The following is a 144179-nucleotide window of genomic DNA, read 5'->3' on the forward strand; positions in this document are numbered from 1 at the left end:
ATCAGGGGCAGTAAAGCAGGTTAATTTTCATCTTATTAATTATAAACTAACTCAACCTGTTTGGAAGGGATGGATATCATTGAATTGAAGAGGATGAGAAGGGGAAAAAATGTTTGTAGGTTAACAGTTATGCCTGCCATCCAGCACGGATATTTAATTTGAATAACTAAAAGAAGATCAGAGACAACTGAAGTGAAAATATCAATCAATAGTAAGATAGTGATGGAACAGGAGAGAAGAGGACCAGAAAGATTACAGAACAAAGTGTGTGTGAGGGGGAGCTAAGAAGGGGGATGACAAAATGGGAGGATTGCATAAGAGGCAATGATAAATAAGACATTTTCCAGGTAAAAAGGAACAAGAGGTCACTGGAAGAGGCAGTGGAGCTTCAGACATAGCAAAGGTAACCTATTGACAGAAGAGACATGTATTTCTAAAATATTAAACAAACGCTTGGACTCAGTTCTCACAAAGAAAACTGAAGTAATAGAAGACCAAAAGACATAGATGGAACATGGAAACTGAATAGGGAATTAGTACATACTCCAGGGAAGCTGAAAAAGTTCAAGACTTCAGAAGAGCCATCCTGGCACGCTAAGAGAAATGATCAGCTGCAGAAGGAGATGATTAGATTATTAGTGTTGGAAATGCTCGGCATGGCATGGGAAATAGTGACTGGTTATAAATACTTGATGGACTGAAGTGCAGTCAAGAGCTTTTAACCCCAGCTTCTCATTAATCCATGGAAAATACTCTAGATTGTGATGGTTCATGGCTGACAGAACAGACTCCTAATGTTTGCACATGGCAGCCTTCAAGGTCCTTCTGCTCCATCTGCTCACTTCTGCTCTATCCCAGAAAGCAAGCTCCCAAATGGGGCATAGGTGGTTGGGGAGGAGGTGAGTCCACAGCCCCACTGCCTGAATACTCCACAGAGAGGGATGGTACGCAGGGCGGAAATACAGCACATTACTCATCCCAAGGCAAATTTCAGAAGTTGCAACCTGTAATATTGGCTTCAACATTAGAGAAGCCATTGTGAACCTTAATCAGAAAGAGAATGGAGAAACCTCTGGAAAGTCCTGCTTGGAACCTGAAGGAATGTAAGATATACATTTAAAATGCCACAATGGGCAATGGAGAATAGCAGAGGATACAAATGTGCACTTGTTAATTAAATAAATTAAAACAGTTCTGAGATGTGAATACAAAGGCATCAAATAGTATGGTATCAGTGAGCGATTACATTATTTGGCAGTGCATAAGAGACTGGGTAACCAAAATTGCAGTCTAATTATAAAAAAGATATCATACAAACAGAGAGAGTGCAACAGAATGCAGCCAGACTGATATGGAGACAGAGGATCTTATTTATTTATGAAGGTTAGAGAAACTAGGTCTGTATTCTTTAGAAAAGAGGAAATTAAGAGGTCATCTCATTGGGTTAGAGATAATTCTGAAGGGAGTAGAAAGGATAAATACTACAAGACTGATTGAGCTACTCTCAGATACAAGAACAAAGAATAATGAATGTTGGAGAATTGTCCAACAAAAATATTTAGTCAGAATATCTTTACAGACTGAGAAAACAGGCCAATGTCTGAAATATACCACCAAAGGCATCAATAGGAACAACAAATCTAAACAGTATTTAAAAGAATCTGGATTTAAGATTTTTTTGAAAATGTGATTGAAGTAGACTATTTGCACATGCAAATAAGTCAATTAAATCCATGCACAAATTAAGCACATCATTGTTCATACAGTCTTCGGTTTTATTGTTTTATTTATTTATTTTTTTGGCATATCAGGCCTTAACTACTATATCTGAAAGGGAAAATATATTATGGAACAGAAATGCTAACTCAGAGAGTGGACATAGATCTAGACAGGCTTCTTGTAACTCATCCATCATAAAATTTCTTATATTTTACCCTAACTACCTATATAACATTTTTCCTGAGAGACTCCCTGGACTGTGTAGTCCAAAATAATAGTACATTGTACATAAAGAGAGAGTGTAAGGAAAATCTTCAGAAAAATGTTTGTGTGTTATTTCACCTGTCTGAATGAGAGCTCATCTTATGTATTGTGTATGCCGCTGATACGAGGGGATTGTCTGGGTCATAAAGGTTTTGGTTTAAAAAAACTGACTATACAGTCATGCAGATGATAACTTGTACAAAATAAAATGTTGTATATTCAAAGGAACATACTTATTTTGACTCTACAGAAAAGACTGAAAGTGTTTTAATGGATGGGTTTCATCAAGGTATGCCTGCTTGAGACCTTCAACGGGAATTTATCTGAATACTTACCCAATCATTCTCTCCTGTAGAATAGCTCTTAGTGAAAAAGAAGTAGCTAAAATAGTTGGAACAAAAAAGAGAGTGACACATTTCATTCCAGGACAGAAGGCAAGTAAACTCCTTGTCCTAGCCACATAATTGGAAGGGTTCCCTTTTTAGGTACCATAATCTAAGAGTACTGTAATGTGCTTTACTTGAAGCTATAATGTGGGATCATTCAGAAGCTGAGATTAATTAGGAATGTGGCATCCTGCTTGCTAATATCAGCCTTTCCAGTGAGAGCCCATACCACCATTACTTCAGGCCAAATCCCACTGTGCACTTCCTGGTAGAATTCTGAGCACTAGGTGTGATTTTTTTAAAGCCCTAAATTAGTTGGATCCAGGTTACCTTCAAGACTACTTCTCTCCATGCACCATACTCCTGCACCTAGAATCGATGGAGGTGCTCTAGATGGAGTGCCCTCAATACAGAAAGGAGAGAGCTATCAGCAGAGGCCTTTGTGGTCTGCCAGAACCTGGATCACTTATTTCACAGGCTTTTGAGGAGGGGACAAGATGGGGGTTGGGTGGGGTTGTTTGTTAATGCATCAAAATCAAGTTATAGAGTGGAAGTGAATTCTGAAGGTACAAATGATCAGAAGTGGATTAAGCAGTTCAGAGCAAGTACTGATTACTGCGTGTTTGAAATATTGGAAGGGACACCCAATGCTATGGATGGGTGCTTCTAGTATCTATGATTTATAAACTGAAATAAATTTGTCGCCCTAAAAAATAGCAACCCATAGACCTAAAACCATATCAGGAACGTTCCTTGACAATAATCTGCTTCAATATATTCACTCAAATGACATGGTCTCCTTCCCTCCTAATACTTCCAAAAGAGGATCTCATATTGGTTCAAATCGAGGGACCCAGAGCCCACCTGAATAGCAAGCTATACACTGGATATCTCTGAAGGAGACGGGGTGAGAATTTCTCCCTCCAATTTGTGGATCGGTGCTACAGACATTCTGCAGAGTCCATTTTAGGCTAATGGCTGACTTAGTTCTAATGCTCTTGCACCACAGAAGAAAAGGAATGGATCTTTTGCTATGGTCACATCTGTTCCCATGTAGTTGTCTGTACTGCATAGTGATACCCATTCCTGGTGTGGGCCCTCTTTGCTCAACAGATCCACATTGGTTTCTCTGTCAAAGGGATCACCACAGCTCCATTGTGTGTAGAATACAAGTGAATTTTCTAATTTGCTAATACTCAGAAAGAATAAATAATTGTCATAGAAGCCTTATCTCAGAGCCTGCAGAGAACAAGAGAGCATTACAAGCCAGAGTATAATATAAAAGATTTTTCTTATCTATAAAGTAGAATAGAGCTTGATTTTTGTAAAGCACCTTTCACGCTCAAGGAATGGCAAAACACTTTATGAAGCAGTGAGTTACAGTTGTGGCTGTTCAGTACAGAGCAGTGACAGGTTTAATGGTTCAATGCAAAGTCATTATGTGCTCAGCAATAGCTCACACGCAGCCTTGGCCAGTAGAAGATGCCTTACTGAGATAGGGAATGTTAGCCAGAACACCAACATTATCCTCTATTCTTTTCAAAACGTCTCATGGGATTCTTTCTGTTCCCGTGGGATAGGAATTGGCATTGGAAAGAAGGAGACTTGGGTTTCATTTCTCACCAAGGATAGCAATTTGTACAGCACGGTTCCCTTTTAATGGTGCATTGCAAAGTCAATAGTTGATATGGGTGTGGAACTTTCAAGTTCAGAACTGAGAGAATTACTCAGCCAGAGGGTCACTGTATGCCTGTGAAATATCTGGCTATGTAACAACATGCTTCTATCTGTTCTAGCACGAGGAACCCGACTTTTTTGAACATTTAAATTAAATACAACCAGACCACTGAAATTTTTTTCTGTGCAGCAAGGCTGGATTTTCACAGGAGCCTACGGGAATTAGGCCTCTGACTCCTATTGAATTTGAATTGGACTTGTGTATCTAATTCTCTTGGGCTCCATTGAAAATCCCTACTTCAAATTCACACAGAATACATTCTGATCTCATATACTTGACAATTTGTAATATTTGTAATGTTAGCTATGCTCACCCAGTAAAGGAAAAGAAACTATAGCAGGTGACAGTTTTGACTGGACACTTCAAACAACTCTGCACAACACAAATTTTGAATTTAACAACGTACAACTTGTGAATAGATCAAAAAATTATTCAAAATAAATAATTTGTTTCAGACTCTCATTCAGCAAAGCAGCTCAAATTCAGCTTAATCTTCTACTGTAAAATGCATCTTCAAGTTTTTCTTTGTTAAAGTATCTTAATGTTTTTAGCCTAGGAACAAGTCATTACTCAGCTCTGTATTCTCAAGGGGCGAAAGTCACTTCTCACATAAAGCCATTTTCCCCCTCTCTTTGTGAGTATGAAGAATGAGTGGGAGGGGTGGATGGGCAGAGAGCCACCACCCCCAGTACTCCAACAGCTGCAGACTCTGCTTGCCATATGTGTGGTTCAGTAAGAGCACTAGATCCATGTTAATAAGGGTCCCACCTTTGCTATCTCTTGTATGCTGAACTATTTGAGGTTCAGGCAGGGGCTCTCTCACTGGCACTCCTTCCTAGTTTCTCCACCAACACTTCACTCCACATTCCACCCACAATACCACTAACCTTAAGTTAGTATGGAGAGACGTAGGGTTCTCATATTTCCCAAAGGGAAAAATGGGACACAGTGCTGGACTGGCCCAAGCTGCTGGCCCGAGCCCTTTCTCACAGGGCTAGCCTGACCAGCTCGCCCAAGCCCTGCCTGCCCCCTGCGCACGGCTGGGGCTGCCTGAACCCTGCCCACAGGGCTTAGGTCACTGCTCACCCAATCTCTGCCTGTCTTCCCCGAGCCCTGTCTCCCCACTGCTCAGGGCTGGCATCACTGCTTGTTCCCCCCCCACATTGACAAAAGTGGGCATTTGTCCTGTTTTCTCTTGTCAACTGATCAAGTTGGCAAGAACAAATGGGACAAATACACACTTTTGCCAAAAAAATTGAGATGGCTGGGACAGGGCTTAAAAAAGGGACTGTCCAGCCAAATGGGACATATAGTCACCCTAGAGAGATATAACCCTGATCCTGCAAGTTACTCCACACAGGGCGGACACCTTCTCCCCACTAAAGTCAATGGGGTGCTGGGGACACACGGGTCTACTCAAGCAAAATAATTTGGAGAACTAAGGCCTTAATACATGAGGAGGGCCCTGCAGTAACCTACATCAGCAGGGTGAAAAAAAAAGTGAAAGTTATAGAGAACGCTTTGCCAAGCAATACCTTTGGCAGCAGTTACAGGCAGTAAAAGACATCAAAATATTTTAGCCTTTCATTTTCTATAATTATTCTGAATTGCTTCACTAATAACAGCCTTGTTTTGGAGAGTCACAAGTTAAGAATGAGAACTGGCCTTGTAATTACATAATGTTCTTTTTGTGAGAACTGCCATAAAAAAGTCTGCAATCTCATTACATAAAGAGATTCTAACACCTTGCCCTCCGTTACTACTGGACACCCTGTTCCGGATCAACGTGCACATTGGAAGTCACTTAAATTCATAAAAATAACCCAATAAATGTAATATTTAAATGTCAGAGAATAGACCTTGTAAAAAGAAGGAATTTCTAGTTGTCAAATCAATGTACAAGATAACACAAAAAATAAAATGAAAAAGGAAGAGCCATTGTCATTATTAGTAGTAGGAGTGTATTGCATGTCATATGATGATTTGATACTTGTGAAGCAAACAACTTACACAAAAATATGTTTGTTTTACCAAGTTGTGTATTTAACAACTTCCTTCTTGAGCAGTTCATTGAGTACTGAAGTATATTCCACAGTCTTAGTACCTGGAATTGCATATGTATTTTTTCAATGGGAAAAACTATAATAGTTGTAGCAGAGAACACATACACATAATTTGCCTGTACACTTTAAACAAGAAAATATCACAATTTTCATCACAGCTCACTTGACTTTGAATATGCTTTTTGATGAAAATGTCCCAATCTACCTTGTGAAACATTTAATATTTAGAATATATTCCTTTAACATCCATCAAGAGGCAAAGCTGCAAAACAATGCCTGGTGCTGGAGCATTGTGAGCCTAGTACAAAGGAATGAGGTGATTCTTTCTTTCAGGTCAGAAGGTCAGGCTTCACTGCATTAATTTTGCTGGGTCCCTTTGTTATAAATAACAAACAAGGTCATTTATTTTCACTTCCTTGTTTCTAATTGCATGCATCTCCTTTGGAGTATGAACTCAGTAAACAGGTGGCTGAAATGCTGGGGGAAAAGCTTGAAGCTGTTCCCGAAAAAAGGGCACATCCCACACTGGTAAAGTGGTTTGATGAGTTAGAGGTTTAGTCATAGCTGGATGTGCACCTGCTTGAAAGCAAACACACTTCTGTTTGGCACAGGCAGGCTCATGTAAATTAAGAGAGATTATTTCACTCTGAATGCTGTCTTGATATTTGATCAAATTTAACATTTCAAATATAATCACAGTGTGTATTAATGAAACAAGTTCTTTTCAGTTGATGCTGATTCCCCCCCCTGCCAGCCCTTCGATGAGTATTACAAATGAATGCTATTTTTCCACTGGCTGGGTCTACAAAAAAGAATATTTCTCAAGAGGAGAACTTTATCAGAGAATCTTTTTGATGGTAAGTAACTGCAGGCACAAAAAATAATGTAATAACAAAAAGCTTGGACTTGTGACTGAAAGGCATAAATGAGTTTTAATGATATATTTTTACCCTGAAATGAACTGCCAACAAATTAAAGGGCACTTGCTGAAAAATTAAATGTCTGACAAATGTTCAGCTATCCAATGCTCAGTCTCTAAATGGGCTCGTGTGCAACTTTTGCATGTGTAGTTACTGCATTTGCATCTGAAAATGCAGTAAATGTTTAAATTAGAAGCTGCTTTTTGCAGATATGGGGTCCTTGCCGATACGTAAAGTATAGAGCATTTCTTGAGACATACTGTGGGCTGTCAACTCCCATTGATTTTAAAGGCAGTTGGTGGCATTCAGAACTGGGTCCAGATTGTACTCTCAGTGGATGCAAAAAGGGCCTTCTTTCCAAGGATATCCCAATTTCCACTAGGAATGAGAGCATCACCTCCCTGTCCCTGGGCTCTGTGGCGAAGCCTTCTGCAAGCTTAGGAAACTGTGTGGGAAGAGGGCAGGCTGAGATAGGAAGAGGGACTGGGGAAAGAGAAAGGAAGAGAATATGTTTTACAAATCAACCTAGACAGGATAAACAAACACTTTTTTTGTTTTAGTCACTTCATTTTAAAAGGCAATAAATAATCTTACAGCAGGCTAAATAATTGTAAGAATCAATGTCTGTAAGAATCAATGTCACTGAAATCGCCTTTTATTGTAGAGCATTGTATTTAGCAGTGAACTTGGAATGTGTTTCAAAACATATGTAATTGGTTTTGTTTTGCCCTTGGCTGTATTGTTCAGTGTTACATATGTGTGGTAATGGGGGCAGCCATTTAAAAACCGAGTGTGGCGCTTGGTTGAATGTGAGTTTGCAGGGTCTGAGAGTAGTGGGTGAAACCTGCCTTCAGCACGAAAGTGTGGAAGACCCAGCCTCCTGAAGCAGCAAAAAAAATCAGTGTCTGTCTGGAGTGGCTCACGACTGTCAAAAGGCAGGGCAGAAACCCCAAACCAGTTGTATGTTATATAATTAGATTTCACCAACCCAGTAACCAGTGTGAATACCTAAAGCACTATAACAGTCGTACCATGGAGTCACAGACAGTCCCCTTGGATATTCCAGTCTATCTTGCTACCCAGCAAGTTGGACTGTGTGATAGATGGTCACTAAACACTAAAAATCACATTCCATAACATCTAAATACATTGTTACAACTCTAATATCTATTCTGATCATGCTAACACACATTAACACAGGTGAACCGGACTGGTTTCCACCTATACATTTGTAAGTTACTCCTGGGGGAAGTTAGGACCAAAAAATAGAAAATTCTGTGCACAATATTTTAAAATTCTGCATATTTTGTCAAAACAACAAATATAATCACACTAGTTACAATTATTTTAGTAATACACTTCTACCCTAATATAATGCTGTCCTAGGGAACCAAAAATCTTACTGCGTTATAGGTGAAACCATGTTATATCAAACTTGCTTTGATCCACCAGTGCGCACAGCCCTGCCCACCCAGAGTGTTGCTTTACCGTGTTATATCCAAATTTGTGTTATATCGGGTCACATTATATCGGGGTAGAGGTGTATATACCTGTCAGCAAGTATGTCTGTAACAATACAGACAACAAAAATATTCAAGAAATGTCACTAAGCTGGGTCTCTCGCTGTCAGCCCCGCCATGTGTGGGGCCAACAGTCCAGACACTCAGAGCCAGCCATGTACGGGGCTCTAATTTGTGATTTCCACCAAAAGGAAGCATTTTGGTGGAAATTACAAATTTTGTGGGAAAAAAATAGAATTCTGCAGGGAGCATTAATTCTGTGCAAATTCTGCACTGTGCAGTGGTGCAGAATTCCTCCAGGAGTAGTAAGTGTTCAGTGAGCTTAGGGACCTTAGCATGAGCTGGCATCTGTTTCCAGTATCACAGTCAGAATTAGAGTTAATAAATTTACTCTGTAAAAAACCAGGCCTCATCCTTGAAGGTATAACAGTGTGTTTAAAAGATGATATTGGAGTGCTGTGTGGGTCCCTAGATTGCTTTTTTAGGAAATGGGGCCCCAAGTCAGGAAAGCACTTAAGCACATGCTTAAGTCACTCTCTATTAAAAGACCCCTAAGCTCATGCTTAACTTTAAACATTTTTCAAATTAGGTCTTATCTTTTATTTATATTGTGGTAGCATCTAAGAGCTCCAGTCATGGACCAGAACCCAATTGTGCTAGGCACTATACAAAAAGATGGTATATAAAATAAAACAACACGTTCTTACAGCATTTCTGTATTACATGAGTCAGTGTGATATTTTCCATTATAAAAAGTTATAAAGTTATTCTTTGCTGAAGCACACTTCCTTGTTATATTCCACGAACACAGTCCTATTTTCTTTTTTTTCCTTTTTCCAAGGAGGGATGAATGATGTATGTCTTCTGTATTTCTTGCTATCTTAGAGAGCCCTTTTCACTGGAAATTTTCACAAGCAACATCTCATTTAATTCTCTAAAAAAAAAAGTGTTTCAGATTTGCAGATGAATATACCTTATCTGAAAATTCAATAAAAAGAAACCAGGTATCTTCTTGTTTGTTTTTGCATACCTTGTTGATTTTTTTAATGTGATGCACTAATAACTCCATTATGCTATGTCCCAAACACTGTTGTAGCAAGTACTTACAGAGTAAAGTGTTTTCTTTGTCTAATTTCCAGCTAATAAGAACCATGCTACTACTAATAAATGAGTTATTAAAGATGTATAATCTCAGAAGGCTACGTCATTAATTAGGAGACCTAAAAGGATAACTAATGAGTCCTTAAGAAGATCACTTCCAGTTATTGACTAGATTTTATTCCAGTCCTGCCCCAATAAAATTGTGCTTATGGGCAGTCTCACCGCATATGAATAAATCTTATATTTCCACATCTTCTTGACCATTGGTCACTGGTTGTTTTATAATTTTTTAAAACTGTGTTGGAGCAAGGTACCATTAATACAACATCTTAATAAAACATTATTCCTTTAGAATAGTACTGTGAAGGCATGCATAGACCCCATATGGACCAGGAAGGTGACAGAGAGGGCTAGCCACATCCCTTCGGGTATGTCAATCTTGTATGAAGAGAGGAAGCTACAGTAAGCAGGGGAAGGTGTGGAGCAGGATTGCCCTAAACAGTAGACTGCAGCGGTGACTCCTAAAGCTGTGGAGGGAACTCCTAGCCAGGAGACCTTCACCCTACCCTGACAAGAGTGCAGCAAATTCCCAGGATAAGACAGAAAGGCTGAGCCTGACTCAGAGGCCCAACCACAGCGATTTTCCCAAGACTCCCTATGGTAGTGCTTGACTATTGGCAGCATTGTACACTTGCCACTCCTCTCTTTGCTGGGGCCACAGGGAGGGAGTATCCCCAAATACATTAGAATTTGTGACTTTCATTTTGATTCCCTATCCAGAAAGACTTAAAAAAACACACAAAGAACAGAGCCCCACCCTTTGCAAATAGTAAGAAAGTGGGGCCTGTTTTGAGACCACCCAGTATAGATAATTGGGCATGGTCAGGTCTCCCACTCTCTGAGGGAGGAATCACCGAAGACTCTATTACAGCTACATGTGGCAGACGATCATTCCTTAATGAGTATTTCTCTAAGATTTTTTCCTCTATTTCTTCCTCTATCCCCTTTATATCTTTTGCTCAAACATTTGTCAGTTTGTGAGATGGTACAATTCTAAACCAGTTCCTGTATAGCTAGTGATTAGCTAGTGAACTTTCTCTTAAAATTCTGTTTACTAATTTTATGACAAATCAGAGCTATAAATGTTGGTAGAAGGGTAGTCTTGAAGATCCAAAATGGTATTTAATTTATTGGAAAGTCATTAGAATGTCTCCATAATACAACTGAATTAAAGGTGGGTTTACCAAACTAGTTCCTTAGGATGAGTAAGTGTGGAGCATGATCAAACCGTGTGATGTGTCTTTCAATTAATTGCATGAAAATGTATAATGGAAAGTGTAGATGAGTATATTTAGTGCAAGCAGGATAAAAAAGAGTAAACTTTGTAATTCAGATGTAAAGTTCATCAGCTGTCTCTAAGACTTTATAAGTGAAATTAAGTAAAATAATTCTTTCAATAATTAACTTTTGGTTCTAGAGTACAATTAAAGTACCTGTCAATGACAAGTGCTCCTTCTTTAAACTTGTGTAGAATATTAAAGAAGTTCAAGAAGAATTTGGACTGACCTTGATTAGGAACATATATATTCCTCTTGATAACCACATTTCTCATTTAATGTCTTTTAAAAAGTAGATATCTTTTTAAATACACCTGTCTCCCTTTTCCTTCAATGATTTATATAGATTATATTCCATACCTGGGCATACATAAATAAACAGCACACCCACGCCCCTTATTTTTAACTGATGCTGAAGAAAAATATGCATGACAAAATCAGCTGACTCTAAAAGAAGCATCTTGTCCCACCTTAAAATGTGCCTCTTTCAAGAAGGGGCTACCTATTGGGCTACATTTCCTTAATTTCAGTTAAAGCCTTTACAACGTTATTGAGACCCTTAACCCATAATCAAATTAGCCATTCCAGTCATTTGTTTTCTTGAATAAGTTAATTTTCACATTAGTTTCTAATTTTTTGTTGTTGTTTTGTTTTCAGCTCTAAGCTCAGTCCTGTTTCCACTGTGGTCCTTATCCCACAAAAAACTATACGCTGGTATGACAAAGAACTGTACATAAGACAGTACATAGACAGTAGCAACAAAATAGTCACTCTGGCAAAAAGTAATTTTATACTTTATTACATTACAAACAGGTTAATTTTGAAGGTGTATGGAACAGAGTTTTAGAGAATTAGGAACTTTTTACTATAAGGTACCATTGTCGGTCTGTACTCCAAAGACAGTAAATAACTTGAAATAATAATTTTCTGCCTTAACATGGTTAGAAGTGTCAGATGTGAGTTGAGATGATGAAATAATTCAGACAAATAAAAATAAATGTGATCCTTCCACACAAAAATTAAAATAAATATTTTTAGAAGTTTGAAAACAATCAATAGTTTTGTGGGTTTTTTTTTCCAGTTTCACAAACTTCTGCACTTCCTGATTTTTGGCAAGAGCCATAAAAAATGGGATTCCCACTAACCCTATACATCACTTTTGCCTCTGAAGTGATTGCAATATTGTGTATTTTAAGTAAAGTGTTATAATAATAACAACACTTGGCTCTTGTTTGACCTTCTTCATTCATAGATTTCAATTGGATTGTAAGTATCATTAGTCCCAATTTACAGATGTGGTAAAGTGAGGTTAAGTAACTTGTTCAAGATCAAACTGTAGAGTAGCAACTAACATGATTAGAACCCACCTGTCCTGGCTCCTTTGCCACTCTGCCTCCATAATAAAATACCATGTTTACTGCAGCAACCCTGGGCTTTGAATGTTGAGTTTAATGGTGCCCGCTGTACCTGGGACAATTGTGTTGAGCAGGAGCATAGATATCAATGAATATCTCATTCAGATTCATGTTAATGGTAAAACTGGTCTCTTATCAGACTCATTTTTTAGGGAGGGAGTCTACTTCCTGTCATCAGTTTCATTTAGAAGTGCCAGCTGACCCTAAGATCTGATGAGAAAGTGATGTGGCCATGATTAAGATAAACTGTGATGAATTAAAATGCTGTGAATCATATCAACTGAAAGGTCAGCACTATAACTGTTATTTATTAGGATGAATCAAAATATTATTGATTCTCAGCTGTTGTACTGGTAAGATTGCCATCTGGCTGGTTTTTAACCGGTCTGGCTGGGGAAGAAGTGCCAGGGTTTTTTTGCCCTTTTCCTGCTCCCCCACCCTGAGAGTGAAAGGTGAATAAATGCTCAGCAGAGACTTCCCATGGGCTTAGCCTTTTCAGAGCTGAGCCTCCCCCGGAGGACTGGGCTGCCTTTCCCTCCTTCCCAGCACGCTCCATGATCAGCCAGATTCTGTAGCCTCCGCCTCAGTAAGAGGAATGGGGGTGGAGAGTTGATTGTGAGGCCACTTTCCCTGCTGGCGGCTTGTGTATTTGACAGGGGACCAGAGCCACCTTCATCCCTGGTTGGACATGGGCTTGGACTCAGAGTGCAGCAAGGCCTTGAACAACCCTCAGCCTCCCATACTTGCACAGCCATCTGCATGAGGAAGGCAGAAAGGGGTCAGGCTGGTGGTGATAAAGACACCTAAGAGGCGAAGAGGAGGGTCAGGCTGGTGGTGGAGGGGAGGCCAGTAGCCAGTTTTTCTGCGTCTTGGAGGTGGCAACCGTATGTTCTTGTTAAGTAGATGATAGGTCTGATCCAAAGCCCATTGCAATCAAGAGGAAGGAGTCTTTCCACTGACTTCAATGGGCTTAGGCCCTAACCCGGTTAGTTAGTAGCTCATCTTGCTGCTGTCCTTCTCTTGCCCTTTTTCACATCCTGTACTCCCTGTTCCTCTCTTGTTGCTCTGTGAATGGTTTGATGGTTGATGGGACTGTGGTGCTCTCCCTTGAAGGACAACATCCAACATCAGAGATTGATCACTCACCCAAATCACCATCTTTTTCCAAGTAGGATGGAGAATCAGAGGTAAGCCAATCTAACAGTAGCCTCTTTAACAGCCCAAAACAATGGATAACAACACCTGTCATGTGATGGGGGATATCAAGCTTTTGTAACTCTGTCCCATATCATGAGAGTGAGGTAAAGAAATCATCTCTTAACAACACTCCTGTGTGTCACACCCTTATTACAGTCAAAACCTCTCTCTCTGCCCTATTTCTTCTCCCTTTCTTCTTCATTTTCCTCATCCTCTTCCCCACCCTAATTTTTCCTCTCTTTTATCTCTCCCCTCTCCCAGTGTGGTGATTGTAACATCAGACAGAAATCACCAGTGGAATGGTGTATTCAAATTGCTGTATTTGCATAGTATTGTATTGAAGTTCTGATTACTGAGGTTGTAAACATGTAAATGTTAGACAGGTGGCATGGTCTACTCTATTGGATTGTGCATACGATAGAACTAGGAACTCTTGAGGTGTACTGTAATCTTGGGTCCGCTATTAACTCATTGTGGCCTTGGTTAAGTCACCTTAACCTCTCTGTGTCGCAATTTCTGTGACTGAAAAAGAAGGATAATGCTTGCATCCCACAGTATTGTATCCATTTTACAAAAGGAGAAACTGAGGTGCAGAGGTTAAATGACTTGTAGAAAGTCTCAGAGAATAATAAAAAAGTCACTGGATAGAGCCTGTGAACAGTCATAATTTTCTGTGCTCTGCTCTGATGCTAGAGACACTGCTTCCCCATGTCTACTACTACATGGAAAACATACTTGCCAGGGATGTAACAAAACCAACTGGACTTGGAAATGAGGGTTTTCAGATTTAAGTTGAAGATACTGTTTTTTAGGCGGGAGTGAATTTATATATGCATATTTTTGTAATATGTCTATTAATTCATTTAAATACATTTTCTGCATTTACCATAGACAAGGCGTCTGAGTGTTCTTTGTGGCTAATTGATCTGTGATGAGGATGATTCAGAGGAAAGTTTAGCTGAGGATGGAACAGAGTCATGTCTTATGTGATATCTCCAGAATTAATAATAGTTGGCACTACTAGACTTAGATTATACTACCACCAAAAGGGTACATTTCAAAAAGTTTCTTCAAATTCAAGGCTGCCTAGTACAAAGGAAATCCTTGGTGAGAGTATTCCATTTACTGCAGAAAGATGCTTACTTTATTACACCATGAAAAGAATGGAACACGCACTTAAAATGACCAATATTTCATAAATACAACAGCTCTGAAAGAAAAAACAAAGTAGAATTCCAAAGCCATGGTTCTGTTAGAGGATATGAAAGTGAATAACCAAAGTGAAATTTACTGGGCCCCCTTAAATATATAAAATGATAGAAATCCTCTGGATCACATTCTGCCCTTAGATAAAGCAATGAGATCAATATGGTTTGGCTATGTATGTGGCCATTAAAAGTGTAGCAGGAATTATTTGATTTATCTCATTAAGTGAATGAACTTGAAGAGATGTTGAGAAAATAAACCCCCTACATACCTGTTTTATTTTCAAAATTGTTACATTCTCCATGGAACAATATCTTATATAAAACGTAATGCTTGTTCTAAAAGAAAGGTAATAAGCATACATCCTAGTTTCCATTCCTTTCACCTTAAAATGGTCCTTTGCTCTCACTTGATGAATTGCAACTGTCACTAGAAATTCATACCAACATCCTGTGACTAACTAGAGATGGTCGAAAAGTGGAATTTTTATTCTGTGCAAAAAGCCATATTTTCTAAATTTCCCATGAAACAAAATCTTTTTCTTTCAGATCAATTGAAATGTTTTATTTCTATAAAATCAAAATATTTTTACAATATTTTTAAAAAGTGAAAATTGCACTATAATTGCACTATAATTTATAAACAAAATTTAGGTAAAATAGACCTGTTCCACTGGAAAATTTTCAGTAAACTGTAGAGAAAAACAATTAGACTCCTGGGGACAAATCATGCTCACCTTAGTTATGCAAGTCCCATTGTATTCACTGGAACTATGCCTATACATTGACTTCATAAAAACTGTATAAAAACACAATAAGGCACTCAGGAGTTGCCCTCAGATCTGTGATAGTCTCTCAGAAAAACTGCTTGTCATAAATAATGTGTGGAGTCACAGCTAAGAAGTGACTTTTCCTACCTTGCATAAATGTCTTCCAGGAGTATAGCCTCCTAGTGAATAGACAGATTTTGGTGCTTACTCTTGTTAAGCCTCATACAAAATTCTTCTCTCCTCTAGAAATTGGGTTGCCATCCCTGTCTACCTATCATTTTTCTGTCAATGTTGTTTGTGGATGAGATCTCCAATAAAATTTTACATTCTGAAGGCTGTATGAATTCTGGAATAGGCTCTGCACTTCTGCTATATTTTTCATTTTGCAAATGACTTATTTGTTTCATGAGTGTAAATATTTCCTCCAGGGCAGATTGGCAGAGGCCCTGCGGGTGTTTCACCTTCCTCTGCAGTGTGGGGCACAGGTCACTTGCTGGAAGATTCTTGGCATCTTGAAGTTCTTAAACTATGATTTGAGGACTTCAGTGGCTCAGATACAGGAGTGGGTGGGTGAGATTCTGTGGCCTGCACTGTGCAGGAGGTCAGACTAGATGATCATAATGGTCCCTTCTGACCTTAAAGTCTATGAGTCTATGTTGCATATGAGTGCACTGTATACACACCATATGCATTTCAACCATTTTTTGCTTCCAGCATCAAGCATATAAAGCTGTGAGCAAGTGACCAGAGAGCTTTGTGAACAGAGGCCAATAACAGGGAGTTTTGTGAGGGAGTTTGGAAGGGGAGTGGGAAGGGGGTGAGGTACACTTGCCATTCTTTAAAACCTTTAAACTAAACTATAATCACTTCTTGATTTAAACAAAAACCCTATCAGTAACCTAGGTAGCTGTAGGGGAGAATGCAGGCAGAAGCCCAGCAGCAGAGTGGGGGCTATCCTGTTTATTGTACTCAGTGTAGCATGTATGATTACCTGCCCCGTGGGCGGGTGGCATATGTGTGCATTCAGTGCAAGGAGCTCCTGGCCCTCAGAGACCAAGTATGGTCTTTGGAGGCCAGGCTGCCAGAACTGGAGGAGCTAAAAGAGGCAGAGAGGTATGTTGATGAGGCTTTCCAGGACTCTGTAGATTTGTCCCACCTCTGGTCAGACAGTCCCTGCACTGTTAGGGAGGATGAAAGGCTCAGAGAAGCAGAGCAGTCAACAGAAGCAGAGGGAAACCTTCCCATAGCTGGGACTCTCCTTCCAGATGATGTTGGGGTATCCTCTCACACTGACGTTACCTCTCTGGGTGAGGGAACTCCAGTTATTAGGGAAAGGCAGGTGTTAGTAATGGGAGATTTGATCATTAGAAACATAGATAGCTGGGTTTGTGATGACCAGGAGAACTGTAAGGTGACTTGCCTGCCTGGTGTGAAGGTTGCGCATCTAGACTTATGCTGGGGAGGAGACAGTGGTCGTGGTACATGCAGGTACCAATGACATAGGGAAGGGTAGGAGAGATGTCTTGGAGGCCAAATTTAGGCAGGTAGAGTTTCAGAGTCTCAATGCATGGATGAGATGATGGTGTAGAGAGGAGGGTTTAGATTTATTAGGAACTGGAGAAACTTTTTGGGATAGGGGGACCATACAGGAAGGATGGGCTCCACCTAAACCAAAGTGGATCCACACTGCTGTCACTTAACATTAAAAAGGTTGCAGAGCAGTTTTTAAATTAAGAGATGGGGAAAAGCCGACTGCTGTAGAGGAGCACATGGATTGGGCAGAGACTTCTCTTAGAGGAGAGCCTATTGACAGAGATTCTCTAGGAGGGAGGATGGAAGAGGATAAAGTATTGGCCAGATCAGATGAGAAACATTCACATAAAAGAGAATCTGAAATATCAGAAGAGGGCAGTAACAAGTTTTTAATGTGCTTATACACAAATGCTATAAGTTTAAATAATAAGATGGGTGAACTAGAGTGCCTTGTGTTAAAGGAGAATATTGATATAATAGGCATCACAGAAACCTGGTGGAGTGGGGACAATCAATGGGACACAATCATTCCAGGGTACAAAATATATCGGAAGGACAGAACAGGTCCTGTGGGTGGAAGGGAGGGGAGAGGAGGGGAGTAGCACTATATGTGAAAGAATATGTAGAATCAAATGATGTAAAAATCTTAAATGAATCCACGTTCCATAGAATCTCTGTGGATAGTAATTCCATGCTCTAATAAAAATACAACATTAGGGATCTGTTATTGACCACCTGACCAGGACAGTGATAGTGACGATGAAATGCTAAGGGAGATTAGAGAGGCTATCAAAATTAAGAGCTCGATAATAGTGGGGGATTTCAATTATCCCCATATTGACTGGGTATAGTCACCTCAGGATGAAATGCGGAGACAAAATTTCTCAATACTTCAAATGACTGCTTCTTGCAGCAGCTGGTACAGGAACCCACAAGGGGAGAGGCAATTCTCGATTTAGTCCTGAGTGGAGTGCAGGATTTGGTCCAAGAGGTAACTCTAACAGGACTGCTTGGAAATAGTGACCATAATATAACAATATTTAACATTCTTGTGGTGGAAAGAACACCTCAACAGCTCAACACTGTTGCTTTTAATTTCAGAAAAGGAAACGATGCAAAAATGAGGAAGTTAGTTAAACAGAAATTAAAAGATACAGTTACTACAGTGAAATCCCTGCAAGCTGCATGGACACTTTTCAAAGACATCATAATAGAGGCCCAACTTAAATACACCCCAAATTAGAAAACACAGTAAAAGAACTAAAAAAGAGCCACCGTGGCTTGAACAGCCTTGTAAAAGAAGAAGTGAGAGATAAAAAGGCATCTTTTTAAAAGTGGAAGTCAAATCCTAGTCAGGTAAATAGAAAAGAGCATAAACACTGCCAAATTAAGTGTAAAAATGTAATAAGAAAAGCCAAAAAGGAGTTTGAAGAAGAGCTAGCCAAATATTCAAAAGGTAATAACAAAATGTTTTTAAAGTACATCAGAAGCAGGAAGCCTGCTAAACAACCAGTGGGGCCCCTGGACGATCAAGATACAAAAGGAGCACTTAAAGACGATAAAGTAATTGCGGAAAAACTAAATGAATTCTTTGCTTCAGTCTTCACAGCTGAGGATGTTAGGGAGATTCCCAAACCTGAGCCATCCTTTGTAGGTGACAAATCTGAAGAATTGTCACAGATTGAAGTGTCACTAGTGGAGGTTTTGGAATTAATTGATAAACTTAACAGTAACAAGTCATCGGGACCAGATGGCATTCACCCAAGAGTTCTGAAAGAACTCAAATGTGAAATTGTGGAACTATTAACTATTGTTTGTAACCTGTCCTTTAAATCTGCTTATGTACCCAATGACTGGAAGATAGCTAATGTAACACCAATGTTTAAAAAGGGCTCTATAGGTGCTCCCACCAATTACAGACTGGTAAATTTAATGTCAGTACCGGGCAAATTAGTTGAAACAATAGTAAAGAATAAAATTGTCAGACACATAGAAGAACATAACTTGTTGGGCAAAAGTCAACATGGTTTCTGTAAAGGGAAATAATGTCTTACTAATCTAGTAGAGTTCTTTGAAGGGGTCAACAAATGTGGACAAGGGGGATCCAGTGGACATAGTGTACTTAGAATTCCAGAAAGCCTTTGACAAGGTTCCTCACCAAAGGCTCTTACGTAAGTTAAGTTGTCATGGGATAAGAGGAAAGATCCTTTCATGGATTGAGAACTGGTTAAAAGATAAGGAACAAAGGGTAGGAATAAATGGTAAATTTTCAGAATGGAGAGAGGTAACTAGTGGTGTTCCCCAAGGGTCAGTCCTAGGACCAATCCTATTCAACTTATTCATAAATGATCAGGAGAAAGGGGTAAACAGTGAGGTGACAAAGTTTGCAGATAATACTAAACTGCTCAAGATAGTTAGGACCAAAGCAGACTGTGAAGAACTTCAGAAAGATCTCACAAAACTAAGTGATTGGGCAACAAAGTGGCAAATGAAACTTAATGTGGATAAATGTAAAGTAATACACTTTGGAAAAAATAACCCCCAATATGATGGGGGCTAATTTAGCTACAACTAATCAGGAAAGATAATCTTGGAGTCATTGTGGATAGTTCTCTGAAGACGTCCATGCAGTGTGCAGTGGCAGTCAAAAAGCAAACCGGATGTTAGGAATCATTAAAAAAGGGATAGAGAATAAGACGGAGAATATCTTATTGCCCTTATATAAATCCATATACGCCCACATCTTGAATACTACGTACAGATATGGTGTCTGCATCTCAAAAAAGATATACTTGCATTAGAAAAGGTTCAGAGAAGGGCAACTAAAATGATTAGGGGTTTTGAACGGGTCCCATATGAGGAGAGATTAAAGAGGCTAGCACTTTTCAGCTTGGAAAAGAGGAGACTAAGGGGGGATATGATAGAGGTATATAAAATCATGAGCGGTGTGGAGAAAGTGAATAAAGAAAAGTTATTTACTTGTTCCCATAAGAACTAGGGGTCAGCAGGTTAAAACAAATAAAAGGAAGTTCTTCTTCACACAGTGCAAAGTCAACATGTGGAACTCCTTGCCTGAGGAGGTTGTGAAGGCTAGGACTATAACAAGGTTTAAAAGAAAACTAGATAAATTCATGGAAATTAAGTCCATTAATGGCTATTTGCTAGGATGGGTAAGTCATGGTGTCCCTAGCCTCTGTTTGTCAGAGGGTGGAGATGGATGACAGGAGAGAGATCACTTGATCATTTCCTGTTAGGTTCACTCCTTCTGGGACACCTGGAATTGCTCACTGTCGGTAGACAGGATACTGGGCTGGATGGACCTTTGGTCTGACCCAGTATGGCCATTCTTATGTTGCACTGTTAATTTTGATTTGTTAGAGGTTTGAAGTAGGCAGACATTGACTGAACCTGAAGTTGATTACAGTATTTTTTTTATAGTATATATTTTTTTGCCTTATGCCATGCCTTTCTGGGATCAGCGTAGAATAAGGTACAGGGATCTCAGCACTGGAGTCTCTCAAGTGGGAGGTTGCAATGGCTCAAGGCAACCATTACCTCCCCTCTCCTGGGATGTTTGCAGTCAACATGTTGATGGCTCTGGCTGAGGAGAGCCTATGGAAAATCTGTTGGGGTGACATGCTGATTCCTGCGGCATCCCAGATGGTGCTTAAAGGTTTTCCTCTTACGTGGACTCTATGAGAAGGAATCATGGGTGCTATCACTTGGATTTCCCTGTGCTAGCAGGAGTGAATCGAGCCACAGGATGTAACAAATATTAAACTGGTAAGAGCATGATTGCGATAATGTCCCCCTTGAAAAATCCTGTGTGTCTTTAAGGTGTCTGCAAAAATTAATTTAGGACACATCATGATTGGTGCTGGTCATGTCATTTACAGTTCGCAGCCCAATCTGTCTATACAATGCAAAATGGATCAGCTTCTTACACACACATGTGCACACACCTATGTACATACACATACATATATAAGACCTGCCCACATTTGGTTATGAAATGATATAATGGGGAGGATTGTCAGTTTGGACTGTGCAAGGGACTTTAATTAGAGGGCCAGGGTTTTGGTTGTATGGGTATCTTATAATTGTGCAGTTGAGGACTCAGCCACATAGATGTGTCTCCCTCATTTTCTCAGACCCATGAAAGTGCAAGAAAATTGTACTTATCTAAATTTTCTTGTAAGTTAGGAGACTTAAGACACTAGCCTGGTGGACCCTAAAGTCTGCAGCTGCCTCTTTCTGTGGAGCCTGTCAAAATGAACATGTTTAAAAATTAATCTAGGCACTTCTTTGTATAACATATATTTTGTGCTGAAATCCTTCGCTTATTTTTTTAAATGATATTAAAAACCTTATGAACACAATACTATTTCAAGAATTGCAATGTATATAGGAATAGCCTCTCTTCTCAAGAGGATGAGCACCTTTGGACACACATCTGGCCAGCTTCTACTGGTGGTGGGTTTTTAAGGATTTGCAGTTGGGTGTTAGGGTGGACCTACGCTCAAAGATAGGCTTCCTCAGCTTCCTAACTGCTGGAAGTTAGGAGAGGAGGGGCTGCAACCTTCTTCTGGATCCACAGATCCATCTTTTCTCTGTCCCTGGCTCCTTCAGAGTCTGGGGTCACAAGAACCCTTTGTTTTTCTGTCATCTGGTTTTATGAAGGGTAAAATGAGCAGATGTACAAGACATGTTCCCTCCTACAACAATTGTACAGAAATATGAATGCTACCATACAGGGTCTTCTTTAAAAGTTCTGTGGCTAACATTTTTGAGATACAAAAGCTTCCATAGATCTCTATGTGACAGCAGATCCAATAGTGTGGTAACTATGGTTGAGTAAACATATTTAGATTACTGTTCTCCCTTTCACATTGGCTTCCAAAGAATTTGAGAGAGAGAGAGAGAGATTTTGTGGGCAGGCTATTATGTTTTAAAGCCTTAATCTGATATTATGCTAGAAGAATCTTTTTCTTTCTTCTACTTCCAGGTTCAGCTAGCAAGATATCACTATGAATCAATAAAGTACATTACAAAACAAGCTGCAATTTAAAAAATGCAGTGGTGGAAGTTACTCACCTACAATCTTTCAAGAAAATAGGACAGGAATTGAAAGGTCCATTTACATCCAGTTATTGGAATACCTTTTGAATACAAAACAAGACCAAAAATAAATAAGACGGAAAGAAAGTTTGTCAAATGAAAACAAATTAAAGGAAATAGTATGGAAAATTATTAGAATTTTTTCAAGTGAATAATGGTCTTGTGTCTCTAGATACAAGATATGGAAAGCGTTGAGGAGGAAGGAAAGGAGGAGTAGATTTTGCTAGGGAAATGGCAGTCTGCTCTGGGATTCCTAGAGTGGTGGTAGAGTAAGAGGCAACTATGAAAGTGGAAAAACAAGGTGGGAAATGGAGGAGCAGGAAGGACTCAAAGAGGTGGGGGAGACATGGGCATGTGGATTAAGGGAAACTGAGGAATAGATGTGGGGAAAGGGAAGAATGGATCAGAGCAATGGGGAGGGGTAGGCACGTGTGTATATATGTACAAACTGTTCACTATGTGTGTATGAATGCATTGTACACTTTGCATGAACTTTGCATTATAATGTTTACCTTGAGTAGGTTATGTACACTTGCATGTGTAGCTGTGTGTGCCGTCTGTATGCACTTTGCTTCATTTATGTGTTCACAATACACACATTGGGCACTGTGTGTGCACATTGTTAATATTTTAAGCATTTACATAACACTTCAAGTGTAGCTTTAAGCCCTGTGCATTGTATTTATGACTGTGAGTGCACATGGGGTACGTGCTGTACACTATATATGTGACTGTGTGCAAGCACGAGGCTTTCTCTATTCACTCCACACTTGGTATTGGATGGGGTGTGTGCATGCACTATATTCTGTGTGCAGGGTGTGTGTGTCTATCTGTGCAAACATTGTGTGGCACTGCCAATGCACTCCATGGATGGATGTGCAGTATCCTCTGCGCACTTTTTGGCTAGGTCTCCGCTCTGTATGTAGCTGTGGGTGTTCAGGTGTCTGCGCAGCCTGTTGACCCTGTACATGCTCCCCGAGTGTGCGCGCAGTCTGCGTGCGCACTGTCCTGTACTCCGGCTGTGCGTGCGCACGGGCTCCGTCTGGAGGAGCGCTGGCAGGCAGCCGGGGCGCAGGGAGCGCCAGCTGCTCGCCGTGGGAGGGGTGGGAGCGCGGGCGCGGGGAGGGGCCCCAGTCCCTTGTTCCACCCGCTTCACTTATTCATTCCTCCTGGGGAGCGGTGCCAGTAGCGGCAGCTCCTCTGCTTCTCCGGCACTTTGAACTCCACGCAGTGTAGCCGAGGAGGGTGGGAGCCTTCCCCCCTCGCCAGCGCCCTCCCCCACCCAAGCCAGCCTGGTCTCACCCCCTCCCGGACAGCGGGGCTGGGCAGCTCTTTTTCTCCCGCTTGCCTTGCAGCCGGGCGAGGGGCTTGGATCGTCTGCGGGCAGAGGGGTGCGCGGGACCCTGCTTCCTCCCCCTGGCAGCGGGGCAGCCTTTTGTTCCCCCTCTGGCCAGCGAGCCCCGGGCAGAGCTCAGCAGCCCCTTCCTGGGGCAGGCAGGCGCCGTGGGGAGAGCCGCTGCTTTATCAGCGCCGGGCGCGTGGCTTCTTTGTGTACAGCTGCTCCCGAAGGCAGAGGCGAAGCCTGTGGCTTGGCACTGAGCTTTCTCAAACCATAGCAGCCCCTCCTGCCTCGCCACCCCGGCAGAGAGAGGGACCTACCTGGGCTGCTCCACCTCCTCCCTCTCCCTTGTTTACCTGCACTTTCCCAGCGCCTTTCTTCTCTCTCCGGCTCTGCCCTCCCCCGGTCCCTTCCCCTGGTTGTCCCCCTTGCCTCGAAGGAAGATTCGGCTCCCTCGCTAGCTCCAGCAACTTGGTCCTTTCCCTGAAGCAGAGATCCAGGGAAGGGAACTGAAGGTGGATCTGTTATAACCTCCCAGCGCTTTTCTCGAAGTGCACTTCTTGGACCAAAACCACCCCCAGCATGGATGTAAGATTTTACCCAGCTGCAGCTGGTAGCTCCCTTCCCGGAGACCCTTCCAATCTGGACTTTGCCCAGTGTTTGGGTTACTACAGCTACAACAAGGTGAACATTTCTGTTCTTATTCATTATTCTTCAGGTTGCTGTTATATTGCATATCTCTGTATGTATTAGAGTTTGGTGTATGCCGGGGGGGGGGGGGGGAATATCCGGAGGTGGGAATTTTAAGTACTGATCCAGCAGGTTAAAACTTACTTTTCGAAACTGCAAAATGGGACACAATGTCCTTAAAAAGTTTAAATGCTCACTTTCCCCCCGGCATGCATTGATGGAGAGAGCCGCTGTGATTTTTGCTCTGTGAGAATATTTCCATCTCCCCACAGTCTGAAAGGCACAGCGTTGTAATGTTGTATTTACATTTGTAAATACAAATGTGTTACACTTTGAACAGCTACATCATGTTACCGCTTGTAGTGTTTCATTGGCCACAAGAGAATTACTAAGGAACCAAGTGTTTTCATCTGGGCAAAGGATCTTGTTTAGTTTTTTAAAAATATAACTTTAAGATGCGCTGCATTTTTCCCCGAATGTCGGGAACAATGGACAGCTTCTTTGAGTCTGTAGTAGCAGAGTGGGATTTCTATCCAGGACCAGCACTTCTGAAGTTTTTCAGGGGCTGGACCCACTTCTGCTCCCAGTGTTATGTTTTAGCAGAGTTCTGATGGAAATGGTGCTTCAAGACAGTGCATCTCTGTTGTGGGGGAAAGAAAGATATTATTCTAATAATTTGTTCATTCTGTTCTTTCAGATTATTTCAGATCAGTTTTGTCGAGTGTCTAAATAGAGGATTATTACAAAGTGGAGGATTATCTAGAGGTTTATGTACCTCAGCTGCTAACTTTAAAAGCGAATAAACATTTTGATTTGGATACTGTCAAAGAAGTTGCAGTACTGCTAACTGTATTCATTTTTCACACCTTTCTTGTGGCTTGTGTGGATTTCAGAACAGATGTTGCTAGTCAAGAGTAGATGTTCCCCAGTGGGTTCAAGCCCAGGAGAGTTTATGCCCAAATAAATTTGTTAGTCTCTAAGGTGCCATAAGGACTTCTCATTGTTTTTGCTGATACAGACTAACACGGCCACCACTCTGGAACCCAATGGCTCAATTTATTCACTAAATATGTGTTTAAATAATATCAAGACAGTTTGTTTCACAAATTACCAAAATCTGGAAAATGCAAAGTTTAAGAATGACACTGTGACTCATGCTATTTTGAAAAAGACTTAGCTGTTTGCACTGCGATGTGTCGCTAGCACATTGAGTTATTAGCACTGGGCCCTCTCCCATGCACATAAAGATCCCTTTCACACTGTGTTTTTCCTGGTGCTGTGTTTGCCCAACCTCTGGGGCCTTTTGTGATGTACTATATGAAATGTTGGGGAAAGAAAGGGTGCTGCACAAAGTGTTAACTTATGTTAACGCTATTTCTAGAATCCTTTGCGAATGCCTCGTTAAAGTTTGAGGAAACACAGAGATCACTTTAAAGGAGAAATAATTTGAGATCGAAATAAATGGATGGAACAATATCTGAGTATGGTGAAACTTTCTTATGAAAAAATAGAAGTGGCTGTCACAAGTATCCTTTTCTGTTCCTCTTCAAATAATAATTCTAACTTCAGTTGCTGCAATGTTGAAGCATGTGAGTGCTTTTTTAGGGGGCTGCCTTGCTCTTCAAAACAGATATACTTTCGCTGGGAGATGTAGAACAGACTTCCCGGGAAATGTACATGACTTGCTCATTGCGCATGCTCTCAGCCAATCCAACAGGGAGGCTATTGGTATGCTGCTTTGTTAATAGTTAATATTAAAAGAAAACATGAATGAAGATGACATGAGTGTAAAGCTTTGAATGCTGCTAAAGGCTTCAGAAATGCTAAAATCCCTAGTAAATATGCACTGTTGTTTGGTACACTAACTAATTTTGAAAACCTGAGTCATTTACTTGACATAAATTTATTTATTCATTAACATTTTTATTGTATTATATACCTCACGTACTTATTTCAGGAGCCACTACAGATATTGTGTAAATTCTTCTTGATTCAGTGATTGTTACATCCAAAATCTTGAATAGCTCCAAAACCAGAAGTTTGTTGTGTAAACTCAGTTGGTGCAGATGCATATAAAGGTCACATCTAAAATCACCATACTGATTACATTTTTATTGTGGGCAGGAAAGGAAGTAGTGCACGTATGCACCAAACATTAGAAGTAACCAACTTCTTGACCTGTAAGATTTTTGGAAAACCTAATGCAAGTTCCATTTTTCTGTACTTGTTAACACAGTTTTGGTAAAGACTAGTAGGCCAAGCTTCAACCTATAGCAGAAGACGTTTTTATGACCAGAGGGGAACTTGTAATAGAGCTGCATTGTGTGAGTTGTTACAGATAAATCTTTGCATATTAAGGGCCTGATCTTGAGCAGAGGTGTGCACCCACAGTTCCTAAAGATGTTGTTGGGATTGGTGGGTATCATTTCCCGTTAGGATCAGTCTGGAAAGCAATAGCATACTGTGCAGGTGTTTCAAGAACAGAAGTGCATTCTGTGATTGAGTTCCTAGAAGGGAGGCTCTTGTTCTGTAGTAAGTTAGATTCAGCTTCGACCTACACTAAATAGCTCATCTAGTAGTTGCTCTCCTGCATGGAAAATATACTCCCCACCCCTTAAAACCAGAGTTCACAAAAGAAGGTTAGACTAGACAATCACAATAAGCCCTCCTGGCCAGTGCCGCCCAGAGGATTCAGGGGGCCAAGGGTCTTCCCGCTACTGAATTGCCACCGAAGACCCGGCACTTTGGTGGCGGGTCCCAGGGCGGAAGGACCCCCCCGCCGCTGAATTGCTGCCGAAGATCTGGAGCGGAAGAAGCTCTGGGGGCCCTGTGAGAGTTTTCTGGGGCCCCCTGAGCGAGTGAAGGACCCTGCTCCAGGGCCCCTGAAAAACTCTCGTGGGGGCCCCTGCGGGGCCAAGGGTCTGGGGCAAATTGCCGCACTTGCCCTCCACCCCCCGGGCAGCCCTGCTTCTGGCCTTAAAATATATGCATCATTTCAAGTTTTCTTATTAAGTTTAGTTGTGAAGGATTTTTTTCCCCCCAGATATGCTTAGGCAAAATAAACTATTTTAGTCACTGGGCTCAATTGAAAGCATAGAACTCAGGAGTGAAATCCTGGCACCACTGAAGTCAATGGTACATCTCCTATTGACTTCAGTGTGGCCAGGATTTCATCCCAGGTCTTGAAGGCTCCCAGCTGAGTTCCCTGTCCACTTGACCACTCTGCCTTATTGTTACAATCTGTATTCATATTCTTCTTGTAATGTGCCTATGACATTACCTGCTACAACTGAGTTGCTGTGGAAAAAAATGGTGTGATTACAAGTAAAATGGTTTCATGTTGGAACATATCACTGCATAAACAACACAGTTTCTATGAAAATATTGCCAGTATGATTAAAAAGTGTAGTTGACAATTCATGAGTCAGCCACTGCAAATTAATTGTTGAGTTATAATGTCTAAAAATTTCAACACAAGCACTAATGTTGGGTAAATACACTATAAAGATAATCATTGGAGCAGAATTCTCACTCTAACATACTGCTCTCGCCCTCTGCCTAAGGGACAATCTCTCTGTCACTCATCTGAAGGCCATGTGACTCTGCCTACCCCTAAACAGAGCTCTGGTATAAATGTCACAATGTAACCCTGAATCTGCAGGTATACAGTACACAAGAAGGCTAACTTGATTTGTTCCACCAGAACAGCCTCTAAAAGTTGCTACTCTTAGGCTTAATGTCACCCTGTTGGTTACTCAGTGTTGTGGTAATTATTTCCAAGGTAGCACCTTGAATCGTAGAATATCAGGGTTGGAAAGGACCTCAGGAAGTCATCTAGTCCAGGGTTTCCTCAGACAGGTGTCGCTGCTTGTGTAGGGAAAGCCCCTGGAGGGCCAAGCTGGTGTGTTTACCTGCAGCTCCCATTGTCCCAGATCTGGGGATGGGGCAGGTAACCACGCCGGGCGCCTGGCCTGCCAGGGGCATTCCCTACACAAGCGATGACCCCTGTTTGAGAAACCCTGATCAAGTCCAACCCCCTGCTCAGAGCAGGACCAATCCCCAGACAGATTTTTGCCCCAGATCCCTAAATGGCCCCCTCAAGGATTGAGCTCACAACCCTGGGTTTAGCAGGCCAGTGCTCAAATCAGTGAGCTATCCCTTCTCCCTTTGATTTTGAAGACTCAGTTTTGGAAATCAGATAGGCCCCTCCTGCAGTGTATTTAAGCACAGGTTTAACTTCAAGTACTAGAATAGTCCAAGTATTGTTGTTTTTATTATAGTAGCTTCTAGATATTTCTAGATTAGGATTCTATTTTGCTAGTCACTGTGCAAGCACGTAGTATGCTCCAAAGGGCTTACAAAATAAATAGCTAAAGAGCAATAGGTGAAACAGAGGCACAGAAAGGTGAAGTGATTTGTCCAAGGTCACCAGCATAGCCAGGAAGAGAACCAAGAATTTAGACCAGTGCCTTATCTGGTCCATATGAATCTCATTTACTTCAATATGATTAGTTACATATTTAAAGTGAAGTTTGTGCTTTTCAGGATTGGGTCAGTAATTCATAAATTTTCCATACTGATGTGACTGTAGTTGGGTAATCAAAGTACATAACCTGCCCCTCTGTGTGTTAGGACTTCTGGTAGTTCTCAAGGAGGAGATCCATCTCTGATTGGTAGAATTGTATGTCGGACTGCAATATGCCTCATTCTAGTTCAGGCCTGTTATATTTATATGCACTTAAAAAATCACCATAAAAGAGTTGTAAAAAAAAATTATTAAAAGTTGAAAGAGACCAGCTGTTACACATTCTGCTTCTGTCTTGCTCCCTTTTATGGTTTTGCTGATTGAAAGTAATTTTGGAGGTAGACTATAGTATATATATTTTTTAATCTAAATAAACATTTTCCAGTTATTGAATAGATTACATGACTTGAACTGAAAATATTTATGGAACTATTTTCATAGAGAATAAGGAAGTCTGTATAGCAGCCACAATTTTCATGGTGGTTTTAAAAAAAATAACCCCCCTCCCAAAAAAAGCACGACAGCCTGGTGCTTAAGTGAGTTATCATATCAGAACTGAACAAAATTTGCTGCATTATTTAACAGTTTACATTTTTATTGAAATACAGTGTATTTATTCCATACAGATGCTCTTGAAGGTCAAACATTTCAAATTTGGGTGCCTATTTTGATGCAGAGTTTGATGTTTTTTGCTGAAATATCTTGTATCTTATGGGTTTAACAATGAGTTTATCCTATATTTTAATAGAGTTACAGAGACAGCAGTAGCCTGGGTCATGAGGAGCCTTTAGGCTGGCTGTACATTAGTGAATGAAAGGAAAACTCTGTTTCCTTTTGGTGGCTGAGGATCCCGGGCACATAAGCTGAATGCCTTAAGACATAGGCAGCAGTGTGCGTTTTCAGAGGGAAATATGAGTTTTAAGTTGTCTGTAACATTCTATTGCTGCTCAGTCATGTTTACGCTGATCATTAAACATAGGTTTCACCACATGTCCCAGACAACTCATCTAAAGACAACAGTTATGAGATGGGAGACAATCCAAATAAGGGTCTGTGATCTCTCCCCTTATCACCCCTTTTTGGATTGCCATTTTATCACTAGTATAGTTCAGTGATCCTCCTGGACAGCTGACAAATGTACTGAATTGTCACTTGCCCAAAATGGTAAACAGATCTGTTAGCATTTCAGCACTGTACAGGCAACTTCTGTGGGGAACCACAGAATTGTGCAAAATGTCCCCCCAGACCTCTGGGGACCAAGAATATTCCATCTGAGATTCCCTTTGCTCCAAAGAGGCATGAATTTTGATATCACTGAAACCTTTGTCAAGCTAGGGAGCTTTACTAATACAGACTTCATGAGGAACAGTGAAAATCCAAAAGTAGAATAAAAATTACAGTTTGTGCCATCACTAGCTCTTGCAGTACATTATCTTTCTGAAGAATGATCTTCAGCTTTTCATGACTTGAGTCGTCTTGAACAGCTAGCTTAGAAAACAAGCCCCCTATATGTCAAGGGCAGCAACTTTACAAAGGACTGTGTTGTTTTGAAGGAGCTTGTGCGTAGTGGTGACACTAATTGGATTGTGCAATGTATAATTTTTTTGTTCAAATAGTGCAATTTCTATATTGAATAAACCATTTGTATGTATGACACAGGGAGAAATTGGTTTTAAAAACAGTTAACATAGCAGAAGCTGTTTTCTCTTGATTTATCAGCAAGCATCATTACAACTAATTACAATTTAATCAGCAAGGACTTTTAATGAAGTACAATAGTGTGAGAAAAGTAAAGTGCGATAGTTTATTGTTAAAGGTTTTCTGAAGTATGTTTAATATGGCATATGAAAAGCCCAAATAGGTATCATTTAAAAATTTGAAGTGATAGTTTGTAACAAATTAATTCTCATAAAAATATTTCCAAGAACAAGGAAAATTATTTTTAAATATCCTTTTGAGACCTGTTCTCATAGGATTGTTTACTTTAAATATTATTATTTGATACAAGATAATCATTTTCAGTTCTACCGAGGAAGTGAGGTGACATTTTGGTAGCAGTATTACAGGTAATCGCTTACATTCCACCACAAACGCTTGTGCATGTGAGTAAACTTCTTTTAGATTGTAAGCTCTTTGGTTGGGACTGCCATTCACAGTAGAACCTGAGTTACGAACTAACCAGTCAACCACACACCTCGTTTGGGACCGGAAGTACGTAATCAGGCAGTAGCAGAGACCAAACAAACAAAAAACCCCAAATACAGTATAGTATTGTGTTAAATGTAAACTACTAAAAAAAAAGATAGGATAAGTAGCATTTTTCTTCTGCATAGTTAAGTTTCAAAGCTCTATTAAGTCAATAGTCAGTTGTAATTTTTGAAAAAACAACCATAATGTTTTGTTCAGTTACCAATGTTTAAGAGTTATGAACAGCCTTCATTCCTGAGGTTTTCGTAACTGAGTTTCTACTGTATGATATTTTTGCACAGTGCCTAGCACAATAGGCCAAACTGGTTGTAACCTTTAGGTGGTACTTATTGCAATGTAAATATCATAATTAGTATTGATTTGTTGTGTTCTTGTAGCCTTATTGGTCTAGGATATGAGACAGACAAGGTAGGGTGAGGTAATATCTTTAAGTGGACCAATTTCTCTTGGTGGAAGGGACAAGATTTTGAGCTTAATTATTATTGTTATTGTTGTTGTTACTAATAATGTATTTGAGTAGTTTCACTGAATTCAGTAACACTGTAAAAACACCCAAATTATGTAGACATAAAATAGATAATTCAGTGGGATTATTCAAATGCCTAAGTGTTTGGAGAATCAAGATCTTAAGTGCACAATATGCCCTTTTGATCTGTAGACTCCCATTGCTGCTTACAGCATGATGTAAAATTGGGTTCTGCACTGACAATATGCAGCCAAATACCTAATGGCAAGGCTGAGTACTCAGATTCTTAACACTCTTATCTGATAGCAGTTGTCCATACTGTTACCTCTCTATCTTATGTATTTGTAGAGTGCCAGTCACCCTAGTATCTTGGAGATGATTTCTACCATAATTGAGAACTCCAGAGAGAAAAACTAATCAGGAATTTAGAAAGCAAAGTCACACAAGAACCTTCTGGTCTCTACCATTGTTAAATTAAGATGAAGCCTTTGATGAGATCATGTTTGCTCATTATTAAATGTTTATTTTTATAATAATGTTACCATTTCATATCTGTTTCCTTGTATCCTAGTGCTTGTCAGCCCAAATCCAAATGATATTTTTGTGTGTTCTCTCTACTTGCAATGAAAACAACATATTGAAAAATACAGAAATTTAATACAAATATTGAACTTGTAATAACAGAGGGGAAAAATCCTTTATTGTAGAATTACTCCTCAGATTTGCAGTTTTCATATCAAAATTAGATGGTTTATTTGACCACACTTGGTGTATATATAAAGTCATTTTCACTGTTTCCTCTTTCTCTTTTGTGAGCGACCCCTTATAAACATCAGCATGGGAGCAGAAAAGCCCTTATAAAGTTTAATAATTTCCTCTCCTCCTTCCACACACCCCCCCAAAGATTAAGACCTATTATTAGGCGGTTCTCTGTCAAACAAGAAGTTTTGAAATTGGTCAATTTAAAAAAAAAATCAAGTTGACTGTGTCCCCTTTAAGCTGATATAAGGTTCTTGGATAGAAATGCACCGTGTTTCCTTTCACGAGCACTTTTGGGTTTTAACTTTGTTTATACTCATTTAGGTCAGATCCAATGTGGGAATTGTTTCATTGATATATATGAGCACTAGATCAGGCCAATTCTTGGTGTTTCATGGGAAAAATCATTTCCAACTCAATATTTTGTTTTTGTTACTGTAAGGTAGAATCCTTCTCAATGTGTGGTTCATCTTGACCCTGCATTATTCTTCCTGGCCACAAGTTTGCACAGGGATATCCAAGAGCTAACTCTGTTGGAGGAGAGGTGGATGTGGCATACACAGAAGGTAAAAGTAGAGGGTATGTTAGTGTGCGACCGGGCAACGGCTAGAGGCAGGGATCTGTTTGAGTTCTCTTCCTGGATACTGCAACTTTTTTGATTTGGATCTCATCAGCTGCTGGTAATAGAAGTTGCTGTGGAGAGGCAATGGTACATCTCTCCTTCTCTTTCTCCCTATTTATGTATAAAATGAATGATTTGGGCCTCAACACCTTTACATCTGCATTTTGTTATCTTCAGTTAACTCTCGCCACTAAGACAGCTTAATGGAACTACCACATAAGTAAAGATACATGAGTAAATGAGATTCAGAAGCTCATAGCTACCTGTATTACAAAGTCAATTGTTCTTTCCTATTTTACTGAAAAATGCGCCTAGTTTTTGGAGTGAGTGCCTTCTTATGGGTTGAGCTTTTGTGGATGTCTCTTATCCACTAAAGTAAAACAATAGTAAAGTTTACATGTAATTTTCAGTTTGAAAGCTACTTTCCCTTTCAAACAGTAATTGCAAATTCTTTTTTTTTGTTTTGTTTTGTTTTGTTGTGAAACTGCTTTAACTATGAAACAAACTCTTCACACCTGGTGTAAAAACCAGCCATCCTCATTTGCACTTCTACTGGTGGTGCTGAAACTTGGGGCTTCTATTTAACACTGAAGAAAGGGCACACTGTTTGCATTGAAATCAAGTAGTTTAAAAAGGAAAAGAGAGAGAATAATACAAGAAAATGAGCAAACATTTCAAAACTGGGTACCTGAAGTTAGGCACTTGAATCCGTATTTAATCCCTGCAAACACTTACACATGTGAACAATTTTATGTGCATGAGTAATCCCATTAAGCTCAGTGGGATAACTTGCATGCGTAAAGTCAGTCACATATGTGTTTGTAGGATTGGTGCATATTTAAATACCTAACCATTGATTTAGATACCTAATTTTAATGTGAAATATTTTATAATTGTGCAAAAATTGACTGAGAGGCACTGAAGAGCTGCTTATTTTCAAAGCAGAAGATATTTATCTCATAACTGAGCTCTTTTACAGTTACTCTATTTATAGTTATCATGCTGCTTTTATAAATAGCTGCCTTTCAGATGGTTTAGGAAATTGGCATACTCTGTCTTATTCATAAAAGCATATTTCTTAAATTAAATTATACTTTTATTCATAAGCTAGTTTCTGATTGGCAGAGGTTTGTCTTTTTTTTTAGCAGTTTCAAGTTGGTAGAATAAACAGTATTGAATTTAATTAAGTTAAGTGTTACTTAGGTATTGGAAAATTGATATTCAGTGTGCTTTAGAAAATAAAATTTTTAAAAGAATAGCTTCGTTAGGTTCTTAACCTGTATGCATAAAGATACAATACTACTACTACTATTAATAGATAAGCAACTATGTACTAACTGCAAAGATATAATTTCACTGATAGGCAGTAGTAATACACTCTGTGGTTGTGGTTTCTCACCACAACCCAAGATGGAGGTTTTTTTTTTCTATTGCATTGTTTAAGATGGTTAGGAACACTTTAACCTTACACTTAAACAGTTACAAGTCAACTTCTGCTCTTTACTTCAGTATAAATTGCAAATATATATGAGAGCACAACTTGGGCCTACAACATGAAACATTTATGTTGCATATAGTCATGGATCTCAGTGGAAGCAAAGACTTGTACATGTGGAATTGTGAAGTCTGTGACTCTTTAAGAATTTGGAAAACTATATACAATGTGATGAATTGGCATAGCTGACTTTTTGCAGAAGAACAATGTATGCTTTGTGTAAGCTTTTTTAAAAATAAAGTCAAGCAACATGTGTTCCTGTTTTCCTTTCTTTCCAATATTTCTTTTAGACACACACTTTAAGGTATCTTTCCTCTGGCACAGTGATGTAATGGGGCTTTAGTGTGATTGAGAGTTAGGCTCCAGAAGCATGTGTATCAAGCATATGAGTGTATATAGATGAATTACACATTACTTCTGATGGTGCAGTCTGACATCCTAACCTAAACAGAGACTTGCATGGTTGCTTTTCTGACAGAGATCTACCTGTTGTTTGTGCCGTAATACTGTATATACAACAGATAAATTACGTCCTCTGTTTTATTCTGGTATCTTTGTCTTTAGATTTCAGCATATGAAAAGCACATTTCAGAATAGCTGGGCTGTGTTACTCATGGAAGATGTTTACAAAAAAGACTATATGTAGCTTGTTGAATATACATATAGAATTGTTACTCCAAGAATTCAGCTGATACTCGCCTACAGAATTATGCATTCTTCATGTGGGATTTGAAAGGTTCTAATATAATAATCTTTTCTAAATGGTATATGAGCAGATGGCTTTATTCACTGTGGCTGGCGCTTGGGAAGTCTAGCAGCACCCCTAGATTATTAGGAGCTGCTTCAAGAGAATGAGGATTTTTGTCTGGCGAGGGCAGGTGGTGATTTGCTAGCAGAGGACAGTTTTATGTTGTATCTTTGGCTCCCAGTAGCAAATGCTGCCTGGGGAATGTTCTAAATCAACCCACTCTTTGGGTGCTGTTGTCATGCTCCACCTCTGATAGTATTTCCCGATTTTGACATGGGTTGGCTGGCTCTAGGTCATACCAGCCGCTTTAATTACTTTTAACTCCCCCAAACTGAGGCAGACTTTCACCACCCAGGCCTGAGGTATGTCTGTAAAAACTAGCATAATCCAGGGCTAAATATAGCCCCCAGTGTTTAGCAACAAGTTGTACAAAAGGAAATCATATTTATTATGCTAAATGGAAGGATATGGTGAGGTAGACAAATGACTAGGTAACATAGGTTTACAAAGCACTTTGGCACTGTACATATGCAAAGCCATTTGTGGGATAGTGTCAAATTTGCAAGCTTGAGATGAGTCTTGAACTTTCTACTTGAAATTTAGCTCTGCTCTGAAAAGTCACTGTAAAAATGGCATTATGCAGTTCCATGGTTATTGTGTCACAGTGATTTGCAGATCTAATTTGCTCATTTTAAGTAACAAGATGTTTTTACTAAATGCAAATAAAACAGCTCTCTTTCTGTCTTCCATATTATGAAGTGTGTGGGAGTTCTGCTTGAGTGACGACTGCAGTATTTCGCTCTAAATTCCAGTTGCAGAACTGGATTACTGGTGACACAACATACTTTTTTACTATATTACTGTATCCATATCTTTAGCCAGTAGGAGTTTTGCTTGAGTAAAGGTCACAGAATTTGGTGCTTTAACAACTCTGATGATGATGTGTGAACCAGAAAAGAATCCAGCTCCCTTGCATATAGATGTTGACTCTGTAGAACTAACAGGAATAAAATAAACTTATTCTTTAGAAAGCTTTGCAACCATGACTTGTAATGCACACAGAGATGAAAATTGTTGAGTCAGAAAATTATACTTTTATATAGTCTCTTTTTAAAATGTTATTTGAATTTAAGGGTCTGACTCAGTTGAAATGGCTTTCAGAGAGCCACAAAAGTGGTAAGAGGCTACTTTTTATCGTGAAGGGTTAGGACTCTTTCTTTGCCTTCTCTAGAGTCATTGAATTTTTTATGGCATGATTATGGTCCTAGTCTCCCATATATCTACTGTATATGACTTTCTGGCCCATTCAATGCTTGCCATCTTTGCATCACATTTCACACTGCTTGGCAATATGCATATGCACAATTATTTCTAAATAGATGCTTTTAAAAGTTATCTCATCATGAGAAATGAGCAGTATGGTATGTGATGATAAAGAGCTTGATTCATGTGATGATATGTGTGAGCTTTATGCTATTTTAGACTTTATACACCTGCAGAGTTTCTGTGACTCAAACAACTCATAATAGGCTCAATTAAAAAAATAAGGACATCAGAAGAGTTGGATAGGGTCTAGAAATCACAAAAATGTAACAGGAATCTATATGGCCTCAAACTATATAAAGTACTTGAGTTTAATTTATTTTCTGCATGGATGAGAACTGACATCAGACATATTCCTTGCTGTCTCCTGCAACTACATTTCTTTCTCACAAAATGTAAACTTTTTCATTGAAAATAAATATGAGACTAGCAAGGAGTGTACAATTTCTGTAGAGTAAAATCAGTTCTGGACCTTCATAGTCTCTAGTCCAGATTGATGGGTTGCAGCTGCTCTTGATGAGAGACAGGTAGTTCCGTTGTTGACATCTGGCCCAGAATTTTTACAGCAAGCATCTCCATCTCATATCTCTCACCATTATTTTTATGCTTTTTCCCTACTTCTTTCTGCTGCATTCCTCACCTTCATTCTCTACTTTCACATTTCTTTGTGAAAAGGCAGTCACACTAGTGGACATAAAATTCTGAAAAGGCCACGTATTTTTAAAGAAAGGAAGATAGCTGTGGTGAACCTGCAAGAAGAGTGAAAATAACAGAGTGAAGAGTTGGGGAGCATTCCTACAGTTAATAATTTTGGGGTTGATTTGTCTTTGGTGCCCCTGGGCTCTGAAACATATAGTTTTTGGGACTGAGGATGCCTGCTGTCTTCCCAGAGAAGGAGAATTCCTCATTCAAAAAACAGAACATTGATAGTAACCAGACAGAAAAGGAAAAAATGGATTCATCCTTTTTCTTCTTTCATTCTGATACCTAGCAAGGGAGCTCACATTTGTAGCACTCCTCCCTTACCTTAGTAGTTCAGGTTATCAAAGTTGTTAGCACGGATGCTGCATTAATGTCATTGAATTTAGAAACATGAAGAAGATTTCAGACAATTCATCTCTGTGTGGGTGGAAGCAAGTGAGGCAGTTATTCTGTTCCAACCGCAGAAGTTTTCTCTTGGAGAAAAGCTCTTCTTTTAGAAAGTCTTATTCTGAAAAGAAGGATCATGACTCTTCCAGACATTTAACCTAGAGAAAGCACTGAACTTTGTGTTAAAATTTGTCAAAAACATGTGTGACTCCCTCTTCTCCAGCTCTGGTTTCCAAAGTCATCTAAGAGCAGGAGAAACTGGATAACATCATGCTCCCGTACATAGTTGTAAGTTCTCTGATGGAGAATCTGTGGCAGGCTGAAGACAGAAATAGTTCTCATACTTTAGCATTTGATCGAAGCTTCATAAACTACTTGCTGAAAAAGTAAACTGGGGGGTACTGTAGGAATATCAGCTGTCCCAGGCTCCACAGACCTGGGTTCTAGTCCCCCAGTTCTTAGGCATCCATGATCTGAGAAGTTAAAGCCACTCCCTCATGCTGTTTGGAAAATAAATGGAATCCGTGACAATAATCTGTGTTACAAGAGCATTGCACAATTCAGTAACCATCCATCTGGCTGTTAAAGCACCAACTTTCATGCAACAACCACTATATGCAGTGTCTGTCTCAGCCTCGCCAGCAGCAGCAACATATCTGCCTGGTAACGAAAATGGGTTATACAGCCATAAACGAAGTCATAAGACCTGAATTCTTTCTTTATGAAGCGACAACCATTGTTATGTTCTTCTACAGCAATAAAACATACAGAATTGCCTCATGTGCCATGTCCCTGCATTCTAAGGTGTTCTGAGTTCCAGCAGAAGGACTGGCTAATCTGGTGGGAGCAAGAGAGATTTTCTGCTTTGAGAAAGCAAACCATAGATGGGACAATAATCCAGAACCTGCAACAGAAGGATTTTAGAAATATCCATCAACTGTCAGTGCAGAATTTCAAGGAAATTAATTTTTAGAGGTCAATCAGGTCAACCCGTATTGTTTTGTGAGTCCATGTTGTCAGACTGGAGGGAGGCTAAACTGGCCAGTGAAAGCATGAACTGATTTTTCTACAGACTGCTGTTTGAAGTCAGTAGTTAACAGAAGTTGTTTGTGTAATTTATAGTGATTCCATCACCTGGCTGGTTCATTCCCTCTCGTGTGTTATGTGTTACAGACAGAGACAGATGACATCAAGCCTGATAGATAATCTCCTTGGTATCCCGGAAGAGAAACCAGTTTCTCCTCTGGAGGCATGCTCAGTCATTTTCTTAATTTATTTTGCCATCTCTAAAAGATAACAGGAGGTAGATGGCCAGTTCTAGATCAAATGGGTGACTCATTTTGTAGTGAAGAAATGATTATGAATGGAAACTGCAAGGGCTCTGCTGTTGGTGATTATCGGGCATCCCTGGACTTGGAAGGATCACATTCTTGTTTCATTAGAAAGATCTTGAGTTTTGCTCTGAGGGATGATTATCTACAATACTATTCTCTCCGCACTGAATTTATCTCGGCTCCAGAGTACTGTATAATGTACTGCTGGAGGGAGTCTCCAGGAGCCTAGAAGGAAATTATCTATCTAAAGTATTAGAGGGGTAGCCATGTTAGTCGGGATCTCTAAAAGCAGCAAAGAGTCCTGTGGCACCTTATAGACTAACAGACGTATTGGAGCACGAGCTTTCGTGGGTGAATACATGCATCCGACAAAGTGGGTATTCACCCACAAAAGCTCGTGTTCCAATATGTCTGTTAGTCTATAAGGTGCCACAGGACTCTTTGCTGTTTTTCATCTATCTAAAGAGATTAAAGGAATTTTCCTTCGTACATTAGATTGTTACCGATGCCACTTCTTATGGCTATGGGGCAGATCTTCAGCTGGTGCAAATTGTCATAGCTCAAAATGAAACTTTGATGGTTTACATCATCTTAGGATATGGTCCATGGGACTTGAAGTGGTGGTTGGCTCAGGAGAGATGGTTCCTTTAGCAGTGTTTATAAATCAGTAGCCTGAGTTTCAAGGCTTGGGAAGTTTTCATGACTTTTTAAGGATATGCCCTTAAGAAATGAAGCCCTCATAAATTTGGGCAATGGAAAAGAATAGATACCTTTTCACAGAGGATATATGAAATGATTGTGAGTTCAGCTGTCCATGGACCTGTTTGTGTACGAGATCAATGTCAGACTGTCTTAGTTCTGTGGAAAGTAATTAGAACCGGAAATTAGCACAGTGTGTGTCTTTCCCTTTTCCTAGTCCACAGGGATAGACACACCTTAACTCTGATCCCATTAATGTAAAAAGTGGTTTGCAAGATGCAGAAGGGTTTGGCCATAAGCATTCTAGGAATTCCACTCTAGGTACTGCAGTCTGAGTTTGTGCAATTTTCAGTAAAGGAATAGTATTCTTTCCCCATGTTTGGATTGAAAGGGGGATACTTAAATCAATCCTGATTATTGACAGGGATAGTTTGCATGTGGCAGAAACAGGAAAAACTCTCTTTGCCTAGCAGATTATTCAGTATTTTCTAGTTACAATCTAGTCACTGATATTTTTATTAAAGGCTAACTGAACTGTTGATGGTAACATATATATATATATATATACAAGTGATAGTATAATTTATCAGATATAAAAGTAAAGGATTACAGCAGAGTTGAGACAATGTTATAAAAGTTATATCAAAGATACATTTACAACTACTTAATTCCACTATGACCATCTATCCTCAAATTGTCCACTAGCTAATCTGATTCAGACATAAATTGTTCCATTTCATTTAATGGTTTTATTCTTGTCATCCTCATATGTATAGTAGGTATTTGTTTTTGCAGCCATAGTAATTAAGTGCAATTTTTTGGCTTCAGTTACAAGGATTCTTCTGTCTTTGTTTAATTTCAGTAAATCAGGACATTGCCTTAACATATAATTAACGGAATTTGGAGCTTCTTGAAATGTCTCTTGTATCCATTGTCTAACAGCACATCGGAATTCTTTCAGTTTGGTACATTCCTGGAAGAGAGATAAAATGATCACTCATACCATGGCGCACTAGCTAGAATTTTCTTGTGAATTTTGCATCGATTTTGCTTTTTTAAGATTAGTGTACAGAAGTTTCCATAAATAATTTCCTACCTCCCACAAAGTGGATGAAGTTTTACTGTTCATAGCGATAAGGTTTATATTCTCTGTGATATGCTGGTTCCTTTCCTTTCCTAACCTGGTGTCATGTTGTCAATATTGCCCTCTAATGCCATAGAAAAATGTGTAGTTGTGTATTTATTTATTTTTATCAGCGATCAGATTATTTTATAATTTCCTAACATAGTCCTCTTGTTGGGATATTGATAGTTTAAGCTTCCTCCAACTTATTTTCTTCATTTTAGAAGGGATCACCAAGCAAACCCTGTCCATCTCTTTCCAATACTTAAACATTCACTTCTGCCATGGGCCTACAGGAAGAGAGGAGAACTAAAGAAAATATTAATGAAAAGAAAAACAATCATGACATGTATATGCCTTACTAAGTAACTGCATGGTATGATTGTCAACCCACTTTTCCCCTCCTTTGTTCCCCTCTCTTGACTGTTTGAGTCTCACATGTTGTGCATGATTGATTTAGATTTTTTTTGGGCCAATGACATGCCTTCATTTTCTTTTTGAGGTTTCTGTCATATATTTGGGTACTCTATCATCATCACCACCACTCCTTATCCATTGTTCATCATTGTATTATGAATTCAGAGGGAATTCTCCAACAGGTAAAATGGAAGCTTTCTAATCTAAGCACTAATTTAAATTTAAGCAGTAATTGGTATTAGTATTTATTCAGGAAGGCTTGGACAAAGGCTAGTACTTTCAGAATCCACACCTCTTCTTTAATGCAGTTCAGGGGATAATTATCTGGTCATTAGATGGAATTCCATCTTCTTGTGGTCTCTTCCTTAAGAATGTGGCTCAGTTTGTTTGGAGTCAAAAGCTTGATTCTAAGGCTTTGACAACATCCAAATGGTGATAAATGGGATATATGGTGTTTCTTCTAGGTTTCACTTGAACGAAGAGATTCTCCCTACATTTTACTTGCACACTGCTTATAATAGGATTGTATTTGCTACTTCCTATATGTCAGAGGGGTTAGTTGTATTTGGGGATGAGGGGGGGGAGGGGGAGGGAAGAAGAATAAGAATTAAGAATATCAAATCATCTTTTTATCCTGTGAAGAGATCCTAAAAAGGGAGCCATGATGTTCAACTTTTTGATTCCCAGATGGATTAATGGAGGGATTTTGGAGGGATCTCTGGCCTGATGATCAAAATATATTCCACAAAGAAAGTGGCCTCTTCCTGGTTGGAGAGATGAGGTGAAAGAAATCTCCAAATGCCCTTCATCTCTTCATTTTGTTTTACCACCATAATATACATTTTGTCATCTGGTGACTGTTCCACAAAATGGAAAAGGAACTTACTATGACTTACATGCGAGGGAGATTTTCCTTTACCTCAAATGGTACATGGTTGTGCTTTCAAGCTGAAGCACTGGGATTCCAATCCCAGCTCTGCAGGTGTGTGTGTTTGTGTGATTTACCTAGTAATTGTGACTGTTGTCTGCAACATATGGATTTGTTACACCAAGCTGGACACTTTTGACTCTGCAGTTGTATGTTCAGCCATGACATCCCCAAAGCAATGATTTCTGTTTAGCTCCACTTAATCTTGCTGTAAGAACCTGCTATTTAGAGCCCATCAGCCTGGGTTGGTGGATCTAACGGTGTAGAAAATAACAGTGTGTAAAGGCTGTTTATCTCAGATACACCTGTCTGGAATATCCCACACTGATATCTATGCACTATTTTATACATCTGAGTGTTAGGGCTGCTGTTTTCATAATTCCTTGTTTCCCTTTAATGATTACGATACAGTAACATTATAGTTTTGATCCTCTTTAGTCAGTTTTTATTACCGCTGAGTGCTGTATTAATCTCATCTAGGGAAAAGATAGTTGAGAACTCAGGTACCAAACTTGTAGGTTAGTTCTCATAGATCCTGCTACTTTTAACTCACAGAGAAAGAAATTACAGTTTGTCAGTACACACTTGGAGAAGCAGAAAGTGTCTTTATAAAAAAGAGTGCTACTTTCCAAAGATAAAGGTAATGGAAAATAGGCCTCTTGATAGAAAAATTTTACTTTTATAGTAGTTACAAATTAATGCATTCTTCCTGTCGTCCTTCTCTTGTGTAGTTCTGTCCCCATTTTGGATTGCATACTGCTGGGGTGCTGTAACAGATTGTGGGGACTCATGCATAGAATCCAGTTAATTTTGAAAGAGGACACGAAGGTTGGGTGATATATTTTCATATACTAGTTCCCGATAAGGTCTTTGTGAAATTTAATTGCAGGGCCTAAACCGCAGAAAGTGAGGGCCTACATTTTTTTAAAGTGACTAATGTTTTTGGGTGCCTCCTTTTTGGGTGCCAAATTTGAAGCACTTTAAAAGTGACCTAATTTTCAGAGGAAGTCCACTATATGGTCTGAAAATCAGCCTCCTGAGGTGTCTTTAAGTTGTTTCCCAAAAGCTGAGAAACTCAAAATCACTAAACACTTAGAAAATGTAGGCCCTGCAGTATTTTAATGAACTGGATGTATGACTACTCAGGTTATGGGAATATCAGATCAACTGTTAGCATGAGAACCATCATGATAATCGTACAGATCTGTCTTACCAAGAGAAGATCATAATCACATGATTCCTGTTTAAAAAAATAATTGGAAAGATCTTGTCACTTACAAAACCGTTTTACTGTTACTTGTATTTATTCTAATCATGTATGGGAATAGTAAGTTTAGCAGAAAGTATTCAGCATTTTATGTCTGTCTTAGTAAATTTGATAGCTGCTTCTTAATTTTTATTAAAGGACTTTGTAATCAAACACATTTATTAATCAGAAATAATCAGCTTTTCCAGCTTTACACATGTAAATCACAGAAGTCCTAAAGAATAAGAACCAGGACTCTTACATCTGACAAATATACGGGGCTTCATTTCCAGAAACAGAACTTGAGCTATGTTCTTTCTTCTCAGATAACTCCTCCTTCTTGAACAAGATGCTCATCAAAGAATGTTTTATGAAACAGAAATACACCACTCACAAGCCTCGTTGGATTCCACAAGTTATTAAGTTTCACATCCTATATGGTTTATTTTTCCAGATGCACACTTCAGAATAATGTATTTTTAATACTACATACAGAATTCAACAGATTCATAATAACACATGATATCTTAATATCCTTTGTGACATCCTATTGGTCATATCCAACTGGGCTAAACAGTTGTGTATGCTATAAAAATGACATCTATTATAAAAATAAGGATAATGCAAAAAGATACAAACAATCCCTTAAATTTGTGAAGACTGTTACAAATCTTGAATGTTAATTTTGAAGGAGAAAATACATGCTAATGCTAAGTTTATGCCTTCAGTTAATAGCCCTTTATTCCTCCGGGAAAAAAAATCAAGCAGCTATGCTTTAAATGAATTTAATGAACTGCAAAGACTGACATTTTCACTATAAAAGTCACACTTCATTTAATGAAGTAGTTAAATATTGATGCTATATTAAAATACAGACTGAATAAAAATGGCAATATGGTTTTCAAAATAGGAATTCAAGAGTTTTTTTTTTGTTATATTGAAAATTTCATGAACTGAGAAAAGGGAAGTACAGTACAGCAAGATATCTTCATGATAAACACAAAATACAGGGTTGAAATAACATTAAAGTTGAAAGACATAAACCCATAAAAGCAAGGAAATTGAGTTAAGCCTTTCATTGCACTCTTAACTCAGTCCCTTAGTACTTAAGCATTGCAGTGTTATATGAATGGATCCCTCGTAATTCTCCAGTGTCTGCGTCTTCTGTGGGTCTAGAACAAATGCCAATAGATTGTAACCCTGTAGTACAAGTGGTACCCAAAAGAATTAGCCAGATATTTAATCCATGTCGTTAAAATAAATATTTCCCCACATGTTCTGTATGTTTCCCGGTTTGTTGTGAGTTCAAAATTGTTGTTTTTTAATGTTCAAATTTTGTGACAATAGTCTGACTATATTATGGGTTTCTATTAATGTGGCCTTTTTCATTTATCTTCATTTTTGTATGTAGACTTTCATCATCATGATCTTGATAAATTTGTCATGAAGCAAATAAGGACAAAAAAAAACCTGGATAAAGAAATATCATTGTTTGTTGGCTCCAAAGAGCTTCCCAAGAGGGGAAAAATGGGAATCTTGCCACTGACTTCAATGGGAACATGACTGGTACGATAATCTGAACATTTAGGACTAAATTTTGTTGTTATACCATGTAAAGTCATAACTCCACTGACTTCAGTTTTCCAGTGCTGTAAAACACACAGGGTGAAATCTTAGCCTCATTGAAGCCATTGGCAAAACTCCTGATGACTTCAGTAGACCCAGGATTTCGCCCTCAGAAGTTAACTTGTAAACCAATGGCAAAGAGTTCTAACATATTATTTTCTTGTGTCAGATCTTCAGTTGGTGTAAAATGATTTCTGTACTTTGAATTTAATAGAGCTAATTTACACTAGATAAAAATTATGCCCTTACCCTGTAAAGTAAGAGTTTCTAATTTTAAGAATAACCATGGTCTCATTTTGTCCCCAACCGACTATCTCAGAACCAAAAGGTAGTGATGGGTACTGAGAAAATCGGGTTGTTTTAAAAAAAAATAGTGTTCGGTATACATTTAGTAATACTACCGAATAATAAAGACTGGTTAGGGAACATTAATTAATTTATTTCCATTTCTAACAGCTGCTATGAGTGGTCTATCTGTGTTGGACTGGTTATTTTTTCTGATACATAAAACACAAGTTTAACAATTTGTTTTTAAGTGCAAGGTTGGAATATGCAGACCCTGTTACATAGTTATGTATGTGATAGAATCTGGGTTAGAGTTAGTGGGCATCATAGTTTCCACTATGTGTCCTAGTGTGTTGACTGTGTCATAGTGTCTTTACGTTACTGCTAACGGTGTTTTGACATGGCGGTGGCTGAAAAGGGAAGCAATTTCAGTCAGATCAGTGGAAGTTGTCCTTTTGTAAAGCAGTATTGACTATCATTAAATTAATCCAGAATATTATCAGAACATTGAAGAATAAATTCTCATACTAGAAATTGTTCCAGAGAAAGGGAAGGAAATGCAAGGACATAATGACTGTCACATGTTCATGCTATCCATTGTTCTCAGAAAGTAAACCATTGTGCAGTGTTCGGTGCTGCAAACGGGTTCATTTCAGTAATGCTAGCTGTTGCCAGATTCTCTTGCCATTGAAGACAGTGGCAAATTTCCCATTGAATTCAAAGAGAGCCGGAAGTGACACTAAATACATTTTTTGGGGTGTGTTTATCAATGTATGTCCTTCAGAAATTAAAACCATTTAAAAATGGTAATTGAGTACTTGAGAAATGTGGCATCTATAAGACATTACTGTAATTATTCAACAGTTGTATATTAGAATACTTTTATTAAAACAGCAGCAGTGCTGATATCCTTAACAGTAATAGAGGGAAGAAAATGTTTTATTAAATGCTAATTTCACTTGTTATTTAAGAAGTAGCTAGCTTTGAACACGTTAATCTCTCTTTTTAATTCAAGGTTGATGGTCTAGGTCTTACACATTGTATCTATGAATAGGGCATTCAATAACTATGCAAAATATCTATTTCTCCCATGGGTATTTGGGCTTTGATATATTCTGATCCTTATTAAATTTAAACAGGATCAAATTTATACAGCTCTGGCAGAGATTTATTAAAATACACTGAGTGGACAGCTTGTGGGAGTGCAGTGTACAGTAATAACATATGCCTTTTACCAGAGAATAGTAATTATTGAGAATCAAATAAATCTGTGGAGGTTAAGTATATATGGAGAAGATATCAACTGTAGTTTTCTAAAACTAGACAGAAATACTATCTGAAGATATTACTGTATGAAGTAATGAACTTCATCCTTTAAAAGCCCTGAGCCTTCAGTAGTATTTGGATATGTCATATTCATTACTAACAGATCTAATATTAAGAAAATCTTCAAAAAAGAGTAAAGTTAACACATGTTCAATGACATTACATACATTAACATTTAGCAATATCCATCTGCATAAACACCTGTTTCCTCAGTTATCTCATACTTTTATTAAATGTAAATTAAAACCACATGCTCTGGAAAGTTTTTTGCTAATTCTTTTTCTTGAACAGAATGTTATTCCCTTTGGAAATAAAAATCCAAAATAAATGATTGCAGATTAATGAAAGAGAAAATATCTTTTTTAAAAAATGGATCATATAATGTAAACATTTCATTCATAGTTCAGCAAAGTTCTACCTAAAATTAGTATAGGTATTTTTATTATTTAGATTAATGTCTGTAATAACTCCATTGATGTAAAAGTATGGACCAATTATGGTAGTGGCAGTGCAAATAATAAACATTAAGTATTGACATGGGTATAAATATAATACTTCTAGCTATTGTGGTAACCAAGGTTACTTTCTTACGTAGCTAATGTCTTGGGATTCTGGATACTTTCATGACAGTGGAAGTTCAATCCAAAAAATAAGGAAAATATTTTTCAATTAACATTTCTTACATTTTGGAATTTTAATATTACAGTGAAACCCACTTAAGTACAAAACTGTTTCATATGCCTTTCCGAGCTTCTGCAGTGGTTGAAAGAATTGCATAAAGACAGCATAAAGTAAACAAAGACCAAACCATTAAAGATAATTTTTGATTGGCTTCAGTGGGCTTTGGATCTGGCTCATACACTGGTCTCCAGAGGGGCCCCAGGCAGTAGAGTCAGTGTTCAACTGGGGAGTCAGGATTTGAGCCTCCTTAGCCAGAGAGGGAGGAGAAGGGGTAACTCTTGTGCACCACGGCACACTCTTTTGGGGGAATGGTGCCAGATTAAGGTGGGCAGTTCCATGTTAGTCACTGGTTGGATCTTTTGCCCTTCACTATGCTGGGGTGTCTCTCTTGGAGATGAGATTACTTCAGCCATCAGCCTAGAGTAACCTCCATGGAATTGTGCTCCTATCGCCCTGTGGCCTTGAGGACCCCAGTCTTTCTCTCCAGTATGTCGGCCGGCACCCTATGGACACATTACTGGCTGGTGCCTGGAGAATGGATTTCTCCCAAAAACATTAGTTGAAGCCTCAGTAATTTTGATGACATAATCAATTTGTGATAGGTCACTATCAAGGTCTTTAAAGGTGAGAGAAATTATCTTCTAAGCTACCTGAAGGTAGTTAGCACTGGAATTCATTTGTAGTGAGGGTCTGCAGGGTATATGCAAAGTGTGTTCCAGGAGTCCTGCCACACTGGGCTGGTCTATACTGAAAAGTTACAGTGGCTTAGCTACCTCTCTCGGGCGATGGGAGAAATTGCTAGGAAAAAATGGTTAAATAAATTGTTGTTTTCAGAAAGTTCCAGATACGTTTTTCCTTGTCTCAGAAAAAGAATGTTATAATTCTGCACAGAAAATAAATTATACATTCCGTTTAGTATTTTAAGATACTATCTTTTATAGGAAAGTAAGTATAGAGGAAGGCTGTATTAGATTTAAAATTGGATCCTTAGCTTACCAAATTGTTGTTTTTCATTGTATACATCTAGTGTAAGCTATTTGGCTTTTCTTACAACAAATGAAAAATATGTCATAATGTGGATAAAACATATATTTCTGCCTGTGTAAGCGTATCCTTTTTTGATTGATCAAGCAGTGATTCTCTAAATGATACCACCTAGAGATTGTTCTTTGAATTTGTAACCTGAGACTTATCAATGCAAGACGTACATCATCTCAGTATTTTCCTTGATAAACTCATGAAGCCTGATCAGTTCCCATTTAAGTAAAAGTTTTTGTATCTTTCCTTTTACTATAATAGAATGATTAGAAGTACTTGGTCCTTAGAAGGAACATATGGTGTACTGGTTGCAGTAAAGGACTAGGATAAGGATATTTTGGTTCTATTCCTTAGATTGCTGTGTGACCTTGGGCAAGTCATTTACCCTTGCTGTGCCTCAGTGTCTGTATCTGTGAAAAGAGAGATGTTAATACTTCTGGTCCTTATGCTAGTGTTGTGAGGCTCAATTCGTTAATGTGTATAAAGTGCTTTGTGAGTCCCACTTCGAAGACACTGTACAAGTGCACAGTAATTATTACTATATGTATAAATGTACTTGGGTATCCAATATAACCTCAATTTGTTTTAACAAATGAATGTTTCAATACTGTTGCAATTTTTGTTCCCATCTAGTATTTCAGTAGAACAGTTTAGAAATGTATCTGGTTGAAATAACACTGATTTACTGTATCTCCTCCTTGAAGGCCACAATTTTTTGCAGATGATGTCTAGTCTTGCATGCTATCTATTTTGATAGGCACATTATTACAATATATACATGGGATTTTAATAATATGAAATGAATTAAAAATAAAGTGTAGTTCCTGGAATGATCGCCTTTAGCCATCTTTATTGTATGTTAGGTAACTGCAGAGTTGTTCTAGATTTTTCAAGTATAAACTATATAGAATTAAGCAATGATGGAATAAAAACTGAGAATCTGATGTTCTGCAGTTCTTCGAAAATCTTTTAGTGCTCTTCTGTTAAATATTTCTAAACCGCTCTTTTTCTTTCCTAATGCAGTTTTTTAAAAGAACATTGTTTTGCAGCTGACTTTTGCTGTGTTTTCCTGGAAACGTACTGATGCTTTTGATATAACATGGATTAGGGAGTTCTTGCTTTGCCTGTGGCCAAACATAGAACAGCGTCTGGTGTACACATGGTAATAGGAATATATCTGTTAAAAAATTAGATGTTCTCCTTTGATAAATCCTAGCCATATGGCTTTATGTTTTATGTTTACCTCTCATTAGATATCACATGTAATAAAAACTCAGATTTCTTCCTATGTTTAGTTTTTTAGGAGGAAAAGTATCTTTTACAAATCATTCATATTTTAACTTCTCAAATTACTGTTAAAGGTTTTGCTACAAGCTGTTAGGCTATGACTTTATTTATTCATCACAGTAAATCAGTTTGGCAAAATGGTTTACCAATATCGACCATGATCTCTCATCTCTTTAGGATCAAATCATTAAATGTTTGCACAGGGAGCTGGCACCAGCTCTTATGTGGTTTGGTACTAATTCTTGCTTAGTATAAATCTAATAGCAAGGAATAGTCCTTGATTCTGGTCGAGGAAAATGTTAATTTAAGGAAATAAAGTAGAATCAGTCTTGTTCCTAAAATTATTCCTAAATTGCAACAGGTGTGCAGTGCAAAGCATTTTGTATATTCTAATCTATGTTTTTGTGTACAAATATCTACTATTCCATTTGATATAAGAACACATACAATAGAGAGGATATAGTTATGTGAAGGAAGAGTGGGCTGAAGGTTCATACCTGTGTAATATTTTTTTAACAGTTATCTAAATGTTAGGTCTAAAAATTTGATAGCTATGATGACATAAAAATACTGGTTATTTCTCTTGAATTATGTCTCTGCACTCTTAGAACATTGATTAATTAATATGTTTAGATAGTAAAAGTTTTAATTTGAAGGTAACATATTGAAGTACAAGATATTAATTGCACCAAAGATAACATGCTAATTAAAAGGTTCATGCACAGTTGTCTAAGGTTAACAGTGTGCGTTGAAATACTTGGAATGGAAACTTAATTATACTGTAGTCTCAGAATGCTGTATTTTGCAAGGGAATGAAAGACCTGTCTTTTGTGCTGTCCAATTTTCCTTTTCCTGGGAAGAAATCTTTTTGCATGTTGTTCCTTTGTAGTGAAGCTGCACAGATAAGAAAGAACAAACATTACAGACCATTGATTTGGGCAATATAAATAGATTCACATTCAGAATTAGTTCTAAATGCAATTCCAAGGATCGTGTCAAAACAAACTTGATTTTTATTTACAGTTTAAACGAATAAGCAAGATACAGGTCTCTTCAATTTACCCATGTGCTTACTGCAAGAAATCACAACATCCTTAAGAATGTCTAAAAGACGCATGTGTGTTTCTACCCATTAGACATATCAGTTTGGACAGTAGACTCGTGCACACTGTAATCCGACAAACCAGTCGTGATTTTAGAATGCTGGTGCCTTAACAGGTCAAGTGGTACACCCCATCTGTATTCAGGGCCAACTTCAGGTCTGTAATTTTAACAAGAAAGGAGAAGAAGAAAATGCAACTCCTGTGACCGTGCTATGATTTATTTCATTACAAGACAATTCTCAGCCACACCAGTTTCCTCAGTTTTTTTCCTTTAGGCTCAAAAACCCTTCAGGATCTTAGTGTCATCAGAGGAGGGAAATAACAGCTTCTGGCACTATGAAGCCACAGGCTTCCTCTAAAGGAAAACTACGCCCATTATTGGCTTCAGTTTTCAATGACGCCTATTTGCAGATCACGCCAATGAAAATGAAAGTAAATAGGAGATATAAATGCATATGTCAGGTTAAGGACAAAAAGGTTTGTTGAATTATCTCCTCTTGGACATTTCCTTCTATCCATTCCCCACAAAGGCAAAGTTCTGGAATAGAAATAAAGCTTCAGTTTACTTTGTAGGAGTCTTAGTAGAAGAAGGTGAGACAAACAACCTCCACTGGCGTAAAACTGGATTAAACAGTAGTGAATCACCTATGTATCTAGGTAAGGATTCAGGGCCTAAGTCCCTCAGGACTGATTTTGATCTCAGACCAGTATTACCTCAGTGTAACTCCACTAACTTTGATAGAGTCCCTCCCAGTCATGAGGCAAAAATCAGGACGTAAAACTCTCTAGCTCATTGTTAGGATTTAATACCTCTAAAAATGTAATTCTGTAAGGAGAATCATGAAAAGAAATTACGTATTTGTGAGATGATTCAAAAATACGTAAAGAGAGGTTGAGGCTCACCTGGCTGTAAATGTCCTATGATGAGGGAGGAACAAAAGCGTTACATATTATGTGACTCAGGGCAATGAAGTTCAATACCAAAAAAAACACCCCAAACCCATCAATGAGTTCTTGTACCATGAGTGGCTATTCTGTTCTGCTCATTGGGGTTCTATAATATTGAATGAACTGATTCACTGAAAAATGGCTCTAGCCCTTAGAAAAGGTTATGACACACTAGCTAAATCTTTGCGTGTGAATGTATTATGTATCTGTTAATTTTCTGATTGGTTTAACAAACTAATTAAAGAGCCTAGCACAAAGAAGTGTAGAAAAAATTAAAAAATCACTGTTAGTGATTTTAGCTGTCAATTTCCTGTATATTCATGCTTCCATGGATTTTGTCACCTTTCCATCCCCAAATTTGGCATATAATTTGGTGGCCCTCTCAGTATTAGACCATGGCCCGGTGGTTTAATTTCCATGGTTGGCTTGGTCCTGTTGTTTTTACTTTTTGGGGGGGTGGTCTTGGTTAAATGACTTAACACATTAAAAATCCTTCTTCCAGCAATCCTTAGACCTTTCCTCACAAAGATTACAAATTCAATCTCGCAGATTTTCCTTTTGTGCGATAGTGAAGTATTATTATCCCCAATTGCTAGACAGGTAACTGAGGCAGAGAGAGTAACTTGTCCTGTGTCTCACAGGCATTCTGTTACAGAACTAGGAACAGAACCCAGATGACTAGATCTCTTGAATCCACTCTAGGGGTTTAATCAAAATATCATCCTTCCTCTCCTACTAAAGCATCTCTGGAAGATAGGGTAATAAATTTCCCACCAAATTAACTAAATATAACTTTAACAATATCCATGGAATATTACGTATAATTCTGGAAACCCACCCTCCACTTCCCTTCCTTAGATGATTTCCTTGCACGTAAACAATTAAATGATCAAACTGAGAAGTCTTTACAGTGGTGAAAAATCTCATTGGGCTCTCTAGGGATTTTGTCTGAGTAACAAGTAAAAATAAGGGCCGAGTTCTGAAAACACTTATTGCTGGGAATAGTGATTACTACCATAAAGCAATCCCATAGATGACTCTACAGCAAGTCATCCCAAACAAATGTGAGAAATGGCAATTTGAACCAGACAAATAAAAATTCACAGGAGGACATTCTCTTTGTTTTGATCTTCTGAAAAGTAGAATAGACACCTAAGGGTCTTACCTAGACCTAAAATAACTCGACAACTACACACTGTTCAAAAAGTTATAAATGCGAATTCTCCAGACACTGATTTCACCCAAAAAAACAGGACTTTTTTAGCATCAGTAAACTTGCAAGGAACAAGAGGTATCTCTGTTTTTTCGTAACATTCTTTTACTTTGCTTTCTTTACCCTTTAGACTTGCCACAGCTCTTTGAGATTTTTTTAAAATGTTTTTCTTTATTCTTTTTACCTCAAGAGAAGAATTTGCAATCAGTCAAGAGCATGAAAACTTATTCCTTCAGCTTCAAAAAATAAAAGGTGCCTGACCTACAAAGCAGGTGCTGACTCTGAAAAGACACATTCAGTAATACACACAAATGACATTACACTTTCACAAATTCAGTAATAAAACAAAGACTTCACCTTAGTATATAAATCGATGCATGTTCATGTACACTTTGTCTATATAGGCTTGAAAATCCAGGCCTGTGTTTATAATTTTTTTCCTTTTGTTTGTGTAAAGGGTATACTCAGCACTACAGACAACTAGTAATTTTTAGCAAAATATATACATTTTTCTTTGAGAAATACAGAAATGGATTCCATATCCCATTAAATTAGTCACTTTATGTAGTATTCCAAATACAACCTTTTCAAAGGACTGTGGTAGCACCTCAGTTTTTTTCCATGAAAAATCCTTGTTTGAGTAGCAGTAATTTTAAGATAATGAAGGATTCATCTTATACTTTGTTCAAATGACTGGTTAACAAAAGCTTGGTCATTCAGAGCAGTTGCCAAAGTTCTGGATAATTTACAAAGTCTCAAGTTTCTGGTAAGTACCAAGAGGAGTGCCTTTGTTTTTATGCAAGCTCTGTTCATTATGGAAATGAGCACTGTGTTCCCCAAAACAGAGAGGATACAAAAATACTAGTTTGAGTGAAGCAGGTTCAATCATTCTGTGTCCCTAAAGCAACAGATATTTTAGTTCTTGTGTCTGAGCATTGCCCAGTGGACATGATTACTTCCAGCCAGGGGTACAACAGCAGCTAAGATAGGTTATCTAAGGGCTTGTCTTCTGGTACAGCACTACAGTGCTTTAGTGAAGATGCTACTATGCTGCTGGGGGAGTTTCTCTTGTCAGACTAGTTAATTCACCTCCCTGAGAGCCATTAGCTATGTCAATGAGAGAAACTCTCCCATTGACAATAGCACTGTCTACATGCAGAGGTAGGTCAGTATAACTATGTCACTCAAGTGCGTGGATTTTTTTCATAGTAATATCCATATATGTTTGTAGTGTAGACCTGCCTAAGATGGTAATAATAGTTTAATACCTCAAGGCTTTTCTATTGCTGTTGACTATACCAGAAAATCTGCAAATAGGAGTTTCATTATAAGAATTATCTTGGCAAGTTTAACTTACTTTCAGTTCCAGGTTGTGGAGCGCACTGTCAAGAGAGATCAGCTGGGTACCATACAAGGAGAGTGGTCAAAGGAAGAGAGGAAAATGACAGACATTTGTAGTTATTTGCTGTGTCTTTTGATCTTCCAGCTCCAAAGAGCTGTCTTTGCTACAGATGTTAATAAGAATGATTTATCAGTGGCAGTGTATTTGAATGAAGCAGAAGAGGTCAGCAGCAATTCTTACCAAACAAGAGTCCTTCCAGATTCTGTTCTGGACAGCAAAATACCTATTGTCTATAAAAGCTGTGTATTTGGAATGTACATTAAACAAGAATTGGATTAGCCCTGTCACTCTTTGTTCATTTGAGGCTGCTCATGGAGTATTCAAAATGAGTGAAGGAGGTAGAATGGGGCCCCATGTTGCAGACAGCACATGTCACACATGAAATGCACGGGGGCCTCCAGAGGATACATTTATCTAAGAATATTAGGTATTTTTTTTGTTTCAATTTATTGTAAAGGGCCTGTGACAGAATTTACTGACACGGTTGACTGTTGGCGGACTTCCTAGACAAAAATGAGTTTGCAAAGTCATGATTGAACTTTCTGTATCTCAGAATACCCTCCTTTTATGGTTAAATGGTTCTTTAGAAGTTGAGCTTTTCTCCCTTTAAATTTCTAGCCCTTGTTGGCCTTAGGAAATGCAGCTGGGGCTGGGGGATCCCACTCCCCTGACAATCTCCACTTACTGAAATGGACCCTGGGGGTTGTTCTGGCAGCTGGCACAACTTAGGGCAGGTCTACACTGGGAGCTTACATAGGCATAGCTATGGGGGGAAACCCACACCCCGAGAGATGCAGCTATGCTGTCCTAACCCTCACTGTAGACTGGGGTGGGCAACTTATGGCACACATGCCAAAGGCAGCACGCAAGATGATTTTCAGTGACACTCAGTTCCCAGGTCCTGGCCACCGGTCCGGGGGGATCTGCATTTTAATTTAATTTTAAATGAAGCTTCTTAAATATTTTAAAAACCTTATTTACTTTACATACAATAATAGTTTAGTTATATATTATAGAGGCCTTTTAAAACATTAAAATGTATTACTGGCACACGAAACCTTAAATCAGAGTGAATAAATGAAGACTATGCTAAGTTGATGGACGACATGGCTGCTATAGCATTTTAAATGAACAGTTGCCATTATGTTACTCTGGGTTGGCAGGCCAGACTGGCCCACGAAGATTGTTTAAAGATGCCTTTGTGCCCCACCTTCCTGAGCTGTGCTGGGTGTTCCTCAGTCCAAGCTTAGAGTCTGAACTGTAAAGAAGAAGGAATTTCTTGGCCTCTAAAGGTTAATCAGCTCATTTTCAGAGATGCTATTGGATATCCACCTGTCTGGATTGCTACAATGGACATTTAGTTAAGGAGTGTAGCTAAGGAGCAGAAATTCAATTTATAGGCAAACATTAGGTTTCCATTTCATTCCATTAAAAATTGTGTCTAAAATATGACTCTGCTTTTAAAAATAATAACAATATGGTTCATACTCCAGTTCTGATTTGTTGGAGGTTTGCTACTCTATTCACAGAATCTGCCTACACTTCAAAATTCTGTTACCAGATTTCACTGAAAAATCTTTCATTCTTCCCATGTTTATCAGTCCTTTAAAGAAGAAAGGAGGAATTGTTTTTTCCTATGCAATGGCAACATATAAGGTCAGCTCCAGTTTTTACAGAAGACAGTAACTTTGGGATTGCTGGTGTGCAGTATTTGTCCCAGATTCTAGATTAGTTTGGAATAAGTTATGGAACCAATTAATTATAGTGCAATCTTGCATACTTTTTGTGAACTAAATTTACTAGTTTCTAAATGAATTCAGTATCCCATTAGAATATCTTCCAGCTTAATTTGTTAAGTGCAAGAACCATTGCACTGTAATGTCAAACTTTAAAGGCCCAATTTTGAACAATATGGGAGCATAAATGTGCATGCAAAAAATTAGTGTGAAAGTACAAGTCAATTTGCAGATGCAGCTTACCCTGGTTGCACATACAACTTGAATATTTGCCCAGGCAAATGCAGAGTTACAGATCAGTCAAGCTGTAAAAGATTAGTTGGCCTTTTACTCTGAATGTTTCACCTATTTTCATTAGTGTTCTAATTAACTTTTTTTTTCCACCTGGTTTCTCCATGTTTCTGCTTCTGTAACAACCATGTGTAAATCCCACTTGAAAATTTATAGACCTATTTTTTCTTGACACCACACTCTGTTTCATATTTAAAAATAGAATAAGAAAAACTGAGGAAGACAAAAATTATTTACTTTTGTATGTAATAAGTAGTGAAAAATGCTGTTAAAATGTTACAGCAGAGGATAAAGAACATCTTAACAAAAACTTCTTTATATTGTTTTTACACATTAGAATTTCTAAATGTTAATTCTGATGTCTGCTTCATCAGTAAGAAAGTACATGTTCAAAATTTTACAAAAAGACAATAATATCACACCTTCATGTAAAATATCAGATGATTTTCTCCATTGTTTATAACATCTGCTGAAAAGAATGCCTAAAGTGCCTTAAATATTTTAAACATTTTCACAAATGTGTATTTATATTCTCTTGAGATGTTGCACATCATTATTATTTTCCAAATTATGTCATTAGCATTGATACGGAAAATGTTATTTTATTAATTTTCAGTTTGATATTTTTTTCATAACAAGTTTAACCACTGTTTCCACATGTACAACATTGACACAGTCTAATAAACACACTTGAATTTAGTGTGTTGTGTATATAGGACTCTGTTTTGATGGTTGATAACAATCACGCTGCAAGATATGTTTTTCACTGTATAGTGCAGAATACAGGTCACTGTAGGTAAACCTATTTTAATCATAGTTTCTGTGAACATAAATCCATTAACCTGAGCGATAACCTCACTTTGAAGATTTGACATAAACAATACTGCATTATAAATTGTATAGTTTCATGACTGAACTGCATTTGGAAGGGCATTCTGAATAAAGTTAACAAAGTTATAAAGAAGAAGTTCACTGGAATTTAACCTCAATTGTCTGCTGTTTAGATACAGCCGAATACTCAAATTCTGTATAGTGAAACGCTCCTTCCATATATGCAGAATCTTGCATTTATGGGTACACAAGCACCATTTGTCCAATATGGTACACTTTCAATGTACTTTTTTTCTTAAGGTGTTTGGCAATTTTTTTTTCAAGTTGCGTCAACAGGGCTCAGTCTAAGAGTCTCATCCTCTCTGTGTGCAGCATCTGCCAATCCTTTCCAAGCGGAACCTACCCAGCCTTTGAGTACAGACTTTGAAGATTCCAAATGGATCATGCTCCAAGACCCCAGTCCAATCATGGCCCATCAGACCCCACTATACCTTGGGCATAGGCACTGAAAAATAACCCTCCGAGCATCACGATCTCTGGCTCCAGAAGTGATAGGAGTAAAACAAAGGATTCCTCCAAATCAATATGAGGAGGCTAAGAAATGCTCTCACAAGAAACTAGAGAAATTCGCCTTTAGGTCTTCATCCAAAAAAAAAAAAATAGACTTCCTCCCAAACACTCTGCAAGTCGAGTGAGATTCTCCATCCCAGTATGTGAATCAGGAGCTCATAGGGAGCGTATCCCTGTATTTACAGCACCAAAATACAAGAGCACCCCAAAACTGATGCTAAATGAAGGAGAAGGACCATCCCTGGTTCCAGTGAGGAAAAAATGACAGTGTATGCCTCCCACACTGGCTCTACCAACATGACATGAAAAGGAGTCGTATATAGTGAAGATCACAGCAAAACCAACTCCATAGAAAGAAAAACGCCTGAATTCATAAAATATCACCAGGGTCAAGAGAATCCTCTCCATGCAGGGAAGAACCTCAGCTGCCTCAAGAACTAATCAAGGAAGAGGAGGATCTGAATCAGGAAGATTCAAGTTGCCTGGCCTCACCATCTCCACTGCATGACTAAAGACAACTTCAAGGACTACTAAGGAAAATCCTACACACACTCCAGATCCCTCATTAACTACTATAATCCTCCAGAATGCTGGTCCTATAGGGTGGCATTCCCAATTAATAAAGCCATTTTAGAACCAACTGCGACAGTCTGGCACAGTCCTGCCACTTGTGCTCCCAGTCTGAAAAGAATGGAGAAGTGTTTTGTGCCATTTAAGGGAGCAGAATACGCACTATGCTCTGAATAGGGTAGTGGTGCAAGCCATTGCTGAAAAGAGCAGATAACCCCACTGTGGAAAAATGTTTAGCTTTGTACACTCTTTCTATCACCAAAGAGTGTACAAGGCATCCAGGAAGCGCCAGAGAATGCAGTACAGCAGACATAATCTCCCACTTCATTCTCCTTCCAACTCTGACCTCCCTCTAAGAAATACTCTAAAATATTTTGATGGGACTTCTGAGAGCTTCAGATCAGTCTCTAAACCACATCTATGTGTTCAGGACTCTGTTACCCAGTTTGGTGGCTGCCTAGTCCATTTTTTCTCAGGCTTTGCACCTGATAACAGACATGTGGGTTCTGGAGATAATCACCACTGGTTACATCCTTCTCCGTTTATTTTCAGGGACCTTTTTCATGGGAGGATGCTCAGGGAGCCATAGATTCCTACTTGGCACAGAGGGAAAGGATTTTATTCAAGGTATTTCCTTCTTCCCAGGAGGAAGGGAGAATGAAGGCTTATAAAAATCTCAGATTGCTGAACATCTTAATCCACTGCTTGAGGCTCAGGATGATCACCCCAGCCTCTAGAATTCCCTCACTGAACAAGAGTGATTGGGTCACAGCTCTTAGACATCCATCCTGCAAACAGGAGACTGCTGAGATTCACTATGGGCCAGTACTACTACCAATACAGAGTGATCCCTTGGCTTTATAGGAGTGTAAGGGTATTCTTGATAACCCTGTCACTGTTCAGTCTCCTACACTCCTTTTGGGCCCCAAGTAAACATAGAAAGGTCCACTTTAATTCCCACAGAGAGAACAGATATATTTGGAGTAGACCTAGACACAATCTGTGTCAAGGTATATTTGCCTGAGAGCAGATTCCTGGTTATGAGGAATCTCATTACTCAGCTCTGGCTGAGCTCCGAGGTGGCCCAGACAATACTGGTTCCTGAGTATTCTCCAGATGCCCATCTGCCTTACCTCCATATACAGCTTTCCTCCAGACCTGTTGACTCAAGGCAGAGGTAACATCAAACATTTCAATCAAGCATTCTTTCACTATAATGACATGGTATTTGTATGGAAAACAAACCTACAAAAGTCATGATTGATGGTGGTACATACTTAGCAATAGTAGGAAGAATGCTATGAGGAAATGCTACACCTCGAAGTGGAAAAGATTGTCCATCTGGTGCCAGCATCATTTGAAAACCCCAGAGGATGCCAACATCTTGCAATTTTGGATGCCTTCTCTCCTTAAAAAATCCAGATCTATCCCTTAGATCTCTGCCGTTTCGCTTCACAACTGTCAGTGTCTTTTACTTTCCGGTGGACAATCATTCATCTTTGCCTGTTATAGTATGCTTTCTGAAAGGCCTGGTTAGAAACATTCTTCCAATAATAAAACCTACCCCAACATGCGAGCTTAATCTAATCATATTGGCATTGTCAAGGGAGGAGAAGTGATTTCTTCTCAGAAACTTTCCATGTGGATTCCAGGCTGCATTCTGCTTTGCGATGACTTAACAGCAATCCATCCGCCACAAAATGAGGGCCCACTCAACTAGAGCCTTGGCTGCATTGGGAGCATCACTTTCTGATGTCTCTGCTAGAAAGCTGTTGAGGGGCAACATGGGGCTCCATTCACAGCTTTGTGAAGTATTATGTCCTGGTGCAAATTTCTATTGCTGATACATCCTTTAGCAGAGCAGTTCTGCAGTCACTGTTACAGCAGGTGTCCTCAAACCCACCTCCTCAGCATATATTGCTTCTTAGTTATCTAAAATGGAATACACATAGAGACCATCACTTGAAGAAGAAAGAAAGGTTAGTTACTTTGTCCTGTAACTGGAGTACTTTGAGATGTATGGTCCCTGTCTGTATTCCACTACCTACCCACCTTCCCTTCTGCTGCATAATTAATCTGGGGGTGCAAGTAAACCCAGTTCTGTTGAAGATGCTCATCTTAGAGGAACAGAAATGAAAGTTAACAAACACATATGGAGGATTCAGTGTTTCTCAGAATCCACAAGCCAGTTTCTCTTGAGTCTCTCCATGTTGAGGGTCACCTGTGTGGCGCTGCATTAGGCCAATCTGCCCCTGTAATCATCATCATAACTAGGGCCTTACCAAATTCACGGTCCATTTTGGTCAATTTCACCATCAAAGGATTTTAAAAATTGCACATTTCATGATTTCAGCTATTTACATTTGAAATTTCATGGTAGTGTAATTGTAGGGTCCCTGACTCAAAAATGAGTTGGGGGGTGGTCGCAAGGTTATTGTAGAGGGGTTTGCAGTACTGCTAACCTTCTGGGCTGCTGCTGGTGGCAGCGGTGCCTTCAGGGCTGGACAGCTGGAGTGCAGCGATGGCTGGCTGGGATCCCAGCTCTGAAGACAGAGCTGCTGCCAGCAGCAGCATAGAAGGAAGGATGACAGTACTGTAACCCCTCTAAAATAAATTTGTGACCCCTCCTGTAACTCCCTTTTAGGTCAGGTCCCGTAAATTGAGAAACACTGGTCTCCCCTGTGAAATCTGTATAGTATAGGGTAAAAGCACACAAAAGACCAGATTTCACGAGGGGAAACCAGATTTCATGGTCCATGACACGTTTTTCATGGCCGTGAATTTGGTAGGGCCCTAATCGTAACCATTGTCAGAGGGAAGGATGCGGTGTCTGCTCAAACACAACAAGAGGCCAAGGCATATAGCCTCACAAGTAGAGAAAACACAGCAAACACTTAGAACTTCAAGACATCCAAGAAAACCAGAAGGCCTTCAGTATCCAGACACATTCTAATAATAGGAAACAAATCCTCTGCCATGGCATACTTGAACAAGCAGGGTGAACCGATTTCCTCATTTTTCAAAGAGAGGCTCAGTTTCTATTGATATGGGGCATGTATAATGCATATCAAAGGGGAAAACTATCTAATAGCTGATAAACTCAGATGGAATGGAGCTTGGTTGATCAGTTTCTTATGAATTGTACATTTTCTTCTAAAAGTCTGGGGAAAATGTTGACAGGAGTTGCTTCTGTTTGATTACTTAAGATATTGTACTGTCAGCAAAGCAGTATTTGGATAGAGGCTAAAATGGAGTCCCAGCTCATGCATACTACAGTATGTGTTATAATTATGTATTATTTTTACGGTAGTGCTCAGTATGTGCTAGGTGCTTTTCAGACAGACATGAAGAAAAGGTCTCTGTCCTGAGACGCTCACAAGATAAGAACATAGAGAAATAGGGGATGACCTTGTATTCCTTACTCGCACAAATATTCCTTTTTACTTGGGTAGCTCCACTGGCTGCAAAGGGACTATTTGTGTGAGCATAATAGACCCAGAGAGGCTTCTGTTTGGTTAATTTTTTCCTTCATCATCTGGTACTGAACTAGATTTTTTTTTTAAAAAGGAGCTGCTTTTTGTGCCATAGATTTAGTTAGCCTGTGAAGTGTCTGGATCTTTTTCATATGCCTAAAAAATTACATCTTTGTCCTTTTCCATTGAATGTAATGAAATATATTTTACTAATGTGTACTTTATTTATGCAATCTTAACTCATGATGAGTAGCACTGCACTTTCACATGTACCTAGTTCCAGGGAGGTGGTAGTTCTTTGGAACTACTCATGTAAGTGTTACTCAACATGAATTAATTGGATCCCTAGCAGGAATATATCTGGATACATTTTGACTGATACGGTACTTTGACTGTTTTACACCAAGTATACAATGTAGATACATTTAGAGGATCCTTTTAAGAGAAATGATCAAGTGGTTTGTACGGTAAAGAGGCGGAGAATCTGTTTACATATCTGAAAAATACGGTACATCCAGCCTGACTTAATTGCTGCAATAGCATGAATATCCAAGGCACTTTTGATGTCAAAGGTTTCACTCCCTATCAGTACCTTTTGCCTTTTTGATTTCTCCATGTGATCATAAAGCTATAAACATTCTTTCCAGGGGGTCCCTGAGAATCCTATTAGTAGCTTTCTATTATAGTGGCAAATTCATATTGAATTGGTATCCATTTTCACTAATACAGAATAATCAAATCGGTGTCATTATTACTGTACTGTTCAAAAAGAAAATAATGGTGTAATGTAAAACTGGTAATGTGGTGAAACTCTCTTATTGTGTTAGATTAAGAATGCTGTTCCAGCTCACTTAAAGCAGTGATTGAGTAAGGAAATGGAAGGCACTTCATTTGTGATAAGGTGCCATGTACATCCCTTATTTGAATGTGTAGTTGTCGTTTTGTGGCCAAAAGGGTATTGCTCATGAACATATGTGCTTTGTGTGTCAGTCATCATGTTGGTTTTAGACTTATGAGCATGATACTGTATATCTTATTTTATGTACTGTGCTGTGATTTCCTTTTCTAAATCATGAGTAGCATTTGATGGTTCTGTCTCCAGAAGAAATACTTTATATATTCTTTTATGTTCATGTGAGCTTTTTTAAAAAAAGGGGAATAGGGCCTTTAGAGTACATTGTTAGAAAGTACAACAAGCCCCTGAAGGTTCAAATTTGACAGGGATGTTAGGAGGCAGGTCAAGTGACTGCCTAATGAAGATGAATGGAGAAAATTGCTGGTACAAGAATCATGTGGTGGGTGCTCAGCCCAGGTTGTTGAAAAAATGTGATGGAATCTCACAGCTTCATTTATCAGTGTCATATTTGGGCTAAAAGTGAGCGGTATTGTTCTCATTTCTCCCAGATGGATAGGTCAACTTTAATATTTATTGCTCTTGTAAAACATTTGTTTGATGTATTTCCATTAGCTGGGCAATAATAGAAAAGCAGTGGAGAGAAACATAAAACAGCTTCCTTCCTCTTCAGTTGAAATACAGCATACACTAATATGTAAGTATTGCTAGGAGTGACATTGATTTTTTTTGTTTGATGACTTGATCATATATATATTAAAGATTCTTGTAAAAATAGTGGGGAAAGCAACATCAAGGAAATATAAATTATACATCTGTTGTAGTATAATTTTTCATCACATAATATTTTCCAGGATTCTGTAGTACATCTCGTGCATGTCTGTGCTGAAAAGATAATAACTTATTTGTTGTATGCTGTCTTCGCAAAACAAGGCAAAACCACTGCACTACAGACTGTTACAAGAGCAGAAGCTAATTTTGGTAAAATGCTCACACCAGTTTGAATTTGTCAAATGGAACAGAGAAACATTTAGGTTTTTTTTTCTCCTTTGTGTCCTGATAATGTTCAAATTATCTTCTTTAACAGAAGACCAACTAACCATAACCCAGAATGTCTCCTAATATTTTAAGTGAAGAAGGAATTTACATTTTCCAAAATGGTGGCACTGCATAAAGATCTACTTACCAATGTATTAACTTTGTATATATTTTATAGTAGTCTGAGTACCAGGCCTAAGGTGTTTGACACATTATTTATATTGTAGAAGGAGCCTAGCTGTTTGTAAAGCAGGTGTTGTGTTAAGTGCAATGCAAACATCCTAGCCATATGTTTCTATAATTTAAATTAATTTGGTACAGTCATACTGTTAATCTTTAGTGACTTGTTGATTGGCATTTTGCAGACATATTTCTGGAAGGCACCCAATACCATTTTCTGCAGTCTTTCTGGCAGTAGCAGAGAGCAACATTTCCACAAATTGGAATCTTGTACTGCACTGGGAAGTGAGCCAAGATTTAAATTAGACAATAACCTCTGCTCTGTATATAGCTTCTATTCTTCAGCTGTAGGGAGAGTGATTTGTTTAATACAGTCAGCTCTGTAGCATATAATAGACTGATATATGAGTCACTCCTTGGCAATGTGTGTTTCTTAAATTTATATAGATTGAACAACTGGTTGGTAATGTACTTAGTTACAGTTGTGCAAACAATAACTATTAGCAGGGCAAAGCAGGCCTGGAAAAACTGCATGTGGAGAGTGTTTATTATTAAGGATTCTGCAGAACTGTTGAATTTCAGAACAATCCTTTTCAGGTGCAGAGGAAGCTATTTCATAAACATGAGTATTGTAAGTTACTTTAGAAAAGCAGCAAGAAAAGTTTTTATCATAATTTGGTGTTTCTTATGCTTTGTGCATATAAATATTGACACTGGAACATAATGTTCCTCAAAAATTAAATTTAGCATCATTCTGTATTTGTAGCTACCTAATTAGGTTGCAGTTCTTTTTGGTTTGCCCTTTTCAGTTTTTTTCCCCCTTTTGCATGTTAAAATGTATTACTGACAATTGATATCCATGGATGCAAAGAATTCTTTTCTTTCCAAACAAGAGTCTTTTTTTTTTAAAGGGGAGCTCTTTACATCAAGTCAGTTCATGTTTATTTAAAAGCTTAAAATCATGAGACCAAATCTCACTTTTTGTCCCAAACAAAATTGATTTTGCTTACAAAAATGTGTGGGTCTGAGAGAGAATATTCAGAAATATGCAAATATAGCAGAGAGAGAAATCTGTTTGAGCGGCTGAACAAAGCCATCACATTTTTACCATTGAAAGTTTATTTAGTCTTAGTGTGAACATTTCTGAACAAAATTGTCAGCTGCTTTTAGTAAAATACTTCTTGTAGGAAAGGGGGTACTCTTTTTAAAGCTGAACTGTTTTTAATACCCTACATTTTCTGCCATTTAGAAAATAAAAGCACACTGTAAATATTGAACAATACAGAGATATCTTTCATAACAGTTTATGGTACACTGCACATTCTGGATGGATGCCAAGCAGTAGTTAGTAAAAATTACATGCCAGTCAAAATTATTATAGCAAGTATAACCTGTTATAATGCAGTATCTTATCTAAAAGTGTCAACTTGATATAAGCCAGATCTTTTTCTTAAACTCTTACATGTATAATTCTGCTTGTACTAATCCTAATTCCCTCCCTTAGGCTCATTGGAAGTGCAGTATAGTGAAGCATAAACTATCTGGCAGTTGTATACATTTTAATCAGTGCTGATGATAATGGTCCATGCATGGTCCATGCAGTTTATTCCTTAGTCAGGGAAGAGTGCTATGCAGACTAATGGCAAGATATCAGAAGAGCTCATCTGCCATTTAAAGAAATGAGGGTCAGATTTTCAGAAGAGTTCAGCATCTGACTTTTTGAAAATCTGGCCAGTTATGTTGGTCCCTAACTGGAAGGTGAGGTATTTTGAAAATATGGTTCTGAAGGGAAATCTTGACCCATTGATGTCAATGGGAGTTTTGCTATTGACTCTCAGTGAGGCCAGGATTTCAACTCAGCTATTCACTACCATGTGGCACAAATGGACTACTGTGTATGACCTTTCCTTGCATGCTATAGATACATTAAAAAATCTCTTCGTCATTGCTGGTGCTTGTTTAACATTCTGAATGTTGACAACAATATTTAGATGACCAGATAAGCTATCTGAAGAAACCGTATTGTAAGTCCTTTATGCTTTAGAGCAGGACTTTACAAACATACTGAGTTTGACCTCCCTTGTATTTTTGGAGGAATGCATGCGTTTCTGGTCTCTTGTGAAATTGCATCATTGATATCCTAATAATAAAAATCTATTAAAGAGGCTGAACTACTGTGGGCCTAACAAACTGAGCTCAGAAAATGTCCACACTGTAGCACTGAAGAAAACAGAGACTTGTGCAGAGCAGCAACACCTAGAGCTGGTGATGTGACTTCAGAGGTAATGGAGAAGGCCAACAAAGTGCCCATCTTACCTGAAGCTAACCTTTGTAGAAGTCAAGTCTGCAGAGGGGAAACATGATAGTTCACGCTCAAGGGTGCTGAAAGCCTTCCACAGGAAAATAAGACTTTGCCACTCCAGAAAAAAATCTGTTGTTCAGCTAATCTATTTCTGAAGCATCCTGTAGAGGCTATCACTATTTGAAAGGAGTGTAATTGCCATTCACACGTGTGCACGCGTGCACACGCGCACACACAAACGCACACACATACAAAACATTTAGTTAAATCATATAATGGGGTAGGAATTTCTTCCTGTGATCAAAAGATGATCAGTTTGTACCCTAAGCATGAAAAGTGGTAGCTCTTTTACTTTTTTTGGTATCAAATAGTATAGCTACAGATGATATTCCCATAATACAATACTGCTATAAACATGTGAATCAAAGATTATTGCTTAATCCATGTGGGCAAATGTCCTGTTTCCTCCTTCCTCACCACTAACACTACTTGCAGGTGTTTTATTCAGACTTTTCTTTATTACTCCTTATTTTCCTGCCCAACCCTTGCACAAAAGGTTGCCTGCAGTTTGATTTTCTATGAGTTTCTTTTTTCTTCTGAGTCGCTTTGAAACCAACTCTGTGATATTACCATTATCAGATTCCCTTGATGATTCATTTGTCCTAGCAGTTCTCATGAAATTGAGAACTTGTTTCTTCCTCCTCTTTTTCTTAATACTTGCTGTTACAGTTACTCTGTACTTAATGTAGAAGAGGGAGGAAAAGATCTCTTATAAAAACATTTTCATGGATCGCCAATTTTGCTGTTTTAAGAGTGTTGTCTGAAACGTGTTTTACTTTCTCAGATCTCTGAGTCTGAGGCAGTGGTGCAGATTTTAAGTTGATGATGCAAGATAAAGAAACAGGAGGAAATAATATGAGGTCACTTCTATGGAAGAAGGTGTTTTAACTTTTTTAACTTCAGACTAGCCCAAAGCCTCGAGTAAAGATTTGGGTGAGTGGAGAGGCTCTGCCCTTGGGAATACTCACTATTTTCTTATCCAAATCTTGGGCCAAAAATCCCAATAAAAACACTTAATCTTTATGCACATCTATAAGGAAGTGCCCTTTCCTTTAGGATTAAATAGTCACAGATATATACTTTCGCCATTGTTTACTAGGGCTTATATTGCTTTTCCTATATTAGAAACCAAGTGTGGCAAAGAAGATAATTATATGGGTTACCTTTTAAAACTTTAATATTTGAAAACCTTTTCACTGAGGCAAGGTTCTCAGCCTGGACTTTACGTCTGTCAGCTTCTTGTACAACCACCTCTGTGACTTCTTCCATGTGACCCTCCATGCATGCTATGACCTCCCTGATCTCAGCTGCAAAGCTACGGCACTGTCCACATTTAAGACCCTTTTGGAGGCCCACTTCTGCCTTGTTGCCTGTAGCGAATCAGATAGACTTACAAATAAATGGATTGCTGATGCTCCCCTTCCAACACCCGCTGTCTGCTTGTGTCTCTTTTCTTAAGCTTATGAGCTCCTTGGAGCATCATTCTTGAGTATTTGCAAAGCACCTAGCATGTAGTGGGTGCTATTGTAAACAAATAATGTGTAATAATATTGAGAGGGAAAGGTTCCCCAATCCCATGGAGGGATATTATGTGGGGGTGGAAGCAGGGCTGCCCAGGGGGGGACGACAAATGGGGCAATTTGCCCTGGGCCCCCTAGGGGCCCTGCAAGCCCTGGCCTGGCAGCAGTCCGGGTCTTTGGCCGGCATTTTGGAGGGGGCCCTTCAGTACTGCCAAAGACACGGAGCAAATGAAGACCGCCGCTGGTGAGTACAAGTGCCGCAGCTCCCCAGCTTTGCCCCAGGCCCCCTGAATCCTCTGGGTGGCCCTGAGTGGAAGAGCCAGGTGAAAAGGTCCCCCATCTCCCTGGAATGATTTTGGGTGGAGGGTTCTAACTCTGGTGGTGTTCTGCTCGTCTGTCTGTAGTGTGTTCATTGTAGGGCCAAAATCATAGTGCTGACAGCTACTGTCGTCATGTTACTAGATGCAGGCTTGTATACAATGAAGTAGAATTAATATAAGATTTAAAAAGTAAAATAAAATGTGCTGATTTTTCATTTGATACTGGGCAGTGTTTAATACAGGGGTCGGCAGCCTTTCAGAAGTGGTGTGCCGAGTATTCATTTATTCACTGTAATTTAAGGTTTCGCATGCCAGTAATATATTTTAGCATTTTTAGAAGGTCTCTTTCTATAAGTCTATCATATATAACTAAACTATTGTTGTATGTTAAGTAAATAAGATTTTTAAAATGTATAAGAAGCTTCATTTAAAATTAAATTAAAATGCAGAGCCCCCTGGACTGGTGGCCAGGACCCAGGCGGTGTGAGTGCCACTGAAAATCGGCTCACATGCCGCCTTCGGCACACGTGCCATAGGTTGCCTACCCCTGGTTTAATAAAATGGAGACTATGCCATCACAGAAAAAAATGGAAGGATCTGTAGTGTCAATGTGACTAAAAAATGAGATATTTAAGATTGCCTTCATGTATTGTACTTAGCCTAAAAAGTGGCTTGACTAATCTTCCATTATGATCATTATAAAATGTCCGTATGTGCTTCACTGTTTCTCTATCAATTTTACATTTAAAACTTGATATAATTTGTTACTGTGTACTACAGTTGAAACATAGTCCAGAATGGAATGTACAATTTTTGCTGTAGTGAGTGAAATTCGATATAAGATTCTAAGAAAAGCTACTTATAGACCAATTGCAGAATAATCACATCACTTTAAATTCATATGAGAAAATGTTACGGTAATCTTGAATGTAGTGAGATAAAACTATTTCTTGGAATTCTAAGAATAAAATGCTGTCATTATGTTAAGAAATACTTACATTCAATACTTAGCTTATATAAAATGCTAAAATAAATGACACCTGATTAATGCCTTGATTGTATTAACTTAGTGCCTTGAAGATAAAGGCCAAACCCCAAAAGTTCATATGATGATGATTGATTCCATATTTTATGGTATTGCTCTTTTTTTAGGAACTGTCTCTGAATTACAGCCAGACCAATTAAAAATAAACAGTTGAAACGAAGTGTATTGAAAGGAAGTGAAGAATAAAGGGTCAATTGATCGACTCTGCTTGTGCTGGCCAATAAAAAAGGGGAGCAGGACCAAGCAGACTTCGAAGCTGAAATCTGGCAACACCACTGTATGATTTCTGTCCTCTTCGGAGAAGGCATAGCCTCAGCTGGAGTAGCCTTACAGCCATAAGTCCAAATCCAACTCCCATTATAATCTTGTAAAAGACTGCCATTGACTTCATGGTGATTTGCATTGGGCCTGAGGGCCTCACAAAGGGAAAGGGTAGGTGATCTCAAAATTAGATCCACAGAGTTGTGCTTGGCCTTCGCTGCAGATCCTTTTGTTGCACAGGATTTGAAAGCCACATCCATTCTGTGGGGCTGCAAGTCCTTCTCCATTGATAAACCTTGCAGAGGTTGGAGTAATTAATTTCCATTCTCCCGTAGGTGGTTCTGTGGGGAGGGAACAATATGGCTCTATCCTTGCTTGTGCTCTTTAGAGAAGTTACAGGGAATAATGTAATTTAACCTCCTCCTGCCCCTGGACCTCATCAGGAATGAAATCTTATATCTCATTTGAGCTATTTCTTGGTAAAAGATTTTAGTTAAACAAACCAATATTACTGTTAAATACAGAAAACAAATGAAACCTATATGATTATCTGTTTTGTAAAAATTTTTGCCTGTGGGAATCCAGGCAATCCTAAAGACACAGAAAAATGTATGGAATCAAGATGTTTTGTCATGTTAGCAAAGACCTGTTATTTTGCTGTATGTTCCCTTCCTTTATATACAATCAGACTGATTCCAACAGGCAGACATGTGCTCATGAGAGTCATCATTAAAACAGTTTCCCAACTCATCAGAGAAAAATCTCAGAGAAGTAAAATTAGGATAAAATTAACAAAGCAGTGAAAACATTAAAAACACAATTCTCAAGTTTTAATATATTTTTTAAAAAATGTATTGTCTTAGTAACAGTGGATCTGTGTGTGTTTATCTCAGCATTTGGTCCTGAAAGTGTTTTAAGCCTCGGGTGGCAAGAGGGTGTGATGACAGTGACTGTAGAACTTCTTGAAATAACATCTGTAGATCTTGAGATTTTTTTAAAATGAAACATAGGGTACCTGGTTTAGATAAGTTTAATATTTGTATTAACCTCTGAAAGAAAAAAAATTGATAATAAGTGTGTGTGTAGGTGGGTGTATTTGGAGGTGCAGATATACTCTCACAAAAACATAGTGCCTGATTCTTTATTCCATTACACTAGCTTTACATATCTATAGCTCTTCAGAAGTCAGTGGAGAAAACTGGTGCTAAAAAGTAAAGAGTCAGCACAGAATACAAACATATTAGATGGTAAATTGGAGCTCTCTGAACACTTGATAGCAAATGAAAATAAAGGTTTTATCTACGAGATAATCTTTAGGTCACCTTTGGAAATGAAGTAAATTAATTTAGTGACAGTTAAGAAATAAAATTTGATTATATAAACTAACTCACTAGATTTAATAATTTTACTCACACAGCTGTGTGTGATGAACAGTGCTGCACAAATCAGCATAAGAGGTCCATAATAGAACATACTGTATTACTTCCAGTGCCAGCCAAACAAAACTATCATACTACTGTATATGCCTTTTTACAAATTAAGTTATTTATAGAGATAATAATTTTTATAGACTGTACACTTCTTAAAGGAACTGAAAATGGCTATAATTTGAGACCATTAAACATTCCTCATTTTGCTGATCCAAGAGTAGAACAGTCCCATACTTGGCAAAATATCATTAAATGTTACTGCTGCTGGCCATGGAATTTGCTGAAGAAGGATTTCATATTAAATGGTTTGGCTGGAATTATGGAGATTGTCAAGCTTTTTCTTTTGTTGTTGAAGATTTTACTTGCTGGCTAAAGGCATTTAAAAGTAATTTTAAATATGTTCACTTTAACTGCTTGTTGAAAGCTTTTAAATCTTTAGATTTGCAAAATTATGTTTGATAGAGACTGGGAATGTATGAATACAATTTAGTTTACCACCGTTGTCTTCAGGACATTGCAAAAAAGTATGTTGTCTCTTTTGAGATTTTCTTCCTTTATTTAAAAAAAAGTATGAAATCTAGGCTGCAGTACTGCAAACACATATGCACATGCTCTCTGCCTTAAAATTTGAGTAGTCCCACTGAAGTCAAGCAATTTTTAAAACTATGGTTCTGCATAAAATCTTGATCCTTCAAACACTTATGCATATGATTAACATTAATGAATGATTAATAGGACTATTTGCGTGCTTAAAGCTGAGCATGTGCAAATGTGATTGCAGAATTGGGGGCAGGAGTTTAGGTAATGCTGTAATTTATTTTAAAACATTCTACTTGCCTGAACACTGGTGGCTTAGTTGCAGATCACTGGCATAGTTTCAGTCAGAGAAGGGTATCTGGGTGTAATGGAGTTTTCCCATTGACTTCAGCGTTTCCCTCCTGATTTTTGAGCAATGGAGGAGTAATCGAGTTGCAAATATATTACCTGAGGGAGCTCTGTATGTGGATGGCTGGTAGTATAAGGATTGGATATTAACTTCCTTTAGCCAAAAAATCTTTAGAGTAGCTTCTGCTTTGAACTGTCGTCTTTTTACAAGGTTCTCTGAGGTCTTCCTGTAGAAAATTTGTGGATATATGCAAATAGGAAATGAATGTGCTTGCAGAAGAAAAGGTATTATTCTGTATTTTAACATGTGCTTTTAAATGATAATATATCTCACAAAGTTAGAATTAAACTATTTTTATTACACTGTGCCTTAGTAGATCTCTGAAGGTAAATTGCATTGTATGAGCTTTCAAAATATATGTAGAAATGCAGGAAGGATGAACTCACTAAGTATACCATAACCTGCTTTGTTGACCAGTGACCTAGTACTTCATGCAAATACACACAAATGCTCGCTTTTGATGATGTGATGTTTACTAAACCAGAGGGCTGTTAACCACTGCATAATAATTCAAACATTCTTTCCTCAACATGCCTCATTGTATGCCCTGCCTGACTTCTTCAGACCCCAACTGAACACCAATTGGTTATTTCTCAACTAACTCTCTTACATCCTGAACGTCCAAGTTTCTCCATGTTGAGCTGCAGTGGCTTTTCTACTGTTGTACCCATCATCCATAACCTTTATTGTAATTTACAATTTACTTATTTCAGAAGTTTTTCTATCTTGCAAGACAAAGTACTGAGATTTGCAAGGTCCGGAAGCAGCCACAATATCCAGAGTGCCATTTTGGATTCACTCTGAGATGGAATTGACATCCCTTTTGATTTTTCCTGATTATTTTTTAAGAATTTGGGCCAGATTTTGAACTCAGTTATAACAGTGTAAATCCCAAGTAACTCTACTGAAGACAAAGGATTTACTTTAGATTTACATCAATAAACCTGAGAGCCGAATATGTCTCTTCACTTTTAATTGCAAAAGTAAAATGAAATAATTTGCAGTATAACCCAGAGCTTCTGAAGCATTTAAATGGTTGTGGAGACTTGCTCTTTCAGGGAAGTACATCTAAAGAGCACTATGTTCCTTGATTCATGGGTCCAGGAGCTATATGTCAACTATACTTAAAGTGAAGGCACTTCTTAGAAATAATTAGATGGATAGGTGGTAACTGTTGGTGAATTATTTTGCATTGTGGTTGTGTGAACTGAAGAAGTAAATTGTTTTTCATGATAGGAACAAAGAATAGTTGGTTTGTAATTTTCTGTAGCATTTAATGCAGTTGATTACGATATTGGTGCTTGTAGATATTAGTTGATCAAAACCTCCTCCCACTCTTCACACTCCGTTGTCAGAATGATTTTAATGTATACTGTGGTGTTTGGATTAATCAGACTGAAGTAGCATTAGTCCAGTTTCTCTTCTTTTAATTACAGACAGTTTATTGTCTATGCTGTCCCACTTTCTGCATGGCTCCCCACCAGCTAGCTAGATTTAGCAATCTCCATTAATTTAATTTGGCATTTCATTCAATCAGACAGGCTGTGAACATGATGATTTAAAAAAAAAACAACAACACAATGCTCATTCTTAATTGATGTTCTTATCAGACATTGTATTTGCCAGAGCTGTAATTATTGGTCAGGCAGCAAAATCAAATCTGCCCAAATGCAGTGAGGATGTTCTCTAGTGGAATTATAAAGATACAGTACTTAGACCTGCAAAGTAATTTAGTTCTGGTCTGTAATTACATCTTTTGGGATCATTATCTTTTTTTTTATTCATGAAGATAGTATAGCCTCTCAGGAATTAATTTGCCAAAAATGAAGATAGAGCTGAGATCTTTGCCATAATAATAATTGTATGTAATATCTACTCCCACAAACATACATATATTTGTGCAAGTAGATATTTTTCTACATTAAATGAATATATATAATAATGTAATGGCTATATTTAGTAGATATAATTTATAATATCTACTTGCACAAATATACATATTCTTGTGCAAATAGATACTTTTCAATATGAAATTAATATATATAATTAATGGCTATATTTAAAAATGTGACTTTTTGCTTTATTTCTAGAGATTGCCATTTTATAGGAGCAACGAAATAAGAGCACAAATGATGGAATGTGTATGTCTGTCTACCTAAAATGCAGATACAAAGAAAATTTGCACACACAAATTAGGTAGTTGTCTGACTTCTATTATTCACACCTTTAGTTTGTTGAGAGTGCTTTGTTAGGGCCCAGTCCTGCACCCACCCATATAATGCTTACTTAGAAACCTACCCATTGAAGTCAATGGGGCTATGAATGAGAGTTTGCAGGAATTAGGCGTAAGGGTTTGCAGAATACGATGTTTAAAGAGCACGCTGAGAACCCATTAAATATTTAGCCATAAATATTTATTTTGGATATTTATTTACTAATAATTATGAAGGCACTGGTTATAGCATTAGTTAAATGAGTTCCATTTTCACCTAAATAAGAGATTCAAAATATTTGTTCTGTAAGAGAAGTATGGTATCTCCTCCTCAAACTTACAGAACTTACTCTTTGAGTACAGAATTACAAACTATTCTTCTCAAGTGGCATAAATAAGTTTTGTTCCAACTCACGATATGTTCTGTTAATATGGTACCCGTGGGCCCATTCGCTATCTTGACATATTGTGGTGTGATTTTTTTAAATTTTATTTTATTTTATTTACTGTGGTGTGATTGCACTACTACTTTGCTGCCTATTCTTATTGACAGATTTTGTTTTTGTTCTTAGATGGAACAAAAGCTTCTCCTTTGGTTCCTTGTGTTTGCATGGTTAGCCTATACTAGCAAGAGGAGTTTGATTGGCAATATATAGTAGGTTTGCTTGGTGAGTCATGTTTCACAGTTGAGGGTAAAAGTATTATGACGATAAAAATCTTTGTTTCTGTTTGATAGAAGACATTTGTGCAACATTTTCAAAGGCACCTAAGTGGTCTAGTGGCCTAAATCCATTGAAAGTCCATTGGACTTAGGCTCTTAAGTCACCTAAAAGTGCTTTGATGCAGACACAGCGGCAAAATGAGGACAGACAGATGCATGGAATTAAGTGTTAGGTTGCAACTTTTATTAAAATTTAACACAGGGAAGGGGCACTACCTGCCCATCACTCATACTCTGATCTACCAAACATTAAGTTTGTTCTCATGCCAGGGTTACAGGGATCATTACCAGATAACCCATAATTTGGGATAGGCTCTTCTCAGCCTATGCTCCAGGACTTATCCATCTCTGAGTCATAGTACCTTCCTCTCCCCTGCACCCCGGCCAGGAGAACAGGGTGTGCAGAAGAATGGGATCTCAGCCTGCAAAGGCCACAAGGTCTCACCATATCCCATGAGCCCAAGGCCTATCACCAAAATCCCAGGTCTTTTGTCTTGGAGAACTGTTCATTTTATCATTTTAACTGCCCTGGAAACTGACTGCAAGTTGCAATGAATTAACAACTCAACCCGAGTACCTGTGTTAGGTACTAAAAGTGTTCCTACTTAGTCTGCTGTGGCTTGAAGATGCTGTGAGGAAGGCAAAAAACTCCTTGTCCTCTGCCAATTGGCCCCTGGGAGAACAAATTCCTTCCTGACCCCCGCAAAGGGTGGAATGTCTATACCTGCAGCATCTATCCGACTGGATTCCAATTCCTAGTTCAGGGTGACTAGTGTGAGGCCACTGGAACGGAGCTGAAAGAGGCTCCACATGGCCTCCGCTCCATGTTAAATCATCGGAGCTGTGATTTGCTGGCCAATCAGCACCCTCCCTCCCTGGTGGCCAAAGGGTACCAGAGACTTTCAGAGTGGAGGAGGGGTGTCTCTCTCCCTTGCTGCTGGAACTGTTCCCTTTCACTGCCAGTTTCATTGAGACAGGTGGATGGCATTTTGAACATTTTACCCATTTGTCTATCTTCAAGTTACTTGGTGTATATCTCTGCTTCTTTCTAGTGTAAATACCAGGGATGAGTTCTCTCAAGACTAAATGTTCATCTTTAGTCACTGATTTTCAACAGATTTATACTAGGGTTTTGGTAGTTAAAAGGATGGTACTGTGTACAGTTAAGTTATTATTTAAGAATTGCTAAGTAGTATTTGTAAAATCCTGGCCCCACTGAGGTCAGCGGCCATACTATCATTGACTTTAGTGGGACCAAGGTTTCATCCTATGTATCTAAACTCTCCTCATCTCACTCATAGTTAATGTTCTGAAAATCACGGGATATTTTAGAGCGAATTATTCACCATATTTTTCATACTTTGAGATTTGAGACTTATTGGTACAGCTGTGAAAATATGGTAATGTTTTTTGAACAGGGTCTAATATAAAGTTGATTATGTACTGTAGCTTATATTTTACTTTCTGGAAATGTGTTTTGCCTCATCACTGCTACAGAAGAAAAACACACTCTATAGCCCATATTTAATTTTTTGAGGTTTTTGAGGAGGCTATGTTGGAGAAGAAGCCAGACTCTGTAACCTCTCACCTGTGATGTGTTCCTGACAGTATTGCCTCAGCTCCTAGTTTATATCTATTCATGAGAATTTCAACTTTCATTTAAAAAAAAAAATTTCTAGCCCTCTTGGCTGCAGGGAACAGATAGAAAACCCTAAAGGCAAGTACACCATGAAGGTTCAAAAACCAGAACACAAATAATTAGAATCTAAATTATTGTTCTTATAAAATCTTGTGATTTTTAAGCTAACATCATGATGTTTTAGGAGCTGATTCATGATTTGTGAGTGTCTGAGGTTGGCAATACTGCAAGTGAAAGGTATAAGAGTTAAAAAGAAAGGGTGGTGTTGCACAATATTTAAAGCCTAAGCATGCTCCTTGGGTTGATTTGACTTTGTTCGTTAGGACAAGCGTTTAGGATGGGAAAGAAACTTTAACCTAGTGATACTCAGACCTTAATGGCTCAGGAGCAAATTAGCGATCAGCATTACCCAGAAGAGCAACAGTAGTGTGAATTAATTGTTTCACTTACTATATCTTTCTTTCTTTCTTTCTTATTCTGACTAAGTATTATTATTTTATCAACTACAGTAACATAGTAAAGCATCCTGACTGGTTAATAACTTAGATTGCTTAATAGTTAAATCACACAGTGTTTTAATATCATGTGCTGTAAAGAGCTGCAGGATGTGCATTACAGTCACTTGCCGCTCCTGACCCACAGTGTGAGTATCACTGCTTTAACCTAATATAGGAACAATGTTTTGAAAAGCTTCAATGTGTAGTGAGATTAGACATTTCAGTTCAAGCTTTGTAATCGAAAGTATGTAACTGAGAAGACCAGCAGTGGTGGTTTACTGGAATACAGAATGGCAATTACTTGTCTGCTTTGGATTGGCACGAATAACAAGCTACAAGAGATTTCTTACCATTCCCCAAAGTGAAAACAAACACACACCCCACCTGCCTAACCTTATGATAGAGTAAAAAAGGATGAAATCCTGGCCCCACTGCAGTCCATGGCTATTTCACCCCAAAGACTGCTGTAATTTTAAAGACATAGGACCAAATAAAGTCATTAGTTTTAATGCAAAGCTCCCACCCATTTGGATGGGCATTGCTAGGGCCTCTACTAAAGTCATGGCCATGAAAAATGCATCACAGACTGTGAAATCTGGTCTTGTGTGCTTTTACCCTATATACTATACAGATTTCCCAGGAGAGATAAGTGTTTCTCAAATTGGGGGTCCTGACCCAAAAGGGAGTTGCAGGGGGTCACAAGGTTATTTTAGGGGGATTGCAGTATTGCCACCCTTACTTCTGAGCTGCTTTCAGAGCTGAGTGGCTGAGGGCCCAGCTCTGCAGGCAAGCAGCGCAGAAGTAAGGGTGGCTATACCATACCATGCCATCCTTACTTCTGCACTGCTGCTGGTGGTGGCTCTGCCTTCAGAGTTGGTCTCTCAACCAGCAGCTGACACTCTCCAGCTGCCCAGCTCTCAAGGCAGCGCTGCCTCCAGCAGTAGCACAGAAGTAAGGGTAGCAGTATTGCACCTGTCCCCTCCTCTCCCCCCCCTCCCCAAACACAATAACCTTGCCACCTCCCCACAGCTCCTTTTTGGGTCAGGATGCCTACAATTACAGCACTGTGAAATTTCAAATTTAAATAGCTGAAATCATGAAATTTATGATTTTTTAAAAATCCTATGACCATGAAATTGACCTAAATGGCCTGTGAATTTGGGAGGGCCCTAGGCATTGTACATGCAGAATGAATGAAAGAGATGATTTGTTTATTCAAAACAGTTTGATCTTGCCTGCTTTTCTCTTTTCAATGCATTGCAGAAAATGAGGGTGCATATACAGTTTCTTTTGCTCCATCAAAATACAGTGTGCATATGTAAAAGTGAGACTGCGTGCAAATCTTAGTCCAGTGGTTCTCAAACTTTTGTACTGGTGACCCCTTTCATATAGCTAGCCTTTGAGTGTTACCCCCCCCATATACATTAAAAACACTTTTAAATATATTTAACACCATTATAAATTCTGGAGGCAAAGCAGGGTTTGGGGTAGAGGCTGACAGCTTGTGACCCCCCCATGTAATAACCTCATGACCACCTGAAGGGTCCTGACCCCCAGTTTGAGAACCCCTGTCTTAGTCTTAGAATTGGACTTTGTGTGATTCTTGAAATCAAACAATCATGAGCTAATGGCTAAACACAGGACGGCAGCCAGTAAAACTTGTTCTGTTTTCAGTTGGCCCGCAGACTTGCTTTGTGACCTGGGAAAGTCACTTATGGTTCCTCTGTTTCTGTATAACTGGGATAACACTGCATGCCGCTTCAGAGACTTTTATTCATTAATAGTTGTAGTGTGCTTTGAGATTTACAGGTAAAGGCGCTGTACAGTATTACAAAGTATTACTGACTATTGTTACTAAGTAATTTTTAAATCAACAGATAGCCAACTCAGACAGTAAGGTAACAGGGCTAGATCCTGCAGCTGGATCCACTTTAATGCCCCAGTCAGTGAAATCAGTGAAGCATCACAAGCGTTGTGCTCATATGAATTAAATTGCAGGATCTAGTCCTCACTTTGCACCCCTGTTCTCAAGTATGTAGACTACTGGTATATGTTAGTCTGGGTAAGTGAGTTCCCAGAAAATAAATGGAGATAGGGGTGTTGACTCATTTCACACATTTGATTTGTCTGCCTATTCTAAGTTAAATATATTACTAAAATAGAATAGAACTCCTTGTTCTATTTAGAATGATTTATAACTGTTCCCAGATGATCATAAAGTGTTTCTAAATTAAAAGCCATTAATTATAGCTTTATATAGATACAAAAGATATGCAAGAAGTGCTTTGTAATTCCAGCTCTGCACTTCAGGTGAGAGCTTTTAAAATTACTTGGACCATTGGAGCCACCTGCTTGACTAACTGCTGAGGGCCCTGTGTTTCATTACTCATCAGTGCTTTGCGGTGTTAACATTGTTACTGATTTTTCTCATTTCTCCAGGGCAAATACTAATTAATGGATACAATTCACAGCTGATTAGCTGTAGTTTCTTCAGTAATTACATTCACATACTAACTGTTCAGAAGAGGATTTCTAACCCAGTTCTTATATCACTCTAAGCTTAATTTGTTTTTTGAATTGTTTAGGTCCTTAAGATAATAACCATTTTATTTTCCTGTGTCATTTGTGGTTACTATTAGATAATAAGTACGTTTAATCTTTAAAATGCTCACTGATAAAACATAGTTTGTCTTAAATGGATTTTTAATTCACAGACAAAAATCTACAGTTAAATAATGTAGAAGTTGTGATACACACTGACAAAAGCACAGGTACTGCATGGTCTGAGGTTAGTTCCTGAAGTTATATAAAATAGGAGCTGCAATTCTCAATCACAATAGCAAGTTAAAAATGTAGTTGCAACCTTCACTTTGACTTTCCCTGTTTTCTCATTTTGTTCCACATTCTTAATGACACACAGACATAATTTTCAATCTGTGAATTGCTTGTTTTTTTCCCCTCAACTTGATGCTCTTAAAGTGAAAAAAAAGTTATGGCGTTCATATCTGCTGCAACCTGTGTTGTACTTAAGTATATGAAGACGAAGAAAGTAAATCATTCTAACTCTTCTTAAAGGTATATAGCCAAAACCTGGACTGTTGTGAGCAGGTCCAACCTCAGGAAAGATATGCTCATTTTATAGTAGGGTTGAATTTGGCTCTATCCAATGGAGTATGATAAAATCACTCTCTTGTACATGACTGTATTTAGATATTATTTTAACAAGTGGTGGGGTTTTTTTGGTTTACATGTATGTTTTGTTACTGTAGAAAAGAACAGCTCCTTTGGAGACATTATAGTTTTTAATGTAAATCCTTCTTAGTTCTTGGCTCACTGACATGAGAAATCTATCATGTCAGTCTCACTGCTTTGCATGAGTACTAAGTCTGTATGCTGAAAATCCACACAAAATCTTGTCCGGAAAAAATTCCTGTGAATATGCAATGGCTGACTCTAAAAACTAAGCCTCTGGGTGAATTTTATACGTACATCATCTTTAACTATACAGTTAGTTGTAGTTATGACACAGTATATGTATGCCATAAACACCAGTTTTACTTAGACCATATCCTAGATACAGTTTGTGTATTGCTTCTTATTTTGGGGTGGAAATTTTACTCTCTAATTTTTCAGTTGATCTCTTTTCTTCCCTTCTCCACATAGTTCCTCCCGTTCTGTCTTCTACCCTGTTTCTAAACTCTGCTATCTCCAAGGGCATGATCCACAGGCCAGTGAAGTCAATGGAAAGACACTCATTTTACTACAGTGGGCTTTGGATCAGACCCCAGTTCCCTTTACCCATCTTCCTTTTCTTCCCTCCTCCCTCCTCCCAATGCTGCTGCAGTTGTCCCATATTTGACTTTGGGAAAAGGTTCTTGTGAAAGTCTTTCAGGGAAATTAGCCCTTTCAAGAAGAGACCCAGTTTTCTTCCCCCAATCCCATTCTCTGATGCTGCAGGTATGAGGGGCAAGGTCCGAAACCTCTTCATCGCCAAGACCTCCAGGCAGTAAGTTGGACAAAGTACTGAGTGAAGGTGGAGGATATCCCTTTTCATTTTGGATTCATCCTGCTCTGGCAGCATTATAGGATTCTCTCATTTGGAGCAGACAATTGTGGAGTTGGCTGTGGCAGTGAATATTTCCCCATCCTCAGACACTCATTGTAGAGCCCTGTAGTATCAAAAATGTCTATTTAAAAAAAAAATCATTTCAAATAAGATGCACTCAAGACTTTGTAACAAGGAAAAGACCCAAGGAAAGATTTATATTTGGGTTATAAAACTCAGAAAATAGGTGGTCAGGATAGAAATGCTGATGCAACCTTAACTCTCATGGTGTGAGAAGGCCATTTAGAAACACAATGGAGGTTTGAAACTCCATCGCTTAGTGTATCAGCTGACAACACAAACACACCAATGGTATTTGTTCTTGAAAAGCAAAGCTTATGAAATGCTCTTGTGTGTGTGTTGAGAATACATATAAAGATAGTTACCAGTCTACCTATTTTCCTACAAACATCTGATTACTGCCATTTAAGAGAGCAGTGCATGTAAATCACCAGTGAGCCAAATGCTGATAATATCCTCTTTTCCATACTAGTCTCTAAAAAGAATAAATATTTCTCAAATATGGTCAACTGATATTCATGATTCAGAGTTTGAAGGAAGGAAACTTGGAGGAGAGTATCTCCATGAGGATACCTGTTGATTGTTCACATGTGTGGGAGGAAGTGTCCCTCAATGGAATGGGGCACTGACCCACCACTAACCCGGCTGATCCCCTGCACAATTCTCCTATCCCTGCCCTCCATTGGCTCCCTGGCAGTGGGACTCTACTGGAATGAGAACTGAGCAAAAGATTTCAAATTTTTGAATGAGTGGGAGGAGACAAGGGAGAAGTTTAAAAAAAAAAATCTTGCAGACTTCCTTCATCTTCCCTTCCCCACTTTCCTTTTTAAAATAGCTCTAATTGAAACCCTGCTACTGGGGACTCCCCTGGCATTGGTTCCCCTCAGGACCTCCTAGGTGATGGGTGGGCCTTTGCAAAAACATCATAGAGCCTGGGGATGAATTATCTATTTCTTAGAATGGATCCGTGAAGTGCTTGGTTGATAGAGGTGATTGTGCTGCAGACTCAGCTGACCCTGCCTTCTGCATGAGAAGGGGCAGATTCCATGCACAGAGTGGATCCTTCCTAGGCAGAACTGGGGGACACAAATGATCCATACTAGTTCAGTCAGCAATTTAATAATCAGAATCATCCAGCTTGGTTGTGATTGTAGCAGCTCCAAAAGAGTTTGTGCAGATTTACATCTTATCTTTTTTTCAGAAGCAGTTCTTTTCTCAGTAGTTGATGGGATAAAGAATATATTTTGACTGTATAGTCATAAAGGTTTATCATGGCATATATTAAAAGCCAAATATCTATTTTTCTTTCAGTTTGGAAACAATAACAACTACATGAACATGACGGAGGCAAATAATGCATTTCTTTCTGCAAATGAGGTAGATGTTTTTCTTTTTATCTGTGTTCATATTCTGCTGTTTGCTTTGATAATTTAACAGACTTTCAACAGATGAAGAATGAAGTGCTGAATTTGTATGTGTTTTATGGAGCACAAAATAAAGACTTTAATGAGAAAGAAAATAACCTGACAGCTCTCCATTACTACTCAATTTAGCTGTCCATAAGGCTGTTACTTACATAGCATGTCAATAGAAACAAATCTGCTTTATGTATGAAAAAAATTATAAACAGAAGGAAACAAATGAAAGGCACAGTAGTTGTAGATTTTGAAAGCAAGCCTAGCAGAAGTCATTAGTAGCTAATATGCTAATTTCACTCATAGATACAAACATTTTAATTTGGGTTCTTAACATTCACATAAGTTAGAAAACAAAACAACTTAGTTGGCTGCAATGTTTGTGTTGAGGGAAGGAGGAACAGATTTTCAGCCAAGTTTTACACATGGGCTTGGGAACAAGCCTTGGGTCTGAATTGATGTAGGCTGATAGGTCATTGAGGTGATACATTTGGCTGCTAGCTTTTAGGAGTGGGGCTAGTGAAGGGCTGTGTGCACCAACCACTGCTCCCGTAGTTGTTTTTAGACCACGATTTGCTGTCAGCCAGTTGTTTAGACTATCATTGCAGTAGTAGTGGCATCAGCTCCAGATGGAGCTGCCTTTTGGACGTACCTGGAAAATAACAGCTATTGTTCCAATAAGGGTGGAAAGATAAAAAGGGGAAGATGTATTGCCTAAAAAAGTATGTGCATGCGTGTGTAATATATTAATATGGAGAGAGAGGCAGAAACTGGTAGTAAGTAATATTTAATATGTACATAAGGTGTATATCATAAATCTCCCAAGGGTGAGGAAAGGTTAGAAAAATGAGCAGCCTTGACCTTATTCATTGAAAGTGACAATTCTGTCATGACTGTGCTCGTTATAGTAAAACAGAAAGTGGTATGGAATTAAGTGGCAAAGAAGGTGTTACAATAAAGATGAAGGTTCAAATTAAGAGTATTTTATGAATCATTTTTAAAATGGCCACCATCTCTTTTTATCCAGCAAGACTGGGAATATTGATAAGGGAATATTGTTTGGCACTGGTTCCAGTGTTGTTTGTGATAATGAACATAAACCCCATCTGTAATGACAACATGATGTTTCATTCTGTAGAATTTCTTTCCTACATTTGAATCAAACATTGATGAAAGCTCTGCTGCCAGCAGCTGTTCAGAGACAATTTAATTCCAGCTGTGATAATTCACCGTGTCAGACATTGGCTGTTATATGTTGATACAACAGTTCTCCAGATTTGCATTTTTATCAAAAGGAACAAATGTTTTGAACATTTCAGTACAGATGGCATTTAACCATGCACACACTTATTAAAAAAAAATGTAAGAAATAAATATTTGAAAAGTTAATAACTTAAAAAATACAATTGGTAAGATAACCCCCAGAAATGTTATACTATCTTGGTTATAACAGCACGTTTCTGCAATATCAAATCACATACCTCTTTTTACAATCTGAATAGCCCAGTGATTTGGATTAACACTACATCACTAGAATACTTTTTTTTTCTTTTAGATTACATCTATTTTATCCTCATTCTTGGATCATTTAGAGATATTTTTTAATGTATACTTATTTCAAGCAATTATATTGTGAGAATTAGTTTTATGTAAGTACTCATCAGTTTACTCATGATTGTCTCTCTACTTGTCGTAAATTATAAAAATGTTGCATTATATATTTATACAATTTTAATGGATTTATCCCTTTAGATGAGGAAACAAAATCCCATTTTCATACTATGACCTCATAAATATGACACTTAAAACAGAGTTTCAGAGCTAGTCTAATAATACTGATTTCACTGCTTGGAGAAAGAATAAGAATATGATTAAGTGTTAATATTTGCATTATAGTGTGGGCCTAACTTGGCAATTACTGCATTCAGTGTGTGTTTTGTTGTTCAGTTTTTACTTTAAATGAGCGCAGCTTATTCATTAGGATTTTGCATATGGATGCCGCCGTGCTAGAAAACCATTTTATTCCCGTAAATAATGCCCTACAGAGAGAACAGTGTAAGCACTAGAACACCTTCACGTTTAGAATCCACACGTTTTCTTTGTTTTCTGTCTTTATGTCATGATGATTACCATGACCCATTTTAAAGCACTTTAAATATTTATTGAAATAATATTTCAAGTGTTAATTACAGTGGTAATGAAAACAGCCAAATGCCACATATCAAGAATGAGTGTTTATCCGTATTGTTAATGTGATGTGTTAGATTTCATTAAGCAGTAATGGGGTAGCAAATGAGTCACAAATTACAGTTGCATCTGTTACTAGACCACATTAGTGCCAAAATAACTGCAAATGCAGCCATAGGGTTATGTTCATTAGCCAACCACTTCTCATGGCCAATCCATCCTTTGTGTCTGTGAACCCAGAGCTCCACAGTAAGAAAATGTGCGCCTTTTGTAACATGGCAATGAAAGTCAAATGTCTCCCTAATACAGGACCAGCTTTCAAATCTGGAATTAAGTTGCAATATTCTGCATCAAGCGAGACTCCTAGAGTCTCAGCAGACTCTCTAACTATGCTCCTGCAGACTGTAGCAGCCTGGGACCTCATCATTTCTGGTGAGAGACCAATAATGACAGCTGACAGGTTCTGTATGCAAGCAAAGGTTTTACTTGTGTTTCAGTTTCCATTTTCTCTCAAGCGGTTATTAATTTATATCATCATTAACAGTTTGAAGGATGACAATTTACAGCAGTTAATGAGAACTTTCACTGAACGTATCATTTTAAAATTAACTGGAATTAAGACACTCTTTCAAACAATGTAAATAATACATGAAACATTTTTTTGCCCCTCTCAACTAGAATTTTGAACTAAAGCAAACAAACAAATCCCAGAGCAGTGTTGCATGTTCAAAACAAGACAAAGTGCCTATTTTAGGATTGCTAGTTGCCCAGTTTGATTGAGATAGTCCTGATTTGGGTAAATGTGAAATGGCCTAATTCCAAGTATTAGATTTCTATTATTAAGCAGCAATGGACCTGAAGTAATGTAGAGAAATTCATTTAGCTCACAAGAAAGAAATCTGAATAGGCATAGTTCTTTTTTTTTTTTCTTTTTTTCCCCTTCAAATAGAAGTCAGCAATGTAGAGGCCAGATCCAGACTGTAGTTGAGTAAAGATTACCTTAGACACACACACAAACATACACATACAAACCCTGAAGATAACTGGCAGTAAATGTTCTACTCCAGGCGTCTTAACAGGTGTGTACTTAGTAAAAAAAACCCCACTGTTCAAACATGCTGGCTTGCTTCAAAAAACACTGGAAGCTACTATAATCACCATTGGTATTGTATAAATGTCTGTACTCCAAATAATAACCCTTATGTAAAGGGGTCCATTATATTTCATGGGTGGAGTAGAAAAGAAATCGAAAACTGAATTATAATATTTCATGTTTGTTAGTTGTAAAAAGGAAACAAACATGTGCCATGTTCAGTACTGGATTAATGGAGTGTATGTGCTACAAAATTGTCAGTATTTTATGAAGCATAAGAATAATGTAAGCCATTGATGCTATTTCAAAAACATGTAAATAAAGTGGCAATTTGTTATACGGCCAAATCCAGTGCGGCTGATGTTCAGTCTAACAACAAAGACAGATGTTGCTAATTAAGTACGCATTAAAAAACTGTTAATACTGATACTCCATTAAAACCATATGATAATGAGACTTAAATCTTTAATCAGAATTATCCACAAAGCCCAATGTATATGAAACTTATAAAATTTGTTATTTTCAGAGTTTTCATTTGAGAGCTAAATAATACAGAATTCCTTTGGTTTGCAAATCCAGAAATGAATATTTAGAATGGTGCACTCTATTATGGTTGCTTTTTCTTTTCTTTTAGCAGACATTCCATACTCCAAGTCTTGGAGATGAAGAGTTTGAGATCCCACCAATTACGCCCCCTCCTGAGTCAGACCCCACACTGGGAATGGCAGATATACTGTTGCCCTTTCAGGGTCTAGGCGACCAGCTGCCTGGACAAGGAAGTGAATTTACACCCCAGTTTCCTCCACAGAGCTTGGATCTTCCTTCTATTACAATATCACGAAATCTTGTGGAGCAAGATGGTGTAATCCACAGCAATGGATTGCATATGGTAGGCATGATCCTTTATATCTTTCAGTGAATTAATAGCACCTGTCAAAACATAGAAATGCAGATTTTTGTAATATGTAAAAATACCTATTTTCATTGACCTCTCAAAATCTCAGTCTGAGTTAGCAGAACAGTGGTCACCCTTAAACACTTGCCAGTATTAAATAGATCATGTTACCTGCATATCTGCAGCACTTTACATATGATAGGAAATACTACAACTAATGGAATAGCATTATTTGCTTCACTATGGCAACTGGAAAATGTTTAAAGGTAACTATTCAGGAATGTGGGCTTTCTTATTAATAAACTCTGTATTGTTGAGCTGCATATGAATGGATGTCTCTATTTTACAATAAAGGAACCAGCCTGGTAATACTGTTAACATAAGAATTTGCAGTCGGGGACTGGATTTAGAAATCCATGTCCATAGGCCAGATTTTACCACTGAATGCACTCAGAACTGCTGAGGAAGTTCATGAGAACTATATCCACGCTTTTGAGGGCAGAATTTGTCCTATAGAATTGAAGGAACTGGCTCTTCCCCTGTAAAAATTCCTCCTGTGTTAGGCCAGTTAGTTCTAAGGGAATTATTTGGCTATATTTTGGGTGGAAGGTAAGGGACTGCCTTGACAGTACCAGGGATGGTTGGCTAGCATAATACAGAGAATGATTCTTCATTTCCTTTCCCTTTTGAACCAACCTATCGACAGTAAAGGAAATATTTGATTATACTATGTATGTATATTCTGTGGAGTTATTCTAAGAGCCCTGCATTTAATCTTTTTAAATTAATAACTTGAGTTTGTTTTCAGTATTTTGATTAGGCTTGGAAATACAGAATAAGATTGTCCTTGGAGGATCTGCAAACACAGGGGCACGCTGCTTGTGCATGCCCGTGAGAGTGGTGATAGACTGAGGCCAGGCATCATCTACCCCTTGGCCTCTGGAAAGCCTGGAGTGGGGTGGGAATGGGGTGCAAAGTAGAGATCTGACTGTGGGGAAGGTTCAGCCAGCGTGATAGGTATACCATTAACCCCAACAATCAGAATCCACTAAAAAATTAGTAAAGCTTTAAGGTATATTAACTTTTCTACAGAGCCTTTTTATGCTGTGAAGCTCCCACTTTAGTGGAAAGTCTCTTGGGATAGCAGTGGGTTGAGGAGTCTCTGGCCAGGATGACTCTGACCATATGGCTGGGAAAGTTGTAGGAGGAACTTGCAGAAGGCAAACTACAGTTCCTCAAACAGACCACCATGGTGTCTAGTAGATCTGCATGTAGCTTGAAGGGTCCATGTATTATATTGTCCACACTGTTTGCTCATTCCAATGTTCAGGGATTCAAATCTCACTTCTTGATCTGGCGGGGAACTCTACAAAAGGGAACCTTGTAGATTTTTCTCCTCCAGGTCCCATTTTTTGAGTGGTTTTGGGGTTAGGCTATCAGATCCACAGTTATTTCCAATCTCAGTGGCACATTTACTGTACTAGCATTTTAAACTCCTTGGCTACAGTTTGAATTAGGTTCTGTATTTCATAATAAAGAATGGCTATATATACAGCTAGACATGTTATACAACTAATAGTTATTTAGTCAGATTAGCAGTTTTCTAGGAGCTTCTGCTTAGTGTAGTGAAATTAAAATACAAGTTTACTGGTGGTCTAGCAGAAAGCAAGTCATGCTGTCAGTTTACAGTTTTATATAAATTGTCTTATTTTTTTAAATTAAACACTCCAGATAAGGTAAAAGCATGGGAAGATTGGATTCAATAATTTAAAAAATTACAAATACACGTGCAGCAAATATTTCTTTGGATTTCTCCATTCTAGCTGAAAGCCCATTACAGCTTGCTGGCTTCATTGCAAACTTGAATGTTCCCATTAAGGTCATGAAAAATAGCTAATGCTGAAAATAAATAAATAAATAAAAACATCTCACTGCTGAGCAGGCAGAAAGTCCAAATAATTCCATGGCCAGGAGTCATAACGTTCAGAATATGATCCCTCTCCTCTGATCTCACCCTGCCTGTGTATGTATTGAGCACAAGGAGTGATTAAACCAGAGAAAAAACATTTAATAAAGTCTCAGGCTTTGGACCAGAAGTAGGGAATTATGTGCCCAAGAAGTAGGGAATCCTGAACTGTTGTGATTTGTATGGATATATAGTTAACACACTGCAACCAGTTCAGGCACAAATAATAGAATATTTTTGACCACATCCTGCATACTTCCTCTTGGTGTTACCAGTTGGATTGTGTGACCAAAGTGACCAGGATTTGTCCTTTAATTTTGCATTTTTCATATTTTGTGATTCCCCACAAATAATGGTGTTGGCTGATCCCCTTCAGATCTGCTTATGGAAGAGAGCCTGTGATTGGATCTCTTCTCCTCCACTGGACCCCCCCCACCCCCCAGGTTAGCTACGCTTCTGCAGAATCACGTCCTTCATTTTCCAGGGCCCACTCTGGAGGAAGGAGTAGACACTGGAGGCTTGATTGTGTGCTGATTGAATTTGATACCACAGCTCCCATTGATTCATTGGTGCAGGATTGGTTCCTGGTGGGCCAGAAGGAGACCTCGGCTAGTATCCTCCCACCAGGGCCAGGTCTAGCAGTTTTGCTGCCCCAAGCACGGTGGCACGCTGTGGGGGGCTCTCTGCCGCTCACCAGTCCAGCGGCTCCGGTGGACCTCCCGCAGGCTTCCCTGCGGGGGGGGTCCGGTGGTCCCGCGGCTCTGGTGGACCTCCCGCAGGCGTGCCTGTGGCTGCTCCACTGGAGCCGCAGGACCAGCGGACCCTCGGCAGGCACGCCTGTGGCAGGTCCACAGGAGCCCACTGCCGCCCTCCCGGCAACTGGCAGAGCGCCCTCCATGGCATGACGCCCCAGGCACGCGCTTGGTGTGCTGTGGCTTGGCGCCTGCCCTGCCTCCCACCAACCCCGCTGAGATTTTCTGAGGAGACTGTCAACCCAAACCCCGCCCCCCGCAATTCAGGTGGTGCTGAGGAAGCTGTACTCTAATGGAGCTGCCTTACTAGTTAGCTGATGATGAGTTGTGGGGTAGGTCCCATGGCCTGACCAAGGAGGAACTTTGCAGGGGGATTCATGTGATGATTTCCTCCCCAGGACTGCCCCCTGTGGGCTTTACTGTTGGAGAGCCATCCCATGTTTTTCAGTGGTTACATTTTTTCTCCCCTTTCTTCTTAAACCAAACTCTTCCCCTGCCCAGAAACACTGGGTAGCTTAAGGATTTAAAAAAAAAAAAAAAAAAAAAAAAAAGAATAGTCATCATGCAGGTTTCCCAAAACTCATTTATCTCTATCTGTTATTCAGATACATTCCCAATGGATCATCTTTATTCTGAAAATAGATAATGAAAACAGTATATCATATTTTATATTGAAAATGGGCACTTTATTAAACTGGTAAATATTTATTAATAATATTAGAATTCATTTTTAAATTAGACATTTCATGAATTACTTTGCCTGGGAGCTATAAAAACTTTATTACAGCAATAAAAAAATGTAAAGGAGGCATTTTGAGTATGAAATTTCATTTTGTGGTCAATTGAATTTACTATATCTGACAGAACTAAAGATGGCGTTATAAAATAATTATGATGTTCGTATACACTTACAGAACAATGCTCTTATGCAGTGATTTTGGGTAGTCTTACTTTAGTGCTTCATTAATAGTGTATGGCTAATTACAAAAGGAGATAGTTTCTAGATACTGAAAAACAAGCAGTAGTTTCCTTTGCTGAATACAAACAGTTAAAATAATTTGAGATGAACCACATCAAGTTCATTGGTCGTTTTCTGAATTATTAGAGACCTTACTGTAAGTGATAGTTATTTTAGCTTGATGTAGACTTACCTTGTTGAAAAATCCAGCAGAATTTCACCTTGAAGAAATGTCATGAGATTTTAAATCACAAATGTTGAAAAAATAAAATGTGCTTGGACAGAATTATGATTAATACAGTGTGTCTTTGGCTTTGTTCTGTGTACTACCTGACATGTTCACCTATAAACTTGAATGCAGAATCGCCAGAGGCATGGTTAAAAATAGGTTTTGTCAAGGTTCTCCTATGTCTCCCTTAGGGTACAGAGTTGGCTAGCTACATCATAATACTTCTGCAAGCTCCTCAGATACTCCCCATAGGAGGACCAGAAAAATAATAAATAATACTTTACATTATATTCTTGATTTATTATTACTTATATTCTTCAGTTCATGCAAAGTGCAAGCAAGATATTTATTACCAGAATAAATGTGGTCTAGCAGTTATTAAAAGATTGTATTGATGGATTAGCAATTGTTTATGCTATTAAGAACAAGATAGTTTATGATGTATTGGGACTGATTTCCTACCCTGTCACATTGGTTTTGCTTTAGAAAAGAGTGACAATTTGTCACATTGCTGATTAGCTTCATTATTATTGGCAACAAGCACAACACATTTATCTTACCTAAATGCATGCTATTACATTTAAAAACAGACAACAGCAACAAAAAAAGGGAGATAAAAGGAGTGCAGTATGATTAACAGTCACATTTTAATAATATGCAAATAAAATCCTAGTATTCAAAAATGTATTCATGAAAAATTGATGCTTTTTTGAGTTCAAAGAAACACTTGATTTACATGATGCAGATACTAAACTTATAAATATCTGACTCAAAATAAGTAGAAATCAGTAGCAATATCCTGGTCAAAACATTTTACACTGAGGCTCTGTTGTCTGTTTAGATGATCATCTGAAAAATTATTTTAATCTACAAAAGATGGCAATTCTATAAAACTACAACTTGTGCTCCTGAGGATTCCTTTTTTTTTAACACCTCTCTATAATCTACCCAGCCTGCTGAGTAGCATTGACATCAGTAGTACATCAATTTCAGAAAGTGGATTATTTTTACTAGACAGCTATTGTGACATATTGGGTCAGTCATAAATGAAAGATATTCATGCAAGCATGCAATACTTGTAATGAAGTCTCACTCTGACCTTCTGTATGATTGATTCTGTAATTTAGTTTTCTCAGGCAGTGCCTGAAATGAAATGAAATCATGTTGAACAAGTTTTGAATACCCACAGTGCACCAGGAGAAGAAAAATCTGCAGCCCCAGAGGCTTGAGAGAGAGCAGCTGAACGATTTATCTCCATGCTATTATAGCCTTTGCCAGCGTTCAACATTTCTTTCTTTCTCTTTTTTTTTTCTTATTTGGCTTAAGTACTTAATTCTGCAGGTAGCTGTAAATGGGAAAATAAAATGCTGTTCAGATTTAAAATGACAGGACAGGAGTATGTGCAGGGGACTGATAAAATATCTTGAATAGAACTGACCTTTCATGTAGCTGAAAGTTACTGGGGGATTCATCCTCATAATTACCATATAGATTATTTTTATTTCTTTCCTGCAATGAAACATTTCAGAGAGCAGTAGTGCTGATTGAATGAAAATTGAACTTGTTAACATTCTTTTCAGCTTAGCCTGTTGTACATAACAGAAGGTTAGCTTTGATGAATTTCGAAATTCTCTTTCTGATATCCAAGAAACAGACAGTAAAGTAATTTTCTCTTTTCAGTCTGATTTTTTTATCCAAAAAAGTATAGATTTTACAAAAACAAACTGATAAATTTACATATATTGCTTGATATATACTGACTGTTGGAGAAATTGTGTTTTCTGTTTGGTGAGGATTTGATCCTATTTGAGTTTTATGATTGTGACAATACCCTGATTCCATTTAGGATCCTGCCCAGATATACTTAATTCATTTTGGAATAAACTCATCTTTAACTATGTTACAATTTAAATGTGGGACTGAGGTCAAAAATCAAAAAATTAGGGTGGCTATAACTGAGATAATAAGAAGAGACTTTTAAATAAACAGCGAACCGATGTCATGGCCTTAAAGAATTTAGTTGCAATTTTTATCCTGTTAGAGGGTAGTAAATACGCAAACTGAAGACGGAAATGTTATAAACATCTCAAAATAGTGCTTTTTACATAAAGATCTGAATCTTACTGTATTTAATCCCAAATTGCTAATTTAGTTTTTCAGTGACAAGATTAACTCAAAATTGCCAAAATCAAAGCTAAAAAAAAAGCTAGTTCAAATGGCAAAAAAGTCTTCATTTCAAGCAATTACTTCACCACACGACTGCATACCTCTAATTTATATCTTTAATTTTCATTTACAAATAAACTTCCTTGTAAATCTCTTTTTTTAGTATTATAATTTTATATTTTGAGAGAAAGAAGTAGGTTTTCAATTAATACAGAGTTATAGCTATGTTGTTTAATGTGTTACAGATAAAACAGTTATTTCATGGGTCATTAATGTGTTTAATGCCTGGAACGTTCTATTAAAACAAGCCCTTGTTGTTGTTATTAACATGTTTACTGCCATCCTTAATAGGAAAAAATACAACTAATTCTGGAAGGTGATAATTATTCATTTATAGGAAAAGTGGCTATTTCTCACCAGAAGAGATCTTTTACGTTCAATGATTTGATTTTTTCTCAAGAAACTGTGGGCCACTAAATTTCAGATTAAGATAAGCAGTATTAATCTGTTTTCTACTTGAGTTGTGCTTTAGGAATAGTAGTTTTTATAGTCACCCCTTTCAAGAGATACAATACCCACAGACATTATCTCAAAATAAATAATTGCTGTTGACTAAGTGTAACTAAAAATAAGGGGCACTCTTAGGGACCAATCCTGCAAGAAGCTGCATGCCTTTGGCTCTCATTGAAGTCAGTGAGCATTGTGTGTATCCAGCGCCTTTCAAAAGATGCTTAGCACCTTGGAGGAGTAGACCCTTAATTCTCAGTTAAGGTGTCATAAACATACAGCTAAGGGTAGCATAAAATCCGTCTTTACCATGTAAAGGGTTAATTCCTCTTTTACCAGGAAAGAGTTAAGAAGCTCAGATAACCTGGTTGGCACCTGACCAAAAGGACCAATAAAGGGAGAAGATACATTGCAATCTGTGGGGAAAGGTTTTTGTTTGTGTCTTTGTTTGGTTCTCTTGGAGTCAGCAGAGGAACCAGGGCAGGGTAAATACATCTCCCTAAGCCATATCTGGACTAAGCATCTAGTATTGTAGAAATAGTAAGTAATGGCAAAGAAATGCGTTAGATTATCTTTCGTTTTAGCTTGTGAATTTTCCCTGTACTGAGAGGGAGGTTTAACCCTGTTTTTGTAACTTTAAAGTTTTGCCTAGAGGGGAAATCCTCTATGTTTGGAATCTTTTTGTTACCCTGTAAAGGTATCTTCCATCCTGATTTTACAGAGGTGATTCTTTTATCTTTTTTTTAAATAAACTTCTTTTAAGAACCTGATTTTTTTTCAGTGTCCTAAAGACCCAGGGGGTTAGATCTGTGCTCACTTTGTAACCAGTTGGTTAGGATATTATTCTCAAGCCTTCCCAGGAAAGGGTGTGTAAGGGCTTGTGGGGATATTTTGGGGGGAAGTAGGGCTCCAAGTGGCCCTCCCTGAACGTTTGTTTAAATTACTTGGTGGTGGCAGTGATCAAGGACAAGATGGAACTTGTGTCTTGGGAAAGTTTTAACCTAAGCTGGTAAAAATAAGCTTAGGAGGAGGTCTTCCATGCGGGTCCCCACATCTGTACCCCAGAGTTCAGAGTGGAGAAGGAACCCTGACATAAGGCTTTGCAATACCATTGTGCATTGAAATCATGATAATTGGTTTTATACCTGCAGATTTGAGTTCAAAGTTCAGTTGAACAACTTTTGGGATTTCTAGAGATGGAAATAAACAGTATATATAGCCCACTCAATTTACAGTAACAATCCTGGCTATAGCAGACAACCACTGCAGTTTGACACAATACTAAAGCAAATATAATCCTTCCCTAGCTTGGGGATGGAATAAAACATTTAACTGGTCTTCTTTGACTCTAGTTTATTATGCCCTCAATGCCATTTTAATTTTGTATGTTTCAGTGCAGACAAAACAGTCTCTTTGCTATAAGATGTGTTTCCTCCTTCCTCTTGTCTTCATACAAATTTAACAAATCCAGGTGCTAGTGAACTTGTTACAGAACAAACAAACAAAAACACCAAATGCATCAAAAAATGATGCAACTCAGAGCAAAATGGAAACTGAGTATATTGAAATGAGAATCTCCATGTATAATCCTTTAGTCAACGTGGGCTCCTAGCATATTTTAGAAACCTTAGATTGAGTTAAGTAGCAGCAATATGATACAGAATGGCAGTATTTGCCTGAGACACCCATCCAGTGAGCTGGTGATGTTGCTTCTAGTAAATATTAAGGGGTTTTGCTGAGTCACTGGTGCAGATGACTTCTTATTATCACTTCCAGATATGTGAGGGGCTTTCTAGAAAGAGAGAGTAAGGATCTAGGTTGTCGTTGAGTACTGAAGAAGAAAAATTAATTATTTAACATAAATGTAGCAGGACTGCCTTTAGGCCCGCCAGGCTGAGACAATATTGTGATAGGCACTATAGGAATATATAGAAAAGTCTGCAGTCTAGGAGCAGCCAAGCCTCGGATGAGTTCTGTAGAGTGAAGGAGTGACTAGAATGTGTTGTTTTGTTAATTTCTGTGTTAATAGAACCAAGCTCCAAGACAGAAGTGGGATCTATACCAGTGGTGCTCAAAGTTGGGCCACCGCTTGTTCAAGGAAAGCCCCTGGCAGGCCGGGTCAGTTTGTTTACCTGCCATGTCCGCAGGTTCGGCCAATCACGGCTCCCACTGGCCGCGATTCACTGCTCTAGGCCAATGGGGGCTGCAGAAAGTGGCGCGGGATGAGGGATGTGCGGGCTGCCCTTCCTGCAGTCCCCATTGGCCTGGAGCAGCGAATTGCGGCCAGTGGGAGCTGTGATCGGCCAAACCTGCGGACGCGGCAGGTAAACAAACCGGTCCAGCCTACCGGGGTTTTCCCTGAACAAGCGGCAGCCCAAGTTTGAGAACCACTGATCTACACCACATATGGATTGCTTTTGAAATGTAGTTGGAAAAGGCAACTATCAGATATGGTTTAAGGTGTGGTTATTTTTTTAATCTCTTTACAAAAGTGGTATAAAAGAGGAAAATTGGAGAAAGTCTTGACTTAGATGATGATAAGCCACAGCAGACCCAGGCTGCAGGTCAACAAGAACAACCAAGATAGTTCTAAGAATAGTAGCAAGCCCAGCGTGCAGCCCAACTCCAACAGCAGCAATTCCAGGAGCAAATGTTCCAGACACACCATTCAGGCTACCAATAGCCATCATCCTTTCTCTGTTCAAGATGGGCCCGAATGATGGCCGTGCCTGGTCACTTTTGAGCAGATGGACACTGCTGTTGCCTGGGAGGAGTCCTGAGCTGTCCATTTTGCTCCTTTCCAAGTTCTTTTCTGGCCTTTGGTAAGAAAACTGCTACTGATTACCTTCATTGTCCCTGGCTGCCATCCTAGACTAGGTTAGGATCTTTGAGGAGAAGTACCAGCAGCATTTCTGGGAGAAGCTCTTTTCCTCAGGATTGTGGCTGCACTCCTTCACCTAGCAACTAACCTATGAGGTGACTGGGTGTCTCAAGCCTGAATATTAGTCAGTGGAAGAAATTATGGATTGGTTTTAGGCCGTCTGCTCAAGAGTTGCAGACTTGGATGGACCCATGTTAACTATCTATGCTGGCAGAGGTTGTGCAGCACACATAAGACTACATGGAGAAGCTCAGCTACTAGAGGGACCACCACAGCCATGCTGCAGCCCAAGCCTGAAAGACAGTTCATGAGCCAGACTCAAAAAACATCAGAGAAAACTGAAAGGACCATAGAATTAGAAGTAGGGAGATAAAACACATTCTCTCCCAGACTGTAGGGAGAGCTGGCCACACCTCCTAACCCATGTTTTGTTTGTGAAGGGAGGCATATAAAAAAATTCTGTGCCATAAGGAGGTGTGACATGGAGATATGTGAGATCAGGCTGACAGAAAGGGACACTCACCTAGATTTAGCGGTGATCCAGCAGTTGCTCTTTTGTCTGCTCTTTGTGTGAGAAAGGAACTGAGATATATGCCAAACTTTCTCCTTTGCAGGTGTGTAATGATGAAGAGATATGTGATCTTGCTGAGATCTCCAGGGGATGAACTGTGCCTGCATGAGTGGCTTTTTGACCTGAGAGACTTGTAGTGCACTTAGGCTGTTTTAAATCTTTTGGTCTAAGTGTTTTCAGATAGCAGAACCTGTGCATGTCTCCTCTGTCCAGAGGAACTTCTAGATATATCGTGCAGCCTTAATTCCCTGTGAATGGAAATGGTCGTTTATCCTTTTCCATTGTTGTGGGACAAGACTAGGCAAACTTTCCTCTCTCCAGGGACATGAGACTGTGGCTCATGGCTGTGGAAGAGGAGATGCTGGCAACCACAGCTGGGCTGGTGTTTTACTAGTCTGTATATTTGAAAACATGAATACTTCTTGAATGGTGGCAATACTGAGCAAAGCTTTGTGTTGTATTTCATAAAACAAGGATTGAATCTATGACAGATAAAAGCATTCTGTTAGTATGATTTTTTTTTATGGACGGAAGAATTCAAATCTTATAAAACTTTGATAATGGATTGTGTTATCTATACTGCAGTTGTGGAGAGAGAGCATGGACAATTTCCTTCAGAGAGATGCTGACTTACAAAATCTGAGTAATTTACAGATAGGAACTACCGATGGTTTTGCTTTTTATATTTATGTAAATTTATCAGTTGGTATATTACATTGTCTTATGTTATCTTGACAGTGACAAATCTGACTGGCAATAGAATGCATAATGTTTTTAGTCAACTTTCAAGGGGGTAGTTGGTATAGCCACAGAGTAATTTGCACACATAAGTGTTGGATCTGGAATACATACTTTTGTGGGGACATTTACCATAGCCTTCCTTAAAAAACTGACCCACCAAGTTCAGAGTTTGATCCTGGTCCTATATCTTTATATAGTCAAAATGTCTATTGGACTCAGTCCTGACAGCATTTTTTCTGCAAGACTCCCACTGAAATTAAGTGGAAGTGTTGCCTAAATAAATGATTCTGGATTGGCCCCATTGATTTTAACATTATTTTTGAAGGTATCAGGTATTCAGGATTGCTCCATGATATTCAAAAGAGTAATTTTCTAGTGATTTGATCCTAAAATTCAGAATTGTATTTTAAAAATATCATATTAAATGTTCATGTAGGGTGAAATTCTCCTGTCTGCAGAAGACTACTGCAATGCCATTACTCCGAAGTCACCGTCAAAATAGGGTTTAAATGGAATGTAAACAGCGTACAGGTTCATGCTAGCCTCTTGCACCAGGTGAATTCCACTCTCTCTTCTATCAAGAGGAGTGTTAAATTGTTTGCTTTAATTTCTGCTGGATGTTTTGTGAGTTTGATGTTACAAGAGCAACATCTAGCAGTGTCCTTGTTTGGAAGGAAAGGCTGTATAGTTCCAATTTTATCTGCATTGCATATCATATACTGAAGTCTGCAACATTGTGCTGGTGCACTGCAGTAGTTGCCTCAGTTACTTGATGAGGGAAGTGGGAGATGAACAATTCAAAAGGACAATCCTTTAAAAAAGGATGCATACAGAAAAGACTATTAGGTTGGCAAAGCAGGGAGCAGTTTGCTGTCTGGAGATCCTCTTGGTTCCTTTGATCTTGCCTTCTGTGTATCACATTACACTGAGATAATACTGCAGAACTCTAGGACTATGAACAGTTAAATTATTCACACATATATAATGGACACTAAGATTTGCTTGTGGGTAGTTTGAAAGGGGAGAGTTTTGATGGTAAAACATTTTGGGCTAAATATTGGTTTGCCCCTAGCTTGGGTGTTCTTGAAGGGGCAGGGTTTGCTAACTCCCTCACAACAGTGCTTTTGCACAGGACTTCACCGTAACTTTATCTTTAGTGCTCTTGAAGGATATTAAGCAGAGCTGAGTGAAACTTTGGGTATGTCTACACTACAATAAAACACACGCAAATGGCCCATGTCTGCTGACTTGGGCTCCTGGGGTTTTCAGTCTGCAGGGAGTTCATGCAAATCCTTTCCCTTTTTTATTTCAAATTCATAAAAGTTTACATCCCCTGAATCCTTATGATATTCAAACCTGATTTAGCCTTCGTGCTACTGGATGCTTGTGTTTTGTCTCATTTCGGGTCGGAACCATGGAGTATTGCCCAATTTCAACCCAAAACCATAAATCAGACTAGGTTAACTCAAAACTTGATTCGGTTCATCTTAAAAGGTTCATGAATATTTTGGCAAACCTGATCTAAATTTTGAGTTACATTATGAAAGTTGTGCACATTTCAAATAAAAAACCACACTGAACCCCATGTACATTCATAATACGAAATTGGTAGAGTCCTGGAAATCTGTGGATATCTGCATCCGTGGATCATTTTTGCAGATTGCGGTTCGGATGCAGATACAAATTTTGTATCTGCGCAAGGCTCTAGAAATGGGAACATAGTATTATCTGTTATTTTGACTATTCTAAAAAGATGTATTCTGAATATGTGAGCTTTGCTGTTTCACTTGTCAGTCTTTCAAGTACTAATGGAATTAAAATTTCACATAGACACTGTGATCCAAACACTGATTATATTCTTTCCATGAATACTCCTGATATGTGAAAGTTTCTCATAATTCTCTAGATAATGACAGAAATATTACTGATTCTGTTGACTCTGTACGGCTACCACTCTGAAATCTATCAGAAGATAAGGAAACCACCATTTTTAAAATATTTGAGAATAAAATAAATAAGGTATCTTGGTGGAAGTTTACATGATAATGGTGTCCTCAAGTTGATTTACAAGCTCAGAAGGGATTCACCAAGGCTGTGAACCAAAAAAATTAGGACTATGTATATCCCATACCTTAATGCTATCACATCAGACTATTATAAAAATACAAAAAGCTCTTCCACTTCCTTTTCTGAAATCTCCTCTGCATGCACAGTTATGTACAGTATTCTACTGAAATTCACAATGACATATATCCACAAAATAATAATTGCATTCACACTCCATTCATCATGCTATTTAAATACATATATTAGGAATATAACTTTGAATATAAATGCAGAAAATATATTGCTGATGGTTGTCACATGACAATAGAAACTGTTTTTACCAAATCAGAATATAAGAACCAGAAATTAACCTTTAAAATATTTTCTTTTTCATATCAGACTTTCTATTTGATGCCAGTTAGCCATTTCCAGTTATGAAATGTTATTTACTTTCCAGTTTGTGTTTTTGCTTAAATTTTTATTGAGGCAAAACAGGGAAGGGAATAATAAAAAAATACAAAGAGGAAAAAAAGAGAACTCCCCTTCTCCCACACAAACATCTCAAAAGAAGGAACAGTTAACAATTCATGGGTTTGTATATAAAATTAAATTCTGAGTCAATGCAAAGTCAAGAGAATTTAGTTTCAATAAAATCATAGACTCAACCAAAATGACAAGACTTAGAGTAAATCATTTGTAACCCAGGGCTTCGTATTCTGCTGCTTTGGTATAAAGACTGTGAAAGATGGTTTTGTGTAACAGCAAGGAAGCGAGGGAAAACTAGTCTTTTAGAGGTAGAATACTTCCTAGAAACTGCTTTGGGCATGACCCACAAAGAAAGGGAATTCTGATTATCTCCACCTTTGTTTTAACAGCAATTTTTTTTCTTAATACAGTAAACTAGTGTCTGTAAAGCAAAAGGACTGAATTAATATACAGAAAGTGGTATCCCTTAAAAAAGACTTGGAATGACTTCCAGATGCCACTGTCAATATAATTCTAAATCATAGTGACCCTATAGTTAGTGGTAATAAATTTCACAGAAAGGTGCCCTGAAGCAAATAGGCATTTCAACTAATCACTCTGATGGTTTAAACATTTCTATATCAAGTGCTTCATTTTTGGCACACACATTCATCGCTAAGGAACTAGGCTCCTTTTCTTGCAGTTGGGAGATAATAAAAGCATTTGAGAAATAAGATGAGAAATGAAGTCCAGCAGGGATGAGCAGCCCAGCTGGCAGCAGCTCGTAGACCACGGGAAATTTGGTAGAGCTCTTGGCGGGTTCTGAGATCCCAGCCTGTAGGATCTGTACCTTGAATTTGGAGGGTTAGTGCATCTGTGTTGGACCCCAGTGAAGTAATTCTACTAGGTATGGTTAGGTGTTTTGTGTGCTTTGGCACTGGAAACATCCATGATCTCATAGCTGTGTGCTAGACCATTCTGCAAATTGAAGGAGGCTTCCACAGTGGGTATCAGCACATAACCAAGAGAACTCTAGATTCAGAGTTAATGTAAAGGGGCACTTATTTGGTGCTCTACGGGAAGTGAGAGAGGCTGGGCAATCTTGTTTCCAACAGATGAGGAGGATGGAAAGTTGAATGAACATCACCTTCCACTACCAACCCCCTGCATCACCTAGGGACAGATTTTCACACCTTAGAACTTTCAGGAAATAGTTTTCCCATAATATGAAAATTTTTGAGACTTTGAAAGTTTTTCCTGACTTGAAATGGAACAAAATATCAAAATCTTTTAAAAAAAATGTGCACCAAAAATATTTTGGTTCAGGTCCATTGAAATGTTTCATTTTGGTAACTTTTTAAAATATTTCGTTTTGATTGTGAACTTTTTTTAGTCTATCTTAAATTTCTAAATGAAAGCTGTTTCAGATTGAAAAATAATTGAATTCTTAATTAAAAAAAAATTGACATGAAATGTTTTGACCATTTCTGAAACTTTTTTGCACATTTTTTTTTGAGTCAGGTGGTTTGTTGAATATGAACCTGTTTCATAAACACTACTGGTTTTGGTGAATTGACTTGAAAAAAAGAAAAGAAAAAAGAAAAAATGTTTTGTTGAAAATTCCTGACCAGCTCTAGTCAGACTCTGTGGAGGCAATTCTGAAAGAGTTCAGCCTTATTTAGGCACTTAAATAAGCTCCAGATTGTCAAATAAGTTCAGCACTTATAGGTCCTACTGAGATGCTTCTGGCCAGTTTTTCAAGTAAGCTCAGCACCCAGCAGGGAAGTTGGGGGTAGACTGTAAATTGAGCACTTCATGAATCTGCAGTTTGCTGAGGTTCAGCTATATTTCTTTAAGTATTCCTTCATGTGCAACTAAGTATGGTATAGATTATTAGCACTGCAAGAATGTTCAGAATCTAATTTACTTCTTGCATTTCCCTCTGTTTGAACAATATAGATTAGGCAGATTTCTGAATCAATTTGTGAGATTTTTATTCTCTCCATTTACTAAGTGTGGTCTATAAATGAGCATTTTTTTCTTTCATTTTTAAATATTCTTTTATGGAATATTGATCTTCTTTCTATACTTACAAATAATAAAACCTAGTTCTGCATAGACAGATTCAAGTTCATTTTACACTCAGGATCTCTGTTGTTATTTATAAACATGCTAGGTACTGTACAGATTTATAAGAAAGCAGTTCTTGCCCTCAAGAGTTTTTGGTCTGTAAAGACAAAAAACCCACAAACGATGGGAGTCAGAGACACAATATGCAAGAAAAATAAGACTGATGATTAGGATGTAGTTTGTTAGTTCCATGTGTACTTAGTTATTTGGGTTTTATTTTTATCTGTGTGTATTTACTTTTTTGTAGGCTACCTGCAGAATTTTTTTTTAGCAGTGATTTGAATTATTTGAACTGTGCACTAGCATGCTGCAATGTCTGAGTTCCAGACTCTACAGGTTCTTTGCTTAAAATAACTTGGATTCCACTTCAGTCTGAATTATTTTTTTACCTACGTTGGTTACAGATAAGAACTATGTAACAACTGAGTTGCCATTCAGTAGAAGAAAATGTTTATTTTTTTTTTCATTTTGTTTACTTGGTGTGTGGATAGCAGCAATTTGTGTCCCATCAGTTTCAGTGTTTCTCCTGCACAGTCAGTTAGTGTTTTCCCCTTGTTGTTTGTGTTGGTAATCTGCACAGCAACAACAACAGGTGGAAAACATTTTAAAGAATAGGGAAATATGATTGTAATGCCACAATAATGGGTAGGTGGACTCTGGGGAAGGTGTTATACCTCAAGCTGCTTTTAACTCATTTTTTAAACTGACTAGATTTCAAGTTGACAGTGTCAACTAAATAAGACTGTTAAAATGATCCATAACATTATTTTATGGTCGCTGCTAAATATTTGCTCTTTCCATGCTTTTTAGGATCATAGCCACTCACAAGTTTCACAGTATCGCCAAGATCATTCTTTGATTATGAGATCGATTGTTCATATGACTGATGCTGCTCGTTCAGGAATTATGCCTCCTAGTCAGTTAACCACCATTAACCAGTCTCAGCTAAGTGCACAGCTGGGACTAAATTTAGGAGGCACTAGCTTGCCACATACTTCTCCTTCACCTCCTGCAAGTAAATCAGCAACTCCTTCCCCATCCAGCTCTATAAATGAAGAGGATGCAGATGAATCAAACAGAGTAAGTTATAGTATGTGTTTTAATATATATGACTAGATATAATATAGTTTATAACATACGTAGATATAACATACGTAGCAGTAGAACTGCTGACTTCACTGCAATGTGGCCAGGTAAAATATACATATATTTCAGTAGTGGAGTATATGATTGTGGCAATATTCATAAGCTCTGGGTGACCTCTTTACTTAGTAAAATTATAGTTGCTTATTTGCTACAGAGCTAGGGGGAACACACACTGCTATCACTCTCCAACTCCACCACTTCCTGTGGGTTGATGGGTGGAGAAGCAGTGAACTGATGGATCCATGTAGTCATCAGTTCCCTGCCAAGGATCCTCCCCAAACCTCCCTGAGGCTGGCACACAGGAAACCCTCCTGAGGACCCCTTCAAGAATCACAGAGGGGGCTTTTTACAACATATATGTGCTCCTTGCATTCTACCCCATTCTGCTGTTCTAGGGATACTCTGTGACAGCAGAGGGATATGGTGAAGAAAGGTCTTCCTCCATAATAGTCCTGTGACACCTTGTAGACTAACAGATGTATTGGAGCATAAGCTTTCGTGGGTGAATACCCACTTTGTCAGACACATGCGTCTGACGAAGTGGGTATTCACCAGCAAAAGCTTATGCTCCAATACGTCTGTTAGTCTATAAGGTGCCACAGGACTCTTTATCGCTTTTTACAGATCCAGACTAACACGGCTACCCCTCTGATACTTTTTCTCCATAATATTACTTTATGATGACCTTATCCTGCAGAGCTTTCACTTTCACAGTTCCCATTGGTTTCATCAGGAGATCTGCCTGGGTTGTACATGCAACCCTAACCCTTAAGTAAATTCTCATTGCTCAAATATTTGTATTAATTTCAGTTGATCTGAACAGAATAATTCCTTTGCTAACAGGTCTATTTAAATCTCAATGGAAATGAACTCCTGGCATACTAAAACTTCCATAAAAAGGGAAAGGTCAACCTTTATTTCTAGCAAAATGCATGTATATTTTAATATACGACACTAAAGAATGTTAAAATGTCAAAACAGTTATAAGGTAGCGTAAACTGACTGATCACATCTATAAAATCTGAAATTTGTCATAAAGAAATAGGCCTATACATACATATATGCCTAAACAGCAAGGAGTCCTGTGGCACCTTATAGACTAACAGATGTATTGGAGCATGAGCTTTCGTGGGTAAATACCCACTATGTCGGATGCATGCTCCAATACGTCTGTTAGTCTGTAAGGTGCCACAGGACTCTTTGCTGCTTTTACAGATCCAGACTAACACGGCTACCCCTCTGATACTTGATATATGCCTAATATATCCTCCTGAAATCACTAAAGAGCTTTATTATGCACACTTCTGAAGAATTGACTCCACTATTGCTCTGTAGCCAGAGGAAAGTATTCGTAACCCCTGGTCCAAGCGGGAGTTAACAGGCTTAGCCAAGGGACCAGGAGGTGCCCCTAAGCTTCTTATTTTTGAGTTTCTGTTGCTGAAATCTATTCTTTCATGGAGAATGCACAAAATATGTAATGTAGCCTTTATTAATTTTTATAGAAATTATATCCAGGACATGCTCTTCCCATCTAAAACTTAAGGGACTGAGTCTGCAACCCTTAGTCATGTTGAACAGTTATTACACACACATTTACTTCCATTAAGGCCAGTGGGATTAAACGCCTGAGTTAATTCTACTTAGCAGGAGTAAGGGCTGCACAACAGGATTCTAAAATGTTACCTGTCCATTAATCTTATTCATTTGTTGTTTAATAGAACTTCTGAGGATTTTTCATACACATTTGATCTTCCTAACTATATTTCAAGTGAATATACCATGTAGGCAATGATTTCTGTTGCTGTTTCTTAGGCTACTGGAGAAAAAAGAGCTGCTCCGGATTCTGGCAAGAAGCCCAAGACTCCAAAGAAGAAGAAAAAGAAAGATCCCAATGAACCACAAAAGCCAGTGTCAGCATATGCTCTATTCTTCAGGGACACACAGGCTGCAATTAAAGGGCAGAACCCTAATGCTACATTTGGAGAGGTTTCAAAAATAGTAGCATCTATGTGGGACAGTTTAGGAGAAGAACAAAAACAGGTAATAAAGAATAGACTGCAGTTATGCAGTAGTATATTATGAGAAGTAAAATGACCAGTAAATATCAGGACCTAGATTGTCAGCTAGTGTATATCAATGTTGCTCCACTGAGCTATGCTGATTTACATTTCCTGAGGAGCTGACTGCAAAACAGCATGTTGTCTGCCAGTAGTATCGAACTTTGGTGTCCTATCAATTCACGTAGATAACTCTGTTGCCATCAAGTCCAGTCTTTACAGGTCAGTTTGTAGAAAGCTTGGGTGATGGCATCCCAGTACCCTGTTATATATAGTTAAATAATATATTGTTACGCTTTTTTGCTTTTTACTTTACTCAAAATTTAGACTAGAAGGGAAGGTACAACACATTTGCCGTTTCCTTTGGTCTTCTTTACGAACCTTTGTTACAAAGATTGTTGGTTTCAAACCTTTGAAGCCAACCCTGTGTGCCTCATTATATCAGCCTACTGTTTGAAATTTTATTCATAGCTCATTTTAAAACTTAGTACAGTAGAATGAGTTTTCAGAGATTAGTGTTTCCTTCTTAGGGGTTGTGTTCCTCTCCATATCCACATAACTCCTACGCATGAATTGAGAAAATAATAGAGTCCTTGGGGGTCTGTTTTCCTGTTGATACTTCTGTGCAACCCCCATTATTGTTAATGGAAGTTATGTTTGCATGTAGATAGAAGAATAGACCCCTTAGTGATAAGTAGAACAATGTGAAGAAGGGAGAGGCATACTTATTGGCCTCTTGTTACAAAGCACCTGCTGCCATGTAAAGTGGCTGATTCACTTGGTTTTGGTTTAATGGTGACTGCTCTAGTTTTCATTGGTTAGTGAAGTTAAGATCCCCAATCCTAAAGTATATTTTGTCTCTCAATTCTGAGATCTCCAGTCACCCCTTAAGCGCCCTAATTTGGAAAACAGTTTTGTGGCAAGCTATGAATGGTTCTTGTTTTGGACATACAGTTTATGATTTCTTTGGAAGATTTTCAGCCTGTGAAATGTTAGCAGTTTAAAGGTGATTTTTTTCCATATATTGAAAGTGAGATGCACAAAAATACAGATGGCTCAGCTTTGGCTTAACTCTGTTTCCATTAAAGTCAGTGGGAATTGAGTTAGGTCAACTTTGTACACTTTTCAAAATCCGACCCTTAATAGAGTGTGATGTTTTTCTACTTCTTCATCCATACTGCCTAAAAAAAAAATCTTCACTCTCTGGAGGTTTTCACTAGTTTTTCAGACTTAATTTCATTCTCTTCTCTTCTACCAGCAGTTGAAATTGCACTCCTGCCATATCTCCCTGATAACTGGTCTTAGTACAGTATTAGTTCCTAGAGAGGTGAGACAAGCCTGGAAATCACGTCATGGAGAAGGAAACATCTTGCTGAAAGAAATGTCATGCTTAATAGTACTGACCACCAGCTAAGACCATTCACTATAGCAATTTGTAGCAGCCATAGAACAATAATATGATTAGTAATAACAAGGATTACCAAAGGAAAACATTAGGGTACCGTGGTTAAAATCTAAACAGGTAGGCAGTAAGCTGAAAACTGATGTTCATCTACAGGAATAGATAGTGTACAGTGTAAGGTAATATGATTTTCAGTGTAAGGCTAGTTGTCAACATTTTAAGAGAAGAAAAATCACATAATTGTGTGGGTGGGTGGAGGATGTATAGACTGAAAAGCAGGACTATATCTTTAATTTCCTTGCATGTATACAAGCATGACCCCATTGGGGCAAGTGGTGTTTTATGGTGAAAAATGTATAAGCTGAAGTTGGTGTTAATTGTGGTGTCTTTAACAGGTATATAAAAGGAAAACAGAAGCTGCCAAAAAAGAATACCTAAAGGCACTTGCTGCTTATAGAGCTAGTCTTGTTTCTAAGGTAAGCTTGATAGTGACTTCAATCAAACGTAAGGTAGAGTTTGGCAATGGTTATTTAAATGTGAATTTTGTCATGTGATTAAAAATAAATTCAGAATCCCAGAATTCCTTTAATATAGCCCTATGACATTCTGTGCTTAGTTTTTGCACAAAATTTTTTCATAGTCCTAAAATCACTGTAATAAATATTGGACAATAATTATGCAAACACACCTTGTCTCTGGGTTATTTTTAGAAGTAAAATAATACATGTCACTACGGTGAGTGACAGTTTATAAAAGTAGAATTTGATCATTAGAAATGTATTGGCTTTTAAATACTCAGATTTACAAGCTATCTGCAGAATTTTCCAACTTCCCACTTTTTAAGAAGACAGACTATATTGGATATGGGGCAGGGTGGAAGATGAGCTGTGATGAAGCCTGTGTATTTCTTGCTGTTGAAAGACAGAAATACACTATGGCTATGAATTTAGAAAGTACCTGCAAATGGACAACCAGGATCCATACTGAGTACTTTAGAAGAAATATAATTATAAAATCCATCTTGCAATATGAGGAAAGTCAGCCTATAGCATTCTTATGTAAGAAGTAGCCTTTTGATTGGCATTCTTAGATTGGTTCTCCTTCTTTTACATTTGAACATAAGCAAGAGATATATGCATGCATCCAACTAAAATATCTATGGAAGAATTACTAGATACAATTAATAGTCTGCTTACATGTCTCATGGATTAATTACAAAAGAATCCCTAACTCCAACAAGAAAATGTAAGGAGACAGTACAAGAAAACGGTGAAAACCAGCTTTCAAGATCACTTATATGAATAGCACAAGAGAAAGTGTTGCGCATTTCATATAATTCAGATTACAAATATCAAAACAACACCAGTAGTTGAAAACTTTGAGCTATATCTGAAGTTATATTGTCCGCAGGATATGGCTCTTTATTATCTCAAGGGTTTGTAAAATGAGGCCACTATGTCACTTAGACACTTCTGAAAATGTTACCCCAATCCTCTTTTCGAAAGCACCAAGGTTGCTTAGGAGCCAAAGTATCATTGTCTTTCAAAGACAGTGGGACTTACTATTATTATTAGTTGTTTGTATTACTGTAGTGGCTAGGAGCTCTAGTCATGGACCAGAATCCCATTGTAGGTACTTTACAAACACAGAACAAAAAGATGGTCCCTATCCTAAGGGGTTCTAATCTACATACAAGACAAGAGAACAGATGGATATAGACGGACAGGGGAGTACACAGAAACAATGAGACTCTATTGGTCAGCATAACAGGCCTGGATTGTTAAATATATTTAGGTGCCTAAAGATGCAGATAGGCACTGACTGGGATTTTCAAAAATGCCTAACTCTCATTGAAATCCCTTTAGACTTTAATTATCTGTAAAGAACTCCGACTTGGTACACTAATGACCAGCAATCGTTGAGAACCAGACTCTACAAGTCAGTTAAAGAGGTTTTGCCCTTCAGTGGTGTGTCATCAGTAATTCCATTCACATCCGTCACAGGAAAGTTTTGTGGAAAACAAATATGCAAGTATGCAACGTATTGTGCCATGATGTCCCTGTGGGTATTTATCTTAAAGCTGCTGGGCCAAATTCAGGTCTTCCCCCATGCAATCCCATTGACTTTAGCAGGATTGCAAGGGTTCAGGGAGAGCAGAATTTAGCTTTCTGTCAGAATCAGAACTTTAGTTGTTTGTGGTACCAGCTGGAGCGGTGTATTAATGCAGGATGGAATGAATCTGAGCCCTAATGGTCTCTTCTCCCTGCTAATTGATATTTTCCAGGAAAAAAAACCCTTTCTTTCCTTGGCAGCTTCTGGATTTTCTCTTCACCTCAACAGCACCCCTTTTTGTCCCTGTAAAAATGTGAGGTCTCTTAAATTGATCTGGGTAACTCTTAGCCAGGATCCCTGCCGGCTCTCTCTGTCTTGTACAGATTTAATTTAAAAGGGAAGAAATAAGAAATGAGACAATAGATCTGTTGAAACTGCTGTTCAATAAAGGAAATCAGCTGCATTGTGCAAACTCTAAGAAGTATTGTGACTCATATCTGCTGCATGAACCACTATAACAACTGTAAGACTGCTTAGGATGAATTATCTTTCCTACTTCATGTTAAGCTGTTTACATTAACAGTATATGAGGGCAGAAAGGGACTTCATATAATTTGTGAGCCTGATAATAATGCCCTTCTCTGTACCAATATCAGCTCTTGAATGTCTCTTTTAAATGCAGGCGGCTGCAGAATCAGCTGAAGCCCAGACAATACGGTCTGTTCAGCAAACGTTGGCGTCCACTAATTTGTCATCCTCCCTTCTGCTGAATACTCCTCTCTCTCAACATGCAACAGTGTCTGCATCTCCTCAGACTCTCCAACAGTCCCTTCCCAGGGCAATTGCTCCAAAACCTTTAACCATGAGACTGCCAATGAATCAGATTGTAGCTTCTGTTACCATTGCACCAAACATGCCAGCAAACATTGCAGCCCCATTGATAAGCTCTATGGGAACAAATATGGTCACAACACCATCTTCATCGCAAGTAAGCCCTTCAATGCAAACCCAGCAGCATCAGATGCAACAGCTACAGCAGCAACAGATGCAGCAAATGCAGCAGCAGCAACTACATCAGCATCAAATGCATCAGCAAATCCAACAACAAATGCAACAGCAGCATTTTCAGCACCACATGCAGCAACATTTGCAGCAGCAGCAGCAGCATCTTCACCAGCAAATTAATCAGCAGCAAATGCAACAACAGCTGCAACAGATACAGCTTCAGCAAATGCAGCAACAGCAAATGCAACACATGCAACACCAGTCCCAGCCTTCTCCTCAGCAGCATTCCCCTGTAGCCTCACAGATGACCTCACCCATCCCTGCCATTGGGAGCCCTCAGCCAGCATCTCAGCAGCACCAGTCACAAATACAGTCCCAAACACAGACTCAAGTATTATCGCAGGTTAGTATTTTCTGAAGATAAATGTCCTTGTAACATTGTTTTGCATTTATCAAGGGGGTAGGGGTAAACCATATTTGGCTGAAAACTGTAAATTGTTGATAGTAGTTATGCAGAGATGCATAACAGATCAAACGATCCTCTAAAGTGTCTATTAGATAGGCAATAAAGAACTACAATGTAGCTGTGTATCATCTTTTAGCTGACTATAAATCATTTTGTTAAAAAAAAATTTAAAAAATAAAAGCTGTGCTCCTTTTCATGTGATGGCCTTTTTAATTTATTTAAGCTTTACCTACAATATGTGAATCAAATGGCCTAATAAATACTTGGATGTTATGACTGCAAAATGGCCTTTTGGAGTTATATAATGTAACCTTTCCTTCTCTAAAAGTGAGTAATGCACTTCAAGGCAGTTTAACCTCATGAAACCCTTAAAAGCACAGTTGTAACAACCTGTAAAATAATGATTGGATTTCATACAATCATACTTGTATGACATGAGTAGTTGATGGCATTTTTTTGTCATGAAAATAATGTAAATCAGATTTTTGCCAAAGCTCGTATTTTTTTCTTTCCTACACCTCTGCAGAAAAACAAACGCAAGCGACTAAATTTAAATAGTTGACCCGTCCTTTCACTTTGATTTCTCTATATAAGCCTACTATACTTTGTAACAAAATATATATCGACACTATTACCCTATTATGTTAATTCCAGTTACAAAACAAATGTGAATATTATATTCTGTGTTTAAGTGATGAGTTTCAGATTTAATACACTGTATTTTTAAAAGGGAAATGCACTTAAATAAAACTGTTATTACAAAAACTGAAATTAAAAAATGCAAGAGGTTTTAATATGCTGTAATACCAGTAGAATATATAAAAGAAGCTCCACATCTGAATAATCAATGTAAATATTTTCTTTAAAAGTTGTAAGTTTTCATATCGTGTTGTAAAGTTTTCATAAATGAGGCTTTAATGTAAACACTGGTAACATGAACTATTAATTGCTACGTTGCTTATTGTGTTTTTAAGCTGTTTTATACTTTTTTATGAGTTATGATAGCAGCAATTAAGTTGTTTGTATTTTGCTTATCTAAAATAAATGCTTTTATCTTGCTATAGAATAAACACATTTCAGTAAAACCAGTGGACTGGAAGTGTTTGATGCAACAACCAAAAGAAAGTGTTAACTTTTAATAGTACTGTCTTTAAAAACTTACTTATTCTCCCTTCAGATTTTTATTTTCTCAAGCACCCTGTGTAACTAGGTACTGTGCAAAATGTGCTGGTATTGTATACGATCAGTTCTGGTTTATGTACAAATGCCCTTGTTAAAATATGTGAAGAACAGCATATGACTTGTTTAGAGTCTCTGTGACTAACTGCACAGGCAGTGTATAGAGGGTGGGATTATAAAATTTTCACAATACACGGATGTTGCATAATATCAAAGGCACTACTTGAGGAGATGAGGTAGCAGAATCGGGCAGACTAGTAGTATTTCATAACGGTCTCAGTCAAAATTCTGGTTTTATAAAACCCCTGAACTTCGTTGCCACAGACCCATAATTCTGTAATCAGCTGATTCAAAACCCTGGATATAAAAACCCTGAACTTTGTGATTCAAGCTCATCTCTATTTCTTATTTGCATATTTTAGCATATGAGCACTGAGTGATATATAAGGGTAAAAAACATAAGCATATCACGTGGCAGGTTTGGAATCTTCCTCTACTGTAGTGTCAAGATGCTGGTGCTTTTTATACATTCTTATTCTTGAGAAGGAAAATAACTCTCTTTTTTCTTTCTCTGATTTCTTTCCCCGTAGTAGCTGCAGTACAAGTGCACTGTGACCACTATCCCCAGTTGTCTTGCATGATTAATTACAGCATCTGTCCTGTCAGAAACTATAATGAAGAGGTCTTGATAAAAATTGCAAATTACCACTGGCAACAATCTAAAACTGCTTATGATAAAATGAAAATTAAAAACAGCAAGTGTCAAGCCTGAGCAGAATCCTAATCTGAAAAGAATGAGCATGGTAGAGGTGGTGTCCATGGCTACTGAGCTCAGAATAGAACCCAACAAAATGGAATATAGATTCCTAAAAAGTTGCAGTTATAGTTGTGAAGATTTACTATATATTGTGAGTTATTAATAATGAATTCAGCTTTCAATATTTCATAATCTGGTACTTTGTTTGTTATGTACAAATATTGAACAGCAGGAGATTCTAATTATAATTTTATAGATTTCTTGGAGCAGAAAAAGTCATGTATAAATTGAAGTATTTCATAATAGGTATTAGTTGACAGATACCGGTGTTCGAAATAGCCTTACTATGATATCTAATTACGTCTGGGGAGGAGAAGGTTTATTCCACACATGAGGAAGTCCGCATGCATTAAAAATGTCACAGCAGAGGTTGCCAGTGAGAGATTTTTCTGTGTCAGTTTTAACCAACGTTACATAACAATGGGAACCATTTTATAATCTATTTTAAAACCTTTAGACAACTGTCTTCAAAAATAATTGCTAAACTCCATGTGACAGTAATTGTGTATTAGTTTTATAATTGTCATTTTGAAGACCTATGAAGTATTGTTGGAAAAATGTCACTAGTAATAAGAGTTAATTACAACTGAAGTCTGTTTTCAACTATTTGCTGTTAGAAGCAGGTGTTATTACGCTCATTAAATGATTTCATAAATCTTGGGTGGTATCCCATTTGATTCAGTGCTGCTGAACTATTGATAGTCAATTCCAGGAAAAATAGTTTTAATTACTGCAGTTAAAAACATTAATCATTAAGCAGAACTGTACATATTAAATGTCAAGATTTGAATCATGGAAAACTACTTTCCCCCTACTTGTTACAAAATTACATTTCACATGGTCCACAACAGCATATTGCAGAACATCTTGTGTTTCATTGTACAAGTTAGCATTCATATGCTCCAGGTTTGAGTACATAATTTTGCTGTTAGAGGTCAGAAATACAACTGTTAATATACAATTCATACAGGAAATATGCCTAAGGATTTTGGTGTCATACACCTATTAAATAAAGTTTTTACTCCTATCATTAACAAGTACTTAACTACCCCCTTCATTTCCCAAGGTTTTAGATACTTTATCACCCCAGTTAACGACATTCTACTTTCACATTAACTGAGGCTGACATATGATGAAAGAACATAAGGAGGTTTAATTTTTAGCTGACACGGGGTCATTAGTTTCCAACTCAGAGAACAAAGGCTTTAAATACCTTTATGCAGCATAATTTCAACTATATATTATCACCTGACCATTGTGGTTTGAAGATTTTTCTAGCCAGATGGATTAAATATCTCAAGTTTAACCAGAAGTCTGGCGCTGATTCCTTTCAATGGGGTTTGGACATTTGAATGGCTCCTTTTCCATTTCTCACTTCATGGAGTATTTTTCAGCACTGGACTTCATTCTAACCTTTCCCTCTCCCCTTTGTTTGGCTTTTGTTTTGCAACAGCTGTTATTATCGTTTTTGGTCAGCTGTGATTGCTGGAGGCAAATAGGACCAGATGGTGTTTTGCTATGCATGAATGGAGAGTTAGAGGAGTTTGGATTGAATAGGCCAAGTTTGAATGGTGTCTATGCACCACCTGCCCCCTTCAGCAGCAGCATACACATCATAGTAGCATGATCTGTCTCAGACCTACTAGAATTGGATGGGAATAGAGAAAGCCTTGTTGGATTGTCTCCATATTTATTGATCTTCCATGCACTAACAGCATAATGCAGTGCACAGTCAATTTGAGTGAATTGGATATGACACAGCATGTACATGTAATTTATCACTGTAGTCTCTTGGTACACTTTAAGTTTTTCTGCTACAGGAAAATGCACACTCAGTAGTCTCCTGCATTAATAGACTAAGTAGATGGAAGTAAAATAGGAAAATGTACTGTTTGTGAACAAACTATTCTCAAAATACACACTTTAAACCATCAGCGGAAGAGATTAATTCACAAATCTAATTGGTAAAGAACAGATCCAGCATTTTGGCACAAATAAAATGCCCTCGTTTTTTATTTTTTGTTTGATTGGTTTGGGTTTTGGTTTGCCTGTGAAATATAAATAATGAATTTGTTCTACCTGGTAATTGGATCACTAGAGCAGAGTGAGAACAATTCAGAAAATCTTTCAGTACATTTATGTGCACAGGTGTCTAGTCTCTGTTCATCAGAGGATGGAGATGGATGTTAGGAGAGAGATCACTTGATCATTGCCTGTTAGCTTCACTCCCCCTGGGGCACCTGGCATTGGCCACTGTCGGTAGACAGATACTTGGCTAGATGGATCTTTGGTCTGACCCGGTACGGCCGTTCTTATGTTCTTATGTGTCTTCCTGCTTAGTAACAGGGAGGATATTTTTCTAACTGTACATCACTTACCAGCCATTAACACATGGTCTTTCAAGTTAGCCATGCAAACTGGTTTTGGAAGAGCATAGCTTGAGCAAAGGACTCTTGGATTCAGTCAGTGCTGGCTGCCAGGGGCGGCTCTAGACATTTCGCCGCCCCAAGCACGGCGGCATGCCGCAGGGTCGCTCTGCCGGTTGCTGGTCCTGCAGCTCCAGTAGACCTCCTGCAGGTGTGCCTGCGGAGGGTCCGCTGGTCCTGCGGCTACATCAAAGCTTGGCGTGCTGGGGCCTGGAGCCGTCCCTGCTGGCAGCAGTGATGGGGTCAGATTTTCAAAGAAATTAACGACTTGATGCACCTTTTAATAAATAGAAAAAATGGAAAAACTCGTAGCAGCTACACTAGGCTGGATCTGGCCCTAGGTGAACAAAATGTATATGCAATTGCATACCTAAATTGCCTATTCTGTTAATGTGCTTGCACTTTCAAAGCCCCAGTTCGATGTGTAACTGGCCATTTGATGTGTGGCGCACAAATTAGCGATGCAGTTGCGACCTTGGAAAATCAATCACTGGCTTTGTCTGTGCCACTGGATAGAAAAAACAAACAGTTCTTAAAAGTCAGCTGCTTGCTTATGAAAAAGCTTGAAAAATGAAAATCCCTTCAACTGAAAATGCTTAAGTGTTTTCAACCACCAGTGAATTCCTGTTTTTGAAGGTTGAAGAGGGTTGAGTTTCATGCCAGGTAGGTGCCTCTGAGGGACAGAAAAAAGAGACAGTTGTTTTGTTTTAAAATACTGAAATCTAACAAGGATGTATGCCTTTGGATGAGCTTTTCTGACAGTTAATTACTAAACACCTGTGATGTACACTCTATTTATCTCTACTACAGAGTAGAGAGGAAATATTTTCAATAATGTTTTCTGTCCAAGCACACAGGGTATTCACTTTTTCAACTTCTTTACCACCAGTTCAGTCTACATACAGTTTTTGTACTGATTTAACTGCATTGACCACAGATGTGATTTTTTTTTCCTAACTGAAAAAATTAAATTGGTAGATGGCTTAGGAATCAACTATACTCATATAAACACCTTTGTATCAGTATAACTGCATCCACAGTAGTGTAGGTGGACTTCTATTACTATACTGGTATAGTTAAAGTTGTACAACTTTTGTGTGTAGCTAAGCCCAAGGCCCTGATCCAATAAAGCACATGTGTAACTTTAAGCATCTGAGTAGTAATTTAATTGACATGACTGCTCACATGCTTAAAGTTACACATTTGCATAAATGCTTTGCTGGATTAAAACCTCATTGAAAAATGTATCTTTTTACCGAAATAGTCCTTCAGTAACAACAAGAACAACAACAACATACTGAAGATAACATAGAGCAAGGAAAGAAAGAACAAGACTTTTCCATGTTGATGTTTTTCCTTTTATTCCAAACCACTCCGGGGCCTCATTTGCAGATGTGCAGGCAAATATATACACCTACGTTTTATGCTCGTACAGTGATTGTACACATCACAACCGTGAAGTAAAATAGCCATCTAACTTGTTATTTGCATGCTTAGTCATGCTCAATGTTAGTTTTGCAAGGGTCTGAAAAGTCTGTCCTTGTACTGGTGTTCGTCTCAGTTCTCAGAGATATTGTCTTGGCCAAATATTTAAATTCTGTATAAAGAGACTTTACAAAAATGAAGACAAGGACAATATATATTTCAAACACTGCAGCATTATAGTCTCTGGTGATATTCGAAAAGTTCAAAGTGTATTGTTGCTTCAAAGTCAGAGCTTTTTTTTTAATAACCCAGCCCCAGGTGCACAGAGAGCAAACAAGTATTTGTCATTAACATAAAGCAATGAAAAAATAAATTGTGTATACTAAAGTATAGCCACCTTTCATAATTGCCTATTTGAAGTGTCTCAGTTTGAAATTTCTTCTGGCTTTCAGTGAACCTCACAAAATGTACCTATTTGGTATGATAAAGCATTTTTTAAAAAATAGCCTGTGATTTTGTTTACTCAATTTAAGGCACCTTGCACCTAACTCCAGTTGAACTGGAGCTGTGGGTGTCCAGCACATCTGAAAATCAGGTAACTTTTGAAAAGTTTGGCTTACATCAATAAATTATATCTCTGATATCTAGGCCATTTGAACACTGATATCATTTTATTAAAAACAGCAAGTTGCCTGACACATCCAAAATAAATTTGCAGTCAGGTATCACCACCCTCACCTATGTGTACGCGGGTACATGCTCTCTGTGTCACTCTCAGAAGTGCCAAAGTAAATACATAAAAGTTACAGCCTGAGTCCCACCCTTGTAAACTTGCAGTGTGTTCCATTTTAGCTACCTACCCTGACTTAGAGGTGCATGGCACGGCAATGCCCCTGCAGCTGTCACTGCTGACTGGTGTTACTGAGTGCTGAGATACTGTCATGAAAAAGAACATCCATAGGGTCCGAACCTGCATCACCGCGGTTAATGAGAGCTTTGCCCTTGACTTCAGTGGATGCAGGATTAAAGCTTTATAAAGAGCAGCATCGTGACATATCCAAGTGGCAGAGTGAGAAAAAGTCATACTATACTACAGAGCCTAGTAGTAGTGCTACCAACTACATCAAGTTGAAGCTTTACATATTAACCTTCAAGGTCCTCTCCAGTGCTACTGCTCCCTACTTTTGTTCTTTTTCTTATCCCAGCTCTCCCCACCTTCCTCTCTGTCTTGTCAGTGATGACAACCTTCTCCACATACTTTTTCCACAACTGTTCTGGCACCTGTTTCCAAACTACATGGAAGGCCCACCTGAAACTGATCCATGAAGCTTCTCCCCTTCCAAATCCCTCTTCAAGACCCATTTCTGCCTTGACACCTACAAGAAAATGGCCAAAAAGGGAGAGCCAGCTAGCAATAGCTGATGTGTATTTATTAACAAGAATAATGAATATAACATATCTAAAACACTGTATATATTTCATTGTGTCCCTTCTGACCTTTTATACTTTGTCATTTTAGATTATAGCCTCTTCAGGGCAGGGACTTTAGTGTGTGAGCAGTATGTGGCCCATTACGGACACAACCAGAATACAGATAATAGTGATGATGATGTATAGACTTTCTTCTCTTACTGTAACAGATAGGTTTAAGGCTATTTTGTGTATTTGCAATGAAAAAGCGAGGGCTGGAACTCATGGTGACACAGTTTCAGGATACTGGTGTTACTATAAATGATTGGACAACCTTGTTCTCTCTCTCGCTCTCACACACAATACATGAAATAATGTCCCCTTACCTAGAAAAATCTGGCCAGAGATTGCTAGCTGGCATGTAAAAATTAAACAACTTTGAATAAAAATAGCAATAAAAATTGAATAATACTTAGTTCTGAGCAAATCAGTGGAGTGGTACCACGGCTGAATTTGTCCCAATTAGTTCTTTTCATAGCAGTTGACGAATGTGAATTAATTAACAGATGTATGTGTAGCTCCACATGTATTGCTTGCAAGATAGTCATGGGGAATCTACTTCAGAATTAGATCCATAGTGCAGTAAAGGAACACATCAGAGAATATTAGCTTAGTAGGAGGGTGACACTGGCTGCCTAGATGGAGTACTCTGACCTCAGGCCTGATCATGTTCCCACTGAAATCACTGGATGCTGGATCAGCCTATGGTATAATCAGTTTTAACTTCATTAGTCAGTGGGTAAAATCAATAGTAAAACTCCCATTGCTTCTGTGGAGCCAAGATTTCACCCAGCAAGTCACTGGGCCAAATTTTCTGCTTGTGTAATGCCATTGAAACACTGAAATCCATGGAGTTATGATGGCAGAAAATCTGGCTCATCCAAAGCAGTTTTCTAATGTACTTGGGGCCTGTTTCAAAGCTCAGAGAACCCAGTGAAAGACCCGCATTGATTCCAGTGGACTTAGGATCAGGCCTGTGTAGGGTGACCAGACAGCAAGTGTGAAAAATTGGGATGGGGATGGGAGGTAATAGGAGCTCATATGAAAAAAGCCCCAAATATCAGGACAGTCCCTAAAAATTGGAACATCTGGTAACCCTAGGCCTATGGTGAAAGGTGGCACAAAAGTGCAGCATTTTAGAGCACACTTACATTTCAAATTATGCAGGAATAATTCTTTTATAAAGAGAGAGAGAATTCCAAGGGGAAAAAAGTAATTTCCTGCTGAACTGAGAAAATGAAATGAGCCTGTGTTGTTATCACAGCAAAGTGTTTGTATCAACTCTCTATGCTTTCACATATGAACAACTTTCAAGTGAAATCTGTAGAGTGACTGTGCAGAGCATCTGGGAAAATACTCATGATTTAAATACATTACGTAAAATGATAATATTACTTGGCTTTGGTTAATCAATAACAAAAGAGAAATGTAATGCTTTAGTTTGATTAACCTTCTGCTGTGCATTACAAAGTCAAATGAAATCAGAAATATTTTCTTTTTTTAAATTTGCACAAATTGGGTTTTGCAGACTGAGGCTTCATCTCTGTGAGTTTTTCCCCCCCTCCTGTCATTTATCTGTGTGTTTTATCTGAAGTTTGTTTGTTGCGTTAGAACAACGTATTTGTCTACTCTAGACAAAACAAGCTCTTTGTTCAATTCCTCACTTGAGGTCAAATTCTCTTGAGGAGAACAAGTGTGGGTTGTGTAGCTGTCAAAGAAGGTTTTAGTGCTTGACCCTAAAAAGCATTCAGAGCCCAGAGTCTTTTTTTTTTTTTTTTATTGCTTTTCATTTTCATTGTTTGTACTTAGGAAGGGGCCTCTGCAGAGGGAAAAGACCCTGCTTTGGTATTCACAACTAGCAGCCTGCTACTAAAACACCTCAAAAGCTATTCACTGCAAGAAATTTGGGAACCACCTCTCTGTGTCAACCTCTAATGCTTAATCATAATTGCACATAGAGAGGGAGTGGGCCAGAATGCAGGAGTGCAAATTAAAGATGTTTAATCCTGGGGAAAGGCTTGGTGGAGGTGGAGTTAGAGATTCAGGGCTTGTGCATATAGATTTTTGCAGTAAACAGAAAATGGTGCAAATAACTAAGCCTGGATTCAGTGAAGCAGGAAAGTGAATCTAAAGGGGTAAATTGTTGACTTAATGTAGATTACAGGAAGTTGCAGAAAATAACTGTTTAACTTTATGCCCACATTGATGATACATTTTTATATATCTGTATTCAGATAGCAGTTGAATGTCTGGTTTTCTACAGATGGTGTTTATATAGTGTACACAAGCTCACTGTTAGAAATAGCCATAAAAAAGACTGAGATTTTGTATAATCATTCACAATTACTATTGTTTAATTGGATTATGCTACTGTTATATTACATTTTTATGGAACTACACTGCAATTATACTTCAACAATAGTTATTAACAATAAGAGGTGCCTGCTTAAAATATACAGCATATTTTATGGTGTTTACTAATTGGACAAGGGATTTGGCTAACCTGGGAATGAAGATACTCAATCCTTTATATGCCAATAGGCAAAAGTGCTGGCTTAAGCTTTCTCCACTCAGATCGTAATTTGAAGTTCTCCCTGGTTAGTGCGGGGGAGAAAGGGCTAGTGCCAACCACATCCCCTGTGCAGCTCTCAGGTGAATAGCCTCATAGAGTTTTAAGGCCAGAGGGACCAATAACTCATCTAGTCTGACCTGTATATCACAGGCCATGAAGCACCTGCCCGCTATACCCAACACCTGAGATTAGACCAAAGAATTACAGCTCACAGGAAACTAGACTGTTATGCGCTACAGGCAGAGAATAAGAGGGACCAAGGCACACCAGTGCCTGAAGCTCCAGCAGGGAAAAGCTTGTGAGATATACTCAAATAATCCTGTTACTGCCAATCTGACCTGGGGGAAATCTGCCAGCCAGGAACCTGAGAGACATAAACCAGAAGTGAGCCCAAGGGCGGGCGAGCACTGCTCCCCACCATCACAAGCAACCCCCTCATACAAGTGCACTCATACATATGTCCAGCTTGCTCTTAAATCTCATTAAATTGTTTGGCCCCACAACTCCTTGGGGGAGACTGTTCCAGAATACACTGTCTCTCCCGATCGGCTGGCTAGAAACCTTATAATTTCCAGCCTGAACCTGTTCATGGCCAGTGTATATGCATTTGTTATGGAAACAAATAGCTATTATACAGTGAATGTGACAGGGTGCACTCTCCACACTGGCCCCGAGAGGGTGAATTAGTCCCAATTAGCTTCCCAGGTGGCACCTAGAGGAGGAGCCAGGCAGAAGGGGCTGATTAAATGAGGCTCAGCTGGTCTGGAACAGGAGTGGTCTGTATAAAGCCCAGGAGCAGTAAGGAAAGAGATACTAGTTTGTAGATACTTTCTGGGTGAAGGGTGTTTTGGTGCCACAGATCAGTAGTTAGCCTATAGCTCTTCCCTAAGAGGAGAGAGTTAGGGCTGACAAGCTTAGAGGAGTGGGGAGAGTCAGCTAGCAGGAGAAGGCTCAGGGGAAAAGGACTAAGCCATAGGTAGTGTGGGCTATGGCTGCTGACCAGGGAGTCCCTGAGCTAGCACCTGGAGTTGAGGGCAGGTCTGGACTCCTGTACTGGCTGCTGATGAAGTGGCACTCGCAGGGCAGAGAGCAGGCAGGCTGCCTGAGCCCATTTGTTGTGGGACTTTAATATCTTGCAAGGGGGGACACATAATGACCTAGCCAGAGGGCTATGTTGTGAAGAGGAGGCTGCAGTTCCTGGAGTGAGAAGGGTCTGCAAGGCGAGAGGATGACTAGAGAGATGCCACTGGAGGAGGGTCCAATGCCTGGTAGGAGCTAATCCCCAGGGTGTCCAGGAGGTGGTGCTCCTAATAGTGAGTGAACCCATGACAGAGGGAAGAGAATAAATGGGTCTATGTCCTATCCTTATTCCCAAGTGCATGAGGAGGGAGGGGTCACTGTGGTGCTCTGAGCATAGTGGCTGCAAATGGGTGAAGCCCAGTTTTAGTTGTGTAGCCCTCCATGTGCTCTGTAATCAAAGGGGTGTGTGATACATGAACACTGCATATCCCCTGTCTTCAGTCTGACACACCCCAAACATTCCTTCTAGTACTGTTTGTATTAAACACCTACTCAAATAAAAGTTGGGTAAATTAAAAAACCATCTAGAACAGATATGTCTGGAGAGAGCCTCATTCTACAAATCGCTTTCATTTTTTTGTGATTGCATCTATGAAGCAGGGAAATGAAAGGGCTGACATCCTTCTGCTTGCTGCAGAACATAATCTTATTTTTTCCACCTCCAAAAATGGTATTTGTTGTTGTCATAACATTTTTCCCAGATCTGGACCTTAGCATCCAAAATATGGGTGTTAGCATGAAAACCTCCAAGCTTAGTTACCAGCTTGGACCTGATAACGCTGCCACCAGCCAGGGATTTATACAGTGCCTAGCTCACTGTGGTCTCCCCAAAACCTTCCCTGGGGGACCCCAAGACTCAGATTCCTTGTGTCTCACAACAAAGGGGAATAAACCATTTCCCTCCTCCCCTCCAGGTGTTCCCTCCTTGGGTTCCTGGAGAAATATACAGAAGCAAGCTCCGTGAACCTAAACAGAGGGACTCCACCCTCCCTATTTCCAGTCCTGGAAAACACAAGTACCGAGAGGGCTAATCTCTCTTCACCCAGAGGGTATGCAAAGTCATGCTAGTAAATTTAATACAAAGAGATTTTCCCCCTGACTTCTTCCTCCCACCAATTCCCTGGTGAGCTGCAGACTCAATTCCCTGGAGTCTCCACTAAAGAAAAACTCCCAACAGGTCTTAAAAAGAAAGCTTTATATAAAAAGAAAAAGGACATAAAAATGGTCTTTCTGTATTAAGGTGACAAATACAGGTTCATTTGCTTAAAAGAAAAAAATGAATAAACAGCCTTATCCAAAAAGAATACAATTTAACACATTCCAGCAACTACACACATGTAAATACAAAAGAAAACAATATAAACCTATGGTCTTCCTATCTTTGTACTTACAACTTGGAAACAGAAGATTAGAAAGCCAGGAGACAGAAAAATCACTCTCATAGCCAAGAGGACACAGACACAAGACAAAGAACTCACACCCAAAACTTCCCTCCAACCAGATTTGAAAAAGTCTTGTTTCCTGATTGGTCCTCTGGTCAGGTGTTTCAGGTTACTCCTTTCCAGGTGAAAGAGACATTAACCCTTAGCTATCTGTTTATGACAGTTGTTCCTTGTAAAACTTACAACAATCAGCTGGGGGGGACATGGCAGACTCAGTGTTCCTGAGACACCTTGGGCCCTGGTGTGTTTGCTCTTCCTTGCTTTTGCAGAGCAAAATAGTTGGAAAGGTACCTAAAAATAATAGCTGAGTAGTCCCCTGACAGTGACTCCCAGGGTGGTGTAGAACCAGGCTAGTTCTAGCCGACCTATGCCCCCCACACATAGGGGTCATATCGGGGACAAGGAGCGTCATGGGATCTGTGAGAGGAGAAGTGCGTGACCCTTTGCCTGATGCTTGGTCTGTCTAGTGGATCCTTGGCTGGCTCTAAATTATGCTAGAATTGGAAAGGGGGCTGTGACCTTCCCTTGCTCGGGCAGTTCCTCACTGGTAGGTAGGTAAACAGTTCCTTAGTCCCACTCACTTCTTTTGCATGAGTTGCAGAATAAGGCACTGCTATAGGAGGCACCTGTGAAGAGCTTTCATTGAGAGAGAAAAAAAGCACAAGTTGAAAGGACCCATTTGTTGCCATGGTGCTGTACATGGACTTTGGCTGCCTTGTAGGTGCTGCTGTGCTTTTCACTCCACTGAGTGCTGAATATGCTCCCATATCTGCTGCATTGTGGCAGGAGCTATAATGCGCACATAGACATCACAGAATCCCAGACACAAAATCTTTTTGCAGTTAACAAACACGGAAAGGGTTTCATAAATAAGAACTATGTAGTGGGCAAGCTGAAGGGCAAGATTGGCAAAGGAACAACTGGTACTTGAGCACTTAACTTATATCTGTGCCTTTGAAAATTGACCCCAAAGGTCATAGGTCTATAATGAAGAATTTATGAAGGACCAATTTATCACAGTGCGTACCAAATGTAATGGGGCACCTGTAAGATTAAGGTTAGAACATGGTAACAGGACAGGGGCCTGGAAGGAGCCTACTGGGTAATGGAGTCTGGTTCCCTGCTGTGGCAGACAACCATAGGGGGAGGGAATTGTGGCCTCACAAGTTCTGTACTTCTGAACAGTTGGTTTCTTTGGTGTTGGTTTCTATCTTTCCCCTGACTTTCGATTATAAACTCTTTTGGTGGTGGGGATCATCTTCTGTTCTTTCTTTGGACAACGGGACTCTGAACATAGTTGGATCCTAGGTGCTACTAAACAGTGATATTAGATAATTAAAATAGGAATTAAGAGGTTGAAGGAAAAATGGTGCTCCTCTGACATGTTTGGTTGGGAATGCCTAGAAAAACAAAACCGTTCCAAATGATAATATATCTGCAGTGAGAATTGTTTTGGATAGTTTCCAAAAAATGACATATTTTGGTAAATATTCAACTAGGTAATTTTGTGATGGATGATAGTGACACTAAAGCATATATGGTGGCATGCCTTATATAGGGGACCTGATTCAGGAGAGCACTAAACCATGTGTTGTAGTCTGTCCCTATTCAGGAAAGTAATTTAGCATATGCTTAGCTTAGGGCTAGCTTAGAGGAGGGAGGGATAGCTCAGTGGTTTGAGCATTGGCCTGCAAAACCCAGCGTTGTGAGTTCAATCCTTGAAGGGGCCACTTAGGGGTCTGGGGCAAAAATCAGTGCTTGGTCCCACTAGTGAAGGCACAGGGCTGGACTCAATGACCCTTCAAGGTCCCTTCCAGTTCTAGGAGATTGGTATATTCCTATTATTATATTATACATTCTCATTTTCTTATTTATTTTTTTAAAATCTTTGACAGTAAGAAACAAACACCCTGTCCCCCAGTCCACTGAGATCTAAAATACACAGCAATGGCCTATAATGTGTAATGAACCCAAGGACAAGTGCAAAGGTCATGCACTTCAGGCCCCCCATCTCTGGGTGCCAGAGTCCCAATCCCATCCTGTTCCTCCTAGCTTCAATTAAACTTAAGCACATGCTTAAAATTAAGTCCAAGCTGAAGTGGGTCCTTCAGTAGGGATGCTATTTAAGATTTAACAAGAGAGGTTGAGGAGGACTGCAACTGTCCTTTCTTCAGAAGCCAAAAATAGGGATAATAGATCATGTGGCAAATCTTATGTTATGCCTCTTTTGTGACTGTTGAAGATTATTCTTTCTGAAACTGAAATGAAAATAAGTTTATTAAGATGAGTTTTTGTTAAAGCAAGTCAGGCAGATTAAATATGTGATTTCTTGAAAAGCTGAAGTGAGAGGTTATTAGTATTGCTGATTAATTAGTCTGGAATGTTAAAGTGCTGATAACTCTGTGTTTCCCTTGCAACAGTCTCCTGGGTCACAGATGTGGAAAAGCAAAGGATGAGTGGCTAATCGTCTGCAGCTCAGGAGTGAAGTATTGTTGTGACTGATATTTGTTGATCAGTGAAAGAAACATAGGCCTTGAGACACAGTTGTTCAGCCAAGCTGGTAATGGAAGGGTTGGTGATTCCTGTGTGAACTAGCAAATAGTTGATTTAAAAAAAATTAATTAATCCAATAGAGTACATCATGATTTACTTTCAGTGATTTTTACCTACTTATGGGGGGGTCTGATCCATGACTTACTGACGTCAGTGGAAAGACTCCCATTGACTTCACTGGAGCTCAGTCTGACCCTGAGAGAAGGGTGAAGCAAAACTGTTCTGCTCTCATCATTTTACTAAATAAAAGAACTGGCATAACCCAGAGAGTACTTACGCTGCTGCTCTGTTAGGTAAGGGCCATGTTGGTCTCTAGCCAGGCTGGGCTTAGAACCACCTTTGACCCTATCTCGCAGTTGCACCAGCTGCAGCTCAGGACTAAAAACTCCAGCTCTACACTGGCAAGGTGTCGTGTAATCTTAAGGCACTATATAAATGATTAACTGACCTCTGAAGCGTTTTGGGATACAGCTGGTATGAAAGAATTAATACTGTGCTGATATTGTTTCATTGTGAAGCAGGTTTTGATTGAGACATTTGCCAGGGCATTATCTTGACATCTGCAGATAAGCTAACATTAGTTACAAAAATTATATTATCTGCTCACAAAACTGAATCAGTTGTATCACAGAAAATATTCAAGACCAGGAAATCTCAGTCTTTTCTACCCCACACCCGCCTAAGAAACTGTCCTCACATGTACCTGAAATCTTACTGGGACTCCCAACCCGCTTTTTTTAAGAAAAAGATTTGATGTAAATATTTTGAACAGCGTAACTTCTACTTACAATTTTTATACATCTTGCAATTATAGAGAGAGCACTCCTTGGTATCTGGAAGGCACTTCTAACAATTACAAACCATGCATTGTTAAACCTCTTTTTTTAGTTTGGAGAGGGCTTCCTAGCTATTTGCATGGAATCATGGCATCTTATTAGACGCAGCTGCTTAACAAAGGTGGTTAGTGCACCTGCACAGCAATGGGGTTGTTAATGATTATTTGCTGTAATAATCTGCAAGCTACAGCAAGAAAGACATTATTCGGGTCCATTAAACTGGGTCAAAAATTAGTTGAGGCAAAACTTAAAATTGTAAAGTGACTAAATAGCTATTGCAATTTCAGGTAAAGACCCACTTAGACACATGTTTAAGAATGGTTCGATCCCTGTGCTGACACACAGTTACCTATAAAGCACCATATTGTATCATAGGAATAGTAATGATATTAAGGATCCAATCCAAAGCCCATTGAAAAGCCTATTCTACCTTTGGGGAACTTCATAACTGGTTCAAGAGCTGAACTTGGTGGCTGACTCCTATGATCAAGATTTGCAAAAATAGGAGGCTTATAGTTAGGATCCTGAGTCCATAGTTAGACTCCTAAATATGTGGGCTGATTTTTTTTCAAGTATTGAGCACCCAGCAGTTCCCATGAGACTCCTTTGAAAATCAAGCCACTTATTTAGCAGCCTAACCTTCAGCTCTTTTTAAAAAACATAATATATAATATCATGACCAGGCTTGCATTTTCAAAAGCACTTAAATCTGCTCCAATTGAAGTTCAGTGGTAACCGCCAGATAATTTCAGTGTGAACCGTTAGGCCAATGCTAAGTGTTTTTGAGAATCCCACCTTTACTGTGTAATCATGCATAGACCAGCATTGCGTACCTTAAGCTTTGACGCTAGCTTATGAGCAGTAATTCTGTTGAACTTCACTGTATATTTGATCATGGGTATACTCTAAAATGTCACATTTCCTTAAACAAAAAGTTTGGAATGATGAAATGGTATAATATACAATAACTGACTTTCAACAGCCATGTTAAATACACAGTAAGAATATTTAAGAAGCTTAATTTGAAGTGTTACTGATTGATTTGCTGCAAGTTACTGTGAATAAGGCCTGCAAGGAGGAAAGCAAGATTATAATTTAATGATTGTAATGAGAATGGGTTCCAATTGTACTATTTCCCATTCTTATTATATTAGTTGAAAGAGAACGTCAGTGTGTTACATTTTTAAACAATTACCAGAATGATTGAGATTTATCTTTTGTTGTTAGTTATTTTAATGTAGAGTTGGCAACCCTCCTGGACTGGCCAGAAGTCTCCCGGAATTGGCTTCAATCTCCTGGTAGCTATTGAAAGCAATCCGGGAGATTCTAATAGGCCAAAAGCCTGGTTGGTGGTGCAGCGGTGCTATGGCAGGATCCCTACTTGCCCTGGCTCCATGTGGCTCCTAGAAGGAGCCAGCACGTCCGGCTTGTAGGTGCAGGGGCAGCCACAGCATCTCTGTGTGCTGCCCCCACTTGAGCACCAGCTCCAGAGCTCTTACCCCTGTGCTGGGAGATCTGGTGGATGCATGTGGTACTATACAAACACAAAATATGACTAGTTATTGTGTGTGTTAGCCACCAAAAATAAAGTGATCTGCTTGTTATAAATCTGTGGCTGGCACAATTATTAACTCCACTGAAAATTAAACAGATACATGTATGTAGATACTTTACATATTTGTAATGTATATCTGTTTCCATTTTTATGTTCTGTTTTGGCACTTCTCAAACATTATTCCATAAGGAAATAAACATACCTATATTTATGCACATAGTGCACCTGGTTATAAATGGTCATGTATAGTTAACGTATAGCAGTGATAAGGCTGGCAATGCATTGCTTGTGCCAATTTATCCAGCTTGCAACACTGGCTTTTGGGAGCAAAAGTTGTGTTTTCAGGAAATAGGAGTTCAGTACATGCAGAACAGAATATCTGTTGCAATATACAAAACACTGTTCTCATCCTTCAGTTTGAGTATGGTCATTTCATTAATGATTAAATATGGAAACTAGATTAATTTTTCTAAACAATAAATCCCAACATATTCAACCATGTCACATGCCTTTCTGGCATTTCAGCATATGCCTACAGCACAGAGTCTATTGAATTTGGACTGTGACTAAGATCTAACAAAGAACACTGTCTACTGAACTCTCGTCTTTCAGATCTGCTCAGTTAAATCATTCAATGTGCTGTACAGTTATTGTTCAGCTGAAACTGAAAATACAGTCCTCACAAAATATAGCTTCTCCATGCCTAATCTGGAGAAGGATCTTTGTTTCAGACACATGCTCAGAGAATTTTAACTGCAGTGTGGAATTGACACTGTAAAAGCAAAAATTGCTATTTTGTACCATTTCAGGGCCCTTATTTAGTTTGCTTGTTACTTAGCAGAAGCCCCTTAATTAAGCAATTATGTTTTGAGAAATGAGTCCTATTGAGTCCTGTGCCATAGGTTCCCCACACTAGTTTTTACTTGAACAAAACTCCCATTTACTCAAGTTGCCTGAGTAAGGACTGAACTAGGACTTCAGGAGTTGGCCCAATACAGTATCCTGAAAAAACATCTTTACTGCAAGTTAATCCATTCCCTGGGTTTCCTGGTGCTTCAGTCCTTCAGACTGAGCAGTACAGGGGCGTCTGTGTCTTGGTACTTTTGTTTTTATGTATTTAAATACAATCCTAGTAGGGAATCATCATCTGAACTTTGAGGAATCTACATATTTGATGCTAGGAAGTGAAAGAAGGACCAAGGGGTCTGATAAATACTTAAATGAATCTTTGAAATTTGATGAAATGTCAGTTGATAAAAACCTTCGGCTAAGTTCATCTCTGGTCTAAGTCCACTGAAATCAGTGATGATTGGAAATTTATAATCTATTTAATACAACAGTCTGAAGCCACACTAGACCTAAGTGACCTGTTATGCACAGAAACTGCACCGTTCCAATTATACTGAGAATAGCCAGTGTCCTATCACTTTTTGGTCAATTACCCTAGTTAATGAATGAAGGTATTTTTATTGTAATTTAATTACTCAGCTCACATGCAGCAGCTGGGTTTCAATGAGGGCCTACTTTTGAACCCAGTTTTACAACTGGGGCATCTAAGGCACAAGAGCCTTGATCCAGCACAACACTTAAAGACATGCATAACTTTAAGGATGTGAGATCAGGCCCAAAGAGAACTGACTTGCCTAGTGTCCCAGTATGAATTGAGCTGTTAAGCTCTCATCTGAAGCTGAACCTGTCTCCCAGCTGTTCCTAATAACCAGTTGAGCGCAGTGCTTGTTTTTTTTCCTACCACAAAACCTGTCTGTCATCAGCTGAACAATCTGATTAATATAAGCATGCTGTCCTATTTCAACCCCTAGCCCCATAGCATGTAAAGTCAATTGCCAGAAACAGTGAAGAAAGAATTCTTCTTAACAGTAAGTTTTCTTTAATGACTTAATTCACTGCCATGTCTGTTGCTACAGCATGCAGCTTGTCAGTTTGGACACTGGATCAAATTTAAAGCAGTGCCATAGACTTACCTCTGTGGACTAAAATTGGTTTTAAATATTAGTGACCTAGTTTCTACCAGTGGGGTAACTTAACAGGACATCCAAATGCCACATGGACACTTCAGTGCAATAAAAACAGCTATTGACACATTGCTTGCTGATTACTCTCATAGCTTTGTATACTAGCAAAGACCTTCATATGTGGTGTAGTTAAATTCTCTAGTTCAGTGTGTAGTTGTGGCCTTGATGGCAAGAATTACTAAGGGAAATTTTATGGTCTGACCAGATAATCACAATGGTCCCTTTAGCCTTAAAAGCTATAGGCTTAATTCTCATATCATAAGGCCATCCTTCTAACAACATAAAGGGACCGTAAGATTGGAGTAAGTTATTTAAATACTAGAGTGGGGCAAAGTAGTCTTCATGTAAATGTGAATTAGGTGCTATGAAGCCATGTATTACCATATCGAAAGCGTGGCTTTATTACAATTGATTTATATGACTTTGCTAATGTCCTTGGAGCCTGGGACAGTTGTAGTGGACAAATGTGAATAGTTACTTAGTTATTCACAATGAATAGACCCACCTGGATTTGGTCTAGCACACTAAGCAATGTGCACATACTTTTAGGGTGACCAGACAGCAAATGTGAAAAATCAGGACAGGGGTGTGTGTGTGTGTGGAAGGGTTAATAAGAGCCTATATAAGAAAAAGACCCCAAAATCGGGACATCTGGTCACCCTACATACTTTCAAGATATGAAATGCTATGCTGAAAATTTCTGATCCATGTGAGTCTTTATAGGCACAGAGTAAAGGGAAGAAGCAAAAAGTAGATAGTTGTCCCAATTGCTTTTTAAACAACCAGGTGGTGACATCCCACAGGTGGCCTGTACTTCACCAGTGGTCAATGGGTCACACTTTGGGAAGATGTTGTTTAGGTCTTCTATGATTTGCTGTCTAGAAAAGCCTTGTCTGCTAGACCAGGGCTACTGTAATGAGTAGAGCCCAAATAATGCTAGCCTCAACTTTATGGGCTTAACATTCAAATTGTATTGTTAGCACCATGGTGCAGGCATTGTGATGGAAGGTTAGGGGCCAGATTCTTGGCTGGTGTAGATCAGTGACTTCAGTGGAGCTATGCCCACTTATCAGCTGAGGATTTGGCCCTAGTTGTGCTGACTACTTATTTGTTTTTATTGTGGCATCACCTAGAGACCTTAGCCTCATTGTGTTACAAATTATTACACAAGGATGGACTCTGTCCCAAAGAGCAATCCACACACAATTAATTGCTTTATTCTTCCTGTGCATTAAAATTGATCTTATAGTAAACAAAAATAAAAGGGTGGTTGTCCTTGGAAAGCAGGCGTCCTCACGTTGCCACCACCCTAGAAGATGTGTTGGAGCAACACAATGTGAGCTTTGAACAATTTTTATTTGAAACTTCACTTTTTTTAAACAGGGTTCCAGCTTAAAAAAAAAATCCTTATAGCAAAAGCCAAGTTAGCTATTCCTTCACTAAGCGAAGTTTTTGGATATCAAATGGGTTGGAATGAGTTTCTGGGTTTTTCAGTCCCTTGGAGGTTGAAGGTAGTAGTGGATATTTGGATTAGTTCACAGCTGCTCTCCTAAATGTCTATAAATTATACAATAACGCTTTCCTGTGTGCCCTTCTTTGCAATAGCCTCTGAATTTCTCTTTTTACTGTCTCTATGGTTAATTACTGGATAAGTCTGTCTCTATGGTTAATTACTGGATAAGTCTGCCATATAAAACTGCACAGTGCATCCCACACAGACTCCTTCACTTAAACTCTGCCCAAATATCACCTTCAGGGAGTGTCTCCTGCTTCACTGCGCTTTTATGCAATATAGCAAGTCTTTGCTTCTGGCATGAGAAAAGAGGGCATTAGGTAGAGCTCCACTTATTCCATACTGTAATTCCACAGCTGCAGAGTTTGCTGGAGAATCCAACCCTTCTTACAGAATGCGATCTCATCCCCCTACCCCTTGTCCTCATGGTTGGGAAGAAAACTGTGACAACTTGAAATGAGTGTGAAGTCATGTGCTGTCTTCCTCTGTATACAGACAGACTGGAACAAACATTCTCAGAGGTTACTCTCAATCAGTTAAATCTGTCCAAGTGGCAAAAGCCTCAACTGCCCCCTACTCAGCAACCTAAAGCTTCATTCTCCTTCTGGCAACATAGTTATGTCTTGTCTTATCAATGCAAATAATGACTATGTGGAGATAGCAAAACCTAAAGCTATTTGCAGAGTACAAGGCTATGCAGCATAAATAAGCATGGCAGAAGCTGTCCCCCCCCCCCAAAAAAAAAATCATGGGACAGCTGTGACTGTTTTACTTTTACATTAAATTCATTTAATTTTTTTCATTTAATGTAAAATGCCACAAAGTCCAGCCTACTCCACCAGAGTCCAGCAAAATGTGGAGACCATGCTGCAGGACTTAGGTTTGGTTTGCAGCAGAGTGCACGGGTATCTTCTTCACAGACTATTCACCTCTGATAATGCAAGCACTTTAAAGAGAAAATAGGGACCTTAGAGCTCATTGCTTTGGATTACAACATGTCACTTCGTGTTACACTGCATTAGGTCCTAAGCCAACCTGACACAGTGTAACTCAAGGTAACTTGATGTGGAATGACATTACATGATGCAGTGTGTCAGAAATTCAACCCCCCCCCACCCCTGCATCGACTACTTACTATCAATACCAGTAGTGACTGTACAATCTAGATTTTTGGCAGGTAATTAGTGGTTTGGATATCTGAGAATTGGATAATTTTTATTAAGCAGTTTCAAATCTCATTAGTAGATTTTCATCTGATATCAGTTGTAGCATTAGCCTTGTTAATCCGATATGAAAGTCAACAGCAAAAGAGTGAAAAAATGTCAGCCACAAGCCAATATTTCATATGGGGTGGTAGCACTTTGTATGAAGTTTTCGTACAGAAGCCATCATTCTAGATACCTTCTCATGTTCTAGGGACTTTCAACACACATTTATCTTTGGAGTGGGGTGTATTAAGACTAATGGGCACAATCCCAAAAGGTTTATCTACCTTTCTCAGAATAAGGGATTACCTGCTCAAACCAGGGGATATTTTGCTTACTGGTAAAAAGATTAGAAACTTTTTAGTTGCACCCACAGTAAGCTTTCATAGCCACAGAATAATTGTGGTGTGGTTCAGAATAAGTCTCCCTACAATGGGATTTCAACTGCTGGTATAAATGCAATACTGAAAAGCCCTAACACGCATCTAACTTACACCAGTGCAACACGATTTGCCAGCCAGCCACACTGGTTTAAACACACTGCATTGGTGTAAAACATGCTACACTGTGATGAAGCTTACAGCAATGGCTGACCTTTCAGTGCAGATAATGTCAGGGCGTATGCTCTCACTTAAGGGTTCCCCAACTCTTCTCATCCTTGCTAGTGTGTAATAGTGACCATCTCTACTGTTCACGATTGAACAGCCACAACGTGGAAAGATTTGAGAAAATCTAAAGAGAATTAACTTTTTTTCTACATTCTAGGGACCCTTTCCTGATACTTCATTTGCATCTTTAAATGCCCTACATTTGCTTATTCAAGGGACACTTCCTTGTACAAGGATGAGGAATTTTGTTGGGCTTATTTGTTAGCCTCTGTATCATACGTCCTTCACTGGAGTTGAAAATAATCACCCCAATTTTAATGCCTTGGGTCTGGCCCCTGGCATGCACAGAAGGGAATCATAGCCATTAAAAAGAAAAGCAGAATTCTAGGCTCACCTTTTTGCTGTTTAAGTGATTTTCTAGTAGCACACTTAAAATAATGATGTTAATGTTAATTAATGCTCAATTACAGTAAAAATCCTATAGAAGTACTTAAGGCAGCTACATGAATACCAAATACGTTTGTCCTGAATCATATTATTATTGTATATTGAATAGCAATCATGCCATTATTTTTAAAATTGTTAGTAGATTTCTTTAAAAATACCAAAACACCAGTGCTGTATGATACTGGTATCATACATATCAGGGTGTAGAGCAAACTGGGGATTGGGACCCCTCAAGGGTGTCACACTTGCTATGGGAAAGAGGTCACCAGTGGAAAAAATTTGAGAGCCACTGGTGTAGAGCGGTGAAATAGGAGGCCCTCTTTGTTAGCTGTACCGAGATCCAACAGAATTAAATGCAGGAGGGCTGAGGAGAGTAGAACAGAATACATACTCAACTTCACCTTCAGTATCAGGCTGAGCAGCAAGAATAAAATATTAGAACAATGGCAGAGTTGACAGTATGCTCAGACTAAGCCAGTACTTTTCCCTGGAGAGAAAATAAATTATCAATCTCTTAGATTCCACTTTTCTCCCCTAGATCTTAAAGCACTTCACAAGGAAGGTAAGTAACCATGTGAATCTGAACATAACACACTTTTCAAAACTGTCAGTTTAAACCTTAATGCAAAAATTTTGAAATATTCTATATAATATTTCAGCTAAAGCAGCTTATACACGGGCTATACACTTATTCTAGAACCTCAGATATTTTTCTATTGACTATTCCAGACATGACTCCATTTTATAATCCACTTTGATCTAGTTCAGCACTGTCCATTGCAAGGAGTGATTTGGAGCTGCTAGGCCTTAACAAGAACACCCAGAGGCATCCTAGCTTGTGCAAACGGGAAAGTAGCTTTCTCCATCCCTATAAGAGGTGCAGCCGGCCAGGAAATGTGGTGTTCTGGTAAAAGAAATTGATGAGGGTATTTTTTGTTTTTGCCAGCATTTCCCACAGCTTTTTTTGGGGGGGAGGTTGGGGGGTCATCCAAACCTGGGGGGGGGTGTTTTTGTAGTTTTTCTTTGTTAATGAAATTCCAAAAACCCTTGTCAAGAATGGACATTTCCGGGCAAAATTTCCATGTTGATGGAAAAAGCCATTTTTCAACCCAAAACCATTTTACATTAAAAACATTGACTCGCTCTAGTAACCACCCAGCAATCCTAGCCAGGGCCTGGAGTGCGAGGGGACAGAAATATGACTCTGCCTACACCCCTCTCCTCTCCTCCCTGGCCTCTTTCTGGTGAATAGCACCTGAGAGGGGGAAGCAACTGAGTAGCAGCGTTTAGACTCCCTGAAGCAGAGGGATGGCTATCCAAGGTGGCCCATATATGGATGCCTTGCTGCCACCTCAAGCTGTCATGCATGTGTTGGAGGCCCTGGAAAGCATGGATAACTAATTGCATTTAACTCAGGGCCCAGACCTGTACGTGTTGGCTGATACAGAGCTTTGACTGATGTCAAGGCTTGGCTTGGATTTGCATATGGATTACAAATACTAACACCTACCAGATTCCTCCTTTATAACATGTTTTGAGATCTACTGATGACATGAGCAAAGTAGCATTATCCCTGTTTTACAACAAGGGAAATGACTGGCTCATTGTCACCCAGCAGGCCAGCACTGAAGTTAGGAATAAAATCTGGGTCTTTTGGGTCTCACGCTGAGTGCGCTGGCTATTAGGCCACACTGCCATTCTAATAGGATGACTCATTCATTCCTGCAGGGGTCACTATATAGAAGATTACTGCACAACAAACTTAATTAGTTGCCACTTTTCTTAGCTAGCTCATCAATTGGTTTGTCAAAGATCAATAGCTTTTTTTCAGTCCTCTGAAAGCCTTATTTATCTAATGGTCAACCAGGTGGTTCGTGGTCAGAAATGACATGAACAGGGGGGATGATTCAAGGACATTCGCAGAAGTTGATTAGTACTTACTCATGCAAGTAACACTACTCACATGAGCAATCACTATACAACTTCAGCAGCGGTTTCAGAAATATGCCCTATGTAAACAATGTGTTTTTTGTTTTTGCTTAAGGCTTTCTAAATTGATAGGCATTTTTTGTTTACTGGAATTGATTTCATATTTTCCTGTTATTTGACTAGATCTTTCAGCAATCTCAAAGTTTATTTTGAGGGCACTCAGGCAAAATGTAACAAATACAGTAGCAAAAAATGATTAAAACATGATGAGCAAAGCGCTGGAGATAAAAAAAAAAAAAGAGATGCAAACAGTTAGAAAAGTGAAAATGAGTAATCTCTTTGATATTAAAGAGTCTGTCTATTTTTCATGTTTACTCCACTGTGTCTCTTCTGTGTTCATAATTTTTTGCTCCATCATCAATCATTGTCAATTTGAAAAAGTACTATACTTAAGGTCATTTATCCAGACCTATTGGAGTCTAAAATTATAAAGCTTCAGTCAAATATACATGAATAAAGACTGTCATTTCTGATTAATGGCATGTGACTTCAGTGTCTCTCAGAATCATCTTGCTATCCAAGCTTTACAAAAAGGTTATTAGGTAAGGCCTTCTCCATAATATTTCTACTTTTTCCTCCAAGACCTCTGCCGGGGCCATTTTATTCAGACTAAAATCAGTAAAATCCCTTATTCCAATGGTAATTGTTACTCAAATAGATCTTTAGAGAAATAAACTAATGTGATTGGGGGGGGGGCAGGGCTGGAAATTATTTTATGAAGTGTGGATGGTTTACGAAGTATGTGGTTTGCATTTTAGAATTTCTCTTGTTTTAATTGCAAAAGATAGCTCGGCCTGCTGCAGAAAAAATAACCCATGTAAAGTACTGATCTTATTCAATATATGCAAAAAAAAGTGCTGCATATGCCACTTCTCTATAAATTGCTATTTTCCATGATTCATCACCTTCCCTATCTCCCTGCACATAATGGAACCCTGATATGTATTCATTAATGAAGAAGAATGAGCAGGAATTTAGCAAATTTCATAAAGCAAAAGGGGGGGGCACAGAGGGAAGGAGAAGGGAAGACGTAACAGTGCTTGATGGCTGTAATAACTTCCACCCTGCCTGTTTGTTCCTAAATACATGCACTAGCACTTAAGTTGCCTCTGAAACACAATGCTACAACAGGTCTGAAAGATGTGCAGACCACAGCATGCCATATAATCTGTTAGTGTTTCCTCTTAGTTTGCATCTTTTCATTTTAGGAAAAGAGACTGTGTGGTAGTGATCATACGCTCATTTCAAGTAATTATTCATTTTAGGTCAATCATGCCCTCCTCAAGTGTGTGTGAACGTAGAGGAAGGGTAACATCACAAGCTTCCTCTTGCACTCTTTCCTACCACTTCTGGCAGAGGCAGGCCTTTAGGTCCAACTCCAAATATTGCAAATCCACGGGATGCCTGATGCAGAGGATGATCAATGAAAAGGCCTGGTGCTTCTGCTCCAGGACTGTCTTTTACTCTCTCCATGGTGCCATGGAGAACCCCGCTGGTTGCAGTCCTCTTGGCATCTGAGGTCAGTACTCCATAGCATCCTGGCAAGGGTTCTCTTGCCATCTGTTCGTTTATTCCTCATTCTCCCTTTCCATGTTGCCTCCTCCTCTGGAGAGAGAGAGATGGGATGTGATCTTTCCCTTTGCTTTTGAAGTAACTGTCATAAACAGCTAAGGGTTAATGTCTCTTTCACCTGTAAAGGGTTAACAAACAGTGACTGCAACACCTGAGCAGAGGACCAATCAGGAGACAAAATACTTTCAAATCTCATGTGGAGGGAAGCCTTTGTGTGGGTTTTTGGGTTTGGCTTTGTTCTCTTTGGGTCCTGGATAGGACTAGATGTGCAACCAGGTTTCTGCCAATCTCCCTGCTACAGTCTCTTATCTATTCAGAATTGTGAATAAGAAAAAAAGGCGGTTATAGTCTTTTAGTTTGTTTTTTCTTATTTGCATATGTGTACTTGCTGGAAGTAGCTTAAATTGTGTTTCTGCTGGAGAAAGTTTCTTTCTGTTGTTTATAAGCTGAAAGACACTGTAACTTTTTACTATCTAAATTGCAGAGATAGACCTTTTTATTTTTTTCTTTCTTTCTTTTTATTAAAAGTTTTGCTTTTAAGACCTGTTTGATTTTTCTCTCCTAGTTAAGGCTCAAAGGAACTGAGTCTGTATTACCAGGGAATTGGTGGGGAGAAGGGAAAGAGAGCAGGGAGGGAAAGGTAAATTTCCTCTTTGTGTTAGATTCACGGAACTTGAATCTGTATTGCCTCTGGGAGAAGCGGGGAGAGAAACTTGATCTCTCTGTGTTGTGTTTCAAGGAACTGAATCACGGTGGTCTCCTAGTGTACCCAGGGTGGAAAAGAGCTGGGAGGAAAGAAAGGAGGGGGGAACGGAAATGGTTTATTCCCCTTTGTTGTGAGACTCAGGGAATCTGGGTCTTGGGGTCTCCAGGGAAGGTACTAGGGTGACCAGAGACTATCAGGCGCTCTACCTAAGTCCTGATTGGTGGCAGCCTATCAGATCTAAGCTGGTAATTAAGCTTAGGAAAATTCATGCTAGTACCCATATTTTGGATGCTAAGGTTCAGATCTGGGAATTATACTATGACAGTAACTTCATGTCTATCAACATAATATTATCTGGAATAGGAAACCAGGATAATTTTCCCCTCCCTACTGCTGCCCAGCTTGCTTTGTGCTGATAGGTTACTATCTTCCACCCAAGGTGTGGCCTCTCTAATCTTCTGCCAAGTGTTGTCAGTGACATGGGCTGGGTTCAAATATATAGGGCTTTGTCTTAGGGCTCTCAATTAACTCACGCAATTAACTCAGCTAATCAGGATTAAAAAAATAATTGCTGTTAATCAGTTTTAATCACAATAGAAACCAATTGAAATTTATGAAATATTTTGGATGTTTTTCTACATTTTCATATTGTTTTCTGTGTTGTAATTGAAATTAAAGTGTATATTTTTATTACAAATATTTGTACTGTAAATGATAAACAAAAAAGTGTATTTTCAATTCACCTCATATGAGTACAATAGTGCAATCTTCATCGTGGAAGTGCAAATTACAAATGTAGGTTTTTTTAACATGCACTCAAAAACAAAACAACGTAAAACTTCAGAGCCTACTAGTCCACTCAGTCCTACTTCTTGTTCAGCCAATCACTAAGGCAAACAAGTTTGTTTACATTTACAGGAGATAAAGATGCCCACTGATTTATAATGTCACCAGAAAGTGAGAGCAGGCATTTGCATGGCACATTTGTAGCAAGCATTGCAAGGTATTTACATGCCAGATAATGAACATTCATATGCCCCTTCGTGCTTTGGCCACCCTTCCAGAGGACATGCTTTCATGCTGATGACGCTCATTTAAAAAGATAATGTGTTAATTAAATTTGTGACTGAACTCCTTGGGGAAGAATTGTACGTCCCCTGCATTCTGCTATATGTTTAATGTTATAGCAGTCTCTGATGATGACCCACCACATGGTGTTCATTTTCAGAACACTTTCACTGCAGATTTGACAAAATGCAGAGGTACCAATGTGAGATTTCTAAAGATAGCTACAGCACTTGAACCAAGGTTTAAGAATCTGAAGTGGCTTCCAAAATCTGAGAGGGACAAGGTGTGGAGCACGCTTTCAGAAGTCTTAACAGAGCAATGCTCTGATGCAGAAACTACAGAACTCGAATGACCAAAAATGCAAATCAACCTTCTGCTGGTGGCATCTGACTCAAATGATGAAAATGAATGTGCATTGGTCCACACTGCTTTGGATTGTTATTGAGCAGATCCCATCACGGGGGAGATTCCAGAAGCTTAGTGAACAGGAGCTGCTAACAGGGAGTTTCGCAAGGGAGTTCTCCAGGTGAAGGAGGAGCACATACAGCATCTGTGGGGTAAGTGACTGTCTGCAGTGTGTGTGTTTGTGTTTGGGGGTTACTTGCTGTGTGCTGAGCTTGTGTTTGTCAGTCTGTTTGGTTTGTGTGGTGGTTTGTTTGTTTGAAGGACCGTGTGCTGTAGCTGGCAGTTGGAGGCGGAGCTACCAAGGAAGGTTTGAAAACTAGAAGCCTCTGGTAATTGGCTGAGCCTTAACCAGTGGGCGGGGCATTCACTCAGGCCAGGGCTTCATAAAGCTGTGCACAAGTGAACAGGAGCTGCTAACAGGGAGTTTCGCAAGGGAGTTTGGAAGGGGAGTAAGAAGGGAGTGGGGCTCCCTTGTTGGTCTCATCTCTGACCCATTGGTTCCCTGAACCTATAAACTAAGCCACATTCAAAACCTTTCTGTTTAAAGCAGAGCAGAGCGGACAGGGAGTTGCAGACGGGAATTTGAGAGAGTTTGACAGAGGGAGGCTTACGATGGTGAGAAGGACCCGCAACACCTGTGGCAACACTGCTTCTGTCTCCTCCACCTGCGCCTGTAGCCAGACAGAGCACCAAAGCATGGATGCTTTTACCCAGATTCTGGTGTGGACTTGCAAAGACTGTAACTTGCAATTTCTACTTACTGATATCCAGGCTGGGGGTGGCATCCAATGTGAAAGGTGCCTACTGGTGGAATCTCTCAGGCAGCAGGTGGGAGAGCTACAGGAGGAGGTGGCTAGGCTGAGGAACATCCATATCCATGAGCAATTCCTGGACAGTATTCATGTGGAGACAGCTGACGTAGCTGTCCCAGTTCACAGGACTACTGACACACCAGTGGAGGAGGAGATGGCTCAGGGTGGACACTGGCAGCTGGTTACTTCTGGCAGCAGGCAGTGCTCCACCCCTGCTGCAAACCCTCCTGCTGTGATAATAGATAACCGTTATGCTCTTCTTGATACAGGAGAGAAGGAATCACCCCCAGCAGTTAAGGAGGGGAAGCCTCGTACCCCTAAGGCTGGGAGGTCTGCTGCCACCACTGATAATAAGAAACGTAGGGTAGTGGTGGTTGGAGATTCTCTGCTGAGGGGGACGGAGACACCCATCTGTCGCCCTGACTGTTCATCCTGGGAGGTATGCTGCCTGCCAGGGGCCCGTATCAGAGATGTTACAGAGGCATTGTCGAGGATTATCTGGCCTTCTGACTACTACCCCATGCTACTCATCCATGTGGGCACAAATGATACTTTGAGGTGTGACACTGAGCAGATCAAGAGTGACTACAGGGCTCTGGGAGTACGGGTTAAGGAGTTTGGAGCGCAGGTGGTATTCTCTTCGATTCTTCCTGTCGAAGGTAGAGGCCCGGGCAGAGACAGATGCATCGTGGAGGTGAATGCCTGGCTGCGAAGATGGTGTCGCCAGGAGGGCTTTGGCTTCCTCGACCACAGGATGCTATTCGAGGAAGGACTGCTAGGCACAGATGGCGTTCACCTTTCGAGGAGGGGAAAGGCCTTATTTGCGCACAGACTGGCTAACCTAGTAAGGAGGGCTTTAAACTAGGTTCGACGGGGACAGGTGAGCGGGGAACAAGACCTGGGAGATGGGTTGGAAGCAGGAGGGAGCACAGGCTATAATGGCAGAGAGAAAGGAGGGTCATGGCAAAGCTGGGAGGCAAGATCAAACCAGTATCTTAGATGCCTATATACAAATGCAAGAAGTATGGGTAATAAGCAGGAAGAACTGGAAGTGCTAATAAGTAAATACAACTATGACATTGTTGGCATTACTGAAACTTGGTGGGATAATACACACGACTGGACTGTTGGTGTGGATGGGTATAGTTTGCTCAGGAAGGATAGACGGGGAAAAAGGGAGGAGGTGTTGCCTTATATATTAAAAATGTACACACTTGGACTGAGGTGGAGATGGACATAGGAGATGGAAGTGTTGAGAGTCTCTGGCTTAGGCTAAAAGGGGTAAAAAACACGGGTGATGTCATGCTGGGAGTCTACTACAGGCCACCTAATCAGGCGGAAGAGGTGGATGAGGCTTTTTTCAAACAACTAACAAAATCATCCAAAGCCCAAGATTTGGTGGTGATGGCAGACTTCAACTATCCAGATATATGTTGGGAAAATAACATCGCGGGGCACAGACTATCCAATAGGTTCCTGGACTGCATTGCAGACAACTTTTTATTTCAGAAAGTTGAAAAAGCTACTAGGGGGGAAGCTGTTCTAGATTTGATTTTAACAAATAGGAACTCGTTGAGAATTTGAAAGTAGAAGGAAGCTTGAGTGAAAGTGATCATGAAATCATAGAGTTCACAATTCTAAGGAAGGGTAGAAGGGAGTACAGCAAAATAGAGACAATGGATTTCAGGAAGGCAGATTTTGGTAAGCTCAGAGAGCTGATAGGTAAGGTCCCATGGGAATCAAGACTGAGGGGAAAAACAACTGAGGAGAGTTGGCAGTTTTTCAAAGGGACGCTATTAAGGACCCAAAAGCAAGCTATTACGATGGTTAGGAAAGATAGAAAATGTGGCAAAAGACCACCTTGCCTTAACCACGAGATCTTGCGTGACCTACAAAATAAAAAGGCGTCATATAAAAAATAGAAACTAGGTCAGATCACAAAGGACGAATATAGGCAAATAACACAGGAATGCAGAGGCAAGATTAGAAAGGCAAAGGCACAAAATGAGCTCAAACTAGCTATGGGAATAAAGGGAAACAAGAAGACTTTTTATCAATACATTAGAAGCAAGAGGAAGACCAAGGACAGGGTAGGCCCACTGCTCAGTGAGGAGGGGGAAACAGTAATGGGAGACTTGGAAATGGCAGAGATGCTTAATGACTTCTTTGTTTCGATCTTCACTGAGAAGTCTGAAGGAAAGTCTAATATAGTGAATGCTTACGGGAAGAGGGTAGGTTTAAAAGATAAAATAAAAAAAGAGCAAGTAAAAAATCACTTAGAAAGTTAGATGCCTGCAAGTCACCAGGGCCTGATGAAATGCATCCTAGAATACTCAAGGAGTTAATAGAGGAGGTATCTGAGCCTCTAGCTATTATCTTTGGGAAATCATGGGAGACGGGGGAGATTCCAGAAGACTGGAAGGGGGCAAATATAGTGCCCATCTATAAAAAGGGAAATAAAAACAACCCAGGAAACTACAGACCAGTTAGTTTAACTTCTGTGCCAGGGAAGATAATGGAGCAGATAATTAAAGAAATCATCTGCAAACACTTGGAAGGTGGTAAGGTGATAGGGAATAGCCAGCATGGATTTGTAAAGAACAAATCGTGTCAAACTAATCTGATAACATTCTTTGATAGGATAACGAGCCTCGTGGATAAGGGAGAAGCGGTGGATGTGATATACCTAGACTTTAGTAAGGCATTTGATACGGTCTCGCATGATATTCTTATAGATAAACTAGGAAAGTACAATTTAGATGGGGCTACTATAAGGTGGGTGCATAACTGGCTGGATAACCATACTCAGAGAGTAGTTATTAATGGCTCCCAATCCTGCTGGAAAGGTATAACAAGTGGGGTTCCGCAGGGGTCTGTTTTGGGACCGGCTCTGTCCAATATCTTCATCAACGATTTAGATGTTGGCATAGAAAGTATGCTTATTAAGTTGGCGGACGATACCAAACTGGGAGGGATTGCAACTGCTTTGGAGGACAGGGTCAAAATTCAAAATTATCTGAACAAATTGGAGAAATGGTCTGAGGTAAACAGGATGAAGTTTAATAAAGATAAATGCAAAGTGCTCCACTTAGGAAGGAACAATCAGTTTCACACATACAGAATGGGAAGAGACTGTCTAGGAAGGAATATGGCAGAAAGAGATTTAGGAGTCATAGTGGACCACAAGCTTAATATGAGTCAACAGTGTGATACTGTTGCAAAAAAAGCAAACGTGATTTTGGGATGCATTAACAGGTGTGTTGTAAACAAGACACGAGAAGTCATTCTTCCGCTTTACTCTGCGCTGGTTAGGCCTCAACTGGAGTATTGTGTCCAGTTCTGGCCACCGCATTTCAAGAAAGATGTGGAGAAATTGGAGAGGGTCCAGAGAAGAGCAACAAGAATGATTAAAGGTCTTGAGAACATGACCTATGAAGGAAGGCTGAAGAAACTGGGTTTGTTTAGTTTGGAAAAGAGAAGACTGAGAGGGGACATGATAGCAGTTTTCAGGTATCTAAAAGGGTGTCATCAGGAGGAGGGAGAAAACTTGTTCACCTTAGCCTCCAATGATAGAACAAGAAGCAATGGGCTTAAACTGCAGCAAGGGACATTTAGGTTGGACATTAGGAAAAAGTTCCTAACTGTCAGGGTAGTTAAACACTGGAACGAATTGCCTAGGGAAGTTGTGGAATCTCCATCTCTGGAGATATTTAAGAATAGGTTAGATAAATGTCTGTTAGGGATGGTCTAGACAGTATTTGGTCCTGCCATGAGGGCAGGGGACTGGACTCGATGACCTCTTGAGGTCCCTTCCAGTCCTAGAGTCTATGAATCTATGAGTCATCGGCATGGACATATGTCCCCTGGAATGGTGCTTGAAGCATGGAAGGACATGTGAATCTTTAATGCATCTGGCATGTAAATATCATGCAACACCAGCTACAATCGTGCCATGAGCACATACTTTCAGGTGACATTGTAAACAAGAAGTAGGCAGCATTATCTCCTGAAAATGTAAAACAAAAAAAATTGTTTTGAGCAATTGGCTGAACAAGAAATAGGACTGAGTGGACTCATAGGTTCTGAAGTTTTACATTTTTATTTTTGAATGCCAGTGTTTTGTACACAATTCTACATTTGTAAGTTCAACTTTCATGATAGAGGTTGCACTACAGTACTTTTATTAGGTGAATTGAAAAATACTATCTTGTTTTTTACAGTGCAAATGCTTGTAATCAAATTGAGCACTGTACACTTTGTATTGCGTTGTGTTTGAAAATGTAAAAAAAAAATCCAAAAATATTTAAATGATATTCTATTGTTTAACAGGGCGATTAATCACAGTTCATTTTTTTTTTATTTCTTGACAAAGTTTGAGAAACTTTAAGACAAAGTTAACAGACACTACTAGCGTGAGCTGCCACCCAGAAACCTGGGACAAATGCCATATCTTCCCAAGGCATCCTTAACAGACAATAGTTCCCTGTTCACAAGTTCTGAGTCTGTGTA

At 38.9% G+C, this 144179-nt stretch overlaps 1 protein-coding gene across 2 annotated transcripts; it reads left to right on the forward strand.

Moving 5' to 3' along the window:
* Window positions 1-23473: 23473 nt before the first annotated feature.
* On the forward strand, window positions 23474-111041 carry TOX3 (TOX high mobility group box family member 3). Of its 2 annotated transcripts, none has more exons than XM_030582201.1 (7): window positions 23474-24309; window positions 82139-82204; window positions 86157-86411; window positions 102640-102909; window positions 104788-105015; window positions 106830-106910; window positions 109169-111041. In XM_030582201.1, the coding sequence occupies exons 1-7, from the start codon at window positions 24208-24210 to the stop codon at window positions 109907-109909; spliced, it is 1743 nt and encodes a 580-aa protein (XP_030438061.1). In that variant the 5' UTR covers window positions 23474-24207; the 3' UTR covers window positions 109910-111041. The 2 variants fall into 2 exon arrangements, with proteins under 2 accessions (XP_030438061.1, XP_030438062.1); XM_030582202.1 differs by having other exon boundaries at window positions 86160-86411.
* The last annotated feature ends 33138 nt before the right edge of the window (window positions 111042-144179 follow it).

This window comes from Gopherus evgoodei, chromosome 12, assembly GCF_007399415.2.
Source record: "Gopherus evgoodei ecotype Sinaloan lineage chromosome 12, rGopEvg1_v1.p, whole genome shotgun sequence".
NCBI lineage: Eukaryota > Metazoa > Chordata > Testudines > Testudinidae > Gopherus > Gopherus evgoodei.

Coding starts and splice junctions, on each gene's coding strand:
- TOX3 (XM_030582201.1), top strand. CDS start 24,208: ATGGATGTAAGATTTTACCCAGCTGCAGCTGGTAGCTCCCTTCCCGGA. Junction 82,205..86,156: donor CATTTCTTTCTGCAAATGAG/GTAGATGTTTTT, acceptor CTTTTCTTTTAG/CAGACATTCCATACTCCAAG. Junction 105,016..106,829: donor TAGGAGAAGAACAAAAACAG/GTAATAAAGAAT, acceptor TGTCTTTAACAG/GTATATAAAAGGAAAACAGA.